This window comes from Colossoma macropomum, unplaced genomic scaffold (assembly GCF_904425465.1).
Source record: "Colossoma macropomum unplaced genomic scaffold, Colossoma_macropomum, whole genome shotgun sequence".
Lineage (NCBI taxonomy): Eukaryota > Metazoa > Chordata > Actinopteri > Characiformes > Serrasalmidae > Colossoma > Colossoma macropomum.
The window spans coordinates 3272444-3378693 of record NW_023494787.1 but is presented as its reverse complement, the minus strand read 5'-3'; the positions used below and the strand labels follow the sequence as shown (position 1 = coordinate 3378693).

Genomic DNA, 106250 nt, shown 5'->3' with positions numbered 1-106250 from the left:
CCTCCTCCTCCTCTTCCTCAGAGCTGCTGGAGTGCCCCCTCTGCCTGCTGCGGCACGCCCGAGACCGCTTCCCCGACATCATGACCTGTCACCACCGCTCCTGCGCCGACTGCCTCCGACAGTATCTGCGCATCGAGATCTCCGAGAGCCGAGTCAACATCAGCTGCCCCGAGTGCTCCGAGCGCTTTAACCCGCATGACATACGCATGATCCTCGGAGACCGCGCACTCATGGAGAAGTATGAGGAGTTCATGCTCCGCCGCTGGCTCGTGGCTGACCCCGACTGCCGCTGGTGCCCTGCCCCCGACTGCGGGTAAGAATTGGGTTTTATTCAGAAGTCAGAATTGGCTTTTATTGACCATGTAAGAGGCTGCTTAGAAATTAAGTTTTTTCACAAACACTGTACGCCGTTGCTAAGCAACGACTTTGTAGGAGACGCTCAAGCATTCGAACGTTTTTACTTCTTACTTTGCCACAAACAGAAAATGGACACTTTCAAGATCACATTTGACCGACAGCCGATTTGGTCAGACTCTGAAGATGAGACGACACTAAATTCCCAAACTGTCATCACCACTGAGCAGCTTTTCAGTCGGCAGCTGAGACAGAAGAACAGCTAAACAACCTGGAATCAGCCAGAAATGAACCCAACATCATTCGCCAAACTAAACGGGCTGTAAGATGCTTTACAGACTGGCTGGAACAAAACAACATTAATACTGATCTGGCAAAAACTGACAAAACTGAGCTGAACTTGATATTGCGGCAGTTTTATGGCTCAGTCTGATTTGGCCAGACTCTGAAGATCAGACTACACGGCGAATGGTATTGGGTTCATTTCTGGCTGATTCCAGGTTGTGTTTTTTGTAGATTTAGCAGTATTTAGGCCTGTGCTGGTATCAGAAACCTTGTTTGGGTAGCCAGGTAACACCGAAAAAAGCGTTTTTAGTGCGGTCTCGTTTATGTTAAGTGCAATGAGTGTCTGTGGTGTTAAAGGACCATATCCTGTTTTTATTGTCCTCTTAGGTTCATTTCTCACATTTGTGAGATTTGCCAAATTTATGTGCCAAAAACAGTCATCATTCACTTCTGCATGACCATTTTCAAGCCTCTTTATCACTCACAATCAAACAGGCTGTTATTGCTACTGTATCTTTAAGACTGATATATGTAAATGAGCACTGTTTTGGTTGGCTGTCCTGTTTTGTGCCTCATTCAAAAAAAGCAGTCTGGATTGAAACACTCCTTATAACTCCAGTGTGAGTGGGCGGAGCTAAACTTTGGTAGGCTGAATAGGCAGATATACACACTTAAATTATGGTTCTTCAAGGGTTCTTTTGTAAGGAAAATGGTTCTATATAGAACCATGAACACTCAAAAAAAAAACACCCTTTCAATGATTAAAATGTTCTTTGCAGGATGAAAGCGTTCTTCAGATTGGTGGAGAATGTGCTGTAGATGGTTCCATATAGAACCTTTTTGAAAAGCGTGCCATGTGGCGCCAAAAAGGGTTCTTCTACAGTGTCAAGCTTGTTACTAAAGAAGAACCCATTTCAGTGCTGTATAGAACCCCTTTCGAGGAGGTGCTATATAGAAACATCTACAGCACATTCTCTATCTGAAGAACACTTTCACATTGTTCAGAACCATTTAATCATGCAGAGGGTTCGCTGAGGGTTCATGGTTCTATATAGAACCATTTTCTGTACTAAAGAACCCTTGAAGAACCATTGTATGATTAGTGTGACATCAGAAACACATTGAATTCAGAACAGTTTCTGCAGCTTAGTTTCCATATTTGGACTGTATGGATTGGTGAGTGACTTTTGAAACTTTTATTACTGTTTATTTAAAAAGAAAAACCGGAGAAAATACACTTTTTTGTGATACGAGGTCTTTAATGTAGGAAATCAGATCACCCAACGTTTTTGCATAAAATAAATCAATGTTTTTTTTTGTTTTGTTTTTGTTTGTTTTTTTAGTTTAGTTTTCTGTTGTCTCTGTCTTTTTTTTTTTTTAATAATAAATAAATGAGTGGTAATTGAAATCCTAAAGCGTAGACTGGGCTGTTTCCACTGCAGCTGTTTACCATCACCAGGCGCAGAACTGGTAGTAATGACAGATAAGAGAAACTTGACTACCTGTAATGTGTGTCATTTGCTGGGTGCCTCAGATACTTCTAGAAGAACGCTTTAAAGTACATAAAGAGCTGGTTTCTATGTGGTCAGAGGAAAACAGTTCAAACAAAAAAAATGAAGCTGTATCAGGTTTATAAGACATTCTTTTAGCATAAAGTAACGGCGCTCTAAAAGCATGGGGTCATTAACGTTATAAATACAGGGTGATTCAAAAAGATTCATCCCATTTCAAAATGATTTATTTCACTAAATCATTACAGATCAGTGCAGTGAACTGTAAATGGTTTAAATGAGCATAAAGTTTATTATGTAATTGTACAAGGTCTCAGTCTGAACCTCCTCCAGCTGTACAGACAACATCAACACCATAGTCAAACTCATCCCATACTGGATTGAGCATGTCGGGTGTCGCTGCACTCACGGCTCTTTCAGTGCGATTTCGGAGATCATCCAGTGTTGTGGAACCAACGACGAACGCTCTGAGCTGTTGGAGCTTCACTGCCCACGAAAATCACACTGCACAGTTATGACGGATTCACTCTTATTGAAGTGGAGAACGCAGAACGCTTTCTGCTCAGGGGTCTCATCTCCTCTCAGACTGAAGGGGGAGCCATCTTCCACTGACAGTCTCAAACTCTATGACTCCCTCTTTCAATTGGATTGTGATTGGTTCCTAGAAGCCTCACGGTTGTAAAAGTATGGTGCTTTGAAACTGGATGAACCTTTTTGAATCACCCTGTACTTTATATTAACATTATTTATACTTTATCATGTGTGCTGCGTTCTTAGCCACGGCATTTGGAAGAGCAGGCGTTTAAAGTGCCCTCATAGAAAACTTATAACTCTAATTTTATTTGCTTTTCTGAAATAAAACGGTCTGATGTGCTTAAACATTGTTAAAGTTTGAAAAATGTTCCCTTCACTGCCTGATCCATATAATCCATATGCAAAAAACAAAGCGACCTCTTTGGATGTGTTGTTTAGTGATGCCACAGAAACAAACACACTTACTTATATCCACTGATTCAGCAATTTCAACTGTGGTACAGGACACCAATCAGAACAGAGCTCATTTACATATCAGTCTTAAAGGCACAGAAACAAGAACAGTCTGTTAAACTCTGAGGGATAGAAATAAGATAAGAAATGGTCATATACACATGAATTTTTACTCTTTTTTTAGTATATACACACATTTTGTTCCTCCAGAAATTCCCTCTAAAGCCAGACAGACACTGTGTGAATTTAGAAATCTTGTTCTTTGGTGACTCACATTGTACGTTTGAATCGCCCGTCATGTTCGGCCAAAGCCTGCGATTTATACACTCTCACTGTACAAAAACACTCGGTCCGACTGACATGACGCGACATGGGTGCCCACACTGTACATTAAACACAGCCCCTACAGTCGCTCTGTCTACAATAAAGCAGTGTCATTCAAAACAACACGCTGCGCTTCCGAGTCCTGAACAAAACACTGGCTGAATCTCAAACGGCTCCCTGCTCCCTACATAGTGCACCACATATTAAAATAGTGTCTCCTGCACCCATAAAGTGCATCACATGTCTAATAAACAGCCTTCTGAGATTCAGCCGTGTGTGGACAGCTCCATACTGGACTAACAGGGGACTGTTTTGGTGTAGAAGCCAGAACTTAGTGCACTACATAGGAAGTAGGGGCCGTTTGAGATTCAGCCATTAACAAACTGCTACAGCAGCTTTGCTAACTTGTGCCACACTGTGCTCTGAAGCTGAAGAGCAGGCGGTCCTCACAATTCAACTCAGTCAAACGGAGCAAAGTCGTCATATAGGGACGCTGGTGCCGCAGCGGTGGACTTCTTTGTCTCCGTGTGGGAGCTGTGGTTGTGACTGGGTGTGGTTTTGGGTGCGACTTTGAGAGATCGGTTTGTGAGACTGATCACACTGTGAGGCAAGCGACAAAATGTCTGACGTCAGAAATCCATCCGATCGCCCGACTGCTCGATCTTAGCTCGTTGGGCAGTTAATCAGGCATCGTTTCCCCTCTCACACTGCACAGCAAACGACGGCCGCCGAAGCAGAAATTCGGCCCAGTCATGAAATTCAGTCGGCTCCGACCGAATCGGGCTTAAAACCGGCCTAAAATCGCGCCGCGTACGCCTGGCTTTATGTAATGTTTTTTAACTCTTGGCAGTGACTAAATAAAACGTCCTAGATTTTTAAATGCTACCAAAGTATGAAAGCGATCTGGTTTACTGCTGCTGTTGTATCCTGACTTAAAAACTCAGTTGCTGTGGTGTGTTTTGTTCCAGCTTGTTGGTGGTAATGAGGCTTTCTTGAGCAGTCAGACATCTGCGGTTTTATGAGGGAGATTAATTCATTGTGTTATGACTCATTAGCTATGATGTCTTACCAGACTTTCCATTTAGGTTTAGAAACTCTCAGCCAGACCTGGGAGCTTTTTGGCTTTGACAGGTTTATCTGCTTGTCTCTGCTTGCTAAACGTTTCAGTGAGATAATTATGTGTCATTAAAGTGATGAGAGGTTTGTTGGAATTGCGTTTTTTCACCAAGCATGTTCATAAAAAAGCTCGTGAATTTGAATCAGTCATCAAGTTTATTACGGATATTTTTTTGGTGATGTAGGTTACATTTTTTCCCAAAATACCAGTCCTGGCCACTTATTTTGGACACATTTAGGTGCTTGGTAGTGCTCACCGTCTGCTTGGTGCCTTTTAGGAGCTGAATTCTTCAAAGTCGTAAAGGTGTCGGGTTCAGTGTAGAATGCAGAAAATCCTGTTCAGGTGAAAAGTTTTTGGCGTGGTGTTTTTAAAGTGGGCGTGTGTGAGATTCGTGTTACTGTAAAGGTAATAAGAACCTGTTTATTACCCGGTTATAACCTTTAGTACGTGCTAGTGTTTGTGCACAGGCTGTGATGTTTAGCGGTGAGGAAACCGTGTGCTGACATGTGTGCTGATCACTTCAGAGCTCGATCAGAGGGCTAAAGATTCACTTGTTTCTCCTCTCACACTATCATTCGCACCGTCAAAATTTCTTCTGAATGTTAATTTCTTTAATTCACAAACTCTGTTTTGCTTCAATAAAAAGATTAAAGTAAGATTATCGAAGTGTGAACAACATTAGATAAAGCAGTTTTCTTTTGGAGGAATAATTTGCAGTCAGAAGTAAAATATCGCACCACTTGGCGCTTCACAGATCTGTAGAATCGTATCGTGGCTCAGGGTTTGTGATAATATAGTATCGTGAGGCCTGTAATGACTCTAAACACTCTTCACTGCTCAAGAAACATTGGATGAGCAGTTTGTCTGCAAACTTTTGGACACAACAAGAGTGTCGTGATATCCAGTCATATAAAAATAGGTCTGAGCACACCCTGACACGCCCACGGGGTCATTCCGCAGTGAGACTGGAGGCTGTAGAGTCCCTGCTGTTCTCTGTGCTATCAGTGTTGAGAGTTGTGCTAACATCCTGTTGCTATGCCAGCACAATGAGTCTGGCTTTCCATGACACGTGACTGCTCTTCCATTGTTTGTTTCCAGTTTGTTTTAGCACTTGCTATGATACATGAAGTCCAGGCGAGGAGTTCTGGAGCAGCTGCTCTGCGTGTTTGTCTGCGAGGGGTAAATTTGTCACTCTCGCCCCCCCTTGTCTGAAGCACGTGAGCCGCTCGGAGCCGGCCGGCCCTTTGAAAGGGAATCGGTCTTCTACCCTGACGCTGACCGCCCGTATGTGGCTGTGTGTGTATAAATAGTCTTTCAGACCCAGCTCGCGACTGTGTGTACCGTAGCGGTGTGCTGAAAGGATGAGTGTGATGAAACGTCGACAGCTGGCGTCCAGAGAGGAGATGAAAATGGACATAATGGACAGGGAGGCCATGATACCAGAGTTTTGACTGCAATATGTATATTAAGCATCGATATTAACAGATGCTGGGGCAAAAAAGGAATTTATCATCTGAGCTAATGTTGATTAGGGATGTGAAATTGGGGTAATTTGGCCCTACCATTATTAGGCGGTGATTAATCGTTTACTGACAAGCCTAAGATCATAGACATGACCCAAGACAACATCAAACACAGCACTGTGTTTATTTCAACAAGGCTTTAGGCTATAATGAATGGAGGAATGTAGCCTTACATAACAGACATGGCGGTAATGTAATGTTGTCTGCTTACTTACATTTACCTCATATTAGCCCAGCTTAACCAACATATTGCTACTGTCGTAATACAAACTGGTATCTTGGTTTTTGTTGTTTTTCAGTTATTGACACAATTGGCCTGTCACCTTTTACATAGTATGTTAATTGTATGATGAATGGACCAAAAGAAATGCCCCAAAATGACTTGGAAAAAAGTCTGGTTCCACTGATTTGCATTAAAAGTAGAGTAGGTTTTTTCCTTCCCCTCTAATGTTGTCATTTTAGAGATACAAGGTTTTGTTCCAGCAGCAGTGATATACAACTTGACTGACTAGCTTGAAATTCACATGCATAGTTTAAACAACAATCGACATGAAGTCGGAATCTCCCGGCTTTTAAGCTGTTTTGTCATGGGAATAACTCCTCAGGCTAGCCTATAGCTCAAGGCCTATGAATCAAACACAAGGCCCACGACACGATCCTGTCCCATTTTAATTTCCTATTATTATTAACCAGCTTCACAGTGCGCTGGACTGCAATCCCCAGCATGCACTGCAACATAATGTGCCCTTTCAGTCTATGGGACAGCGGTTGCGCTTTAGCTGTACCACACCAGTCATCTCACCACACACAGCTGCATTTCAGCTGCAGTTCAACAAACATGAACACTATAAACACTCAGCAGCTCAGAAACTGATCCCGAGAACGAGTGATTCAGCAGGAGAGAAAAGATGGCAGGTCAAGAAAATAGACAGGTGTAAAAAATGTAGGCGTTCTCTGGCCCACAGATTTGTTGAGATTTTTTAATATGGCCCTTTTAGTGGTTGAGTTTGACACCCCTTCACTCAACTTAGGCAGCAAGATGTTTAAAAAAAAAAATAAAGTCTGATGTAGCTTAGCTTAGCACTGTGGCTAAGGCTACGTTCACACAGCAGGTAAAAGTGGCCCAAATCTGTGTCACACATGAAGAAAGAGATCAGATTTGGGTCACTTTAACCTGCTGTGTGCTAATAATTAACTATGCAGTCTGTTGGCTGGTATTCACGAGTAGTGTCTGATTTGATGACGTTTATTGTATGAAATAAACTTTACACCCTGCTATAATGCTAATCCATGTAGATCTTGTCCCGAGTTGTACATGTTATAAATGTTAATGTATTGACATCTGAAGATATCTACATTAAAGTATTGCATACCAGCACTGGCCCACAATTTCTATAGTGATGCAGCCCAGTTATTCGTTACACTTCTTTACGGGAAGATGGAGAAAATCTACAGGCTAACATCTTTTTCCCACACCCCAAACCCACCCACTCCCCCCAAAGACGCAGTGTCAAGAATGCGAGTTGAACTAAGCTGAGTAGCTGATTTTGGCTGGGTGAAAAAATACACTTCTTTGACAAACTAACGCGTGAGCACGTCCTCCACTGAAGAGAAAAGACTTTGTGTAGAAGACTCCACATCAGTGTCGTTGTTGTTGTTGTTGTCCCCAATTTATTTATTAGATTAATCACAGGAAAATATTCATGTTGTGTCCTTACACCAAGTTTTAATTCCAAGTTTTTTAAATGTTAAACTAAATTATAATACAGTTAGAAAATGGGTTGTACTTTGTTAAAGCGACATACTGAAAAAAACACAGGAACATACTGAATATTTCACCTGTATGTTAATGGGCGCGTCTCGTCTGAGGAAAATTAGTATCAACATAAATTTGGCTTGCGTTTGATTTGCCAACCATGTCGGCGCAGTGGTCTTGGAGTCAGTCGTAGAGTTTTTGAATAAAATAAACGGCTATATCGGGCGCTTGTTTGCCACATTGCTGTATGACGAGAGCATTGAACTCTCGGTACGTTGTCCATCACTAGTCCCATCTTATTCTCTGCGTTACAGCGTCATTCGTCAGGAATGCAGGTATTCTCTCGGCAGAAAAAAGCTCTTTTTGCTCTGTGTGGGTGAGAGTGACACTGAGTTTGACATTCAGTGCAAAGCCTCCAGCCAAAAGCGGCGCAATGTGCCGTCATCAGCACTTTCTCTGGGCTGACACTGGTGACACTGTCAGCCTGAATAGAGTCTCTGTCATCGGGCCGTTACAGCGGCGCAGCGGGCCGTCCGCTGCCTTCACTCCTGCGTCCTGATTATTATTCATCTGGCAGCGAAGCTGCTGTCTCTCTCGCTGTAGCGTCAGCGTTCTGCTCCCAGTTTAACTCCGCACTTACCTCAGTGGTAACTGGTGTCACTGGTAGCGACTTTGTTATTCAATTAAGGCTGTTGAAGATGTGATTTGACAGATGTGAGAGAATCATAATGTGAAATATTACCATCTGACACTTTTCAGCTTTCCACCTCACTCTTGGCTCATTAGCTCTTCACTTCACATTGTGTTAAATTAACAAGCACTTTTATATATTTGATTTTCCTGTTTTGCCGTTAGTTTTAGTTGTTGCATTTTTATTAGTAGTAAGTACTGATAGTAGTAAGTAGTAGTAGCAGCATCATTTTAGTAAAGAAAATGGTTCTAGAACACTCAAAGAACCCTTTGCATGATTAAAGCGTTCTTTGCATCATAAATGGGTTGGATTACTGGAGAAAGTGCTATAGATGGTTCCATATAGAACCTTTTTGAAAAGTGTTTTATATAGTGCCAGATAGGGTCCTTTTACTATTACGATACAAAGCTTGTAACAATAGAAGAACCCTTTTTTGGTGTTATACAGAACTCCTTTCAAAAGGTTCCATCTAGAACCATGTACAACGTTTCTGCTGTTTAGTAATAAAAAATGGATCGATCTGCATGTTCCGCTCGAAATGGTAATACCACTCACTTTTTCCCATTTTTGTTTTATATATTCTGCCGAGCTTCCTTTCTTTACCATAAACTACATTGTAGACATGGATTTATTTGTGGGACTGAGTCGGATTTAAATTCGATATTTATTTCAGTTTGCAGCCCCCCCTTACCCCAAAACGCAGTCAGTGAGCCAAGACGAGATGTTCAGTGTCCAAGTTGTGTTCTTATTTTTAGCACTGGGGCTACAAGGCTAATGTTGCTCACAAATAATGGAAGCTTATTCCCTGCCAAATAGCGTGGTGCTAACTCAGTGTGGAGTTATCTGAAATCTTTATGGGCTGTTGTGTGTAAACACAGTCAGAAGTAGTGTTGATGCAGTAAAAACAATAGTATCTCCACGCCTGAGTTTTCTCTACCCTTTGTCCTTGTTTATAAACAACAGTGTGTCAGAAACCACATGATCAGGTCTATTAGAGGTTACTGAGGCCCTGTCCCATTTCTTATTATAACCCCTACCCCTAGTTTTCGAGTGTCTCTTTGCCCCTTAGAACTGAGTTAAAAGGGGTAGTGGTTGAAATCTTCCCTCTGAAATGGGACCCTCAAATAAAAAGAGCATCACTTCATTAACAGCTACCAGCGCTGCTCTGTAGGCGACCCTGCCAGTCTGCAGTGACAGCAGAGGAGGGTAAAGTTCAGCTCCTCACTGCTGGGCTTTAGTTACATTTAGGGATCATATGATCTTCAAAGAGGGGGGCAATTATTTATTATCACCCACCCCTAATTCTTCAGTGATATGAAGCTGAAGTCGGATATTCGCCAGATTCTTGTTTGAATTTTCCTGTTACACCTTAAATGGAGCAGCAGCTCTGATGCCTGAGGTGCCAGAATGTAACTGCCGCCCCATTTAAGGTGGAATGGGAAATTAAGCTAGCTAACTACAGAGACATCAGCACTACTAGCGATTTTTTTTTTATTTTTTATTTTTATTTTTTTTATGCTTGTTATGAAGAAAAGGACCATAATACATTGAAACTATTAAACTAAGATAAAACAGTGGTTTTCCTAAATTTTTGAACAAAGAAAATTCTCACATTTGTGTGTTTCTTTGATCTCTTGTTCTCCATCTTACTGGTTTTTCTCTTTTTTCTCATAACTCTCTGTTTGGAGTCTCTGAAAAACCTCTGTTTGGAGGGTCATGTAGCCCCAACACTTCGCCCTCCCCCTCTATCTCAACAAGAATCGGGACACCCTACCCCTAGACGTGTATGCGCAAAACAGAGGGGTAGGACTGAGGGGTGAAATGGGATTGGGCCTAAACATGGTTTAAAGCAAGCGTGATAATTTGGACATGCAGCTCTAGGGCTAAAAGATTGGTTTTTAAATCGAAATCACAATTTGGACTAGCGCAGTTAGATGCAAGTTTTTAAGTAGTTTAGGAAATTTTACCTAATAACAGGGAGCTTGTGAACTCCTGTGACATCACGACCGCAAATAACCGGCAGGCTGGCGCACTGTGTTAAGAGTTCAGGTCTCGAGCCAGAAAGAATATATCGCTGTTGTCGGACAAAACCTCGTATCTTCATTTTTGTTTTTCATTTTTTGACATAGTTGGAAAAAGACAGCTGCCCTTTACGTTGTGTCATGACGAAGGGACCAACAGAAGTGGTCCAGAATTACTTGGAAAAAATTATTTCTCCATTTATTTCAATTTAAAGTTAAGAGCGTTTTTCTTTTCCTGTAAAGTCACCTTTCTGAAGATATGAGGTTTTGTTCCGACAGCAGCGATATGCTGGTCTTTTTAGCCAAAAAAGGCCCAGACCTCTATATATACCTCAGTTATAAACAGTTACAGTTGAGATCGTAATCGCAATATTGGTCAGAAAAATCGCAATTTGAAATTTTGCCAAAATCGTTCAGCCCTAGTTAGCACCATGAAGATTGATTGGGTTAAGCTTTCATTACTTGTTAGCTACTTTAACCTTGTAGCTAAAGAAGCAAACTTCAGACACCAAACATATCAGATGGTCTACATTCAGGGTGGGTGGGAGGGGTTTAAGATCAGCAGTTCTGGTGGTGAGCAGGCACTGTGGCTCTTCTCTCCTGGAACACAACTCCTCCTCTGAGCTAATCTCAGCTTTGTTAAAGCCTTCTTTCCCTCCTCCGTTCACTCACTGCAGTGAGAAACTCCCTGCTAGACTCATCTCTCACTTAGCTGTGATTGAGGGTGTGTTTGGGGTGGGAACTCTGGACTCCTTGGACGTCAGATGAGGTGTTTGGACTGTCTCTGTGGTCCTGCTGAAGGGTGGACATGAGGACGGAGGGTTTTTGTGCATTTGCGGAAATAGAACAAGTCTAACCTACAGGGCTGAAAACGTGCTCCTGACAAAAAATACATATTTTATTTTATATTTTAAAGAGCAAAGATATATATATATAATATATATATGTGTGTGTGTGTGTGTGTGTGTGTATATATATATATATATATATATATATATATATATATATATATATATATATATATATATATATATATATATATATATATATATACACCTCCTTGTTTCTGCGCTCATTGTCCATTTTATCAGCTCCACTTACTATATAGGTGCACTTTGTAGTTCTACAGTTACAGACTGTAGTCCATCTGTTTCTCTGATACTTTGTTAGCCCCCTTTTACCCTGTTCTTCAGTGGTTAGGACCCCCATGGACCCTCACAGAGCAGGTACTGTTTGGGTGGTGGATCATTCTCAGCACTGCAGTAACACTGATATGGTATTGGTGGTGTGTTAATGTGTGTTGTGCTGGTCTGAGTGGATCAGACACTGCAGTACTGCTGGAGTGCTTACCTTTATTCCAGCTTCCATTCTGTTCAGGAGACTCACTTTCAGTTCCTCAAAGAATCTGCAGACACACCTCCAAAGTTCAGTCTTAGAAGCTGGTTGATGATTTTCTGAAGTAATCAAACACATTCAGTGGTGTTGAGGTCTGGACTCTGGGGTGGTCAGTCCATCGTTCAGCTTCTTTGTTTGATGTGTCCGTCTCCTTTTCTCAGTGAGGTTCTTCTTGATCAGCTACACATCCTTTCAGACCCACAGCGCTGAGTCGTCTTCTCACAGTGGAAGGATGGACAGAAACACCTGTGGATGTTTTCAGATCTGAAGCAGCTTGATTTTCTCCTCTCTCTCAGAGATGAAAGCTTTAAGTGCTGTTTATCTGATGGGGGGCAGTTTTGGGGTCTAACAGGTCTTCCAGGTGGTTGTTAGGAGACACATTTTCTCTGTAGCTTTTAATCAGATTTTGAACTGTTTTCATGTTGGCTTTCTCCTTCCTTATGTGACTGTATTATCTTATGTCTAATAAAAGTGCTGTAAAACTAAAGAAGCAAATCTGAGACACCAGACGTGTTTTGACTGGCCCGCTGCATCTCGGGTTAAAGGGAAAATTGGGTAAATGGGATTTCACGCCAAGCTTTTCATTTAGAGAGTAGTGATTGATGTTAAACTGTCTGATAAGCCCCGTCCCCACACTCCACAAATGAAAAGACAAAAGATGTTGTACGTACATCTCAGTTTTTCAGGTTATAATTAGACCAAACCAAGCAGGCACATTCCCAACTTTGTAGTTTCACTTTCATCAGGACACGAACTCACACAACCACAACATGCTGGTAAACATTGTTCTATCATTAGCGAAGCAGTGAGCTGTTTTTTCCACGACTGAAGTGGGAGTTTAGCGTGTTGGACGGCTTTGCCAGCTCCCAATAGCTAATTTTGTTCTGCTCGGTCAGTGGAATTATACTGGTTGTCATTGTTTACTAAAATCACCGTTATCAGCTATAATGAGCTCTTTAACACCTTTTAATCGAGCACTTTAAATACACACCTACTTAACTCCCACATCTCTCCAGTCATCTTCATTCTGACTCATTTCTGGCCACCAGATTAAAAGAGACCAGCATGAAAGGTGAAGTTTGTGTCCCTTTACTATTGGGTCAACATTCTGGGTGTAAAAATATATCATTTTCGCCCTTAACATTTATTTAGTTGTTGGTTTATAGATTTTATTGTTGCGTTGGTTGGTCTACATGACACTAAATGACGCAAGTGTCATTTGAGAGGCTCTTCAGGCCTGTAGGTTAGGGAATAGGGGAGCCCAAACTTTTGTTTTTGGAGGACACAGTTTGTGTTTGTGGCAGGCTGAAGGCCAAAGCGAAAAAAACGGATGTAGACAAAGAAGTGAGGGCTTAGGGCTCAGGGTTTAATAAGTGAGGGTTTAGGCCCGAGGGATTCAGTAACAAGGTTTTAGGGCTCAGTGTTTAAGAAGCGAGGGTTTTGGCTCAGGGCTTCAGAAGCGAGGGTTTTGGCCCGAGGAGTTCGGCCCGAGGGGTTCGGAAGCGAGGGTTCAGGCCCACGGGGTTCGGAAGCGAAGGTTCAGGCCCGAGGGGTTCGGAAGCGAGGGTTCAGGCCTGAGGGGTTCGGAAGCGAGGGTTCAGGCCGGAGGGGTTCGGAAGCGAGGGTTCAGGCCTGAGGGGTTCGGAAGCGAGGGTTCAGGCCTGAGGGGTTCGGAAGCGAGGGTTCAGGCCTCAGGGGTTCGGAAGCGAGGGTTCAGGCCTCAGGGCTTCGGAAGCGAGGGTTCAGGCCCACGGGGTTCGGAAACGAGGGTTCAGGCCCGAGGGGTTCGGAAGCGAGGGTTCAGGCCCGAGGGGTTCGGAAGCGAGGGTTCAGGCCCGAGGGGTTCGGAAGCGAGGGTTCAGGCCCGAGGGGTTCGGAAGCGAGGGTTCAGGCCCGAGGGGTTCGGAAGCGAGGGTTCTGGCCTCAGGTCACTGAGGCTGTGCAGGTCTGCTGTCGGCTGTCAGTGATGTCCTCATCGGGGAGGATTAACACCGGCGTTAATCACAGGCGCTGTCGGCGTGTGGGGGTGGCGCTCCTGCACTCCTCTCATCCCTCGGTTCTCTGCGTGAACACGCTCTGGTGTGCGCTCTCTACTCTGGGTTTAGTGCTCAAGGTGACCTCAGTGATCCTGTGCCTGAGGGACTTTCCTAACAGCCATCAGTGATTTGATTGTATCTGTTGACTCTTTAAACTCTATGCGTCAGTTTCCCAGACGTAGATTAAGCAAAATCTTAGACTAAATTGCAGTTAAAGTCATGAATCACCATTAGAGAGTTTTCAGTGCGGCTGGGAACGTTGTTACCTGTCAGAGCGTCTCTCCAGCCTGAAACAGTAGATAGGCTTGTGCTCCTTTCATGAAACCCGTAAAGAACTCTGTGGTTTTGCACTTTTCTGAATGTAAGCAGGTCATGCTGGCACATTACTGAAAGTGAGAGTTGCTTCTGAGCTTTAAGGAAGCTGCTCGCTATTAAAAGAATATCACTAATTAAGACGGTTCTTTTATCTTTTAATTATTGTTATTTTTCTTGCTACAAATTTTGTTGTGCTTGCACGGTTTGAGTCCCTTGAAAGGATTTAAAAGTAACCACTATTTGCACAGTTTAATCATTGTGGTGGTAGTGCTGTTACTGTTTTTGCACTTCTGCAGTCTTTTAAATTAAAGTGCGAAAACTTTTTCATTGGCATTATGCCAAAACTAAAAAACCCCCAAAAAATCGGAATTGAAAAACGTTAATAAATGTGAAAATAATCGAGATTTTACTTTTGCAATATCGCCCAGCCCTAGTAAATACTAAATAATTTATAGTAAATACTAAATAGATCATTGCAGATAATGAATAATTCATATTAAATACCAAATTATTTATAGTAGGTCTTAAGTACTGACTGAATAATAAGCCTGCAATTAAAGGGATTAAATAAAAAAAATACATGAAGATGTGATTTTTAACTAAAATCACCTGCCCAAAATTGTACAATTGAACGCCTGAAACAGTTCATCAGTAAGTAGGAAATATGTTTTAAGAGGAAGTGAGACATTCTCACTTTTAAAAATGTATTTGTTTGTTTTTTTTAAACCAGTTATACTGAATTTTATTGAACAGTGTAGCTTAAGGCCGGTGACCGGTGTGTGTTGCTGTAATCTAGTCGTCCCTTCATTGCAGTCTTTCTCCTTTTAACTCAAGTATGGATTTCATGACGGCTGTTTTAACACTGTAGAGCTCTGAAGTTGATTTCAAGCATGTATTTTAAGTGGTTGCAGTTTATGTTGGTTCACAGTAGCTTGCTGTGCAGAGCTGTTTCTAACATGCATTCATTTTCATATAAGACCGCACAGCTTATTGTAAAGCAGCCTCTGTGGTGGAGCTGTAGTTTTGTCTGTAGCCAGATTGCTGTGTCAGCTTTTATGCTGCCTAATTTCTTTACGTTTAGAGTTTATAAACGGCTCTAACGGCTTCTCCCTGTTGAATGTTTCAGGTATGCAGTCATTGCCTTCGGCTGTGCCAGCTGCCCAAAGATCACTTGCGGTCGCGAAGGCTGTGGGACGGAGTTTTGTTACCACTGTAAACAGCTATGGCACCCCAACCAAACCTGCGACGCTGCCAGACAGCAGAGAGCTCAGAGCCTCCGACTGCGGCCTTTCAGATCGTCCTCGCTCAGCTACAGCCAGGAGAGCGGGGCTGCAGGTACAACAGCACACACACAAACAAGGGACGGGACGATGCGAGAACTTCAGTACACACACTTTCAGTGCTTCAGTTATTCATTTAAATAAGGCAGCACCAGCTTGACATCGTGTTTTGAATGTCATTAGAAGAGCTGTGTATTGATAAAAGGGGAAACTGGAAAAAAAGACATGAATTAAGCTGTAAAAAAGTTTTTTTTTCAGAATCAGATTTATTGGCCAAGTATGTTGACACACACATGGAATTGGGTTCCAGCTGTTGGTGTCTGTGTAGTATTAAATGCAGTATACAATGTACAAATAACAAATTACAGACAATACACAATGTGCTTATAATATATAGTTACTAATAATTTATCATATAATAATAATAATAATAATAATAATAATAATAATAATAATAATAATATACAGGCAATACAATAATAAACATTAAGTTCAAACTTGGGGTGGCGATATGGCAAAAATATCACACTGCAAGATGTTTTTACCAGATTTTTTGAGATTTAATAAGTGGGAACGGACAAAATAGAACCCATAGTCCACATATAAAAAATAAATAAAATAATGATATAAATAAACCTACGACTACAGTGGTTTTTGGAACGTGTTGTTGGCATCAACTTTAAAATGGGCATATATTTGAAAAAATTTCTCAGTTTCAACATTTGATATGTTGTCTTTGCAGTTATTTTAAAAATATGGTTTACGTGATTTGCATGTCATTCTATTTTTATTTACATTTTGCACAGAGTCCCAACTTTTTTTGGAAATGGGGTTGTTGTAGTAGTGATGATGATGATGATGATGATGATGATGATGATGATGATAATAATAATAATAATAACAATAACAATAATAACAATAACAATAATGTCAACAGTGACAACAGTAGTACTCGTAATAACAGTAATCATTATTTTGCTTTTATTTATTATTACTGTACATTATTATAATAAAGTTTATTGGGGTTTAATTTATTCACTAAAAAGGTTCCACTGAGCTGAACCAACCTGTCTAGAACAGAATTAGAGCTCTAAGAACATCACTAACACAGACAGTATCTCAGCCTCAGAATAAAAAACTGTGTCGAACCCGAAAACATGCATTGTTACGCCCCAGCTGAAGCAGCAGGATGTGTTTACTTCTGTTGGCATGCCGGAGCAGCGTAAATGCAGCGTGTGACAAACAAACAAGGAGCACTGCTCTGTTACTTTTAAAGCTTTTTACCACCATAAAGACTAAACTTCCGCACTGTTCCCAACAAATGTGTAAACAGCATAAACCTGGTTCAGTTCAGTTTAATTTGTATAGCACTTTCTACGAAAGACGCTCTCTCTAAGCAGCTTTTTACACAAGTATGTCTGTGTAATTGTCTCTTTCAGCAGACGATATAAAGCCTTGTCCCCGCTGTGCCGCCTACATCATTAAGATGAATGATGGGAGCTGTAATCACATGACGTGTGCTGTGTGTGGCTGCGAGTTCTGCTGGCTCTGCATGAAAGAAATCTCCGACCTGCACTACTTAAGGTGAGCGCCCACAGACAGATAAGAAATGCAGTGTGGTTCCCTGCAGCAGACGGGAAGACCCCACAGTTTTTCATGTGTTTTATGCCAGAAATCCGTTTTACTCAGTTTCCTCCCGCTTACGCTGAATGTAGTCTTTCGGTTGAGACGTGTTTGGTGTCTGAAGTTTGCATCTTTAGTTTTAGCGCTGGAGCTACGAGGCTGATGTAAGGTGGAATGGAAGGTTATACCCCACCGATTAGCATGGTGCTAACTGCATGTCTAAACCATCACACACTCACATTAAACCATGCGGAGTTATACACTAATGTCTATTAGACTTAATTAAGTTTCTGACACTACATGATGACCACCTCCTTGTTTCTACACTCATTGTCCATTTATCTATATAGGTGCACTTTGTAGTTCTACAGTTACAGACTGTAGTCCATCTGTTTCTCTGATACTTTGTTAGCCCCCTTTTACCCTGTTCTTCAGTGGTCAGGACCCCCATGGACCCTCACAGAGCAGGTACTATTTGGGTGGTGGATCATTCTCAGCACTGCAGTAACACTGATGTGGTGGTGGTGGTGTGTTAGGGTGTGTTGTGCTGGTCTGAGTGGATCAGACACAGCAGTGCTGCTGGAGTTTTTAAACACCTCAGTGTCACTGCTGGACTGAGAATAGTCCACCAACCAAAAATATCCAGCCAACAGCGTCCTGTGGGCAGCGTCCTGTGACCACTGATGAAGGACTAGAGGATGACCAACACAAACTGTGCAGCAGCAGATGAGCTATCGTCTCTGACTTTACATCTACAAGGTGGACCGACAAGGTAGGAGTGTCTAATAGAGTGGACAGTGAGTGGACACAGTGTTTAAAAACTCCAGCAGCACTGCTGTGTCTGATCCACTCGCACCAGCACAACACACACTAACACACCACCACCACGTCAGTGTCACTGCAGTGCTGGGAATGATCCACCACCCAAAGAGTACCTGCTCTGTGAGGGTCCATGGGGGTGCTGACCTCTGAAGAACAGGGTAAAAGGGGGCTAACAAAGTATCAGAGAAACAGATGGACTACAGTCTGTAACTGTAGAACTACAAAGTGCACCTATATAGTAAGTGGAGCTGATAAAATGGACAATGAGTGTAGAAACAAGGAGGTGGTCAGAATGTTCTGCCTGATCTGTGTATAATCTGTACAGTATCTTGTATTGTGTTGTCCTAAATAGGTTGCAGAAAGAAGTACATTTTTCTGATTTTTGGATGGCGTCACTGCACCAGCCGGTTGGGCAAAATAATATTAACCAATAATATCATGTTTAAACCCCTCCCCTCCCTGCCCCCCACGCCCACCCCCACCCATCATGGAGAGAAAACGCTCAGGTAGCTCAGTGATCCTCCCTGAAACACACACATACGTCACAGTAAGGATGGAGAATGAATGATTTCCCATTTAAACTGAGTTTAACAACCTGACATGGACTGAGTGAACTGTGTGATGATTTAGGCGTGCAGTTAGTCGCGGTTGCCAACTTTCAGTTTTCAGTTTTGCGTGCAGTGTTACGCCTCTCAAAGCACTATTTTTAAACACCGCTCATTGGCTTTAGCATGTAGACCTGTGATTCTTAAAATAGTCCCCGACCAGTAAACATTTTTGCTCCAGCTATAGACACCTAAACGAAGCCTTTAAGAGCACTAAATACCTGCTGCAGGTGTGTTGCAACTGGGCTAAAGCAAAATATGTGTTGAGGGAGCTGTTTTTACTGGCTGGTTTCAAGGTTTAAGGACCAATAAAGTATAACTGGCTGTCTTGTTCAAAGTCAGCGATAGTTAAATAGTGTTTACTGTGATTGTTAGAAAGCAATGAAATAAATTCTCCCTCACGTGTCGCAGTTGGTGCAGATTTGTGTGGGTTTTAGTAAAGTAATGAATAGTGAGTGCAGTTTTTTCCAGGATGTATTAAGTAATGTTAATCTTATTACATTGAGAGGAGTAATTAAGTCATTTGTAATGGGTTATGGTTGGCAGCAGATGATGAGGATATAAAATCAAAACAAATATGAGTTCAGGCTTAATCAAATTTGTAGTTGAGTTAAGAAAGATAGAGGGGGAGAGAGAGACTAAAGAGAGATAGAGGGAGAGAGAGAGACTGTAAAGAGAGAGAGACTGTAAAGAGAGCTAAAGGGGGAGCGAAAGACTGTAAAGAGAGATAGAGGGGAAGAGAGAGACTGTAAAGAGAGATAGAGGGGGTGCGAAAGACTGTAAAGAGAGATAGAGGGGAAGAGAGAGACTGTAAAGAGAGATAGAGGGGGTGCGAAAGTCTGTAAAGAGAGATAGAGGGGAAGAGAGAGACTGTAAAGAGAGCTAGAGGGGGTGCGAAAGACTGTAAAGAGAGATAGAGGAGAGAGAGACTAAAGAGAGATAGAGGAAAGAGAGAGACTGTAAAGAGAGATAGAGGAGAGAGAGACTAAAGAGAGATAGAGGAAAGAGAGAGACTGTAAAGAGAGATAGTGGGGGAGAGAGACTAAAGAGAGATAGAGGAAAGAGAGAGACTGTAAAGAGAGATAGTGGGGGAGAGAGACTGTAAAGAGAGAGAGGAGAGAGACTGTAAAGAGAGAGAGGAGAGAGACTGTAAAGAGAGATAGAGGAGAGACTAAAGAGAGATAGAGGAAAGAGAGAGACTGTAAAGAGAGATAGTGGGGGAGAGAGACTAAAGAGAGATAGAGGAAAGAGAGAGACTGTAAAGAGAGATAGTGGGGGAGAGAGACTAAAGAGAGATAGAGGAAAGAGAGAGACTGTAAAGAGAGATAGTGGGGGAGAGAGACTAAAGAGAGATAGAGGAAAGAGAGAGACTGTAAAGAGAGATAGTGGGGGAGAGAGACTAAAGAGAGATAGAGGAAAGAGAGAGACTGTAAAGAGAGATAGTGGGGGAGAGAGAGACTGTAAAGAGAGAGAGGAGAGAGACTGTAAAGAGAGAGAGGAGAGAGACTGTAAAGAGAGATAGAGGAGAGACTAAAGAGAGATAGAGGAAAGAGAGAGACTGTAAAGAGAGATAGTGGGGGAGAGAGACTAAAGAGAGATAGAGGAAAGAGAGAGACTGTAAAGAGAGATAGTGGGGGAGAGAGACTAAAGAGAGATAGAGGAAAGAGAGAGACTGTAAAGAGAGATAGTGGGGGAGAGAGACTAAAGAGAGATAGAGGAAAGAGAGAGACTGTAAAGAGAGATAGTGGGGGGAGAGAGACTGTAAAGAGATAGTAGGGCAAGAGAGAGGGGGAGAGAGAGACTGTAAAGAGAGAGGGGGAGAGAGAGACTGTAAAGAGAGAGGGGGAGAGAGACTGTAAAGAGAGATAGAGGAGAGAGAGAGAGAGAGACTGTGGTAGAGACATGAAGCTGGAGCTGCAGGAGATCCAGCCATGTTCTCAATAGGCTACAATATGATCCAGTCGGACGTTGTCAAGCAGAAAGAACGTATACTAGTCGTGATGCACGTTGGTTGGCTGGCTTCTGATGTGTTTGCGCAGTGTGAGAGCGTGAGAAGAGACCCAAAATCCTGAGTCTCACGCCAAAACTGAGAGTTGGCAACGCTGAATCAGCTCCATGCTAATTGGTTGGGTAAACGCTTCCCCTACTTGTTGGCTACATTAGCCTCATAGATTCAGGACAAAAGGAAGCAAACTGCAGTCTCCAAATGATGTCTTGGCTGGTCATCTACATTCGAAGACTGTATAAATTAGATTTTTCACTGAACTACTCAATTAAATAGTAAGGAAATTACTTCAATTGTGAGCTGGGAAGTCAGAAGAATGCTCTGTGAAAAGGCTTCCAAAGAACAGGATAGGAAACCGCAGAGTTATTGACACAGAGTCATGACCACCTGGTGAGATGCTTGAGCTTTAACTCCTCTCTGCCTCCCACAGCCCTTCAGGATGCACGTTCTGGGGTAAGAAGCCCTGGAGCCGGAAGAAGAAAATCCTCTGGCAGTTGGGAACGCTGGTGGGCGCTCCAGTTGGCATCGCGCTGATCGCTGGCATCGCCATCCCTGCCATGATCATTGGTATTCCTGTGTATGTGGGCAGAAAGGTGGGTGTCATGCCTTTAGATTAGTCTCACATTGGTTTGAACATATCAGATTTTATAATCTCTTTATAAATTCTCTATAAATTCTTTTCGAGTGTCGCCTTGCCCTTCGAAACTGATCTTCAAGGAATAGCGGTTGAAATCTTCCCTACTTCATTAACAGCTACCAGCGCTGCTCTGTAGGCGACCCTGCCAGTCTGCAGTGACAGCAGAGGAGGGTAAAGTTCAGCTCCTCACTGCTGGGCTTTAGTTAAATTCAGGGCATCATATGCCTTCAAAGAGGGGGGCAATTATTTATTATCACCCACCCCTAATTCTTCAGTGATATGAAGCTGAAGTCAGATATTCACCAGATTCTTGTTTGAATTTTCCTGTTCCACCTTAAATGGAGCAGCAGCTCTGATGCCTGAGGTGCCAGAATGTAACTGCGGCACCATTTAAGGTGAAACAGGAGATTTAGCTAGCTACCGAGACATCAGCTACTACTAGCAATTTTTTTATGCTTGTTATGAAGAAAAGGACCATAATACACTGAAACAACATTAAACTAAGATAAAACAGTGGATATCGTAATTTTTAACTGAGAAAATTCTCACATTTGTGTGTTTCTCTGGTCTCTTGTTCTCCATCTTGCCTGTTTTTCTTTTTTTCTCATAACTCTCTGTTTGGAGTCTCTGAAAAACCTCAGTTTGGAGGGTCATGTAGCCCCAACACTTCACCCTCCCCCTCTATCTCAACAAGAATCGGGACACCCTATCCCTAGACGAGAACGCTCAAAATGAGGGTAGGGCTCAGTGGTAGGCGCGAAGGGTAAAATGGGACTGGGCCTTAATTTCACACTTTACTTTTAGTTCTCCTGTGAGAGATGCATATTTGTGCCAGACTACTCAGCTGCAGCCATGACTGCATGAATTTACAGGCCATCCATGAAAAACAATCTAAATTTTAGTCCATCTGTAATGCATTTTTTTAAAAAGGCTTGTTTGACTGTCCATAAAAAGGTTCTGTGATGTACAAACAAAATTTGCAGCTTGTATTGAAGACGAATTTGAACTTGCACCCATATACGCTAACCCATGTGTAATGAGGCCGATCAGAGCAAGAATTTAGGCCAGTGTGGCTGCAGATCAGAGTGCAGCATAGTTCTCCTTTTGTACAGAACGTTATACCTTTGAGCTTTACAGATGAGCTCAGCAAATGTGGGGGTGATGGGTTTGCAGACTCGAAAGTAGCGAGGGAGGTGAGAAACCAAGACTCAAACACAGGCTTTTGTGCTCAGTAAATCCACAGGCATTACAACACAAAACTGGCAATGGCGAAGGTGTTTTTTCCAGACTGTCAGTCAAAAAAAAAACATCTGATTGATGTGTAGATAAAGAGAGAGGCATCTAGATGTGTAACTGCCCACTGTCTATCTAGCTAAACCAAACAAAATTTGGTGTTTTCCCCAGTCTCTCTCATTTATTTTTGCCATCAAAATGAATAAATTTAAATGGGGGTTCCACCAAATTTGCAAAATTTGTATTATTCAGTCATTGGGATGCAATCCGAGTGATTCAGAGTGGTTTGGTGTGAAATGGTTCAGATGTCTTTACAGTGGTGGTGATAGGAACCAGGGGTCGCCATGACTACAACACAAATATAGACATTTTATTTACTATCCAGAACCACCAGTGAACCTACATGAGTCTTCTGAGTTTATATGGAATGTAGATGATGATGGAAGTGTTTTGCCAAAACTATCATAAAACAGTGTCTCAGTCATCAGGCAGTGAATTCATAACCATTTCATGTAGGAACTTTCTGTGAGGGAGCTTTTAGAGGTGGACGTCTGGTTCCTATCACCACCACTGTGAACAATTCTGACTCGGTAAGTTTCTCTAGAACAGAACGTTTCACACCAAACCACTCTGAATGAGTCTGTTTACATCTTAACCGCTTAATTATGCAGAAATTTTGAAAAATTGCTGGACTTCCCCTTTATTTACATATATTATATTAGTCTTAAAGAGACAATAACAAAAACAGCCTGATTACTTCTAAGGTATAAAGAGAGAAGGAGAGTTTAGAAAACGGTAATGTAAATATGAATTAATGAACTTTTGATGAATAAAACAACACACAAGTTTAAAGAGGACCTTGGGGGCGGGTGAGACTGTGGTAATTTCCCCAACAGGATGAAGTTTAGTAGTTTGTTGGGCATAAGAATGCTAGCAGACTAAGCAGGCTAACATGACTGTAAAAAGTGATTCATTGTTTTAACTTGGTTCATTAAAGTTAATTAGTTAAACAGCGAAGCCCTTTAGCCCTTTAAAGTAAAACAGCTGCACATAAAAAATAAAAGTGAGCAACACTTTCTGCCTTCCAGGTTACATAATACAAGTCACAATCACTTTCAGTTCATCTGAGAATACCAAGAATTCCGAAAATGCTCACAGATGATGAACTCGTGACAGATGCCAGAGAGTAAACGATAGATTGCGTATGAGTGTAGGGATTTCTAGGAGGTGTAGTGAAAGTGTTAAAGCAGTCCTAGGAAACTAAGGCTGCGTTCACACAGCAGGTAAAAGTAGCCCAAATCTGAACTTCTCAGCAAATCTGATTTTTTTTTGTTTGCCTGTTCAGATTATCTTTTAAATGTGATCTGTATGCGACATCAGTCTGAACAGATCAGCTCCTAAACTGACCCGCATGCGCAAAAGATCAGAGCGTCACGCTGCTTCACGGCTCATCCAGAGGTAAACAATCACGAACGCCAGTCGCTCCCGGAGGATCAGCTTCATCTTCACCAGCATCACAGGAGCCATCATGAAGCTTCACTGACTGACAGCTGGGCTCATCACCCAGAATGTGTTCGAGCCGTAAAAAGGGCGCGGTCACTTCTTTGGTTCTCCTCGGATTCTTTAAACTTTGCTTTCAGACCTTTAACTGTTCTTTGACGCTGCAGCCTCGTTCTCCTACGACCGCGTTCGGACATTTCTTTAGAAATCCCTTTGAATACGGAGGGTTTTGTATCAGTCTCTCCTGATTTATTGGTACAGAAACATCAGCCCAAATGTTTGAGTCTCAGCAGCATGAAATTATGACACATGTCGAGTTGGATTGACGTAGAAGTCACATGAATCCCGATCTGGCTGTTCAGACTGAGTCGCATTGCCGCATATCGGATACGTATCGGATTCCAGTACCACATACGAAAGGGTCTCAAACCAGAATTGAAAATGTCAGATTCAGTGTGTTTCGCTATTCACACAGACACACAGACACACATCTGAGTCACATATGAGGAAAAAGATCAGATTTGGGCCACTTTTACCTGCTGTGTGAACAAAGCCTAAATAACCCAGAAAAGTTCAAAGGCCTTTCAGTGTGAGTTCATGTAATGGAAGTTTAAGTTTAGTTTCAGATCACTTATTTATTTATTTATTTATTCACAGTTCTTAAGAAGTAGGTGTGTGTCGTCCTTTTAGAGCATCTTGTAAAGCTGAACGCAGAAGAGTGAACTGGTTTTTCCACATTCTGCTTGTATGACTGATACAAAGTTCCCCAGAGTTGGTGGTTGGTTTTGCATGCAGGCTTTAGTTTTAGATAAATATTGGTTTTATGCATGACTTTTTGATAACGTCCAACTTCCTGAATTCCAGACAGGACATTTTACTGGCACATTTTTTTTCTTATTTACTTTTGGTTTAATTTTCCTTTCACTTTCATTTATTTATTCTATTTTTCTGCGTTGACATTCCCCAAGTGGGTGGCGCAGTTAATGTAAAATGAATTTATTTATGATATGGAGCAGCAGTGCCATGATGCAAGCCAGAGAAACCGTCTGTATAAAGAAAGTGCATGTGGCACGTTGACAGACAGCAACTTTTTACTGCATATTACTCACTTTATTTTTAATACTGACAGCTGCTGTTAATAGAGCTGCGTGGCGTAATTGTCAGTCATGCAGCTTATTTAAATGTTTCACATTGTGTCACTGTGCCATCTGCTCACTGCTCAGATAAGATTATCTGCTGAATAAATGGGTGTAAATTAAATATGAGTGGGCTGGGGAACCATTGTTGTTCTGCTGGGACATAAACAAGAACAATAGGAAGCCTGTTTACTTACAGCGCTCGTATACAGCTGTCTGTCAAGGGTGACAACAAAGTTATCATTTAACTATTCAAAAAATTATTATTAAATAATATATTGCTATAGTAAAGTCTATCACAGTATTTTATATAATATCTCAAAATGTAATAAGCAAAATTATCTTATTAAATATAAAATGCTGTTCCACATCACAAAGAGATCATCTCCACCCACAATGTAAATAGTCATATGAATGTTTAAATTGCTAATTAAGCTGAGTTGTATTGATGGGTCACAATTTTTAGGTAAAATCGGTATCATGAGACGCCTTCATACCAGTATTTACTTAAGTACTGGTATGATTTCTGCTTTATACAGTATACAGGATGTTACTTTGTAAATGGGTCATTCTACAGAAACGTCCATTTTTGTGTTACACTTGAGAAAAAAAAAAAACGTCAGGGTTACAATTTCTTTATATTTTAAAATAAAACAAGTTATTTTAACAATTACACCTTCTTGAGCTGTTAATTTAGCGATATTGGTTTTTAAATCAATCATATAGAATTCCAAACACCACAGAAGAGCTCGTCCTCACAGTTACCGCATAATAAAAAAAAAAATCTCTTTTGATATAAAAGTCACACTGATGACATCACTTGACTTCCTTTTACCTGTTTTCTGAGGATCTATGAAGAAAAGCACATGGTGAGTCCACTGTGTCTTTCAGTTATCAGAGATTTTCTCATTCAGCTCATGATTTCATATGAAGCTTTTAGCTGAAGTCACTGGTGTGACCGACTTTATTCTGAGGTCATTGTGAAAAAATAGAATACAAATGGATTAAATTCCATATTTTAGTGGATATTGCATGATTGACATGTGGTTTGATGTTCTGTAGCAGACATTCTGTAAAATGCATTTTTCATTAAAAATGTCTCTGGTGTTCCTTTATTATGTGGAACACCAATGAGGATCAGTAACACCAGTGACTCCTATGGACAGACAGAAAAGTGGACGTTTCTGTAGAATGACCCAAACGCGCGTATGTCAAGTTTTTCAACACCTCTTCTAGAGTTTCTTCTGAAATGAAGGTGTTAATAGTGAGTTTATGCTGCAGTAACAGCCTCGACTCTTCTGGGAAGGCTCTAGATGTTGAACATTGCTGTGAGGATTTGATTGAGCATTAGTGAGGTCAGGTACTGATGCTGGATGGTCAGTTCTGGATCATAAACTCATCACAAAGGTATTGGATGGAGCTCCACCACTCCAGAGAACACAGCTCCACTGCTCCACAGCCCAATGCTGGGGGGCTTTATACCCCTCTAGCCCACGCTTGGCACTGGGCATGGAGACCTTAGGCTTTATTGGTTAATGTGTTTCCATGAAGATTATACAAGCTGTGTCAGCAGTTGGTGACCTTAAAGTAACTGAATTCACTATTACGACTGTCTGGATACTTTTGGACATAGAGAGTTTATTTATACAGGGAGTTCTGTATTGATGTTTCAGAAGAACACAGTTCTAACTGCAGATTTTCTTTATCGCTTCTCCTCAGATTCATAACCGCTATGAAGGAAAGGACATCTCAAAGCACAAGAGGAACCTGGTAATCGCAGGCGGAGTCACGTTGTCTGTTATTGTGTCACCAGTAGTGGCTGCAGTGACCGTTGGTAAGGAAGCAATTTTAACGTCCAGTTTCCTCCTGGGCTGGTGTCAGAGACAAAGGTCGCCTTATTACATACCGTGAAGTTATGAGGCAATGTTTTGTTGTTGGAGAAGGGCTGCCAAATTAATTTGTAGGCTTTCAAAGTTTATGGCTCATAAGGAGTGATGAACAGGCTGCTCACCTTATAAAATACCTGCGTGCTGGTTCTAACAAATCAGTACCATCTGACAGCACTAGAATAACTCGCTTATTTATTTGGGTGGCTGTGACTTTTTCTGTTTGTTTTTTATTTATTTAGTCATTAGATCACTATATATATTATATAGGAGTGCTAGGAAATGAATAGTGCAGGCACACCCAACTGACAGCCACAGGGCAGTGCACATCAAGTGGATTATGCACATGGGTGCGGGCAGTGTGACTAAATTTTAGCATTGTGATAAATTATGTCCTAATACACCTTTCTGGGCATATCATGGCTATGATCTGTACTTAAAAAACACATTCATTACAATTTGCATTACAAAGTGAGACATTATTAAGGCATGTTTGGATTTAATGCAGTGCAGTTTGTAAAACATTGAATAAACCTCATTGTAGTTGTAGTAGTGCTGGGCGATATGACCTCAAATCAATATCACGATAAATTGAATGTTTTATCTCGATTATGATTAATGAACGATTTTTTTTTTGTGTTTTTGTTTTTTTGCCCTCATAGTTCACTGACAAGGTTTGTACTGTAAATTTGCTCTGCATATCTTAATGTAAATCTTCTCAACAGCCAGATCAGAATTCGCGTGACTTTTACGTCAATCCAACACGACATTCGTCATAATTTCGCGCTGCTGAGACACACAAACATTTGGGCTGATATTTCTGTACAAATGTTTGTACTGTACAAATTTCTGTTTAGGAGCTAATCTGTTCAGACTGATGTCGCATACAGATCACATTTAAAAGATAATCAAACAACAGCCAAACAAAAAAAATAAAATTTGGTGAGAAAGTCAGATTTGAGCCACATTTACCTGCTGTGTGAAGCCTTAGCTTCCATGTCTCAGAGTGGACGTGGCGGAGTCACGTGACGACACACGTGGTAGTATGTTTTTAAGGGGACAGTACACGAACGCACAGAGTGGGGAAAGGATTAACAGAATTTTTAAAAAATCGACATGGGCAAGATTACGTCGGTTAGAGGTTCTGAATGTCGGTTTCGATTACTTTTCGATTAATCGCCCCGCCCTAAATTGTAGGATTATTATTGTCGTCATTATTGTCAGTGTTTTTTAATATGTGGCACTACTGGTTCTATTTTGTCTGTTACTATTTATTAAATGTCAGAAAAACAAAATATCGTGGTGTATTGTGTATCATGAAAATGTCTTGAAGTATTGTGATTTATTTTTGCCATATCGCCCACCCCCATATGTACAGCAATTAATTAGTCCTTGAGAAGAAAAGAAAAAAAACACAGAGAAACATTGTGCATCCACTAATAGTCCGTCTCTGTGTGTTAGGTATCGGAGTGCCCATCATGCTGGCGTACGTGTACGGCGTGGTGCCGATCTCGCTGTGCCGTAGCGGCGGCTGCGGTGTGTCTGCAGGGAACGGTAAAGGTGTGCGGATCGAGTTTGATGACGAAAACGACATGAATGTGGGCAGCGGTGCAGCAGCAACCGGTGAGTGACCTGAACGAGTAGATCCTAAATCATCAGACCAAAACATCATCAAACACACCTGGACTTTCACGTATTCATATCCTCACCGTCAGAGTACCGCCTCTCTCTGAGGCAGTATGTAGCCTCTCTCTGAGGCAGTATGTAGCCTCTCTCTGAGGCAGGGAGAGTATGTAGGGGGTCATTTTGTTGAATAACTTTTTTAAATATTTAAGTTAGAATAATCGTATTTTTATACAAGCAACGTGTACATCTCTGCTACAAACGAACACTTGAACTTTGTTTATAGCTTCTACCATTCAGTACAATTCCACCCAAAAAGAGAAGTGCAGTGTTCCAGTTTAGCTCATGGGTGGGTCAGTTAACATCTCTGACATTCTCAAATGGCTACAGGTGAAGTGCCATCTTCAAATAAACCTTCGTACATTTACTGTTTAGTTTTCTTCCAGTAATTATTCCTACATTCTGAAACATGACTGCTCTGTCCTTCAGCCTGTTTTTGTCCAGGCTGGTCGAACTAGGTACAAAAAATCATTTAGCTCAAGGACCACGTCTGCAGTTCTCCAGCATAGAACATTCCTGAAGAAATAATATGCTCTAAACCTCAGATGACATGGTGTGAATAGTTAAAGGGATCATTTTTTTATTTAAAACTCTCAATAACTCTGGCGTGCAGTTATTGTTGCTATTGTAAGATAAAACCTTGTCTCTGTCAGATGTTAACCTCACCTGGAGTTACCCTTACCTGGAGCTTTCGAACGGTCTAAAAAATAAAGAAATAAGTAAATGACTTCTAAGAAGTCACAAGGCTTTAATAAGTGAGGATTTGATTGCATTAATGAATAAAAGAGTGAAGAGGCAGTCCACTTACCCCAAATGCAGTCGGGCAGCCAAGATTCGTTTGTTCAGATTTTGCTTCTTTAGTTTTTAGAATAAGAGCTGCTGTGCTAAAATGCAGTATGGAATAGATAGACCTTACTTACACATTTAAGCTAAACATTTAGGCTGAACTGCATTATCATATCAACATCTGGAAAACGTCTTGCTATTCCACTGTTCCTCCTGGAAGGATTTGGTGCCGGGGCGTGTTAAACTTCACTACGCAGGTACATAGTGTTACCACAGTAATACCTCAGGCTTGCTTACTGTAAAAGAGTTAGAAGCTGCAACTCAATAATGATAAACCTTTGAACATTGTATTACGAAAAAAAAAAGATGTACAAATAGTCTGGTGCACTATCACTGATTCCCTACTGATGCATGCGCTTGCAGACTGTGGTTTAACCTTTTCAAGTCCTTTAGCCCACCGGTGGTTCCAAAATGCACTTCGTCATATTCTTCATAACTTTCAAATTTCATAAGCTACATTTTAAAGCTGGGGGTCATATGAGAGCTGTAACTGTCTTTTTTCCAGTCAAATAGATGGTGATGTAATTTTAAACCCTTATAATAAAAGAAGCTGAACTCTCAATTTTTTTTTCTACTGAAAGTCGACCCATTTTTCCACAAATCTGGGCTATAAACTATAAACAGATGGCGCCTCTTCAGTGATCTGCTCTGTAAACATTATTTTTTATAAAATAATACAAAGAGCGTCTAAGATTTTTGGCTTTCGGCAGTAAATTGTAAGCATATAGCGATATGTATGATCATAAAACACATTCTGTTAATTTTAGGGGAACTTTTACAAAAAATAAATAAATAAATAAAAAATTTGCATTTATTTCATGCAGTTACTGAATAATTTGCCTTACGATTTGGTCATGTAAATTCAGAAGGACAAACCAGAATATACCCTAGAGAATAACAGGTTAAGCTACTGTTATCATGCAAAGTTACTGTCAAAGCAAAATTTGGACACCAAACATGTTTTCACTGAAAAATCATGTACATTTTTTTTCCTGAACTTTTTCCTGAACTAAAAAGCTCAACTGTTGTCAATTGATGAATCACAATTTTATCTGTGTTGGTGAAAATATATATATAATGCTCAGATAATAAGCTCGCAATTTTAACATTTATCAGAATTTTTAGCCCCATTGTGTCGGGATCTGTTTGAGCCACTACATTTTTATATTGGTACAGTCGTTTATTTGAAAATCACGAACGCTGATACGGGATTAATGAATTACAAATACATCTAGCAATCGGTAAGACACATAAGAGAAAGCTGTGAATAAAGACAGAAGGAAGGAAGAAAAAATATAAAACAGAAATATTGGAGTTTTTTTGCTTTTCGTCTGACAGTGATGTTATACGTCTGGTCTCCAGCGTGAGCTGAAACAGTGTTTAGATGGCTTATAAACTAACGGGCTTTGTTGGTGTCTTCCAGTCTCTCTAATCTTCTCGCTTCAGTAAATGAGTGTCTGCTGTGCTCCTCCTGTGGTAGAATATTAATGTTAATAATCATAATCCTCCGTCTGTGTGCAGACACCACCTCCGTGGCGGAGACCAGGCATAACCCGAGTATCGGCGAGGGCAGCGTGGGCGGACTGACCGGCAGCCTGAGCGCCAGCGGGAGCCACATGGAGCGCATCGGAGCTATGAGAGACAACCTAAGCGAAAACGCCAGCACCATGGCCCTCGCAGGAGCCAGCATCACCGGCAGCCTGTCCGGCAGCGCCATGGTCAACTGCTTTAACAGGTAAATGCAAATCCTGCTGTTTATCAGTATCATTGTTGGTAGGCATGAACACCTTATTACTAAATATCTGATCATTCAGTTCAACTGCAGTTCTTTAAAACGATTCTGTGCATAATGGAATCTCGAATTTCACTAAACAAACATGACAAGAGGAGATATTTACGCACCTTTTTTAGTTGTTTATGGATTTTTACATTTAAAAATTTTGGCATTCTTTTTTTGTCCAATCCTGGTGCTGGTGTGCATAACCCTGGGGCAGGGTTGGGATAGCTACTGGAAAATTATTAGCTAGCTGCTTTTCCAAAATTTGTATCTAGCTACAATTTAGATACTTTTCCAGAAAAAGTAGTGGCTACTTTTTAGCTACTTTTTGAAAAGTAGTGCGCAACACACACTAACACACCACCACCACGTCAGTGTTACTGCAGTGCTGAGAATGATCCACCACCCAAATAGTACCTGCTCTGTGAGGGTCCATGGGGGTCCTGACCACTGAAGAACAGGGTAAAAGGGGGCTAACAAAGTATGCAGAGAAACAGATGGACTACAGTCTGTAACTGTAGAACTACAAAGTGCACCTATATAGTAAGTGGAGCTGATAAAATGGACAATGAGCGTAGAAACAAGGAGGTGATGTTATGCCTGATCGGTGTATATTACATTATATTAGAAGTTGCAGTTAAGTCACTGTACATCATAAGTCTGTTAGCTGTGGTGATCTTAGAAGAACAAGCCAAACTCCCGCGCATATTCAGGACAGCGTAGAGGATCATGGGATGTATCTGCCAGCACTTTAGGACATCTACAACAGCAGAGCACTGGCAAAATTACAGCTGACCCCGCTCATCCTGGACATCACCTCTTCCAGACACGCCCCTCTGGTAGAAGATTCATGACCATCAAAACCAGCACAGACATGTTCATAGCTTTTTTCCCCAGAGCTGCAGATCATTTACCACAGTAGACACTCGCACTTTACACTTTAACTGAACCATCAAACCTCCTCACTTTATTACAGCACACATATTTATACATATGTTTCTATCACTTTGTAATATTTAATATATAATATTTTTTTATAGTATATTTTATAGCACGTCCTTTTGACCTGCTTGCTTACAGACATTCATATTGGCATATGTACGTATATCCCACATCTTATATGTACATCTGAGCTCCTTTTAACATGGTTTATCATTATGCTTTATTCTATGTTCTGTTTATTGTATTTTATTTTATTTTTCCCTTAGTTTAATACTTGTTAACAGTCTGTTCGCTTGTCTGGTCTGTTTAATGTTACATGTCATACCTGTGTGACTCACCAAGACAGATTGCTTGTACGTGTGACACACTTGGCGAAACAAAGCGATTCTGATTATTCAGAGCGAATGGTGAGAATGTTATCGAAGGTGCGTTTGGTTGAATGTTCTCCGCTGTTTCTCCTGCAGGCTGGAGGTTCAGGCTGACGTCCAGAAGGAGCGCTGCAGTCTGAGCGGAGAGTCCGGCACGGTCAGCCTGGGGACAATCAGTGACAACGCTAGTACCAAAGCAATGGCTGGATCCATTCTTAATGCCTACATGCCTCTGGACAGGTAGTGAAAAATCAAATTTCCACAGTAAAAACTGAAGCGTTTTCAGCGATCTCTGACTTCTGGACTCTTCTGTTTATAGACTATAACATGAGATTCATCGTGTCTGTCTCTGTTCTGTGTTTAGCAGAGACGGCAGCAGTATGGAGGTGCAGGTGGACGTGGAGTCCAAGCTGGGGAAGCTGCGGCACCACAGCGGCAGCAGCAGCATGGACGACGGCAGCACAGGCGGGCGAGGGGGCGGCGCGTGTTCCTCTGGCTGTCCGCACGAGGGCAAGTGCGGCTCGTCCCGCTGGGCCAAGGAGTCCTCGTCCTCCTCCTCGTCTTCAGGCAAGAAGAGCAAAGGCAAGCTGCGCAAAAAAGGCGGCGGCACGAAAATAAACGAGACGCGAGAGGACATGGACGCTCAGCTGCTGGAGCAGCGCAGCACCAACTCCAGCGAGTTCGATTCGCCGTCTCTGAGTGGCAGCCTGCCGTCCGTGGCCGACTCGCACTGCAGCCACTTCTCAGAGTTCAGCTGCTCCGATCTGGACGCCTGCCGGCCATCCTGCTGCGGCCACGAGCCTCACTCCAGGCCTTCGAACGGGGCCGGGGCGGTCAGCCCTCTACCTGAAGTGGAGCACGACCGGCTGGAAAACTGCCCCGCCCCCGTTCACCTGCCACAGGCTGCTGCTGCTGCTGCTACCGCCACGAGCGGAGGGGAACGCCCCCTTTGCCACATCACAGAGGAGAACGTTGGCTCGATCTGTGCACCTGAGCTAGACCCCAGTGTTACGGCGGGTTCTCCTAAAGAACGTAACAACAACCTCCCTCAGCCAGCCAGCCCCGTGCGCAATGCCTGCATTCAGACTGAGATATAGCGCTCGGAAAAAAACAAACAAACAGTGGTTGTGACATCACAACACAGTAAGCAGGAGGGCAGGAGATGAGCTAACCCAAATGCTAGCTTTCAAAGCTAACCTCACGCCCAGTTTTCTTGCTGAGGATTATTGCACACGGACTTATTTTCTCATATATATAGATATATAAATATAAAAGAGGGGGTTAAAAAAAGCGAAGCTTTTGTTTTTGTGGCGGTTTGTTTAATTTCCAGGTCGGCCAGTGTTGATCACAGAATGTGGCAGAGGGAACTCGCGGTCGATTAAAGAGAGAGACCGTTAAGAAAAGGGGTTAAAGAAGGTCACCGGTTCCGAGGGGGGAGGCCGCTTTACAGAACGACTAACGCTGGAGGAAACTCGTGAAGAGCAACAGACGAATGTAAGACGGCAGGTGATGGACAGATACGGATGGTGGCTGATGATGTAGCTGTTTAATCACACATGCCTCTATTTCAGTGACGGTTGCTGTGATCGAGGGTTGTTTATTTTTTTTGTTTTGTTTTGTTTTTTTTGCCTGAGCCTCATGAATAGTGAGCTATAGTGCTTTCAGGCACCAGACATTTACACAGAAAACACCATATATATTCTCTCAGTTATATAGACCAAGTTATATCTGTGGTTGGAGGGATCCGCTTCTACTCATAACTCAGATTTCAGACCGTTTTAAAGGGGTTATGATGCCTTCATAGCAGCGTTTATCAGACATAAAACCTAAGAGGGACCAGGCAATGATGGACTTTTTTGTTTTTTGTTTACTTGTAAATGATTTTGTTTCTCCTTTCTGAAGCTGTTATACTTTTAGTGTTTCTCTTTCTTTTCCATTTTTGGAAAGGTTGTTATGTGTTGAATCCCTGTGTGGGGTGCTCTGGATACAGTTTGTGTCGGCGCCCTCTTCTGGTAGGTTAAGGAAACTTGCGGCACAACCCTTTTGATTCAGCCGTATTCGTAAAATATGTTGAGCAAAGTAAAATGAATGGGAGAGACTGAGGTTAAAGGAATAATCTGGCGTTTTTCAGCATTATCTCTGTTTACTGCGCCTCATACAGTCCATTATTTTCTGTGCTTAGTAAAAGAATAGAAAGCAGCTCATTCGACACATTACAGTAGAGCTGTCCTGACGAGCGCTGCAGTATTCCTTCAATTTAATGGTTGTTAATTGGGTTTTTATGGTTGAATCAAAAGGGTATGTGTTCACTTTAATCCCTGTAAGTCTGACATTTCTCAGTTCAAAGGTTATGATGGTAAAATCACACCAATGCATTCAGGTTGTTTCAAACACCTCATGATTAATACAAGTGATTCTTTTTTTTTCTTTTTTTTTGTACCTTTGTTGACTCATGGTGCCTTTTGGAGTTAGAGAGAAAAAAACGTTTGTTGTTCCTCCATTACGTGTCTTTCAGAATAATAATAAAAGAAAAGAATCAAACACATCTGAAGTGGATGAAATCAATGTCTGTGTGACCTCACTAGTGATGTGGTGTAAATACATTGGTCAGGCATATTATTCTGACCACCTCCTTGTTTCTACGCTCATTGTCCATTTTATCAGCTCCACTTACTATATAGGTGCACTTTGTAGTTCTACAGTTACAGACTGTAGTCCATCTGTTTCTCTGATACTTTGTTAGCCCCCTTTTACTCTGTTCTTCAGTGGTCAGGACCCCCATGGACCCTCACAGAGCAGGTACTATTTGGGTGGTGGGTCATTCTCAGCACTGCAATAACACTGACGTGGTGGTGGTGTGTTAGTGTGTGTTGTGCTAGTCTGAGTGGATCAGACACACCAGTGCTGCTGGAGTTTTTAAACACCTCAGTGTCACTGCTGGACTGAGAATAGTCCACCAACCAAAAACATCCAGCCAACAGCGTCCTGTGGGCAGCGTCCTGTGACAACTGATGAAGCACTAGAGGATGACCAACAAACTGTGCAGCAGCAGATGAGCTATCGTCTCTGACTTTACATCTACAAGGTGGACTGACAAGGTAGGAGTGTCTAATAGAGTGGACAGTGAGTGGACACAGTGTTTAAAAACTCCAGCAGCACTGCTGTGTCTTAATTTTTTTTTCCCTTCTTCCTCTTTCTCTTTGGTGGACACCAGCGTGCGCTAAAGACTGTAGCAACCTACCAAAGACCACACCGGGCTGTTGACCATTTACAGTGAGACCAGAAACCTCACACTGAGGTTTTACAAAATCACCTGTGAATTCAGACAAACACACATACTCAGATTTCAAAGCTGGACTTCTCAGTAAAGCTGGAAAATGTGTCAAAAAAGTGAGAACCATCTGAGAAACTTGGACTCAGACTTCTTTACAGTGGTGGTGATAGGAACCAGGGGTCGCCATGACTACAACACAAATATAGACATTTTATTTACTATCCAGAACCACCAGTGAACCTACACGAGTCTTCTGAGTTTATATGGAATGTTGATGATGGAAAATAGTGGAAAATCTGAAATAAGTTTTCTTTGGGGACTATTTTGCCTCACAGCGCCCTGCATATTATGTATCCCTCCACCATGAATGGAGTTTAAGGCCGAAATCATCTTTAAAAAGATTGTTCTTCAAGGGTTCTTTAGTAAAGACAAAGGTTCTATATAGAATCATGAACACACAAACCATTTGCATGCTAAAATGGTTCTTTGCATGGTGAAATAGTTCTTCAGACTGATGGAGAATGTGCTGTAAATTGTTCCATATAGCACCAGAAAGGGTTCTGCTATAGTTACAATGTCAAGCCTCTAACAATAAAGGAATTTTAGCATGCAAATGGTTCTTTGAGTGTTCATGGTTCTATATAAAACCTTTGTATTTACGAAAGAACCCTTGAAGAGCCGGCTTTCTAAAGAGCATATCATAAAACAGTGTCTCAGTCATCAGGCAGTGAATTCATAACCATTTCATGTAGGAACTTTCTGTGAGGGAGCTTTTAGAGGTGGACGTCTGGTTCCTATCACCACCACTGTGAACAGTTCTGACTCGGTAAGTTTCTCTAGAACAGAGCGTTTCACACCAAACCACTCTGAACGACTCTGTTTACATCTTAACCACTTAATTATGCAGAAATTTTGAAACATCAGTGGAGTTCTCCTTTAAGGGTGGGCGATATGGCAAAAATGAGGTCGCAATACTTTAAAAGACATTTTTAGGCAGCATGATATGAATCACGATGCACCAGAAAAACAGCAGCGTTCAATAAAGTCTGGAAAAACTGAACAGACTGTTTAAGAAGGAACAGGAGGAGAAATCAGACCATTATTTTATTCATTTATTCATTTATTTTTAATAATGTCGTCCAGTCACCTCCTTGGGTAACACTTTATTTGAAGGCTACTTACATAAAGGCATCATAACACATGCATAAGCATTGAATAACACATTTATAAAGCAATGTTTGAGTCTTTATAAACAGTTAAACGCAAGCTGAAGAAAATAACACTGTATTGAAAAAAGGTTTTGTACTTTAACTCATGCAGAATTATGAAAATGATGCTTCATAATGGTCTTAAAAAATGAACAAATGGTAACACTTTACTGTAGGGTGCTGTTCATAAGGCAACATGACACCTACATAAGGTTGTCACGACAACTGACATAACCCTACTTAACTGTTTACAAATGCTTGTTCCAATAGTCATCATTCACTGTAAAGGTTACATTCGCTAATGTTGATCAAAGTCAGCTAAAGTAGACTTTATGACAGATGACGCCTGTTGTAATAAGTGTTATTTAGGGTCATGTCAGATGTAATAAAGTAATAAATATAAGTGCCATGTAGCCTTATGAACAGCACCCTACAGTAAAGTGTTTAGTCTAAGGTCCTTTATGTCAAAGCAGTGTCATTAATTCATAGAACATCTGATGTCATGTTGTGGTTTCTAGCATAAGTTGGTCATAAATAGTGAAATATTGCTTTGTAAGTATGTTGTTCAGTGCTTATGCATGTGTTATGCAGTCCCTATGTAGGTAGCCTTCAAATAAAGTGTTACGACTCCTTGTTACGATGCAGTTTATGCAGCTACTATGCAGTGGTTTTGTTTACAGCCTTTATATTTGGTCTAAATCTCTTTTTATGATTCATGCAGTTGTTAGAAGTGCTGACTGATCACACATTCGGAGTGTTGTGACAGAATTGATCACAATAATGATAACATCGTCAGATTGCCCAACCCTACCTTTATCTCTCCTACCATTGGGCAGCCTTGACTTTTGGCTTAAGTTATCTGGCTAACTGATAATCCTCCGTTGTAAAACGCTCTCGTTTGCTCTTCAGAGCCTCCGAGATCTTCCGGGAGTTTATTCTGTTCATTTCTGGTTCCACGTTCTCCTTCACTGCATGATGAAAGTGTTCAATCCTAGTTCTTTGCTGCCGTTCTGGTGCTGCTCGGTAACCACTCTGGACTGGTTCATTGCCACAAGCTGCAGTTGTTTTCCTTAAGTACCTAATTATTGTTATGATGATTATTTGTATTTTTGGGAACCCTCCACCCAGCTCGTTTCTGTATGTGTGATCATTTGGAGATTAGTGCCAGGTCTGATTTCTAACCCGTTCAGAACAGTTTATGGTATTTGTTTATTATGTTTCCTAATTTTGCTTTATAATATGCGTTTAAATGCATATCTAAATAAAACAAACATCAATAAATAAATAAATCCATATGCTTGTGTTACATTGGATTAAAGGTGAAATTGAAGCGCAAGTTTTAAGTTTTGGGCCCCCCCTATGCTAATGAACTTCAGCCCATGTTTATAGGTAACAGTGAGTCTTACAGGGTCAGAAACCACAGAATCAAGTCTATTAGAGACACTGAAGAGCTCCAGATTGAACATTTAAAAGGGAAATCCACTGAAATTTCAAAATTTCTGCATTAATTCAGAGCGGTTTGGTGTGAAATGGTTCAGATGTCTTTACAGTGGTGGTGATAGGAACCAGGGGTCGCCATGACTACAACACAGATATAGACATTTTATTTACTATCCAGAACCACCAGTGAACCTACACGAGTCTTCTGAGTTTATATGGAATGTTGATGATGGAAAATAGTGGAAAATCTGAAATAATAAGTTTTCTTTGGGGACTATTTTGCCTCACAACACCCTGCATATTACGTATCCCTCCACCATGAATGGAGTTTTAGGCCAAAATCTTCTCAAAACTATCATAAAACAGTGTCTCAGTCATCAGGCAGTGAATTCATAACCATTTCATGTAGGAACTTTCTGTGAGGGAGCTTTTAGAGGTGGACGTCTGGTTCCTATCACCACCACTGTGAACAACACGGTAAGTTTCTCGAGAACAGAGCGTTTCACACCAAACCGCTCTTTGTTTACCATTTAATTATGGAGGAATTTTATAAAAAATAATCCTTTAAAGCAGCTAACAGTGTTAGATGTGGGCATCCACTCCAAATTTGGTCGATTTATGAGTTATTTCTTTTCCCACCATTGAAACATCAGTGTTGGTATTTTAGAAAGCTTTTTATTTTTGCCAGATTTACAGCACTCGCATTCCTAAAAGAACACATTCAGCATTTATTTCATACATCCGCTAAACTATACGAGCTACCAGCTAATTCATGTACAGATTTACAGAGCTTTCCTGTATTTTACAGTCACTGCTGATCCACACTGAACAGCCCCTGTTGCGCTAAGAACCACCTGCCGTGTTTTTACTTTTTAATCTGAAAGCACGAGACGTATCAGTGAAGTGGAGCGAAGTTGGAGCGAATGAGGAGTAAAATGATCCGCTGGCCTGCTGCTAGCACTGCGCTAACCCTGATCCTGAGAGAACAAAGTCAGTTTAAGCTACTCAGGTTTCTCTGAATGGCCTGTAGTGGTGATTCCAAATAAAGGCACGTCTTGAATACATACACACTGGTGTCTACGGTTGATTCCAGAACACACTACAAACCTCAGTTCCAGAAAGGGTGGGGCAGTGTATGAAAATGCAGATAAAAACAAATATTTCCACAATAATAATCCACAATATATTTAAGGTCTTACCTTGTCAGCTTGGTCAACATTAGGTTTTTTAAATAAATATATGCTTGTTCTGAAATTGCAGCCAAAAAAGTTGGGACGGGCAATTTAGGACTAGGGACATGGAGAAGGATTACAGGTGATATAATCATGCTGATTTTGTCACTAATCCGATCAACACGTTTACATGCACTTGAGTAATCAGATAATATAGAAACTCCAGGTCTACATGTCAGACAGTGATCAGATTTATGCTTTGCAACCAGCCAATAAACTCACATATTTAAATCCCTCATTTCGTGTTTGGTTTCAGTGCCACTCCAACAGTGTTTTGCTGTGTCTCGCAACATCCACCGTCTGATCTCGCGCAGACTGAGAAATCCGAAAGAAATCAGAGTAAGAGTTCACATGCACTGAGAAATCTGATTACTGAGCTAAAATCCAGCCTTTTTATCAGATTTCTTCATCGGATTTCTAGATCGGAGTATGGTGTTTACATGACCATTTGAATAATCGGATACCTGCAGAAATCCGATTATGATCGGATGATTGAGTGCAGGTAAATGCACTCATTGGTTTTCATGCAGAATCTGAGCTTCTTCTGAAGAACGGTTGGTGAATGAGGCCCAAAGTTCCTCAACTGAGCAACTCAGTGATGGCAAGGATTTTTAAGTATTTCACCCTCAACGATGCATCTCATCTTCTAAAGATCCGGAGAATTCTCTGTGCGTAAAGAGCAAGGCCGAAATCCGCAACTGACCTTCGACCCCTGGGGTGGTACTGCATTAGAAACAGCATGTTTCTGATGGAGATCAGCACAGGGGCTCAGGAAAGCTTCGGAAACTGTTGTCTATAAACACGGTTCATCGCTGCATCCGCAAATGCAAGACAGCGGACCATCCAGACTGTTACCAGTGTAAAGTTTAAAGTCCTGTCATGGTATCGGGGGGGTTTAGTGACCACGTACACAGGGTAACCTTCATGCTGTCTTCTGTTAGAAATGCTGAAGCACAAAATAAAACAAAGATGTACAGGTTGCACAGCTGAACACTTGCATAACGACAGAATGGCAAAAAAATCACTTTCAAAACTGAATCATTTGACGTCTTCAGTCCTCAGACATTTCAGTGCTGTAGGAGAGGTGATGTAACAGTGTGTAAACCCCCCCTGGTATTCGGGGGTCCCATGTTGGCTGCTAACTCTCTCTCCATAGCGACGCTGATGCTTCAATGTCGGTAAATGTTTGTTTTATCAGTTCTTCTGTAGAGTCTCTGTTCTAGTGCGGTTCTGCGCTCTTCCTCACAGTAACTGAGATCTTCCTCGTCTCCTCTTCTGTAGAGTCTCTGTTCTAGTGCGGTTCTGCGCTCTTCCTCACAGTAACTGAGATCTTCCTCGTCTCCTCTTCTGTAAAGTCTCTGTTCTAGTGCGGTTCTGCGCTCTTCCTCACAGTAACTGAGATCTTCCTCGTCTCCTCTTCTGTCTTCAGTGTGAGAAGTGAGGAACAGTCACTCTTCACTCCAAACTCTTGGGAAACTGGGCGAGTTTTCAGATTTACAGATCTGCTGCAGCTCATTGTAAAGTGTTTCAGAGGAGTCCGGGCAGAGTTACAGTTTCTAGGCTACGAAGGACCAACTGGGTGAACCAGTCTGCTACAGCGCCACCCTGAGGCAGAGCAGCGCTGCAGCTCTAGTTAGTTAAGAACACCAAAGACAGAAGCTGATGGTGAAATACGATCAATAATGAGCTTCACTGGATTTTTCCTGATTTAAGGGTCTATTTTTCCCTAACAAACTGCATAAGTTAAGGGACCCCTCAGAATTTTGACATTCAGGGGGTCCAAGAGATTAGTTATTGGGTCCCGGACCCCCCCAGGACCCCCTGTATTTCGCACCTTGGCTCCTGTCCCAACTTTTTTTGGAACGTGTTGCTGGCAACAAACTTGGAATTAACATATATTTTAAAAAAGTTTATAAGATAAAACAAATATGATCTTTTTATTCTGGTTTTAATTTAATACAGACCAAAATTTACTAATCACTGCTCTCAGTCTTCATTAGCATTTCACATACTGTCCCAACGTTCATGGAACTGAGGTTTGTACAGTGATTCCAAATACGATCTCCAGCATGACTGTTTATGGAAATTCAAAGCTACAGTCAACAGGTGGCAAAATCAACATGCATCTATACTGTATATCAGGGATGTTAGCTGGCGAAACTCGGGCTGAGCTTCAGTTTCACCGGCTGATCTATGAGGAATCTGGTCATTAGCTATGCTCTTCTCTGGCTCCTCATTACAAGGAACCTGCTTTAGCGAATGAAATGTTCCTCGAGGTTTTTCTTCATGATCCCCGTCTGTCTTTGTGCTGAAGCTCGTTGGGCTGGAGCTCCTGCGGTGCTGCTGCTGTTGGTGGATTGACCGTGTCTCGCTCTGATGGAAGACGGCTTCTTCTTCCCACAGTTCCCCACTCATCACGTCTGTTTATGTTCTCCAACACCATCAGCCTGGAGGAAGGAGAAGAGGCCACTTAGTTTCCCTGCGCTGTGTATATCAAAAACCTCTGAGTTAAATACACACTTATCGTCAAAAATAATAGTTGCACCCAGAAGGAAATGTCGGATTGCAATGCTATTCGGTCACTCAATGACAGTCTGGCACGACACCATTGCAGTATTTGGCGATGTTGACGTGGTGTTAAGGGTGGTTGTCATAGCGCTCTGCGTGTATGTAGTCCTGCGTCGTGCAGCCATCTGCCAATGGTGCTGGCACTACTAGGATGACTCGTGGAGGGCATCACTGCTCACTGAATGTTGGGTCACTCCGGACACGTCAGACATTCCGTCGGTTCTCTCTCTCTGTGATTCATGTAGGTCTCCCAGATCCTTCATGTCGCTGGTTCATGCCTTCTGCTATCCACTGCTGCTAACAGATGCTATGGTAATATCTGCACGGCCGGTATGGCACGCAGTACGTCAATAAGACCATCCCTCTTCCTGGAGCCCTACGATGCGACCCCTCTCCAACTCTTCCAACTGCTCTAATTGCTAATTACTCTTCTCCGAGGCAGACTCACCAGCACAAAATGGAGAGCGTGCAGGACGGGACGACCTTATGTAGTCAGTCAGTTACAGCGATAAGGCCCGTCCTTGCTTATGTCACGTGGGCGGCTGAGCGTGAAACTTGAATCACTTGCATGTCTCATGATGTCAAACCTACCCACCAAGTTTCATTCCTGTCGGTTGATTCCTTCTGGGTGCAACTACTTTTTGTCGACGAGTGTAATAATCCGTTGAATATACTTAGTAACTCAGTACTGCTAATAACAGCGAGATCATCAGCACCTCCGGTTCTCTGAACACTACTGACTTTCTCACACAGAAATGCAGCTCAAAATGCTTCTGAAAGGTGCTGTTTTAAGTGTGTATTCACCCTGAGCGGTCAGTAGACTCTCCCTCAGGAGAACCGTGACCTCCTGCAGCTCCTGCTCGGCCTCCCGCACGTTCGGGTCCAGCTGAAGAACCTCCTGCAGGTCGGTGCTGGAGGACAAGTAATCCTGCAGGAGATAAAACGCACCAGATTATCATCTTATATCAGTAAACATGTGGAGGCCTAATAAACTAAGCGATTGCTTGAGGGCCCCCGAGCACTAAACACCAGTCTGATAATGTCCAAAGTCCATCCTCACAGACTTTACAATGGACTGAGCCTCACTGATGCCTTCATATGCTTTGGTCACAGTTTTTGACAGACGAGAGCACAAATCTAATGTAAAGGAAACTTAATGGATGAAAGAGCTAATTAACAGAAACCAACCCGACCATTAAGAAAGCTGAGCATCAGCCTTCAACACTACAGCTGAGAAGGGTCTGACCAGAGCCTGTTTATGAGGAGTCTGGCCGCTTCCTATTTCCCCTGTTATATAAAGAACAGGACTGCTAAACAGCAGAGGGCGCCCACGAGCGAGTCCTCAATGAATGGAGGTGAGTGGAGCTTAATAAATACAAACGAAAAGTTAAAATTGTTTCTAATCACTGAACCAGAACTTTCCTTTCATTTTAGACAGTAGAAGAATGGATTTCACTAAAAAAGCAAAGAAAACTCACCTGTATGTTTCCTTTTCTCTACAGCAAACGGGTTTTGGGCAGCAGGATGCTAACATTACTGCTACTGAGTGCTGATTGGTTGGTGAGCGGAGCAGCTCATTGGCTGTTCACGCCCACTGACGTTATCAACGTACATGAGGCGCCGTTTTAAACTCCTATAATTCGAGTTTAAAAGCTCTTAAAATATAACAGCGGTGTTAAAATGTTTTATGCTGTTCTGTGTTCAGGATATGAATGAATTTGTTTATTAAAAGTGTTTAAACATTTATAAACTATGGTTTTGCTCAAATGCTCCATCTTAACCCATTCACTTTGGACTCACTCGGGAGCGCCCTCTAGAGTTTGAGAAACCCGTAAGACATTACAGAGTGGAAATTCTCCTCTGGTCTGACTGCAGATCTCCACCCGCAGTTTCAGTCCAGCGGTTTCAGGCCAGTGGAGCTCATACGCAGTAAGACAGAGTGACTGTGCCCTGTAAACAAAGTCCTTATAAGAAAAGTTTGAGCGTCACATTCATATTCTGATGTAAACAGCAACTGTTTGGGCTGGTTGTATGTGTCCTCATGCATATTAGCATTCAGGAAGGGATATCATTGCTAAGCTACGAATCAACCACTGGTAACTTTTAAACCAAAAGCCTAAACACATTACAGAACCATCAGAAACAAAACGAAACACTTAATGGTTCCTATGGGGTTTCAGCAGGGATATGTTATTCCTGTACATGTAATGTAAGTGTTCACATTAAGCCCCGTATTAAGGGTAAGTTAACTGAGCTGTATGTCTACATAACCCATTAGTTTACCCAGAGCCACATAAGATGTAGTTTGTGTAATATTTACCCTTTGTTTTAGTCTAAAGCTTAAAATATAACGTTAGCCCAACACAAATATACCACAAATTTTTTGGAAACTCACATAAAACGACAGAAATGTTAATTAGACTAAAACTCGCTAAGAGAAACCAGAACAAGTGTCGGCTCATGTGCTGAATGGCGCTGGCTTAAACCTGCTGGAGCGAAACTGTGGCTCTGCGGCTCTGCAGACATTGTTGGCGTGGCTACAGTATTAACCTCACCAGGCTGCAGAGGAGCAGTAGCCAATGAGCCAAGTTAGCCAGGTAGCCTACAGGATCACTGTTTGGGTCTACAGCAATGCACAACAATGAAGTGCTGAAAAAGTGCTCAAAATTACTGAAAAACTCAGCGAGGGAGCAACATATTACTGCGAAACTGAACTCATTTCCCCAGACGCACTAAAACATGCCAAAACTTTCATAATCCTCATTATTTTGTTATCCCTCCACAAGTCCAGCTCTTACTCAGCATGCAGCAACAATATAATATTAATAATAATAATAATCGTTATTTATAGAGCACTTTTCATGCTGGTGGCAGCTCAAAGTGTTTCACAGACAGGAGGTGAAGCTTAACAGTAAAAAAACTAAGAGTATTAAAATTTATATAAGTAACTGTAGAACTACAAAGTGCTCCTGTATGGTCAGTGGAGCTGATAAAATGGACAATGAGTGTAGAAACAAGGAGGTGGACATAAAAATTTCATGTCTAGAATTAAATCTTATGTTAACTTACACTGGAAGTTAAGAATGTTCTCTCCTGCTCCTGTAAAGCTACGTTTTGGAGAAGGTTACAGCTGCTGGGTTGAGAGTTTGAGATATTAAGTTAATTTTCTGTGTCCTCCTCTGATAAAGCGTTCTAATCGAGCAAATCACAAAGGTATTTACCAAAATGATTTTCATATATATATATATATGTGTGTGTAAAAAAAGTGGTGTCAGTATTTGTGGTTGACCCAAAGTGGAACCCCTTAGAACATCCAGCATCTTCCAGCATGGAAACTGAAAGACTTAAATTACCTTCTCATTCGGATTTTAAAAGAATGCACTCTTTCAGTAATTTCATCACACTCGTCCTTTCTAGTCATTATCGTTTAGTTCCTGGCTCCTTTTTGGGGTTTAATTCTGTACAAACTTCAGTTTCTATATGACTTATTTTTTAAGTTTCCGTTCCACCTTAAATGGTGCAGCTGGTACGTTCTGCCACCTCAGGCATCAGAATGGAACAGCTGCACCAGTTAAGACGGAACAGAAACTTAGAATAAAAATAAGTCATATAGAAACTGAAGTTTGTACAGAATTAAACCCCAAAAAGGAGCCAGGAACTAAACGATAATGACTAGAAAGGACGAGTGTGATGAAATTACTGAAAGAGTGCATTGATCTTCTGTTTGTGCCAAACATGGCATTATTCATTATTTGTTACATATCACTGCTGTAAAACCTCGTATCTCCATTTTTGTCGTTTTTCAGTTTTGACATAATTTGAAAAAGCCTGTTGTTCTTTACATTGTGTGTAAATTTCATGATGAATGGACCAAAAGAAACATCCCAGAATGACTTGTTAAAAAGTCTGGTTCCATTGACTTACATTAGAAGTAAAGTAGGTTTTTTCCTTCTCCTGTAAAGTTACCAAGATACAAGGTTTTGTTCCGACAGCAGCGATATATTTTTTCTCACTTTATTTCTTTGAATTTGTTTGTTGCTTGTCTGTTGCACTTGGTTACACATTTATTAAAAACAACAAAAAGATTTGCAAAAAAAAGAAGTAAAATTATTAGTGTTTGAAAATACTCAGGAAAGCACAAAAGGTTACAGCGGCTGTGCTGAGATATTACTTTCATTTTTCATACAGTGACCCGTCCCAGAGGAAAGAAACTCTTTCTTAAGATTGTCTCAGAGACATACAGCATATCTCAATATTATATTAATGAAGGATCACTGATTTCTGAGTTGTTTCTCTTAAAGGAGAAAAGAGGAGATTAACATCAGCATTTCACTGTGAGAATCTCTGGTGATGAAGGAGAAAAGCGTGAGTTCTCCTTCTGCGCTGACAGACTGCGGAGAGAGTTCTGTGATCTAGAACAGAGCTGTATAAGAGAACGGTGAGATCTCACACTTTTCTCATGGAGATATTATCCAGCTCAGACTGGACTGAGACGAGTCAGAGACTACAGAGTTATTATTCCACATGTGTGACAATATTTAGATCAAAACAGGAGAAAACGGCTTCAGCCTCACTCTCAAACTGGACTTAACCGGGTCTAGAAGAACATGAGCTCTCAGTTAGAACAGTTCTTTCCTCTGGGGTGTCTGGGGTGAGCGAATCACAAGCGTATTTACCAAAATGATTTTCATATAAAAACGGTCAGTAATCACCTTCAGGCCCTTGTGCGCGAGAGCCCGTCTGTAGAACGCTTTCTTATTGGCCGGCTCAATCTGAAGAGCTGAATCGCAGTCCTGCTTCGCTTCTTCATATCGGTCCAGTTTGAGGTAACACAGCGCTCTAGAACACAGAACAGATCATAGTTTAAAAACCTATTCAGTCACATTTATTGGGCTTAAAAAGGGTTCTTTAGTAAGGGTTCTATTCAGGACCATGAGTACTATACAGAACAATTTCATGCTTAATGGTTCTCTTCATGATGAAATGGTTCTTCAGATTGAAAGAGAATGTGTTGTATATGGTTCTATATAGAACATTTTTGAAAAGGCTTCTATACAGCATCAACAAGGGTTCTTCAAGCGTGACATCATAACCATGGAAGAACCTTTTTTGGTGCTGTGTAGAACCATACAACACATTCTCCATCAATCTGAAGAACAATTTCACCAATCAAAGAGCCATTTAAGCATGAGATGGTTCTATATAGGTTCCCATTCAGAGCTGTTTGGTGTGAAACGCTCCGTTCTAGAGAAACGTACTGAGTCAGAACTGTTCACAGTGGTGGTGATAGGAACCAGACGTCCACCTCTAAAAGCTCCCTCACAGAAAGTTACTACAGTAAATGGTTATGAATTCACTGCCTGATGACTGAGACACTGTTTTATGATAGTTTTGAGAACTTAAACTACATTCATGGTGGAGGGATACATGCAGGGCGCTGTGAGGCAAAATAGTCCCCAAAGAAAACTTATTATTTCAGATTTTCCACTATTTTCCATCATCAACATTCCATATAAACTCAGAAGACTCGTGTAGGTTCACTGGTGGTTCTGGATAGTAAATAAAATGTCTATATCTGTGTTGTAGTCATGGCGACCCCTGGTTCCTATCACCACCACTGTAAAGACATCCGAGTCTCTACAATCAGCAGTTTTGATTCCAAAACACTAAATTATGCAGAGATTATGAAAAATCATTTACCCCTTTAAATTTATTTATCACTCCGATTTTCCGTTCCACCTTAAATGGTCCAGCTGTTACATTCTGCCACCTCAGGCACCAGAATGGAACAGCGGCACCATTTAAAGTGGAATGAAAACACTGAATGAGAAGTTGGTAAATAAGTCATATAGGAACTGAAGTTTGTACCTAATTAAACCCAAAAAAGGAGGCAGAACTAAATGCTAATGACTAGAAGGGAACTGGAGTAGATTCCTCACTGATATAAAACTCGAGCAGAAGTAAAAGTATTAGCCTTTGAAAGTACAAATGCTTTAAAATATTGTCCTAGAGAGATGTGTTATCCAACGTAGCCAAGACTTTAGTAGAAATATTTAACCAAGTCCATTTCAAGCCCATTTAAGCCCATCAAATATGACTTAATGACAATAACTTTATTTATAGAGCACTTTTTGTAGTGGTGGCAGGTCAGAGTGCTTTACAGACAGGTGATGAAGCTCAACAGCAACAGAAGAAACTATAAGTATAAGTTTAAACTCATATAAGTCAATAACACAGATCAGATTAGATAGTAGAGTTTTACTGAAGCTCTGAGTTAAAGAGCTACGTTTTCAGATGTTTATTAAAAGTGAGCTCTGAGCTCGACTGTCTAATAAAAGCTGAACTGAGCTCCACAGTTTAGAAGCAGAATAACTGAAAGAGTCTCTCCACGTTTTCTGTGTTTTACTGAAGGAGTTCAGAAGGTCAGAATCTGCAGATCTGAGATCATAAACAGACGTTCAGGAGCTTTAAGGTCATTTAGAGCTTTAAAAACCAGCAGCAGAGCTTTAAACTCTCTCTAACAGATCCAGGCGGTCAGTGCAGCGTGTAACGGGGGGGATATGAGCTCTCTGTGTTGGTGCTGTGAGGATCCGTGCTGCTGCGTTCTGTATGGGTTGTAGAGGATGGACTGTTTTCTAAGGGAGGTCAGTAAACACTATAAATACACGACTGTATTTATGTTATGTAATTTATTTCTGTAATTCCTTTAGAGTTATAATAGATTCTCTGAGTAAACCAGTCCAGTCCAGTCCAGTCCAGTCCAGTAGTGATGCTGAGTGAAATGAAGCTCAGTGTTGACGTGTCTCAGCACATTCAGACGGCTGACTGGAGCAGAAACAGCATCAGCACCGCTCTGCAGCACCTGCTCCATCACAGACTCCATTAAGGCTCTATAATTAGTCTGGAATTAGTGGACGCGTAATGAACTCTAAAGCTCACAGACAGCACTCCTCTCTGCACACTCCTCTCTGCGTACTCCTCTCTGCGTACTCCTCTCTGCGCACGCTTTGCTGATGTTTACTTTGCGTTTTTGTGGAGTTCAGCGTTTCTCCACTTTCCTGTGGCCGTGATTTCCTGTAGAGGTGCACGATATGACGATCTGTTATCACTATTGTGATAAACTCTTTCACGATACTCCTCTCTGAGAATGTGATGGGTGTGGTCAGCATTTCTAAAACACTGAGTGTGTTTACATGCACTCAATAATCTGATCATGATCGGATTTCTGCAGTTATCTGATTATTCAAATGGTCATGTAAACACCATACTCTGATCTAGAAATCAGATACAGAGGCTGGATTTTAGCTCAGTAATCAGATTTCTCAGTGCATGTGAACTCTTACTCTGATTTCTTTCGGATTTCTCAGTCTGAGCATGTGTGCGACGGTACCGAGCAGCGAACAGCGTCACCGCGAGACGCAGCAAAACACCTTTGAAGCGACAATGAAACCAAATACATGCTTGACGAAATGAAGGGTTTAAATATTCTTTATTTTCTAGATTATGTATTTTCATATTTTCAGGTAATGTTTTTTCAAAGCTGCAGTATGAAGTTTGAGTTTTACGTCACGTCTTCTTCTGTGAGTCTATTGGCTGGTTGTAAAGCAGAAATCTGATTACTGTCTGACTCCTGTAGACCCAGAGTTTCCCCATTATCTGATTACTCAAGCGCATGTAAATGTGTTGATCGGATTACTGACAAAATCTGATTTTCTGCAGTTTTAGGATTATTAAGTGAATGTAAACACACTCACTGAACAGCAGCATAGATCACAAAAAGACACAGTTTGACCAATTATAGAGCCTGAAAACAACAACAACCAGAGTATAATAACGCATAGTAACAAGTAACTGATTGGATGGCAGCCGGTTATGACATCATCTAATTTTATTCATGTTTTAACCAATTGTTTCATTTTCCCTCTTGTTCCTGTTGAATAATAAATAAAAATGACTGGTCCTCATTTACCAACCGCTGTTTTCTCCTTAAAACCCACTTACGCAGTTTTTATGAAGGCTCTGAGATTCACCAGTGTTCTCTTATGTGGGGTTTGTTCTTAGGTAAGAACATAATCTACACACTGAAGAGCACAAAGGGGAGAACAGTTCTGCGCTTTAAGAACACGTCATGAATCAGACGCAGACTTTTTCTTAGGACCTTTCTCAAGAACACAGTTAAGAACAGACCTAGAATGATATTGGAGAACGAGGCCCAAAGTTCTCATAGTGAACACTGTCATTTAAAAGTTTGGAATCACTTGTCATAATAATAAAAGTTATTTATTAATTCATTCTCCATGTTCTACAGGTTTCTCATCTGTTGTGGAATCATCTACACTGTTGAATATTTCTACATTTTCACAGCTGCCTACAAACTCTTTGAAATGTGTAGAATATTATTATTCATATTAATGATTTTGTTCATGCATCTGCAACAAAACTGTTTTTAGATCAGCAAACGTGGTGATTCCCGTTCTTTGGACTGTACTGTGGTTCTGCTGGTGTCTGAAAAAACAAATACTGTGATACATATCGCGTCGCAAGAAAATGTCTGAGTTGGAGCTGGGCAGTATGACAATATTCATCGTTATCGTGATAAATTACATCACAATATGTCACAATATGCTTTTCTGAGTATATCACAGATATCAGTCATCTCCAAACTGCATGTTTGATTATAAAAACAGCTTAATTAGCCCTGTTTAATTGGATTTACTGCAGCTCAGTGTGTGAGATGTTGAATACAAGTAATTGGATTCATAGTTTGATAGTATTTTTGAAATGTGGCACTGCTTTGTCCACTTTCACTTATCAGATGTCAGAAAAAATGACACTGTGTCTCTAAAAAAGCTTCCTGAAGTATTGTGATGTTAGATTTTGCCGTATCGCCCAGCTCTACTGAGTCTAATACTCCAGTTCTGATCTCCTGCTCCTGGTTCTGCGGTACCTGTTGGTGTAGATGGAGCACTCGCTGGGTTTGAGCTTGAGGCACTCGCTGTATTTCTCCATGGCGCTCTGGAACTGGGCTTTCTTCACCAGCTCGTTGCCCTCCTGCTTCAGCAGAGTGAAGCGCGCCTCCGTCTGTCTGGCTGTGAGGAGAGAACAACAGCTGTTCACACCTGCTCACTCGCACTGTTACTCTGGAAACCAGCCGTGAGTGTGCACACAAGTGTGAGTGTGAACTATAACAGAGGATAACAGATGAAAACAGTGTTGATTTACTGTAAAACTAAACTGTATGAGTGTCTGAGTTTATGATGATGATGATGATTAAATCTGCACACATTTAGAGGAAACAGACTGGAACAGCACACAGTTCTGTTTTCAAAGTACAAACATAGAACAGCTTTAAGCAGGACATCTTGCCCCATTAGAAGCCCCCCTTCCTGGGATAAGAAGCTCCCCCCTACCTGGAGTAAGAAACCCCTCCGTACCAGGGTTAAGAAGCCCCCCTACCTAGGGTACAAAGCTCCACTACCTGAGGCAAGAAGTCCTCTTACCTGTGGTAAGAACCCCCTCTACCTGGGGCAAGAAGCCCCCTACCAGGATTAAGAAGCCCCACTACATGTGTTAGAAGCACCACTTGTGAATTGTGCATAAATTTCACATCAAAGTTTTGCAAAATGTAAAACTTTACAAAACGGGACATCTTGTCCTATTAGAAGCCCCCCTCTACCTGGGTTAAGAAGCCCCCTCCTCACCCCCCCCCCACCTGGGTTAAGGACCCCCCCCCACACACACACACTTGGGTTAAGAGGTCCCCCTACCTGAGGTAATAAGCCCCCTTACATATGTTAAGAAGGTCCCCCTACCTGGGATAAGAAGCCCCTTACTTGGGGTAAAAAGCCCCCATTTGTGATTCTTGCATAAATTTCCCATCAAATATTTACAAAATGTATCATTTTTGTGACAAATATTTTTAGTGTTTGCATTTTCCAAAAAAAATATTATTAATTAAAGAACAATTTCGCTTAGAGATTCTACTTCATTTAAATAAACTACAGCGAAAGACAAAGCAGACAGCTGTGTTAACTAATTAGTTTTTGTGATTATACAGCAATTATAATAATAACAATTTAAACCCAAACATAAAGGAAATATATTTCCATATATTTTTCAAAATATGGGTCAAGTTTGTAATATACTTCCATCTGTGCTTGAAAAATACTATTACATTTATTTAATCTACATATGTGCACATATGTCAATATATTGGCAGGTATGTGGATATGTTGGCATATTTGAATATTTTAAAATATCACATATATTACACAAATGTTTTTAATATGAGCAAAAATATAAACATATATATTTGTCCTCCAGATGGGAGCAAAGCAGTGGCATTGAGTATTGAACTGTTAGGTGTAAAAGATAACCAGACAGATCAGATAAAGTGCAGATATAAAACTGTAAAACTCACACAAACTCGTCCAGCCAGACGCTAAAAACGTTCTCTGGTTCTAGCTAACGATCGCTACAGCTATTTAGACCACAGGCATTCAGTAAATGTGTAGAGTTTAGATTGAGCCCTGTCATTTCAGTAGGAGAGAGGGGGCACATAGGGGGGCACCTTTCTCCGTTTTGACGTACGGTTCTAGGAAAAACATTTAATCGGTATAGAACATTTACATTATGTGGACATTCTTTAAACTTTTAAAAAGGCCCATTTTCACCAGGCAGAAATGTTAATATGCCTTCAGTGTGTCAAAATCTTGAATCAGTCTCTCTGAATAATGTCTTATTCTTAAAATACTGATGCGCAATGTCGAAATAATGACGTACTCTGTCACAATAATGACATAGTATCTCATAATAACTATGTATTACCCTGAAATAATTTTCTTAAAATACAATAACTTTATTAAACATTCCATCCCAACATGATTCAAAATGATGTCATTATTTCAAGAAAATAAGACATTATATCAAGATGACAAATCAATATGTTGACAAAATGTCATTAGTTTGAGACAGTAAGTCAATATTTTGAGAATAATTGAGAGGTGCAGCTTTATTTTTAAGAGTGTGTTTAATTAACTTAGCATTTAATTAAAACTCTGTGTCTCGTGGTATTTATATTTTTTGGATCTGTGGCATTTTCTCATATGATTCTATACTTTATTCACCTGTCTTTCATGCCACCAGCATTAAAACTGCTATATAAATTATTATTATTATTATTATTATTATTATGAACCCTTTAAACACCCAGAACCCACCGGTGGGCCCAAAGTGTTATTACACACTTCTATAACCAGAGGAAAGCTCAACTAGTTTGCACTGAAGCCCCTGTAGTTACTGAATAATAAGCCTTAGTATGTAATAAGCTATTAGTGCCAGTTTATTTTGGAGTCATATCATTTTGTATGATTTAATATCAGTTATATTTGCCGATATTAGCTCCTTGAAATCAGTATCGGTGACCAAACGTTCATATAAATCCAGCTCTGATGAACAGCTCTGTGAAGATGCTCACCTCTCGCTCTGCTAGTCTGACATAACGTCCTGTGACAGAGCGCACGCTCCGCCGTGTAAATACCACATAAACACGAGCAGGTGAACTCTAAACCCCCCCGAACTCTGCAGTCAGTCAGGTACGGCCTGCCCACCGAGGCCTGAAGGACACCTGAGCCGCCCTGTTCCATTACGAACGACAGCCGCTTCAATTACTCTTCTACATAAAAGATTCAGCTGACAGATGCTGCAGTGCTGACACACACGCTCAGCCGCGCAGTGCTCTGCAGTGTGTGTGTGTGTTTGTGTGTGTGTGTGTGTAAACTGGTTTGAATGCCTCGGTCTGTTTGATCTGATCATGCAAAGTAAAGACACGCCAAACTCACACAGAACCAGCTCACGCAAGCAGATGAATCACAATGAAAACCTGCCGTCAGCGCAGACCGCTAAGATAAACGTAGATTGTGTTCCACTGAACAAATGAATGAACAGATGTAATTAGTTCATCTGTCAGTAAAAACGTGCTGACCTGAAGGAGCAGCTTGGTGTAAAATCCAGTTTTCCGCTCTTGTAATTATCGCACAAGTTTGCGTAGTTTAAGCACTGAAGCTATGAGGCTAATATAGCTAACAAGTAATGCTAGCTTACAGCTGCTAGGTTAGCACTCCTAAATCATCACACAACCTTAAAGCGTGTGGAGGTGTTCAGTTTCTCTAATAGACTTGAATATGTGGTTTCTGACACTGTATGAAGTCTGCACTGCTGCGGATTTCCACTGGACCTGCCACAATTTTCAGTGTTGTGTGCGGGAGCGGGCGGGAAACCAGCCCACTGCAGGTGGGAGCGGGATAAACCATGCATGAAGAGAAATCACAGCCTAAATAAAGTAGAATGATCACTAAATCATATAAACGATATAAAATGATAACAGTAAAACAGTTAAATGACTGAAGTCATTCTAAAGAGCTGTGAAGCAGCTGATCACGTAGATTCTCGTAGCTCACAGAGACGGCAGAGCCTTCAGTTCGGCGGCCACAGCGGCCCAGCAGAACACCAAAGATGACCGCTCTGTGGTTTAATTCCTGCTCTGTGTTTAAATGGTGAATAAATGCTGTTTGGTGAAGTTACTCACAGTTAGCCTGATGACCACGACTGACCTGTTATTTCAGCAGAGGATAACGTATTTATGAATAGATATTGATATCAGATACTGTATGTCAGTTCACTTTGATGAGTCTGCATGGACGGGAGCGGGACAAATGATTCCAATTTTCGGCGGGAGCGGGATTAAATCTTGGGGGAGTGGGCGGGAGCGGGACTGCAAAAACAGTCCCGTTCGGACTTTTACTCTATGACTCACTGTTATCTATAATCATGGACTAAATTCGGAGGTAAAATGCACTGCAATACTGAAGAATAAAACTTTCCTGCTAGAAAAACAAACAAAACCAGCATTTGTTGTGTTTTGGATGCTGATATGCTGGTCAACCAGCATGAGAAGCAAAACGAGTACCAGACTAGCACAAACCAGTTTAGACCAGCATGGAATTCAAGGTGGTAAGTGGGGGGAAGTTGTGTAAATTAGTGTAAATTAGTGTAAATTGTGTAAACGTCAATGCAGGCTGACAAATTCGAAGTGATAGTTGAGCCAAAAACCTGAATTTAACCAGTTTCCACAAACTATGCAGGTTTGGTGTCAGACAAGCTACGAGGCTGAAAAAGACCGTTCTTCAAGGGTTCTTTAGTAAAAGGAATTAATCTATTTAGAACCATGAGTTCTACACTTGCATGCTTGTTTTTTTTCTTCAGATGGATAACGAGTGTGTTGTATATGGACCCTTTTTTAAGAAATGGTACTTAATAGCACCAAAACTGGTTCTGCTGTTGTTACAAACTTGACCTCGTAACAATAACAGAACCGTTTTTGTGTTGTATTTGGTTCTATATAGCATGGTTTGTCAACCACTGGACTGTGGGCCAAACTTGGGCTGCTAATTGCCTTTTGGTGGTCCTTGGACAAAACACCCCCCCCCAAAAAGAAATTGTACTATTATTGCTATGAACCCAGAACACTTTTTGGTTCTATACAGTACCATTTTCAAAAAGGTTCCATACAGAATCATGCACAACACATTCTCTATCAATCTGAAGAAGTATTTCACTATGCAAAGAACCATTTAAGCATGCAAATGGTTTTATACAGAACTCATGGTTCTAAATAGGACCATTCCATTTACTAAAGAACCTATGAAGAACCATCTTTTTTAGGTGTGTAGTTGACAAGTAATGGAAGAACCGCACCAATTAGCATAATCGCTCGCATAAATCATGATTTGATTTTCTTTTGCTTTTTCTTTAAAGCAGGTTTTTGGTACAAACTTAAAAAAGATGGTTCTTTAAGGGTTCTTTAGTAAAGAAAATGGCTCTATATAGAACCACAATCCCTCAAAGAACCCTCTGCATGATTAAAGGGTCCTTTGCTTCATCGAACGGTTCTTCAGATTGATGAAGAATGTGCTGTAGATGAAAAAGGTTCCATATAGCACCAAAAAGGGTTCTTCTCTTGTTACAGGCTTGACATCATAAGAATAGCAGAACCCCTTTTGTTGCTATATAGAACCGTTTTATAGAGTACCATATACAGCACTCTGTAATCTGCAATCTGAAGAACGCTTTCATGATGCAAACAACCCTTTAATCACGCAAAGGGTTCTTTGAATGTTCATGGTTCTGTATAGAACCATTGTCTTTAAGTGTGGAGTGATGAATGCAGTAGTAAGTGACATTATCGTAACCTTTCTCCTGCTCTGCTCGAGCCGCTCTGGCCTGTAGAGCCTCAGCGCTGGGCTCTTCTCTGCGGTGCTGCTGCGCTGACAGCGGAACCACAGGAATCTCCGGAAGTTTCTCTCTCCAGTCCGGACCGTCCTGCTCGATCAGCAGCTTCGTGATCCTGACGAAGTACAAAACATTACGCAAGATTCGTTTACATAAACAGTCTAACCTCAGCATTTTCCTCCAGCCAATAAGCAAAACCTCGTACCTCCACTTTTCAGTTTTTGACATATTGTGAAAATGCCTGTTACCCTTTACATTGTGTGTAAATTTCATGATGAATGGATTAAAAGAAACGACCTAAAATGACTTGGAAAATTCTGGTTCCATTGACTTACATTAAAAGTAAAGTAGGTTTTTTCCTTCTCCTGTAAAGTTACCATTTTGGAGATACGAGGTTTTCTTCAGACAACAGCGATATAGTTGTATATAGAACCTTTTTGAAAATGGTTCTATGATATTGATATTGTTACCAGCTTGGCATCATAACAATAGCAGAACCCTTTTTTGTGCTATATAGAACCATTTTCAACACATTCTCCATCAATCTGAAGAACGCTTTCACCATGCAGGGAACCATTTAAGCATGTTAATGTTATTTGTGTTTACTTAATATTATTGTTTTCTAAGCAAATCACTCACTGGCCAGATAAAGAGCATTTTTATATGTAGTAATATATAACCCTTTTTGGTACTATATACAATAGTAATTTTCTCAGGTGGCTAAAGCTCGTATAGTGATCTATATAACACAACAAAATGAAAATGTGGAAAAGTAGCACCAGAGCCGGTTAATGAAGAGTCTGGCCTCTTCCTGTTTCCCTCCTTATATCAAGAACAGGACTGCTAAACAGCAGAGGGCGCCCGCGAGGGAATGAATGGGAGTGAATGGAGCTCAACGGCTAAAAACTAAATGTTAAAATAGTTTCTAATCACTGAACCAGAACTTTCCTTTCATTTTATACAGTAGAAGAATGTATTTCACTAAAAAAAGCAAAATAAATTTACCTGTATGTTTCCTTTTCTCTACAGCAAACGCTAACATTACTGCTACTGAGTGCTGATTGGTTAGCATTACTGCTACTGAGTGTTGATCGGTTAGCATTATTGCTACTGAGTGTTGATTGGTTAGCATTACTGCTACTGAGAGCTGATTGGTTAGCATTACTGCTACTGAGTGCTGATTGGTTAGCATTACTGCTACTGAGTGTTGACTGGTTAGTATTACTGCTACTGAGTGTTGATTGGTTAGCATTACTGCTACTGAGTGTTGATTGGTTAGCATTACTACTACTGAGTGCTGATTGGTTAACATCACTGTTACTGAGTGTTGACTGGTTAGCATTACTGCTACTGAGTGCTGATTGGTTAACATTACTGTTACTGAGTGTTGATTGGTTAGCATTACTGCTACTGAGTGTTGATCGGTTAGCATTATTGCTACTGAGTGTTGATTGGTTAGCATTACTGTTACTGAGTGTTGATTGGTTAGCATTACTGCTACTGAGTGTTGATCGGTTAGCATTATTGCTACTGAGAGCTGATTGGTTAGCATTACCGCTACTGAGAGCTGATTGGTTAGCATTACTGCTACTGAGTGCTGACTGATTAGCATTACCGCTACTGAGTGCTGATTGGTTAGCATTACTGCTACTGAGTGCTGCTACTGACTGCTACTGCTACTGAGAGCTGATTGGTTAGCATTACTGCTACTGAGTGCTGATTGGTTAGTATTACTGCTACTGAGTGTTGATTGGTTAGCATTACTGCTACTGAGTGTTGATTGGTTAGCATTACTACTACTGAGTGCTGATTGGTTAACATCACTGTTTCTAAGTGTTGATTGGTTAGCATTACTGCTACTGAGTGCTGATTGGTTAACATTACTGTTACTGAGTGTTGATTGGTTAGCATTACTGCTACTGAGTGCTGATTGGTTAGCATTACTGCTACTGAGTGTTGATTGGTTAACATTACTGCTACTGAGTGCTGATTGGTTAGCATTACTGCTACTGAGTGTTGATTGGTTAGCATTACCGCTACTGAGTGCTGATTGGTTAGCATTACTGCTACTGAGTGTTGATTGGTTAGTATTACTGCTACTGAGTGTTGATTGGTTAGCATTACTGCTACTGAGTGTTGATTGGTTAGCATTACTACTACTGAGTGCTGATTGGTTAACATCACTGTTACTGAGTGTTGACTGGTTAGCATTACTGCTACTGAGTGCTGATTGGTTAACATTACTGTTACTGAGTGTTGATTGGTTAGCATTACTGCTACTGAGTGTTGATCGGTTAGCATTATTGCTACTGAGTGTTGATTGGTTAGCATTACTGCTACTGAGAGCTGATTGGTTAGCATTACCGCTACTGAGAGCTGATTGGTTAGCATTACTGCTACTGAGTGCTGATTGGTTAGCATTACTGCTACTGAGTGTTGATTGGTTAGCATTACTGCTACTGAGAGCTGATTGGTTAGCATTACTGCTACTGAGTGTTGATTGGTTAGCATTACTGCTACTGAGAGCTGATTGGTTAGCATTACTGCTACTGAGTGCTGATTGGTTAGTATTACTGCTACTGATTGATTTATATTACCGCTACTGAGTGCTGACTGATTAGCATTACCGCTACTGAGTGCTGATTGGTTAGCATTACTGCTACTGAGTGCTGACTGGTTAGCATTACTGCTACTGAGTGCTGATTGTTTAGCATTACTGCTACTGAGTGCTGATTGGTTGGCATTACTGCTACTGAGTGCTGATTGGTTGGCGAGCGGAGCAGCTCATTGGCTGTTCATGCTCACTGATGTCATGAACATATATGAGGTGCCATTTCAAACTCCTATAACTCGAGTTTAAAAGCTCTTAAAAATATAACAGCAGTGTTAAAGTGTTTTATGCTGCTCTGTGTTCAGGAAATTAATGTATTCGTTTATATTAAAAATGTTTAAGCATTTATAAACTATGATTTTGCTGAAATGCTCCATCTTAACCCCTTCATTTTGGACTCGCTCGGGAGCGCCCTCTAGTGTTTAAGAAACCCTCCTCTATACAAGTTCTCTGGTAGTGTGCTGCGTCACCTCATGGTGCTCAAAAGAGTGACTCAAAAGCGCTCAGTGACTCAAAATAACTCAGTGACTCAAAATAACACAGTGACTCAAAAGAGCTCAGTGACTCAAAAGAGCTCAGTGAATTAAACCACCGGCTTCTAACATTAATATATTAACTGCTCCACATTGGAAGCTGTTTGTTTAGGTTTGTGAAATCCAGATGTTTGATGCTTAAGGGCCTCGTTAACACAGTCATTAGTAATAAGAGCCTAAATTATGAGGAAACTTCATGGCGTGTCTGATGCACTTTTTTTTGTTCCCCCATCCCACCCAATCTGGATTTCTGGATAATAATAATAATAATAATAATAATAATAATAACTTTATAGAGCACTTTTCATCCTGCTGGCAACTTAAACTACTTTACAGATACACTATTAATCTATAAACAAGGTACAAAAGTACATTAGCGTGTAGCTGTAGCCATCTAACAGCCTGGATTTCATCTGTACTTTTGGGCTGCTATTATTTTTAGCTATGCTACTGGACTTCAGTCTATGTTTATAGATAACAGTGAGGCAGAATCAGAGATAATGAACATTCGCTTTGAGGCGAGTTAACTACATCAACCTCATAGCTCCAGTGTTAAGACTAAAGAAGCAAACTTCAGACACCAAACATGCATGGCTGAGTCACTGAGGTGTGGCTGAGAGGGTGGAAGGGTAAATTTAATGGTAGTGTGTTTGGGAAATGTTTTTCCTGTTAGTTTTAAGGTGGTTGTTCTTCAGCATTTATTCACTGGGTTTTCCTACATAGAGTTATGCTGTAAGCCGGCGCTTAAGTCCACTGGCTCATGTGTTTAGACCCAGGGGGCAGAGAGCTGAGCACTGAGAGAGGAGATGTACGTTTGGGTTAGAGTTGAGTGTTAGAGAAAAGCTCTCTGTGTCTGCGTCCTGCTGGTCAGTAGGTATACCTGTGGATACTGTCGTGAGCCGCTTGCACACTGACATCTATCTGCAGGACGGTTTTGTAGTCCACGTAGGCCTTCCTGTAGCGCTCCAGGGACTCGTAGGCCATGGCTCTGCGGAGGAGGGGCTTCAGGGAGAAGGGACGGAGCTCCAGGGCTCTGCATGTTAATAGGATGAGAGAAAGAGGGATCAGAATTAATCTGTGAGCGCATGACCAATACAGACCAGCCCTGCAGTGACCTCACAGACCCGCACGGATTAGCGAGTGATGTCCATTCATAAACCTTCCCTTAAAACACTGCTAAAAAAAGACAGTGACATTTGGCTGGACGAGCACAGCGTGTGCTGAGCCTGGATCTTTGTATAAAAAGTGCACATATATATATATATATATATGTATGTGTGTGTGTATGTGTGTTTTGTTTATTTTCTAAGTGTAAATAAGTTAACACATCATCTACAGAGCACACACCTTAAATATGGCACAATTTGTATTTTTTTGTTAAGTTGCCACATTTCTTTTGCTGCCAATATGTTAACGATACTTACATTAATTACAATTAATTAGAAGAATATATATATATACTGATCAGGTATATATATATATAGATCCTTGTTTCTATGATCATTGTCCATTTTATCAGCTCCACAAAAATATCCAGCCAACAGCGTCCTGTGACCACTGATGAAGGACTAGAGGATGACCAAAACAAACTGTGCAGCTGCAGATGAGCTATCGTCTCTGACTTTACACCTACAAGGCGGACTGACAAGGTAGGAGTGTCTAATAGAGTGGACAGTGAGTGGACACAGTGGTGTTTAAAAACTCCAGCAGCACTGCTGTGTCTGATCCACTCGTACCAGCACAACACACACTAACACACCACCATCACGTCAGTGTTACTGCAGTGCTGAGAATGACCCACCACCCAAATAGTACCTGCTCTGTGAGGGTCCGTGGGGTCCTGACCACTGAAGAACAGGGTAAAAGGGGGCTAACAAAGTATCAGAGAAACAGATGGACTACAGTCTGTAACTGTAGAACTACAAAGTGCACCTATATAGTAAGTGGAGCTGATAAAATGGACAATGAGTGCAGAAACAAGGAGGTGGTCAGAATGTTATATATATATATATAAAATTTAAACTTTACATGACAGTTAATGTACCATCAACAGTTTCTGGAAGTAATTTCAACAACAAGATTAAATATAATAATAACAATAATAACAAATCCTGCAGTATTAACCTTCAAATTCTGTATTAATGCAGCATCGTCTGCTGTTAGTAGAATAATATTTGGTTGTTATGCTGTTTGGCAACCATAGACTTTTGTTAACAAACTACATTGCTTTGTTATTATTATTATTATTATTATTATTAGATTTTGTTATGACTATTACTAATAATAAATGCTATTATTTATTACACATTGTTCTGGTTTATGGCATTTCACTACTGTTTTAAAAAGCAATAATCCCTTCGAGGCCACGTGTTACAGTGGTTTTACTCTGCTTTGTGGGCTCATATACTGCAATTCTCTTGTGTTTTGTTTTTGTCACCTGGGCTCAATGATGACATTTGTGTGGTTTTATGTACCAAAAACATTAATAACCAATTTTTCCATGATCATTTTCTAACTTTTTTTTATCACTTACAATTAAACAAGCTGTTACTGTGTCTTTAAGACTGAGATACGTAAATGAGCTCTGTTCTGATTGGCTGTGCCTCAAATATAACTTCAGTAGTGGGTGGGGCTAAACTGCTGTAAGATGTATATGCATATATATGTAAATGTGTTTCACAAGAACACTGAATTCAAAACAGGCTGTTTTTACAGCTTAGTTTCCATAAACGGACTGTATGGACTGAGGAGCGAATGGTATGTTTAGAGATGGGTCATTCTACAGAAACGTCCACTTCTCTATCCATAGGAGTCACTGGTGTTACTGATCCTCATTGGTGTTACACATAATAAAGAAACACCAGAGACATTTTAATGAAAAATGCATTTTACTAAACGGCTGCTACAGAGCATCAAACCACATGTTGTCAATCATGGAATATCCACTAAAATATGGAATTTAATCCATTTGTATTCTATTTTTTCACAGTTACCTCAGAATAAAGTCGGTCACACCAGTGACTTCAGCTAAAAGCTTCATATGAAATCATGAGCTGAATGAGAAAATCTCTGATAACTGAAAGACACAGTGGACTCACCATGTGCTTTTCTTCATAGATCCTCAGAACACAGGTAAAAGGAAGTCAAGTGATGTCATCAGTGTGACTTTTATTTCAAAATAAGAGATTTTTTGTTACGCGGTAACACCAGTGACACGACTCCTGGAAACAACAACTTTCATTATATATTTTATAATATTTATTTGTCATTTGTTTTCTTTTTTTATGTAATTTAATTCATATATTTCATAGTCATGTATAGATTATTACAGTTAAAATGGCAGAAAAACATGTTTTTTACTTCAAAATGTGGCCTCAGCCTTCACACATGACCGTGAGGACGAGCTCTTCTGTGGTGTTTGGAATTCTATATGATTGATTTAAAAACCAATATTGCTAAATTGAGGCTCAAGAAGGTGTAATTGTTAAAATGACATTGTTTTATTTTAAAATGTAAATAAATTGTAACCCTAACCTGTTTTTCAAGTGTAATATATCTGTAAACACTAGGGACACAAAAATGGACGTTTCTGTAGAATGACCCAAATGCATTTACATTTCAAATCAAACTCTTATTTCAGAAAAGCGAGGAGAGCCCAGTTTTCCGTGTTGACGGCCCTTTAAACAGCAGTAACGTCGCTGTATCCTACAGTGGTTTATTGCTGTAGTGTAGAAGCTCTTAAGGAGAGTCTACAATCTGGAGGTGAAGCTCTTTTTAGCTCAGCTAATAGCGCTGCGTGCTAATCTCTCACACACCATCACAGGCCTCCTGCAGCAACGTTATTACTCAGACCGAGCTGAGGACTGCTGGACTGAGGGAGGGTTTGTTTTCCCATACAGCATTTTTAGCTTTTCATTTCAAGTTTGTTGATTTCAGAAATTTCAAAGTGAAAATGTTATTAAAACTAATAAAAGAGAAATTTAAAAAATAAAAAGTCTAATTCTAAAGATAAAATGCAAAATGTACTCGTAGGAAAGTGTTTTCAGTGTGTAAGGTTTTAGTTCTTGCTAATAAGAATTTAGGACTTTTGCCAGTTTGGACTGATTTTTTTCTAATCAAGTGAATTGAAATTAAATTTTTACAACCAGTACTGATTCAATATTCACAAGTAAAAATGTTCAAATCCTAATTATTATATATTTATATATGTTTAATTTCATCTCTTATTAGCAAAGTGTTTAGCATAATGCTTTGCATAAGAAATAAAAACCACATAAGAAATACACTTAGAATTTTCATTAATTCAAACATGTCATATTTAAATTCTTATTATTACATCTTTGAATTAATGTCTTCCTAGTAAAATTGAATTGTGGTCCGAATGTAATTTTTACATATAAAACTAAAAATTTAAACTTTTAGAAATTTTATATGTAACAATAAAATTTTAACTAGTTATCAACATATTTAAACACAATAATTAGAATTTCAACACGTTTAAATTTGACTTAAAAATTGTGGATTTAAAGCCAAAAAAAGGCACACACAATATACATCACGATACTTTACATTCACTTTTCAGGTTTCTAACCTGGTGCAATCCTGAATGCAGTCTGAACTATTTCCGTCTTTGAGATAACAAGCTGCTCTGTTGGAGTACAAAATGCAAATATCCTCAGGACTGTCGACACCTGTCAGAAAAACACAAACAAAAGCACTCAAATGAACCCACACTCATAACAACACATACATGTATTTTAAATGTGACATATCAAACACACATTAAAATACATTATATACAATATTTTTGGACATTTTTCATACTTTGCAAGATGTATTTGATAAATACATTTTGGGAAATCTCCAGTGATGAACCATTACTGTTTATAATGACCTGCTAGGTCTCTGATAAAGCTGCTAGCACCCCTATGGGATTCTAGTAGCATGTTAACACTAAGCTAACAGCTACTCACAAAAACATTTTTTGGCTGTACTAGATTTAACACACACAAAGCTTGTAAAAGACATTGAACATGTTTTATTTGAAGTTTGTAACAGACATTATTATATATCTGAGTTTGTATGTATCAGTTTTACAGTGACTCTTTCAGTAGAGTTCTGACACAAAGCTGCCGCCGCTGTTTTACATTCCTAACAACTAACTGACTTGATATAAGGTGAGTTATTCGACAAGGTCCATTATCACCTCTGCTATTTGTGTCAACATATCAGATCCTAATTATGATGGTTAACCGAAGTCAATTTCATGGAATAAAACTTAAGAAAGTTAGACTATGGCTCGTATTCACAACCCGTGACGTATCTAGAACTTCCAGAAGGCCTTTTTTTTCTCACAAAACCGATCCCACCCACTGTAAATTAGAAACATAGTTGATTCCTCTGTCAGCTCAAACACTGTCAGGGGACTTTTAGTCTACCAAAGCAAAATCAACGTAAATTTACTCTCAAAGATACAATAAGTCTTTAAGGCTGTACTGTGTGCTTTAAGTATATGCTTTTTTGTTGTGCTGGTTCGAGTGGATCAGACACAGCAGTGCTGCTGGAGTTTTTAAACACCTCAGTGTCACTGCTGGACTGAGAATAGTCCAGCAACCAAAAATATCCAGCCAACAGCGTCCTGTGACCGTTGATGAAGGACTAGAGGATGACCAACACAAACTGTGCAGCAGCAGATGAGCTATCGTCTCTGACTTTACATCTACAAGGTGGACCGACAAGGTAGGAGTGTCTGATAGAGTGGACAGTGAGTGGACACAGTGTTTAAAAACTCCAGCAGCACTGCTGTGTCTGATCCACTCACACCAGCACAACACACACTAACACACCACCATCACGTCAGTGTTACTGCAGTGCTGAGAATGACCCACCACCCAAATAGTACCTGCTCTGTGAGGGTCCATGGGGGTCCTGACCACTGAAGAACAGGGTAAAAGGGGGCTAACAAAGTATCAGAGAAACAGATGGACTACAGTCTGTAACTGTAGAACTACAAAGTGCACCTATATAGTAAGTGGAGCTGATAAAATGGACAATGAGCGTAGAAACAAGGAGGTGGTCATCATGTTATGGCTGATCGGTGTATATTAAAATACACGTGCATGTATATCTGTTCCACATGGGCGTTCTCGGGCCACAGAACCGTTCCTTTGGGATGACGTAGCTATTCGCTGATTGGTTCTGTGTTTATGTCAGCATTGAGTCACTTCATCTTACAGTATTTCTCCCCCGAAAGCAATCAAATAACTTTCATTCGCTCACACGGCCACCAAATTAATGAAAGTTTTCTATCCACCAATCAATCAATGTCAAGCTATCGCTAAATGTTAAACAGAGCTGGTAAGCATTAACTTGATTCTGACTAACAGAAGCTACACTGACTCAAAGTTGGACCATTATGACTCAAGTCTGAGGAGGCGAAGTCGAGCGGCTGATGTTAGAGGGACAGAAAGCTGCAGTCAAATCTTGTCTGTGGTGTTTGGATCTGTAGCCTTCTAGCTAGGCTAATACTAACTGGCTCTTGTAGCCTAGCTTATCTAGAGGCCTGCAGATCCAAACAATACTGTACAGGTTTGATTCCAACCAACTTGTGCTTTACTGCTACAAGTGTAGACGATAAAAATCGAATGACTGGAGTTGACAGAAAACTGAAATCCAACCTGTTCTGCTGGGCTAAGCAAATGCACACCACAGTCCAGGCTCAGTTCCAGGTAACTGATGTTCAAATCATAGCTGTGTCCCAATTCAGGGGCTGCGTCCTTCTGAGGCTGCATTTAAAGGCTGTCTGTGTCACAGCGGTACGACTAGGCTGTCCCATTTCGAGGACTCCTTTATATGTGGCCAAGAAACGTGTCCTTCTTTTCCATGGCAATGAAGGATCCGATGGATGGATCCTTCACCAGTCAACATATTTTGAGGTTCACTGTGCGCCGGCAAGGAATTGAGAACATGGCGGCGTCAGCAGAGGAGCGAACGGCGACTGAGGAGACACTTTAAATGTAAGTATTGGGTTTAAACTGAGTCGAATAGCGAACAATACCAATGATAAAAAAGCCAATGTGGTCTGAAGCAAAACGTACACTAACATTTCGTTTAGTTTTAGGGAGCAAAGAACGGACAGAGAGGAGCATCTTCAGCTCTAATAAACGAAAAACTATAAAACTAAAATCAAACTTTCTTGCTCCGTCTTTAAAGAGCAGCGTTTCATGACGCGATGATAAGTGGTGCTGTGGCACAAACAGGAAATCCACTGTAGAGCGGACCATCTCATTTCGGTTCAGCCTCAGCTCTATGCAGCCTTAGAAGGACGCAGCCCCCAAATTGGGACACAGCCAATGTCTGTTTAGAGTCAGTGACTTGCATTGACGCTACAGCCAGAATTAAACGTGTTCTGTGGTGTAGCTTTTAGCCTGTTAGCCGTCACCGAGCCACTGTTGTGTGTAGTTTTTCTTCAGTTCTGATTTACATGTAAAAAAAAACTTAGCCGGCCTCACGAACCCTCACTAGCATAGAACAGCACAGTATGAGAACCATTTGGCTCTACAGTTACTTCATGTCTCTTAAAGACATCTATATTTACAGCTTTTTTGAGAGTGTAATTATGTTTGAGGTTAATCTGACACGTTAGGCCTTCAGTCCAGCTCCTGAAGTCCTGACCAATGGGAGAGCTCACTTGGCTGTATCTACCTAGATACCACAGAGAAAACAGTCCTGATTGGATAATTTTCTGTTTTAAGAATTTAACCCCTTTGTTTACAACCAAGTTTTTTATTAAAATTAAATGAACTTAAAATTACAGACATTTATTATTATTATTATTATTATTATTATTATTATTTATTTTTATTTATTTGACTGAAATCTTTAATCCTTCTCTGAAACCCTAGAAGGCGCTGAAGGTTCCCCATGGGAAATCTCGCTGAGGAAGCTGCTTTAAGTCTCTATGGTGAGAGGAAACAGGAAGTACACAAACACCCAGCTGAAATGGAGTTTCAACAACACTGGAACATGAAGAAGGACATGTCCCAACCCAAACCACTGCCGCTAATCATTTCCAAACACACCCTCACCTCAGAGAGGGAGCTTTAAAGGCCTCATCTGCTCCAGCGGTTTCATTTCTCCTAAACACATTTACCACATAATTCACTCCTGTCGACACGAGACTTCAGAAACCTTCACAATGAGCAGCTGCGCCCAAACACGGGCTCTAAAAACAGGCATCAGAACCTGGGTCTGCTACTGCTTCTCCTCCATGACTCAGTGCATAACCTCTTACGTACACTGTGTAAACCGCTTGTGCAACACTGTTGGGCCTTTGTACTTCCAGCTGGCTTTAAAGACGCTCTGAATATGTCTTTGAAGCGGAAAATATCTCTGATTATGAAGAATAAACAAATAAACAAAGACCTAAACTCTAATTTGGACATGAAAGGTGCCCTTTACTGAGAGATTTCATGTTTAAAACAGTCTGCCATGGTTATATGCTGTGAATACGCCACAAAATACATCGAATATTGCACAATATTATCAATGTTACATTTTATGTGTACATTTTACATTTAAAACAGTGTTCATGACTTACATTATCTTAAAAGCAGCACTACTGTCAGTATATTTTGTGTATTGTGTTGTTTGGACAGGTGTTTACATTTAAAACACGCTATTTACTACTTTCCATCTCTAAAGCAACATTAGTCAAGATATTTTCAATGTATTTCTCATCTTATAACATTTCCAACATATTGATTTTACTACTTTTCTATTTGTGTGGATGTTCACATGTAAAATACATCACTTATTACTTTCTTCTTTCCTCTAAAGCAACATTACAGCTTTATAAGATATATTTGACATAGTTCTATTATTTCAACATATCTAACATATTTATTTTATTTATTTTCTGTTTGTATACGTATTGACACTTAAAACATATTATAGACTACTTTCCGTTTCTAAATCAGCAATTCATAGTCAATATATATCCAATATATGTCTTGTATCTCATTATGTCCACTATATTTACTTACTATTTGTGTGGGTTTTGACACTTTTAACACATTGTTGACTACTTTTCTTTTCTAAATCAACATTATATGGTATATTAACAGTATATATTTAACATAAGCCTGATTTGTAGTGCTATTCACTGTGAAAACACACCGCTTCCCTTTTCTAAAGCAGTGTTACAGCCAGTGGAACAGAATTTAAGGCTGTTACTTCACCTTCTCTTTCGCACCCCTCTATGGCCTGGGTGTATTTGTCCAGCGCGTCTCCGAACTGCCCGTTTTTGAACAGCATGTTGCCCTCATTCTTTAGCCGGGCGAGTGGAGGGGGCAGGGCTCCAGCTGGAGCGTCCAGGTTACAGTTTTCTGCCCCCGTCCCGCTCACGGTAGGGCTAATGCTCTGGCTTTCCTCCCCCACCCGCCGCTCCACAGGGTGAGTGCCATTAACCTCAGGCTTTTTCCCAGGGGGCTCCTGTGACCTGGCGCTCCTGTTGGCCCCGGGGGTCCCGGGTCGTGAATGGTGTGACCCTCCTTCTTCTCCTTTACCTGGAGCTTTCTTCTGAGCGTTGCCCATGGCCGGCTTTTTCTCTTTCGGAGCCTAGTCAGCACTCTTCTGCTCTCACTCTGCTGTTCATGCTGCCGCTCGTCCTCTCTGCACTGTGTGTGTGAGTGTGTGTGTGTGTGTGTGCGGGCTCAGCAGGCCGTGACGTAGAAGGAGGAGGAGGAAGGGGAGGGGGAGGGGGAGGAGGAGGAGGAGGAGGAGGAACTGCAGTAATGCGGTGTGTCGCAGAGCCAGGAAACCGCTTTATCTCTCTCACTGCAAACCAGCATTCAGGGAAACCCCAGAAAGGCTTAAAGGGACAGTTCACCAAAAATCAAATTTTACGTTTCTCACCCTTACTTCAATTGCGATCCGTCAGCTGAGACTTATCTGGTTTCAGAAGTTTGCTTCTTTAGTTTTAGCACTTCAGCCATGAAGCTAATGTAGCTAACTAGTAGTGAAAGCTTATGTACACTAATTAACATGGTGCTGCTAATTGCATACCTAAATGATTATATTGTCCTTCAAATGTGTCCAGAAACGTCACAGCCAAGTTGATTTAACTGCCCCATTCCTACACAAATCCATCCTGTTATTTTAGTGTTATTTTTCCACATCTGCCCCTGGAAGTATTTTCATTCACGTTGTAAACACTATATTTTGTTTGCTTAGTTCATAACCAGCAAAACGGTGGTCATAAATTCTTTTACTTAATTGTAGCACTGGAGCTTCGAGACTAATGAAGCTAACAAGGAACAGAAGCATATGTTTATCTTAATTAGCATGGTGCTAACTGTATGCCTGAATCATCATAAACTTGCCTCGAAGCACGTGGAGATGTTCACTAATCTCTGATAGACCTGTTTATGTGGTTTCTGACCCTGTTTGACTCACTGTTATCTATAAACATGGACTAAAGGACATTAGCATAGCTATAACCCAGTAGCGCCACCTGGCAGACTGAATTTTGTCCGTGGTCTTCTCCATTTTTGAATATAGCATATAATTAGGTAAAATGACAAATAAATAAGCAAAAAGAAACAAAAGTAAGCTAAATGTCACTAAGTTACTTTCTCTGGCGTAATCTTGAAGCCTTGTAGTGTCTGATGAATTAGCTCAATGCTAATTTAGGTATTCTGGACTTTCAGATGACCGTTGTTGTTTTTAGCTTTGTTAATGAACTTTAGTCCATGTTTATAGGTAACAGTGAGTCTTACAGGGTCAGAAACCACAGAATCAGGTCTATTAGAGACACTGAACACCTCCACACAGTCTGAGAACAGCGTGTGATGATTCAGACATGCAGTTAGCACCACTGTAAAAAGCTTCCATTACTTGTTAGCCACATTAGCCTCGTAGCCCCAGTGCTAATGCTGACTTTAAGTGGTGTCGGAAACTGGAAAAACACATTTTCCCACTAGTATAAGTAAAATGACACAAATAAATAAGTAAAAAGAAACAATTTTTACTTTTTACAATTGCTAATTTAGGTATTCTGGACTTTCAGATGACCGCTGTTGTTTTTAGCTTTGTTAATTAACTTTAGTCCATGTTTATAGGTAACAGTGAGTCTTACAGGGTCAGAAACCACAGAATCAAAACTATTAGACACACTGAACACCTCCACACAGCCTGAGAACAGCGTGTGATGATTCAGACATGCAGTTAGCACCACTGTAAAAAGCTTCCATTACTTGTTAGCTACATTAGCCTCATAGCCCCAGTGCTAATGCTGCCTTTAAGTGGTCAGGACTTGGAAAAAGCTAATTTTCCCACTGTAAACTGTACTCAAACAGCCAACAAAGCCTTATTTACACGGGATTTGATGATACATGACTTTACAGGGCATATAATGCAGCCTTTCATCTTTTCCACAAGTGAGGAAGGCTAAAGCTGACAGTGAATGTGAAATAATACACCTGATGTGCTTTTATGAGATCTGTGTGCTTTTTAATACAGCAAAGAAAAAGCAGGGTAAGTGTTCTCCACGCTGTCTTTTTCTGTGTGGTGGCCAAATCTTTCACCAAACAATAAAGAGTGTGAAGTGGCATTTGCTAGTTAACCATCTGGTCCCAGACAGAGAGCATATATCGGTTCGCTGGCTCAATAAGGCCGGCACCCCACTGACCGTTTGCCACTGCTGGTCCCCCCCTCGGACCACCCAGATTACTGTCCTGCATACAAGGTCCACATAGTTTTTAATCTCCTCAAACAGATTTTAAATGCACAGAGACTTTTATGTTAGACAATAAACTGAGAAAAATATTACAAACAACTGAGAGAGAAAAAATTAACTTGCCCTGATATAAAATGATTTTGGGTCATTCTACAGAAACGTCCGCTTTTCTATCTGTCCATAGGAGTCACTGGTGTTACTGATCCTTATTGGTGTTCCACATAATAAAGGAAACACCAGAGACATTTTTAATGAACAATGCATTTTACTAAACGGCTGCTACAGAGCAACAAACCACATGTTGTCAATCATGGAATATCCACTAAAATATGGAATTTAATCCATTTGTATTCTGTTTTTTCAGTTACCTCAGAATAAAGTCGGTCACACCAGTGACTTCAGCTAAAAGCTTCATATGAAATCATGAGCTAAATGAGAAAATCTCTGATAACTGAAAGACACAGTGGACTCACCATATGCTTTTCTCCATAGATCCTCAGAAAACAGGTAAAAGGGAGTCGAGTGATGTCATCAGTGTGACTTTATTTCAAAATAAGAGATTTTTTGTTACGCGGTAACACCAGTGACACGACTCCTGGGGACAACAACGTTCATTATATATTTTATAATATTTATTAGGCATTTGTTTTCTTTATGTCATTTAATTCATATATTTCATAGTCATGTATAGATTATTGTAGTTAAAATAGCAGAAAAACATGTTTTTTACCTCAAAATATGGCCTCAGCCTTCACACATGACTGTGAGGACGAGCTCTTCTGTGGTGCTTGGAATTCAATATGATCGATTTAAAAACAATATTGCTGAATTGATGGATCAAGAAGGTGTGATTGTTAAAATAACATTGTTTTATTTTAAAATATAAATAAATTGTAACCCTAACATGTTTTTCAAGTTTAATATATCTGTAAACTCTAGGGACACAAAAATGGACGTTTCTGTAAAATGACCCTTCAGTAGAGAATGTTTAAACATTTATAAACTATGGTTTTGGACTTGCTCGGGAGCGCCCTCTAGCGTTTGAGAAACCCGGAAGACATTACAGAGTGGAAATTCTCCTCTCTACAAGTTCTCTGATTTAGTCAAGACTACAGACATAGAGCTCAAACTAAACACTGAGAGCTGGCGATCTTGGCGAAATGGAAAACTTCTTATCAAAGCAAATTCAGTCATTTAGTAAATATTAAGCCTTTAAAGTCGAACAACAACGTGGCTACGCTGCGTTTATTTGATATGTGAAGAACATCACCTAACAAAACCAAACGTATAGAATTTTGTTTAGTTTGTCTCATAAAGTATATTTTTCACATGAACAGAAATATGATTAATACATCAGATGTATTGTTACCCTTAAACAATTTAATTATTGATTATAAGCGCTTATTGATCCAAACTGTTCTGAATGAACAATCCAACAATAGAAGAAGCCTCATGCATCTTTTATGCAGTGATAGGAAACACAGCAGCTCACAGAAAGCTCAGTTTCTATGCGCTGATATTTTGAAAATGTAATATTTTGAATCGTTCGTGAATAATAGTTCAGCCCTCAGAAGTTTTGACACAGTATGATGATCTGGCCCTCTTTGAAAAAAGTTTGGTGTAGATGGTTCTATATAGAACCTTTGTGAAAAGGGTTCTATATAGCACCCAAAAGAATTCTTCTATTGTTGCAACGTCAAGCTTTTTACAATAGAAGAACCCTTTTGGGTGCTATACAGAACCATCTACAGCACATTCTCCATCAATCTTCACAACTCCTTTCATAATGCAAAGAACTCTTTAATTATGAAAATGGTTCTTTGAGTGTTCATGGTTCTGTATAAAACCTTTTTCTTTACTAAAGAACCGTTGAAGAACCATCTTTTTAAGAGTGTACATTTGAGACAAATTGTGTAAAACAGATTTTCCGCTGTAACTGTCACTTTAATGCTGGTGAACACAATCATAAAGGACGTCATTCTGACCACAAAGTTTGCTTGGTTATAAACTGGTTGTAAATAAGCAAATTATATGCAATTCTTACAGCGTGAATCTTCGTACATCTACCCAGATGCAAATCCACAAAGGAGCATTTGAAAAGACAGGATGGAGCTGTAGAAGAATGGAGCAGTTAAATTAATGTTGTATACTAAATAATGATTACTTAAGTATCTCCATTTGCATTAAACAAAGAAAAAATCTAACACATAAATAGTGTGACTGTGTTTTCAGCGTGTTCTGCCAGACTAGTACCTCGAGCACATGCTGTTCCTTCCTAAAGTACAGATATTAATGATGATGTGAGTTAATGGGGTGGAACAGCGAGCTTTTTTTTGTGCCACTAAAAGGACTTAATGTCTTTCGCAGCAGAGGATCACTCTGCAGATGACAAAACAGAGCAGGATTCGTTAAAATCTCTGAAAATAGAACGTCGTCGAGAGAAAAGCTTTGCTGAAAGGTGTACGTGCAGGTAAGGGTGCCCAAACTTCTTGTAAAGGGGCCAAATGGTAATGTTTGGGAGTTCTGGGGTCTTCTGCTTTAAGCTAGTAGGCCAGACCTGCTGCCAGACTGGAAGGTGGAGCTGCGGACACGGCCCTTCTCCCAGACTGTAGTTATTTCATAACTCATTTTTGTGGCAAATGGAGGCCCAGAAATACAGAGCGGTATACTTAAAGGGCCCATATCTTGGAAAACCAAATGTTCATCACTTTTTGGACACAGAATTTAACATAGCATACATTATTAAACATACTGTTCACTCTCCAGTCCATTTCTGAAAGCTAAGCGGTGAAATAAAACAGCCCGTTTTGAAGTCAATGTTTTTGTGACGTCACAGAAAACAGTTTACATAAATCGACCTATTCAGCCTACAGCCTGTTCAGACTGCAGTTATAAAGGGTAGAATGTTTCTACTCTGACTGCTTTTTGACAAGCAGAACTGAAGCTTATTTACACATATCTGTCTTAAAGGCACAGTAACATAAAGAGCCTGTTTACTTATAAGGGTAAAGTGAGGTTGCAAAATGGTCATGTAAAATGAATTATGATATTTTTGGTACATGAAACCACACAAACATTATAAGTAGGTCTCGAGGAAAAAGATAATAACACCAGAAAACCACAGGCTATAGGCCCTTTAAGCAAGAGAACATGGGGAGTGTGTTATGGTGAATAACATAACTGTGATTGGGTCACAGGTACGAACTGAAGGTGAGCACAGCAGATCACAGTCGTGATGTTATTCACCATTACAGCGTTCTGCTGCCTTTGTACAGCAGTTCTGCACAATAAAGAACTGCATAAAGACGCCCTGAACATTGTATCATATGTGCTTTGATATCTGTAGTTCCTTCCGCAACAAAAAGTAGTTCCCTTTTGAGTTACAGAGCCGTAAAACTGTTTAAATATCAGGTTGAGCTCAGCTTTTCCAGATGAAGCTGAATGTGATTTTTACATCCCATGCGTCAAACGCAAGGCCCGCCGGCCAAGTCGGGCCTGTGGCACCATCCTATTCGGAATTATTTTCATTTTCTATTAATATTAGCCCAGTTCACCATGTGCTGCACTACAGTTCCCAGCATGCACTGCAACATAACGTGTGCTCCCACCCCCTCCCCAACAACGATATATGGGACAGCACCACAAAAACAAACAAACAAAAAAAAAAGACACCAGGTGTCCAGTTCAAGCAAATGGGCAGTTTTAAAACCCTACTGTACACTGGGGACATTTAAAGAGGTTTAACAGTGATCTGCAGTTAATGTAGTCTATTGTTTATATAAACCAATTTGTTTTTATTTAAAATTATTTTTTAATCGTTCAAGCATTCAGTGCCTATTTTTTGCTGTTGTAGTTTTGGCACAACAAACTGGTCAGTTGGGGTCGCGGCAAAATGTTAAGTACAAATAAAATAACACAACTGGCTCACGGACTTCTTGTGATTTTTTAATGCGGCCCGTTTACTGGTTGAGTTTGACACCCCTGGGATAGCTTGATGACCAAAAAGCTCAGCGACAGGTTCTGGGTTTGGTGTAGTCCTGCGGTCACTCTTCCTTCCGAGTCTGACCCGGTCAAATATTACCTCGTAGAAGTTCTCTAACGCGTCCATTTTCTGTTTTTGTATGTGCTAAAGTAGAACACTTACAGTAACGGTTAAAAGCCAGTCATCAGTTAGCAACCTCAGCAGAGTGACAGGCATTGTGAAAAAAAACCTGCTTTTGATTCTCAACCAATCAGATTGGGCCAAAAGAACTTACTGTTGTATAAAAGTAAAACAAGATAAAACAAGATTGGCTGCAATTCTTTAGTCTCACATTTACATAAGTCACCATGGAGACACGTTTGCCTTTATAAGGTCAACAAACATTTCATTACTTCAAAGTTCCCAAAGCAAACAAATGTTTACTTTAAACTCAACAGCGGTTTCCTTCCTTGTGAGGCAGGCTGCCTCGCCTTCAAGCCTTACAGTCAGTGAAAAGATTTTCAGTTCATTACTAGTAGCCATGGTCAAACGCAAAAGTTTGAACACCCCTGGTCAAATGACATGTTTTGTTTTTGACCAGAGGTGCTAAAACTTACACATACAAATACAAATAAGGGAGATTTTTTGATAACATGAAAGATTTTTCAAAGAGAGGCGCGCACACACACACACACACACACACACACACACACAGTGAGACTCTGTTTATACCATAAAAGCATTAAACATGTTAAGATTAATTAATTAATTGATTCATTTTAACATTTTTAATACTGATACTTTAATTGGGGCAGTCGTGGGCTGAAGGTTAGGGAACCAGCCTTGTGACGGGAAGATACCTAACCCCCAACTGCTCCCTGGGTGCTGTGGATAGGGCTGCCCACTGCCCTGGGCAAGTGTACTTACTCACTGCCCCCTAGTGTGTATGTGGTGTTTCACTGCACGGATGGGTTAAATGCAGAGGTGAAATGTCCCCACTGTGGGACCAGTAAGGGTCACTTAATCTAAAGTATTAAAGGAGAAGAACACGCAGCAGACACTAAACTGAAACCACAGAAATTGAAAATACTGTAGTAAATAAAGCTCAAAAGGTCCAGGTCTGATTGTGGCCTTGGCCTGTAATTGTTTCATAAATACGTTACCTCTAGTTTTGGAAACAATGGAAGAATTTTTGCTAAGAAAAAATGATGACTTTAATAGTGGTGTGAATGATGAGGTGAAAGACTAGAGAAACCATCTAAGGTTTGGAAATAAAGGTGCTCCAGATGACCGTGACCTTTGGAGATAATGGTGTACAAATCAGAAGGTTTTAAATATCTGGGAGAAGCACGGAGAAGCTATAAACAGCATTTCAGCTCTGGGTGTTTTTGAATGAGGCACAGCCAATCAGAATGGAGCTCATTTACATATATCAGTTTTAAAGGCACAGTAAGAAAAAAAAAGTTCAACTCCAAAGGATAAAGAGAGGCTGGAAAATGGTCATGTAAAATTTATTACGGCTGGTTTTGGTATATAGAAGTGCACAGACGTTATAGGTGGATCTCAAAAATGCAGGATACAGGCCCTTTAAAGTAGGGGACTGTGGTTAAAATTCAATAAGGTGCAGTTAGAGAAAATATCCTCAAGCGAAGGTCTGGAACATCATAATGTCTAAGTTGCATTATGATTCAGTGCCATATACTGTTTACTGAAGTAGCCTAGTAGGTATATCAGCATCTTATACAGTCAACAACTGAATATCAAATCAAATAAAATACAATTCAGTCATATTTCAACAACATTTATTATCAGTTTTCTCTTTTTAGAGCACGACATGTGAAATAACTTCCCTCTGACTCACTTTCTTCTCCAACTGCCGTTCCCCGCCTCGTCCCCCCTGTGTGTGCGTCACTCACTCGAGTCTCAGTGCTCATTGTAACGCACAGATCTGATTGGCTGAGTAGCGTCGTTTTTTTTTGTTTTTGTTTTTTTTTTACAACGCATGCGATTGGTCTGTGAGTCTCTTGGGCCACTAAAGCGGAACTGTAAAGGCTAGAAAAGTTACGCTGGTTAAAACAGGACCACCCCATCGAAATTCAATAATTCTCTATTGTTTACCGGTTATAGGTCCAGGTCCCCATAGGACAGCGTCTGGGTCTGGACTCGGACCGCGGTCCATCTACTAGTGACCTCTGTTTTAAAGGATGATTTATCTCCTCAGCCTTGCCTCCTCATTCAGCTATTCCTTCATCAAACAATCGATTAAAACGAGCAAATGTCACTAAATGCCTAAAAATGCATGTAAAATGTTTTCGCTAAGCTAGCGACAGTTTTGTGCTTCACAATAAAGAAAAAAAGTTCAGGACGAATCCGTGAAGAGAGGAATCTGACTCAGCATTTTTAAAGAAAACTGTATTTCTGATCATTCAACCTGTGTACACTTATTTACAGTTCCATCTGAAATGGAGCAAAAAGAAAATAAAGAAGGAAACAAAAGCACATTAATCTAACGACAGTCTGGGCTTGGAAGGGAAATCCATCCTGCAGCTCATCGGGCGTCGAACACGACCACTGAAAGTCTGAGTTAAAGAAAACCAACGATTCCAACCATTTAACCAAACCAGGAGAACCAAATACTGATAATTTCTCCACTATCAGCATCAATTACTCTACACGCTTAAAAAAGACTGTTCCTCAGGGGTTCTTTAGTAGAGAAAATGGTTCTATATAGAACCATGAAAACTCAAAGATCCTTTTGCATGATTAAAGGGTTCATTGAAGGGTGAAATGGTTCTTCAGAGTGATGGAGAATGTGCATGAATGTGCTGTAGATGGTTCTATATAGAACCTTTTTGAAAATGGTTCTATATAGAAGAAGCCTTTTGGGTGCTATACATAACCCTTTTCAAAAAGGTCCTATATAGAACCATGAACACTCAAAGAACCCTCTGCATGGCTAAAGTGTTCTTTGCATTGTGAAATGGTTCTTCAGATTGATGGAGAATGTGCTGTAGATGGTTCTGTAAAAAACTTTTTTAAATGGTTCTATATAGCACCAAAGAGGATTCTTCTATTTTTATGGTGTCCAACTTGTGACAACACTTTTGGGTGCTATTTAGAGCACTTTTCAAAAAAGGTTCTATATAGAACCATGAACACTCAAAGAACCCTTCTGCATGACTAAAGTGTTCGTTGCATGGTGATAGGGTTCTTCAGACTGATAGATAATGTGTGTAAATGGTTCTATATAGCAGCAAAAAGGGTTCTGCTATTGTTACGATGTCAACCTTGCAACAATAGAAGAACCCTATACAGAGCACTTTTCAAAAAGGTTATATATAGAACCATCTACAGCACATTCGCCATCAATCTGAAGAACCATTTCACCATGCAGAGAACCATTAAAGCATGAAATGTTTCTTTGAGTGTTCAAGGTTCTAAATAGAACCATTTTCTTTACTAAAGAACCCTTGAAGAACCATCTTTTTAAGGAGTGTAGTCTTAGAGTTCTAAACGACCCTCAGATTTATTCACTGTTTTGTGTCTAAAACTCTTACAGGGCAGAAACACTGAAGAGTCAAAGCCCAAACAGAGTCTGAGGAACGATGTAGCACTATAGCGTAACTCCTACAGTCACAGAGACGGACAAAGGAGCCTAAAGTAGTGCAGAATCAACCCTCTGGTCAGAATAACGTCACTGATATCCATCTGTGGTGAAAATGGAGCACCAATAAACAGCTTTTATTCAGTAGTAATGATCTTAAGTGTAAATTAGAGCACAAACAACATACTGATAGTGCAACACAGACAGCTGTGCTGTGGAATAAAACATGAGGACCACCTGCTTAACTGTATCACAGCAATACAGACCAAACTCCTCTGGAGCATTCCAGGGAATTATGGGAATGAGAGCTAAATTAGGTGCTTTAAAATCCAGATTAAAACCAGTCTGTTCAGGTTATCTTAGGCCAACAATGCTGTGTGTCATATATTCATAATTGTGCTGTTATATTCATTTCGACTGCAGCATTTTATCTTAACATTTACACAGATTCCTGCGTAAAGCAGTCTGACATCATTAATATGAAAAGAGCTACATAAAGGTTTATGATTAGTAGTAGCAGCAGTCGTATATTTGGATGATAAGAGTGCAATTCTTCTGTTTGTTTGAGTTTAATAAATTTTATATTTGAGAACTGATATCTGTCAAGTGCAACTACTGAAGTAAGTCAAAATGGAAACATAAAAAAAAAAAAATTAAGACGATACCAGTATTTTTAGTCCCTAAAAAAGACATTTGCCACAATTTTTTTTATATTTACATGACCCGGTGTTCATGCAAACAGGAGAGAATAAATGATACTTTTTTTTTGTCCCTCTAAGAACTCAAGGCAACAAGTCTTGACCCAGATTAGGCAAGCAGTTCAGGGAAATCAGCCGTAATAACAGCTGCTTAAATGAAAATCTTGTCACATCAGTCCTTCAACACACTCCACATTTTCACATTTGCCTTACAACAGCAGCAGCAGAAAGGATACATCTCTTCGTCCTCTTCTTGTACATGATCCTGTAGCCGCACTCTCTGCATCTGATGGGGTCTCTGGCTTTAATCTCATTTTCTGTGTGACATTCTGTAAAATAGAGAAAATAAAAAATAAGAAAGTAGTGCTTAAAAATATATCAAAGTTGTCTTGCATTTTTTGGTTCATGTACCAGAACAGTGACCATTTATTTTTTACATGACCATCATCCACCCTCTTTTTATCCCTTAGAATGAAAACTGAGCTTCTGCTCCTGTTCCTCTAAGACTGGTATATGTAAATGAGCTCTGTTCTGATTGGCTGGCCTGTGTTTTGCCTAATTCACAGAGCAGTCTGAGCTGAAACACTCCTCACAACTTCAGTGTGAATGCATGTGGCTAAGCATGCTGTGGAGTGAATGGCAAATATATGTAAATGTGATTCTGTGACATCACAAAAACAGAGAATGGGCTGTTTTGCAGCTTAGTTTTTCAAATATGAGCTGTACGGACTGATGTTAATATTCTGTCATGTTATCAATGTTTACATACAACATCAAACTCTTATTTCAAGAAGTAGTATAGTTTCCATTATACCGGCCCTTTAATACCACATGCAAACTTGTTATAGGTTATGATGCAGTCACCACTGTCTGCCTAAGGACATGAGGGACTACAGACATTTCTGTGTCGGACTGAACAGAAGTATGTTTGACTGACCTACTTCTACAATCCCTGTAATGGGTACCGCTCCTGTGTTATTTATCCATGAGCCTCAACTTTATACCTTCTGATCTGTTTGTTTCTCAAATCTTAAAGGGCAGAAACACTGAGGAGTCAAAGCCCAAACAGAGTTTGAGGAATACTTTAGCACTATAGCGTAACTCCTACAGTCACAGAGACGGACAAAGGAGCCTAAAGTAGTGCAGACTCAACTCTCTGGTCAGAATAACATCACTGATATTCATCAATAAGTAAAAAGGGTTCCACCAGAGAACTGCTTTAGTGTCTTTTACTGGAGAACATGGGTTTGGTTTCTACACACTTAAAAAAATGCTTCTTCAAGGGTTCTTTAGTAAAAGCAATGGTTCATTTATTGAGTTCTGTACAGCAGGGGTTTTGGAGGACCCCCAGCCCGGCACATTTCTGTGTTTTCCTGCCAAAACTCACCCCCCCTTAATTCAGGACGAGCTTGTTAATCAGAAGATTAGCAGGACCAGGATTGAGAACCACTGTTACATAGAACCATTTCATACCTAAATGGTCCTCTGCATGGTGAAACGGTTCTTCAGACTGCTATATGTGCTTCTATGTAAAACCTTTTTGAAAATGGTTCTGTATAGCATCAAAAGGGGTCGTGCTACTGCTACAAGCTTCACATCACCACAACAGCAGAATCCTTATTGGTGCTATATAGAACCATATACAACACATTCTCCACCAATCTGAAGAACCATTTCACCATGCAGACAACCATTCAAGCATGAAATGCTTCTTTGAGTGTTCATGGTTCTATACAGAATCTTTACTAAAGAACCCTCGTAGAACCATCTTTTTAAAGTGAGTACATTCACCCTCAAACACAGTCACCTCCACAGATGTAGATCATGGGCTGCTGTTTCGGGGGCTGCAGATCTTTTTGAGAATCCATCTGTGGGAAACACACACACACACACACACACACACACACACACACACACACACACACACAAAAAGCACCAATAGTAAATGTAGCAACACAAAATCTGAACAGAATAAACTTGGTATTTTATAATATCTGTAAAATCTACACAAGTTGGCCTCCCATCCGTCAGCTTCTTGTTCGAATTGTCCCGGTCCACCTTAAATGGCGCAGCAGTTACACTCTGGCGCAATGTAACTCCTGCACCATTTAAGGTGGACCGGGACAATTAGAACAAGAAGCTGGTTAGCTACTCAGCACGTTAGCAGTACGGGTTCGCTAAATCACTAAACAAACGCAGAGAATCTGCATATTTGTTTGAATGTAACGTACAATAATTTAATAACCATTCAACACGTTAATTTTATCCAATCTCAATAAAATAACAAGAAATAAACAGCAGCACGCCATCTTACCGCCAACACGCGCGAGCCCTGCGTTACTCAACACTCTGCGCATGCGCCGTATTGCGTTTGCGAGGCGACCACTTTTCCGTTCCGTGATTGGTCGACTCAGACTGAAGAAACCGTAATCATGGGGACTTTTATCTGAATTTAAAGCTAATTTCCGTATCAAAATCGTATATATTTTAAATGAATAAAAATGTATTATTTTATTATATTTTATGAAACACATTTTAGACTCATAATGCGGACAAAAAGTACTGTATTTTTATTTTTTATACAAATTTGTACTGCGTCATAGCTGTGGATTTGGCTATTTGTATGGCAAAATGAATCGTCTGCGCTATGTAGAATTAAGTTATTACACACATTAAATGAAAAGTGAAAAAAAATAACATATTATTTTATTCATTTTATCAAAAGTAATCACATATGGCCAGCGAATAAAACGGTTTGCGTGTATAAAATTGACGTTTTACTCGGCCTTTTATACCATTTTATACCATTTCTGAACTTTTTTCTCAGGTGTTTTTGAGAGAAAAGACGTTTTGCTGCTTGAAAAATAATATTCGTATTTTTAAAACCAATCAAACTAAAAAAAACATAACAAATAAATAAATAATTAAAATAACAGGAAGTACCAGTTCGCGTCATGATCTGAACCAGAGCAGACACCGCAGGTGAGTCCGCAGATATGGAAATAAAATTATTTTGGGGCGGATTTTATAAATTCGACCATATCAGCACATTATGAACTCTGTTTGTGTGTTGATTGGTGTTGAAGTGACCGCTCCGCGTGTTTAGTACGATATGAGCCGGGGCGTTTAGAAGTGTTAATGGCGGGTCGTGGTTTCAGTTTCTGTTCATTAGAACTGATTAAAAACTGCAAACAGGATCAAAACAAGGCCGAGTTAAGATCAGTTATCGTTAATCCGCACAGTGGGTTTTAGTTCACCGCCTGAAACTGCGTTGGGAAATGGCTTCTTAGTGCTTGGCAGCTCAGCCGGTTTCCACAGCCGCTTCTTCAACCACGTCTATGAACGTCTAACGATATTCAGCCTAAGAAATGAGAAGAATCAGTAATAATTACCGCAGGTAACTAAATCAATATGATAAAAATAGTAAAAATCCATAAGACAATATGAAACAATATGATAGAAAATATGAAGCAATGTTTTAAACATACTCAGACACACACATATTGCCTTCATATATATATATGTGTGTGTATGTATATATGTATGTATATACATATGAATATATAGCAAATTTTTCATTTTTTTTACATAATATGAAAAAGGCAGTTGCCATTTATGTTGTATCAAAATTTCATGATGAACAGACCAACAGAAATATACGGAGCACCACCAGTGACATCATGTATAAATAAAAATAGTGCGTGACTTAGTAAGGCTTGGGAATGAGATGATTAAGTCGTGGCCACGACTTAGTAAAGCGTGGGAACGAGATCACGCTTCCACTGGTTCCATTGACTTACATTAAAAGTACAGTATGTTTTTTCCTTCTCCTGTAAAGTTACCATTTTGGAGATACAAGGTTTTCTCCCGACAACAGAGATATGTATGCACGGCCTATGATACAGACACAGACACACACCTTCATACATGTGCAAACACATACACATATATATACCTACATGTACGCATACATATACATACATATAACAAAATCTCAGATGTCCGTAAGCGTTAATCTATAAAAAAGATGAGTTCAGTGGGTACGCCCTCAGAAAAGACGGTTCTTCAAGGTGTCTTTAGCAAACACAGTGGTTCTACGCAGCACCATAAACACTCAAAGAAACATTTGCATGCTTAAATGGTTCTTTGCATTGTGAAAAGGTTCTGTAGATTGATGGAGAATGTGTTGAATATAGCACCGAATAATGATCTGCTGTGGTTATGATGTCAAGCTTTCCAAAAGGTTCTATACAGAACCATATAAAACACATTCTCCATCAATCTGAAGAACCATTTCACCATGCAAAGAACACTTTAGTCATGAAAAGCCTATATAGGACCATTTGTTTAAATGTTTTAAGTGCTCAGGCAGGGCAGGAGTTATATGAGCATGCAGTGAAGTGTAAGTTCAAACTCTGACAGCACAACTTTGCACATACTGAAGCTTCTGGAGAGCTTTTGCAGGTAAACCAGCAAATAGTGCATTACAGTAGTCCAGCCTGCATGAAATAAGTGCATGTCTGTTTAAGGTGTTTTTGAGTTGTTTGGTGGACTTCGACACAGTGTCATGTTGCTTTCAGGAAGTGAAAGTGCCTCACTAAATGCAGTCTTTCCTGATGGTCAGGATGGCTGATGATAACCTGGAGGAGAGGAGTGTGGAGGTTTTGGAGATCCCTGATAATGTGGACGACGATCTGCTGCTGCTTTACTTCGAGAACAAGCGTTCTGGAGGAGGAGCCGTCATTTCTCTGGAGAGGAGCGGAGACAGAGCTCTGCTAGTGTTTGAAGAACCTGAGGGTGAGAAAATCTGCTTTGGACTAGGGCTGGGCGATATGGCAGTAATGTTACATCACGATACTTCAAGACATTTTATATGTACATTTTATACATGTAAAAAATCCTACACTCTCAGAAAATAAGGTAGCAGACTGTGACTGGGTCAGTGCCCCTCCTGTCACTGGGGTGGGACCTTCAAGGGTCCATCTCAGTACCTTTAGTCAGGGAACATAACTGAACCATAATCCACTGAAATGATATGTTCTAAGCTGTACTGACTCCACACACCCCGTCTCGTCTCCAGGCTTTTATTTTACTGTTCTGTTTTAAAACATTCGGTTATGAAAAGGTACAAATACGAACTTTTCACCTGGAAACACTTATTTAAGGTTCACAATCAGAGCTTAAAACCACTGTTGGAGCTTTGAGGGAACATTTACACTGTTTGTACCTCGATGAACGAAATACGTACCTTTATTTCTAACAGTGTTTAATAACTACATTAATCATTATTTGGTGTTTTTATTGCAAATACAGTTAAACAGGCCTAAATATGCTCACTTTGTAATGAAATGTATCTTTAAGTACTAATAATATTCACAGTGTGCTCAGGAAATTGTGTATTGTGGCATAATTTATCACAAAAATCGTAAAATATCGTCATATTGCCCACATCTACTTTGATCTAGAGGAAACAACAACAACATTATGTCCCACATTCTTGTGCACACGTTTTACATACTTTAGCTAAAAGGGAAATTCCACTGATTTTTTAAAGTCTATGCATAGTTGAGTGTTAGAGAGCAGTTTGGTGTGAAATGGTTCAGATGTCCTTACAGTGGTGGTGATAGGAACCAGGGGTCGCCATGACTACAACACAAATATAGTCATTTTATTTACTATCCAGAACCACCAGTGAACCTACACGAGTCTTCTGAGTTTATATGGAATGTTGATGATGGAAAATAGTGGAAAATCTGAAATAATAAGTTTTCTTTGGGGACTATTTTGCCTCACAACACCCTGCATATTATAAGTGCTTCACATGTCAGATTCCTGTCACCACCACTGATACCTTTGTTTTGCTACACTATTCAAATTTAATTATGCTATTACATATTTAATTACATAGTAAGTTCGATTTACTTTCTGTGTAGGTTTGAGGTGCTTTTGTTAACAAATGACAAGAAAACAGGCCAAAAATGTAAAGGAAGTTTTTCAGTTCCACAAAACAAGACACAGCGGTAACTTTTCATCAAATACAGTGACTTCTAGAGGTTAATGTCTTTGTTTTGGGGTGATTATGTTGTTGTTATTGTGTTTATTACTTCTGTAGAGTTTATTATTGCTATTATGTGTCTTGCATGTGGACAGTCTTATGTAAAATTTGTACACCCCAGTCAAATTACGTGTTTCGTTGATTTTCCAAATGAACAAACAGAGAATGAACTAAAATGTGCCATAACGTTTTTTCACAGGCCACATTTTATGTTTTGTAATTTACCCCAATGTGTTAAATTCAGTAAATAAACAGTAACTGTGTATTAAAATGTGCTGATGTGTGTCTCTGTAGAGGATGTGTAACTTATTTACACTCAGAAAATCAACACAACATGGGATTTTACCGGGCGCACAAACTTTTGCACACGACCGTATAGCTGTAAGTATTTGCACCTGTACTGATCATGATTACGGCAGTAAATGCGTTTATTTTATTCACTAGTGGCTGCGAGAGTCGTATCTAAAGGCTCCCACAAGCTCAGTGATGCGGAACTGATAGTGCGGAGGAAACCCCCAAAGGATCGTGGGAAGTTTCTGCTGCGGGGGCTCTCCTCCAGCACCAACCCGGAGTTGGTGGAGCTGTACGTGGAGAACCTGATGGGAATCAACTCTGATGATTACACTCTGTACCCCTCAGCTGGAAAAGACCTGGTCCTGATAAACCTCCACACACCTCTTTCTCAGGGTGAGGCACTAATACTCAACTTTATAACTCTATTTATTAAAAAACCTTCAATGGAGAAAAAATATATATCTGCAGTATTCACACTTTAACCCCAGAAATGTCAGAATTTAAATATTTTGTGATGAGTGCAGCAAATCGCTGTTGTATTTCTATATATTTCCACTGTTTCATGAAAACTTCAAGTTCAAGAGCTTCGCGAGGGTCTAAAAGGTGTTATATTACTAATAATACAAGAGTTAGTTTCGGCCACGCAAGCTGATTGGTTGAGAAGCGTTCTAACTGTGCTGTTATTTCACCATAACATCACGTTTTTTTTCAAACACTGAATCACTCCGCTGAGACGACTCTGACAGCTGCAGGAGACGCTCAAGACATTTGAACGTTTTTACTTCTTACTTTGCCACAAACAGAAAATGGACACTTTTAAGATCACATTTGACCGACAGCCGATTTGGTCAGACTCTGAAGATGAGACGACACTAAATTCCCAAACTGTCATCACCACTGAGCAGCTTTTCAGTCGGCAGCTGTGACAGAAGAACAGCTGAACAACCTGGAATCAGCCAGAAATGAACCCAATACCATTCGCCAAACGTGGAGTCTGATCTTCAGAGTCTGACCAAATCAGACTGAGCCATAAAACTGCCACAATATCAAGTTCAGCTCAGTTTTGTCAGTTTCTGCCAGATCAGTATTAATGTTGTTTTGTTCCAGCCAGTTTGTAAAGCATCTTACAGCCCATTTAGTTTGGCGAATGGTGTTGGGTTCATTTCTGGCTGATTCCAGGTTGTTCAGCTGTTCTTCTGTCACAGCTGCCGACTGAAAAGCTGCTCAGTGGTGATGACAGTTTGGGAATTTAGTGTGAGGAGCTGGAGAACGAACTGCCGGCTATGCAGCGAGTGGGCGGAGCTCGTTACTCTGACGTAGCAACGAGCTGCTCGTTAAGGAACTATAATTTGGTGAAGGAACTGCGAACATTAAAACATATTAAACGCCGCGTTCACGGCCCAGTTTATTAATTTATTACTTTATTTATTTAACTGTTGTATAAAAGCGATAGAACACTCGAAGAGTGTGTTATCGTCAATAACATCACGGCTGTGATTTGGTTGCGATAACACTCCCTCTCGTGTTCTATTGCTTAAATAATACATATTATTATTATTATTATTATTATTATTACTATTATTATCAGTAGTAATGCTGTTGTTATTGTTAGAATCGATACTGTTTGTGTTCAGCGTTTCACCAACATTACTGCTGTAAAACTGATGCCGTCCTGTGATTTGTCAAATTGGCTTTGGCAGATTTTCAGAAAATTTCTGAGAAATTTTCCAAAAAGACGCTTGATGGAGCGACAATCGCTTTGGAGCAGGTGGAACGCACAGACTCTGTTTTGGTGGAGAATCTGCCCCCTAGTGTTACGGAGGACATGCTGATGCTGTATTTTGAGAGCAGTCGTAGTGGAGGAGGAGAGGTGATGGACATCAGCAGGACGGCTGGAGGATCCACCAAGATCACTTTCAAAGATGTAGAATGTAAGTAAATTAAATTTCTGTACATTATTTTGCAGTGATGTGTCCCCATAGATCACTGTTACCACAGCTGTTCTTAGCAAACAGTTTCAAGATGGAGGTGTAAACCGTACAGATACAGCGCTAAACCCTAAACTGTAGCGCCAAACCTTTAACCTTAAATCTTTACACTGACCCCTAATCCCAACGCTAAACTCTAGCACTAACAGTTTCAAGATGGAGGTATAAACTGTACAGATACAGCGATAAACCCTAAACCCTAAAAATAACCCTACATCCTAACACTAAAACTTACAGTATAACACTAAACCCTTAACCCTAAATCCTAATGCTGAACCCTGACCTCTAACACTAAACCCTTAACTCTAAATCCTAAAGCTAAACTCTAAACTCTAACACTAAACCCTTAACCCTAAATCCTAACACTGAACCCTGACCTCTAACACTAAACCCTTAACCCTAAATCCTAATGCTGAACCCTGACCTCTAACACTAAACCCTTAACCCTAAATCCTAACGCTAAACTCTAAACTCTAACACTAAACCCTTAACCCTAAATCCTAACGCTGAACCCTGACCTCTAACACTAAACCCTTAACCCTAAATCCTAACGCTGAACCCTGACCTCTAACACTAAACCCTTAACCCTAAATCCTAATGCTGAACCCTGACCTCTAACACTAAACCCTTAACCCTAAATCCTAACACTGAACCCTGACCTCTAACACTAAACCCTTAACCCTAAATCCTAACGCTGAACCCTGACCTCTAACACTAAACCCTTAACCCTAAATCCTAATGCTGAACCCTGACCTCTAACACTAAACCCTTAACCCTAAATCCTAACGCTAAACTCTAAACTCTAACACTAAACCCTTAACCCTAAATCCTAACGCTGAACCCTGACCTCTAACACTAAACCCTTAACCCTAAATCCTAACGCTGAACCCTGACCTCTAACACTAAACCCTTAAGCCTAAATCCTAACGCTGAACCCTGACCTCTACCACTAAACCCTTAACCCTAAATCCTTAACGCTAAATCCTGAATCCTAACACTGAACCTTTAACTCTATTCCTAAACCCTAGTGCTAAACCCTTAACCCCAAAATCCTAACACCAAACTCTTAACCCTAAACCTTTAACTCAAAACCCTAACACTAAACCATTAACTTTCTATAAACCTTTAACCCTAACCCCAAACCCTTAATCCTAAACCCTAAACCCTTAACCCTAACACTAAACCCTAAACTCTTACCCCTTAACCCTGACACTAAACACTAACCCTAAACCCTAAAGCCTTAACCCTTTACCCTAGCCCTAAACACTAATCCTGAACCCTTTAAACCTTAAACCCCACACCCTGAACCCTTAACCCTAGCCCTAAACACTACCCCTAATCCTGAACCCTTTAAACCTTAAACCCCACACCCGGATCCCTTAACCCTAGCCCTAAACACTAATCCTGAACCCTTATAACCTTAAAACCCACACCCTGAACCCTTAACCCTAGCCCTAAACACTACCTCTAATCCTGAACTCTTTAAACCTTAAACCCCACACCCGGATCCCTTAACCCTAGCCCTAAACACTAATCCTGAACCCTTTTAACCTTAAACCCCACACCCTAAACCCTTAACTCCAGCCCTAAACACTAATCCTGAACCCTTTTAACCTTAAACCCCACACCCTAAACCCTTAACCCTAGCCCTAAACACTAATCCTGAACCCTTATAACCTTAAACCCCACACCCTGAACCCTTAACTCTAGCCCTAAACACTACCCCTAATCCTGAACTCTTTTAACCTTAAACCCCACACCCTAAACCCTTAACCCTAGCCCTAAACACTACCCCTAATCCTGAACCCGTTTAACCTTAAACCCCACACCCTGAACCCTTAACCCTAGCCCTAAACACTAATCCTGAACCCTTTTAACCTTAAACCCCACACCCTGAACCCTTAACCCTAGCCCTAAACACTACCCCTAATCCTGAACCCTTTTAACCCTAAACCCTAAACCGTTAACCCTAATTACCCCTTAACTCTAACACTAAACCTTTATACCCTTTAATAAACCCTTTACCTGCCTGGTGCTTTGAATCCTGTGTGCTGAGCTGTTTATTTGAAGGTTTATGTAATAATAATGAATATCAGTATTTATGACCTTTGACTGCGCAGATGACGCTGTACGGGCGCAGAGCTGTGTGGCGTTACGTTGCGTTTCCTTTTCAGTTTGTTAGTTTGTGTAAGAAACCTGCTCTGTGTCTGCAGTACAATATAAAGATGGTACAAATTCCTAAAATAAGAATAAACAGAATTTAAAAATAGTGTAAAAATTGCATTAAATGGAAACTGTGAAACACAAAGTTGCAGTTTTAAAATGTGATTGGCTGAGCTGCGTCTGAAGCCGTTGTGAAATACTTGATATACGCACCCCACAACAGCTGAATTCAGCATTACTGCCCCGGGCACTGAAACCCCTCTGCTGTTAATGGAGTAAACATGGACTGTATGAGTGCACTGATGAAGAAAGAACCCAGATAGCTCACAGGCTGAATAATTCATCCATCAATATCACAGGCTTTAAATTAAAGTACTAACTACATGATTCAATGTAAAACTGCAATGTAAAAGTCTGTCTTCTGAATGTCTTACATACAAGTCTTCAATAATAAGACTAAAGTCTGTGTTTTAGGCCTAATCCCCTGTTTATTGTTACCCCTACCACTTGTTTTGTTTTGGAAATGAGTCAAAAGGAGTAGTGGTTGAAATCTTCCCTCTGAAATGGGACCCTCAAATAAAAAGAGCATCACTTCATTAACAGCTACCAGCGCTGCTCTGTAGGCGACCCTGCCAGTCTGCAGTGACAGCAGAGGAGGGTAAAGTTCAGCTCCTCACTGCTGGGCTTTAGTTACATTTAGGACATCATATGACTTCAAAGAGGGGGGCAATTATTTATTATCACCCACCCCTAATTCTTCAGTGATATGAAGCTGAAGTCACATATTCACCAGCTTCTTGTTCAAATATTCCCGTTCCACCTTAAATGGTGCCGAGGTTCTGTTTAGTTTAAGGTGGAATAGGATATTTAGCTAGCTATCTACCGAGACATCAGCACTACTAGAGTTTTTTTTATGCTTGTTATGAAGAAAAGGACCATAATACACTGAAACAACATTAAACTAAGATAATATGAAGATTATCGTATTTTTTTAATGGAGAAAATTCTCACATTTGTGGGTTTCTTTGATCTCTTGTTCTCCGTCTTGCCGGTTTTTCCTTTTTCTCATAACTCTCTGTTTGGAGTCTCTGAAAAACCTCTGTTTGGAGGGTCATGTAGCCCCAACACTTCACCCTCTCCCTCTATCTCAACAAGAGTCGGGACAACCTACCCCTAGACGCGAACGCTCAAAACAGAGGGGTAGGGCTAAGTGGTAGGGATGAGGGGTGAAATGGGACTGGGCCTTAATCAGATCTAGAAGTAGCGTTAAGCTTATGTTGGATCTCAAACGGCTCCCTCCTTCCTAAATAGTGCGCTGTGGAAGTTATGAAATTCTGGCTTTTATTATTTGTCCAGTGTTCCCAAGTGACTGGATCACAAATGCCTATTTATTAGATATCATGCACTGTTTCTGTGCATGAGGCAGTGTTTTAATTCTTGTCTAGTGCCCTAGGTAGGGAGGAGGGAGCCATTTGAGATTCAGCCCCAGCATGAGGAAAAGGGCTGTACTAAGCCATTAGCTTGGTGCTGTTATAAGACTGGACTGTTTTATGTTGTCCACTGTTGTGTAAAAGCAATAATCCACTTGAGGTTTTGCGTTACAGTGAGTGTATTTACATGCACTCAGTAATCCGATCATAATCGGGTTTCTGCAGATAATCAGATAACTGACTTCTGCAGTTATCTAATTATTTAAATAATCGTGTAAACAGCACACTCTGATTTCTTAGATCGGAGTAAGGTCTAGAAATCTGATTAAGAATTCCGGATCTGGATTTTAGCTCAGTAATCAGATTTCTCAGTGCGTGTGAACTCTTACTCTGATTTCTTTCAGATTTCTCAGTCGGAAATAAGTGAGCAGCGTTGCTGCGAGGCGCAACAAACCGTTTTTGGAGTGACGTTAAAACCAAATACATGCTTGTCGAATGAAGGATTTAAACGCTGTTGCACGAAAAACAGGGCATGGAATTTGAGTTTTGTGTTACGTTTACATCACGTCTTCTTTTGTGAGTTTATTGGCTGGTTGCAAAGCAAAAATCTGATTACTGTACTAAACACATTCAGTGATTTTATCACAGGTAAGAGGCTTTCACGTGCCTAACAACACCCTTACCTGTGATAAAATCACTGTAACGCACAGCCTCTCTTGGTTTACTGTCAAAGTAATGTTTTGAAGGAGTAAATACTGTATTTTCTGTATTTATTTATCGAACAGGTGTGGACCGTGTGCTCCAGAAGTCCCACAAACTGGAGGAAACGGACTTGATAATAAAACCGTTCTTTTCTTTTTTGGAAACGGAGGGAAATGAGGCGTCTGTGAGTCTGCAAAACGGGGCAAATCAGCTAACGGACAATCAGAACCAGACTGGAGGGAATTCTTTGAACGGGTCTGACCTCATGACCAGCACCTCACCACAACCCTCCCAAAGAGCTCACCATCAGGCAGATTCCAGCCCAAAACCCCAACAATCTCCCAGTGCAGCCACTCCAGCAGCATCTTTATTCACACCGTCGTCACCAGTAACAGCCTCTGCGATGGCAGATGCTGAAAAAGACGCAATGGAGGTGGGTCCGTCGGGTCCAGAACCGTTAGCGTGCCGGATATCTGTGCCTGACCCCACCAAGCTCCAGCTAATCGGCCTAAGTAGCCTGCTGGGTGATCTCAAAAAGGCTCATCCTAATTATGACGTCACTTTAGCGCAGGACGGCGTGCACGTCAAAGGCCAGGGCGGACTCGAGGCTGAACACCTCAAAGGCAAACTTCTGGAGTTTCTCAGCGGCTTTTCGCAGATTGCTCTGACACTGAATGCTCTGAAAGGCCGGCTTCTCGAAAAGAAAAGCGTGAAAGATAAAACTGTGGCGCTGCTGAAAGAGCAGGGGCTGCCGTCCGTGTACACGGTGTCAGACAGCGTGGTGATTGTAACGTCACTGACCATGCAGATGGTCAGCCAAGCCTGTGAGGTGATCAAGAGTTTGATCGTTGAAAGCAGTTTGCCTGTGAAACCCACATATGAAAGCATGCTCTATTCTCAAGAGTTTCAAGTCTTCGTCCAGTCGCTGGACATGTGCTGCGCTGAAATAACAGACTTTGGAGCCACGGTCACCGTGGTAACACTGAAAGGCCTGGAAGAGGATATGAAAGGGGTTATAATAAAGTTTCTCAGCACACCTGTTCAGAAGGAGGCGGTTCTGAGCATGGAGCCGGCCATGCTCAACTACATCCAGCTCCACCATCAGCAGCTGCTTTCTGATATGAACCAGCTCACCATCCTGCCCCTGGAGACGGGGGATGGGCTGATGGTAAGTGATGCAGATGTTAATATTGAAGGGGACTCCCACTGATCTTTTTCAAAATTTCTGTATTGTTCAATTGTAAACAGAGAGATTCAGAGTGGTTTGGTATGAAATGGTTCAGATGTCTTTACAGTGGTGGTGATAGGAACCAGGGGTCGCCATGACTACAACACAAATATAGACATTTTATTTACTATCCAGAACCACCAGTGAACCAACACGAGTCTTCTGAGTTTATATGGAATGTTGATGATGGAAAATAGTGGAAAATCTGAAATAATAAGTTTTCTTTGGGGACTATTTTGCCTCACAACACCCTGCATATTATGTATCCCTCCACCATGAATGGATTTTAAGGCCAAAATCTTCTCAAAACTATCATAAAACAGTGTCTCAGTCATCAGGCAGTGAATTCATAACCATTTCATGTAGTAACTTTCTGTGAGGGAGCTTTTAGAGGGGGACGTCTGGTTCCTATCACCACCACTGTGAACAGTTCTGACTCTGTAAGTTTCTCTAGAACACAGTGTTGCACACCAAACCACTCTGAACGACTCTGTTTACATCTTAACCATTAAATTATGCAGAAATCGGTGGAATTTTCCTTTAACTGACTAAAGGTGTAATGAGACATATTAGATGACACTGTGCAGAACTGTGAATGTTAAAAAAACAGTGCAAATGAAACTAGAAACAGCACAGAAACCTGAACCGCCTCATATAAACCCTCATATAGGATGTCCAGGGTGTAGTCTTTTCTCCTCTTCCAGTAAAATAAATGTTACTGCAGTGAAATAATAGTCTAACTGCAGTAAAAGTCAAAGTACTTTTCATGAAAAAAACAACTTGTATAGAAGTACAAAGGTAGCAGCTTTAAAAAACTAGAAACTACGAGGCTGAAATTGGCTTCTCGCTCAAGTGTTCTGTTCCACTTTAAGCAGCACTATGTACGTTTTTTGTTGTTAAACCGGGAAGAAGTGTCATTACTGAGTGAGGAGGATAAAAACAGGCTAAAATATGGTGAGCATAGTCACCATAGCTGCCCTGTAAAGCCTGAAATAATCATTTAAAAGTCAGAGGCGTCGGGTCGGGAGTTTTTCACACCACATTGTACGTCTTTACGTATTAATATCACACACAGGCTCAAAAAGAACGTCCAGCTCGATGTTTAGGTCTCAAATGATCTCAAAATCAACATCACACTGATGAAGATGTGATGACAGTAGTAGATAATTCACTCACATCCTCAGAGACGCTCCTTCACCAAGTTTAGACTGAGTTCCCTTTGAATTCTCTTTCAGTCATCAGATTCATCTGCTCGGGGAAGGGGACCGAAAAACGACCCATACTACTAAATGTTCTTCTGCACATTGCATGCAATTACACACTTCCACCATAGAGGTCTCCAAATCCCCAAAACTTACATAGTGTAGGTTTGGATCAGGGTGCTCAATCCTGGTCCTGGAGATCTGGCAACCTAAAGAGTTCAGCTCAAACACTAATCTAGCACACCTGATCCAGGTGATGAAGGCCTACAGGGGCATCTGAATATTAGAACTAAGTGTGTTGGATCTAAACTCCCCAAGGTGGTAGATCTCCAGGACCAGGATCCGTCTGTGTTAAACAGTGCAGCTGTTACGTTCTCACTCCTCAGGCCAAACTAATCAAACAGAAGCGAATTCTATTCCCAGGATTTTTAGTAAGTTTTATTTATAAAGCACTCTTACGACAACTTGCGTTGAACAAAGTGCTGTACATCAAATCAGCTCACACATAAATAACAGAACAAGTAGGACATTAAAATATAAAAATAATAAGAAGAGTTGTTTCTTTTTTTAGTTTCTTAGTTTCAAGTTTATTTGTCATATGCACAACATGCCAGGACATTTATGCATTGAAATGCTTGTGGTGAGTCTCGGACAAGCACTCTACAGAAAGTAAATAAGTAAAAATAAAATTACAAGAAAAACTAACTGAAGTATATTAAATATACACAAAATATAGAGAAAATACAGATAAAAATATACACAAATATAGAGAAATGTACACAAATATACAGACAATATACATTTTAAAGTGACTAAGTGACTGTTATTGTTCTTAAAGTGGCTTAGTGTTAAGGTGTTATTGCCCATAGCAGAGATGACATGATGTAATAATAATACTGACAAAAAGACTGAGTGAAATGGTATTTAGTGAAGGACCCACAGCTTATTCAGAAGCCTGACAGCCTGTGGGTAGAAACTGTTCATTAACCGGGTTGCATAAAATAGGGAAGGAAAAAAAGATGAATAGAAGAGGTAACAGAGTAAAAACAAAATAAACAGATAAGATGATGGGTAAAAAAAGATATAAAAGATATGCAGACTTAAACATGTATAATTATCACAGCCCTCACTGTTCAAACTCATTTACTCATTTTCTCACCCCAGTTTAGTCGTTGCCAAATTGCTAAAAGCTAATAAAAAGCAGCCAAATAAAAGCCATTGTTCAGTTTAGGTGTAAGGTCATCAGGATCGGCTATAAAAAGTCATTTATTGTGGTATATTATTGATCTTGTTGATCGAAGAACAGTATGTTGAGTATGTTTATCAGTACCAAAAGTGGACTGAACGTTTAGCACTTCTTTAGTGCTTTAATTAGTTATTTCCCATCACTGTATATTTACATTTACATTTACGGCATTTGGCAGACGCTCTTATCCAGAGCGACTTACAATTTTAGCTATGTTCACATAACAAGCCTTGTTGCTCAAATCTGATTTTTTGCTCAAATCTGATCTCTCTGACACGATGGTTCACACTTGTTTAGGTAAGTGATTCAAATCTGTCATTAATGTGACGAACCGGCGTCCTGAAATGACCCTCATGAGCTCATCCTACTCAGTAACGTCACGTGAACGAATCACATTCATCATCAGCACAAACTAACAAGCAGAACGAGCTTCGCTGAGAAGATCATTAACTCTGATCAGCTCACAGCTTCATTATTAGAGCGAGACGAAGGAGAAAAAGGTGAGATGAGCTGCTTTTCCACCGTTTACAGGCTTTAACTTCTGTTCGGCGCTGCTGCCATGGTAACGCTGAATGGTGGCGCAGTGGAAAAAAAGCACATGAATTCCGATCTGAGCGTCACATTGAGGTCACATGGCCATGAATCGGATACGTATCCGATCTAGGACCACATACGAAATTGGCTCAGGTCGGATTTGAAAAGATCAGATTTGTGTCCACACAGCTCTGAAAACATCAGATCTGAGTCACATTAGGTCAAAAAATCAGATTTGTGCCACTTCAGCCTGAAAATGTGAACGTAGCCTTTGATCATGTTTTTACACAGGTAGGTGAAGGTAGTGTTAGGAGTCTTGCCCAAGGACTCTTGTTATTATTTAGTGGGTTTGAGGATAAACACTACCTCTACGTGTGGCAACCTGAGATTAAAAAGTTTGGGAACCCCTGCTGTAGTGGGTCTGATAACTCCCCCATAAATGGAACAGGCCAGTTGTTGACCTCTGAATCTGAATCTGATTGGGCAGATCCAGGGGAACGCCAGCGAGTGTCAGATGGCGGCGGAGGTTTTGGGCAGCGTGGTGTCCTCCACACATACCAAGATCATCACTGTGACCCAGCCAGGCATCGCCCGCTTCCTGCGGGAGGGTGAGGGCACCAGCATCCTGGGAGAGATGACCGCCAAGTTTCAGGTCTACATCAGCCTGGAGAAGGTGCACTGGAAGCCTCTGGAGGACGAGGTACAGACAGCTTAAACACCCCTAATGTGTCCAAAAGTTTATAGACACCTGATCCTCCAGCGTTTCTTCTGAAATTAAGGTGTTAATAGTGAGTTAATAGTGTGCTGCAGTAACAGCCTCTACTCTTCTGGGAAGGTTCTAGATGTTGAACATTGCTGTGAGAATTTGATTGAGCATTAGTGAGGTCAGGTACTGATGTTGAATGATCAGTTCTGGATCAGTCCAACTCATCCTAAAGGTATTGGATGGAGCTCCATCACTCCAGAGAACACAGTTCCACTGCTCCACAGCCCAATGCTGGGGCGCTTTATATCCCTCTTGCCCACGCTGGGCATTGGGCATAGAGACCGTAGGTCCATGTGTGTCTGGTCCAGAGTGCCCCCTTTTATTGGTCAGTGCTTTTCTATGGAGATTATTTATGATGTGTGCACCTAAAAGTAGCTGAATTGTCTCATTAGAAGGGCTGTCTAGATACTTTTGGACATACAGTGTAAACCTCACGTTATAATCATGACTTACTGTGATTAAGATGTTGATGTACACAGATTGATATGTCTGTTGTAAAAAGCGCTACATTAAAGTAGATTTGATCTGAATCCCATATGGTGCAGGATTATTAATCTTAATAGCTCTACCATGCATGCTAACTTTACTAACAGTCCATCTAAGCTACTCACCACCAGTTAGCATGATTTTGGTGATTATTTGATTTTAATTTATTGTCATCAACATTAGCTTTATTGACTGAACCATTACTTTAAGAATATTCAGTATGTCCACTATGTATTACTCAGTATCTACTATGAAGTATTCATTACATACTATGAATTTTTCAGTATCTACTATGAATTATTGAGTAACTACTATGGATTATTCAATATCTACTATGAATTATTTAGTATCTACTATGAATTATTCATTACATACTATGAATTATTGAGTAACTACTGTGAATTATTCAGTATCTACTGTGCATTGTTCAGTATTCATTATGAATTATTCAGCATATACTATTAATTATTCAGTATCTACTGAGTTATTAAAAAAAACTACTAAAATTATTCAGTATCTACTATGAACTATTGAGCAACCTCTATTAATTATTCAGTAACTACTATGAATTATTAAAACCTCCTATTAATTATTTAGTATCTACAATTGATTATTCATTAAGTACTATGAAATATTCAATAACTACTATGAATTATTCAGTATCTACCGTGAATTATTGGTATCTACAATGAAACTAATGAAGACGTTCTGTAGTTGTGAGAGTGAGGAGCTGAAATGTGGACCCAAATACAGACATTAGACTTTGAGAGGTTAATATTACAGTCTTTAAATGTATTTAAATATCCGCAAATGTGCATTCTGCATAAATATCTCATCTTCTTTATAGGATATCTTCGAGCTTGCATGGAAAATGACATCTGGCCAGAACTTCCCGCGGGATTCCTCTGCTCAGGCTTTAACGGTCACTGAGCCGAATCTCAGCAACACCACTGCTGCTGACAAATACACCACAGGTTGGCTGTGTATTGATTTTCCCAGCCTGATACTGACTGATATTCTCCGTATTGTGACCTTGATCTGACTAGTTTCTATGACAGATCTAAAAGCAGATCTAAACTAAATCAAGTAACTAAACTAAAATATATCAAATATATAAAAGCAGTAGAACACTCGAGGTCATGCGTTATCGTGAATAACATCACGGCTGTGATGATCCACGACGACCAAATCACAGCCGTGATGTTATTTCGCGATAACACACTCCCTCTGTGTTCTACTGCTTTAATAAGGCTTGTTAAAGTCCTAATGATGTTATTGTGATGTTTGTTCTCAGCTCGTATAGAAGAAGCCAAGAGGATTTTGTCGGTGATCGAACGTTCCTCTGAGCCCTCCAGTTTAAGAGTGACCGATATGGAACAGGAAGAGGATTTGTACTCTGATCCTTCAGCAGACCAGGCTGGAGACAGCGCGCCAATGCAGGCTGAGGAATCACCTGGAGCTGCGGATCTGGGTGAGCTTTTTGCCTTGAACCCCTGTAGCTTGGATGAGGACGCCGCACTTTCATTGGCTATTCAAATGTCCATGGAGGCCAATCAGAGGTCAGACGCACTTGTAGAAGAAGATCTACAGAAGGTTCTGGAGCTTTCCAGAGGTGAAACCATGCTGGTTGATGAGAGCCAAATGCTGGAGAAGGCTGTCGACGATTCTCTACAGGAGACCATTAAATCGGCCAACGTTGCTGAGATCAAGGTGTTTGCTAGCTACACCCACGACCTCATCAGAGTGGACATAGCTTTGGGGAAAAAGGTGGGTCTGAGGCAGTGTGAGGAAAAAGTGGAGCATAAAAGCTTGAGGAAGCTTTCGGCGTACTTTAAGAGGTGCATGGACCTCGTTAAGAGAAAGCACGCCGTGGAGATCCAAGTCCAGGGCACCACGGCCATCGTCTCAGGCTTTAAGGACTACGTCTCTGAAGCCCTACCTGATCTGAGGGAGGTGCTGAAGAGAGCAGCCAACTCAACCACGGACGCTGAGATTCTGAAGACTGTACAGTGGGTACGGACCGACGACGGCGGGTCAGGGGTGGTGCCGTATCCTCCAGAGGTCACCGCGTATATCGAGAATGCCTGGAGGATGAAACGGAAGAAGATGGACGTCGTGTTCAATAACCAGCCCTACACCATCGACCTGGAGAAGATGCAGGAGCACAGTGTGTCGTCTGGGAGGTCCGTGGCCATCGCACGCAAGACGGTCACTTCGGATAACTCGATTACTGAATTGCAAGGTAAGAAATCAAGAGCCAGAGTGGAAACATTTAAATTATTTTTATAAAACAGATCCAGTTCAAAAATCTGATTGGCTGAGCCACAAAACCATTGTAAAATACTCAGTTCAACTTTTACCCTGTTCTTCAGTGGTCAGGACCCCCATGGACCCTCACAGAGCAGGTACTATTTGGGTGGTGGATCATTCTCAGCACTGCAGTAACACTGATGTGGTGGTGGTGTGTTAGTGTGTGTTGCGCTGGTCTGAGTGGATCAGACACAGCAGTGCTGCTGGAGTTTTTAAACACTGTGTCCACTCACTGTCCACTCTATTAGACACTCCTACCTTGTCAGTCCATCTTGTAGATGTAAAGTCAGAGACGATAGCTCATCTGCAGCTGCACAGTTTGTGTTGGTCATCCTCTAGTCCTTCATCAGTGGTCACAGGACGCTGCCCACAGGACACTGTTGGCTAGATATTTTTGGTTGGTGGACTATTCTCAGTCCAGCAGTGACACTGAGGTGTTTAAAAACTGCAGCAGCACTGCTGTGACTGATCCACTCAGACCAGCACAACACACACTAACACACCACCACCATGTCAGTGTTACTGCAGTGCTGAGAATGACCCACCACCCAAATAGTACCTGCTCTGTGAGGGTCCATGGGGGTCCTGACCACTGAAGAACAGGGTAAAAGGGGGCTAACAAAGTATCAGAGAAACAGATGGACTACAGTCTGTAACTGTAGAACTACAAAGTGCACCTATATAGTAAGTGGAGCTGATAAAATGGACAATGAGCGTAGAAACAAGGAGGTGGTCAGAATGTTATGCCTGATATATATATATATATATATATATATATATATATATATATATATATACACATACTTATATATTAATTATGTTGCTAAATAAGGTTAATGTCTAACATCCTTATATCATTTTCCTCAGATGATTATAGCCTGCTGTCGGACGTGCCAGACACGTGCAGAGTTGATGAAGCCTCTGATGAATTTCAGGACGTTGTCAGAGAGTTCTACGACAGTATTCACGAATACCACAACAAAATCAAAATCATCAAGGTGCAGTTTGTGGGAGCGAGATTGTCTTTTCTATTACTTTTTCTTTTACTTATTCTTTATAAAATGTTATGAAAAGAGGAAAATTTGCACTGACTTTTTGAAAAAGTGTTAGCCTTTGCCCTCCTAGCGTTGATGGTATCGTGTGATGGGTGGAGTCCTAACTAGCGGGTGGAATTGGAGACGACTAAATTTGGGGAGAAAATTGTGTAAAAATCCCCCAAAAAAAGTGTTTAAAACATAAAAATGGATGAATCCACTTTCTTTCATTTTTTCCCTGACAGTCATCCATAATCCCTTCTCTGCCTCCTCATGCCCTGTGTGTGTTTACAGGTAGAGAAGATGATGAACAGCCTGCTGTATAATCAGTATAGACTGAAGAAGGCGAGTATGGAGCAGAGCACGACCCACCTGCAGGTGGAGCGCACCCTGTTCCACGGCACCAGTGAGACCAGCGTCAAAGAAATCTGCGTCCACGGCTTCAACAGGAGCTTCTGCGGGAAAAACGGTAAACGTCTGACCACGCCCAAAAAAGAAATTTGTTATGCATAACATTTATTTGATAAAGCCCATCAGAACTATTTGTATGCACAGTACTGTGCAAGACCACCCTGTCATTTATGTAGTTACCACTAAAAATGACCTTTGGAGCTGCACTACGTAAGCCTTAAATAATCATTTATAAGTCAGAGGCGTCGGGTCGGGAGTTTTTAACCCCACATCGTACGTCTTTACGTATTAGCATCACGCACACAGACTTAAAAAGAAGGTCCGGCTTGATGTTTCGGCCTCAAATGATCTCAAAATCAACATCATACTGATGAAGATGTGATGACAATAGTAGTGATTCACTCACATCCTCAGAGACGCTCCTTCACCAAGTTTAGACTGAGTTCTCTTTGAATTCTCCTTCAATCAGCAGATTCATCCACTGGGTCTGAAACACAACCCATGCAACAAAATGTTCTTCCTCATGCTGTGTGTAATTACACATTTCCACCAGAGAGGTCTCCAAATCCCCAAAACGTACATAGTGCGGCTTTAAGTACAAGTTATTCATTTTTTAGTTTCAGGAAAGAAAAAAACAAAAAATATTTAGCAGAAAATCACACAGAAGCCTGAATAACTAAACATTAGGGTTGCACCTTTGCTGTATTGGTATTGGCGCACATGCTGGCACTCATAGGTACCGGTGATGGGATACCGATTTACATGTACCGATTCATTTTTAGCACCAGGAAAGCACAGAAAACATATTTAACTGAAAATTACACAGAAGCCTTAACATGTAAACTTTAGTGTTGCACTGATACCGTATTGGTATTAGCACACATACTGGGACTTAAACGCAGTATTGGTACCAGTGATTGGGATAGCGATACCTGTGGCCGATATCATGAAGCAATTTCTAACGTGTGTGCATGCTAATGCGTACATGCACACCAGCAGACAGCGCTTAACAACACATTGGCTGTGTGGGATGACAAGCAGCAGTAAAAATGCTTATTTCAAAATCTGTAATGCCATTATTTCATGGAAAGGCAGTAGTAGTGGGTGAGATACTGACTGCAGGTCTTCCTAAGCTGTTGGTTGGTCACAAAATACAGATAACGCCGCATGCAAACAGTGTAAAACACAACAAGGTTAGCAGCTCACCTCAACGGCTGAGCCGCTTCTTTCAGTGATCGCTCATCTCCTACAGTGTAGTCAGTTACGGTCACAGAGCAGGTACTGTTTGGGTGGTGGATCATTCTCAGCACTGCAGTAACACTGACGTGGTGGTGGTGTGTTAGTGTGTGTTGCACTGGTCTGAGTGGATCAGACACAGCAGTGCTGCTGGAGTTTTTAAACACCTCAGTGTCACTGCTGGACTGAGAATAGTCCACCAACCAAAAATATCCAGCCAACAGCGTCCTGTGGGCAGCGTCCTGTGACCACTGATGAAGGACTAGAGGATGACCAACACAAACTGTGCAGCAGCAGATGAGCTATCGTCTCTGACTTTACATCTACAAGGTGGACTGACCTCTGGAGGTAGGAGTGTCTAATAGAGTGGACAGTGAGTGGACACAGTGTTTAAAAACTCCAGCAGCACTGCTGTGTCTGATCCACTCGTACCAACACAACACACACTAACACACCACCACCACGTCAGTGTTACTGCAGTGCTGAGAATGATCCACCACCCAAATAGCACCTGCTCTGTGAGGGTCCATGCGGGTCCTGACCACTGAAGAACAGGGTAAAAGGGGGCTAACAAAGTATCAGAGAAACAGATGGACTACAGTCTGTAACTGTAGAACTACAAAGTGCTCCTATATAGTAAGTGGAGCTGATAAAATGGACAATGAATAGAAACAAGGAGGTGGTCAGAATGGTTTGCCTGATCGGTGTATCAGTGTTCAGTGAGTCACTCTTTCCCTTTATTCCAGCTTCCATTATTTTCAGGAGACTCACTTTCAGTTTCTCAAAGAATCTGCAGACACACCTCCAAAGTTCAGTCTTAGAAGTTGGTTCAGCATTGGTCTCACTGCTCCATAAAATACTACTACACAACTCAGACGTCCAGTTTTAGTGTTGTAGGAAAAATTTTCTTCTTTTTTGTATTTTTTTCTCAGTAAAAAAGGTAAAGAATGGACGAATCGAATACTCATAAATTTGATGTTATACTTTAATGTTGTAAATATGTGTATTTACACATATAAAATGTTAAAAGTGATGACTACACAAACAATATCTCTTCCTCCTCACAGCTACCGTGTACGGGCAGGGCGTGTACTTCGCTGTGGAATCTGCTCTGTCTGTTTCGGACACCTACTCCCCACCGAACGCCGACGGACACAAGTTTATTTTTATGGCCAAAGTGTTGACCGGAGACTTCACCGTGGGAAAACACGAAATGAAAACAGCACCGCTGAAGGATACTTCCGGAGTACCTGTCCGATATCACAGTGTGGCGGATAAATTAGATTCCCCGACTCTGTTTGTTATCTTTAATGACACGCAGGCTTACCCGCAGTATCTAATCACATGCCAGAAGGTTTACGGCTGATGTCTGATCTGAACGTCTTTTCTAAAGGGTTCTTAAGCCCTATTCGAGCTGGATTAGTTTTCAGTTTGGATTAGTTTGTTAATTATTACTGTCAGACTGTAAAAACTACACACACTGCAGATTCACACTGGATTAAAATCACTCCACAATTATTACCGTCAGACTGTAAAACCTGTAAAACCAATCCAGCTGGAATAGGGCTTTACTTGCACTAAAAATGCTTCTAGATGATCATCTGTCTCTCCCTCACAGTTATGAAGTATAAACGTCATGGATAAGTCCCGTTAGGTCTGGTGTTTACTTGATTTTATTTGATTTGTACAGATTCATTCCTCTTAAATTGATTATATTCCTAATTCCTAGTCTAATTCACCTGCAGTTTCACACCAGATGTCTTGCTAAGCAGTGGAGAAAGGATGATTTCCCATTACTCAATTATTAATATAGTAATGCCTGAAATTGCTAATGTACTGAGTTATTATTCAGTGAAATCTTAACAATCCTGCTGTCTAAATGAGACACGCCAAAGACTTTTTACCTGTATAAAATAAAAATATGCCTTACTATGAGTCTGCTTGAACGTGGGCATCTCATCAGCACAGCCTCTTCATTGTTATCTGCCTTTCTTTAACATGAAATTATATGCAGTTATTATTTTAAGACTCATTTTACTTCTCTAATTAACCCTGACTTCACTTCCTGACTTGCCATGTGAACATAGTCTGTGAATGTAGTGTATGAATGTTCAATAAAGTCTACTACTGCTCTCTGGTTCCACCGTGAATTAGACTCGGCCACTTGGAGGTTATTTTACTACATGTGGAATAGAGGGTTGATTTGAGACACAGCCTCTATGTTCTTTTTTAGATTTTTTAATTCAAGAATGTAGTGAAGTGAAAAGAAAACAATGATATTGAAGTGCATTCTAAGGACGTCCAGAGTGGCCATGAGCTGTTGCTATAATTATCTGGATCATTATCATGAGATAATTATCATGTGATCACACGTTAATTATCATGTGATCTCAAGATAACAATCCAGCAAATTATTACTAACTCAAGGCCACTCCGGACTATATAAACTTTACAGAGTGCTAACCAACTTGTAGGGTTACACTAGCTAGTGTTTAGAGTACTGGCAAACAGCTATGTTTAGTGCTCTTACTAGAGTGCACTAGGTAGTGTGCAAGTGTACAGCCTTTAACTGGACTGCGTACTGGAAAGCTGATAGGTTTACATAGACAGTGTCCTTACTAGAGTGCACTAGCTAGTGTACAAGTGCACAGGTTGCACCCCTACTGAGTACTGGCAAACCGGTTGGGCTACTCTAGCGAATGTTCTTACTAGAGTGCACTAGCTAGTGTACAAGTATAACCACATTGAACTGTTCTGCATACTGTAATAAGAACTCTGACTGAGGGGTTTTCATTAGGCTGAGCTTTTACTAGAACAAACTATCTAGTGTACAAGTACACAGTACTGCACTAGAGCTGCACTACCACTAGCTAGTGTAGAAGTACACAGCCTACTGCACTGCATACTGGAAAACTGAGAGGTTTACATTAGTCTGTGTTCTTGTTAAAGTGCACTAGCTAGTATACAAGAAACCCTATCGAGTACTAGGGCACTGTTAGGTTGACGTAACTCAGTGTTCTTACTTGAGTGCGCTAGCTAAAGTACCAGTATACAGCCTTTAACTGGACTGTGTACCGGAAAACTGAGAGGTTTATATTAGTCTGTGTTCTTCTTAGAGTGCGCTAGCTAGTGTACAAGTACACAGCCTTTAACCGGACTGCATACTGGGAAACTGATAGGTTTACATTTGTAAATGTTCTTACTAGAGTGCACTATCTAGTGTACAAGTACACAGGCTTTACCCTTGAAACCTGGGAAACGAATAGGCTTACTCTAGTTAGTGTTCTTGTTAGAGTGCACTAGCTAGCGTACAAGTACACAGGTGTAACCCTACTCGGTACTGGGACACTTA

At 40.7% G+C, this 106250-nt stretch overlaps 4 protein-coding genes across 8 annotated transcripts in view; 2 read left to right on the top strand and 2 right to left on the bottom strand.

Annotated features, from left to right (window-relative positions):
* The window catches only part of rnf19a (ring finger protein 19A, RBR E3 ubiquitin protein ligase), a 69080-nt gene extending 33877 nt beyond the window's left edge, over nucleotides 1-35203 (top strand). Inside the window, exons 2-10 of one of the 4 annotated variants that reach the window (XM_036565884.1) lie at nucleotides 1-313; nucleotides 15442-15650; nucleotides 17038-17179; nucleotides 21081-21243; nucleotides 26876-26990; nucleotides 28504-28665; nucleotides 31093-31306; nucleotides 32755-32898; nucleotides 33026-35203. The exon at nucleotides 1-313 is cut by the window's left edge and continues 558 nt beyond it. In XM_036565884.1, the coding sequence (XP_036421777.1) occupies nucleotides 1-313; nucleotides 15442-15650; nucleotides 17038-17179; nucleotides 21081-21243; nucleotides 26876-26990; nucleotides 28504-28665; nucleotides 31093-31306; nucleotides 32755-32898; nucleotides 33026-33755 (2192 nt within the window). In that variant the 3' untranslated portion in view covers nucleotides 33756-35203. Of the gene's footprint in view, nucleotides 314-15441; nucleotides 15651-17034; nucleotides 17180-21080; nucleotides 21244-26875; nucleotides 26991-28503; nucleotides 28666-31092; nucleotides 31307-32754; nucleotides 32899-33022 lie in introns of all 4 variants that reach the window. The other 3 variants (XM_036565883.1, XM_036565882.1, XM_036565881.1) reach the window with 3 other exon arrangements.
* A 6312-nt stretch (nucleotides 35204-41515) lies between these two features.
* spag1a (sperm associated antigen 1a) lies at nucleotides 41516-69538 on the bottom strand. Its single transcript, XM_036565879.1, has 8 exons — nucleotides 69053-69538; nucleotides 64405-64504; nucleotides 60694-60846; nucleotides 56630-56784; nucleotides 51328-51469; nucleotides 47093-47219; nucleotides 43185-43308; nucleotides 41516-42259 (listed from the first exon to the last, which is right to left on the bottom strand). Exons 1-8 carry the CDS (start codon nucleotides 69405-69407, stop codon nucleotides 42255-42257), a joined length of 1161 nt encoding a protein of 386 aa, XP_036421772.1. The 5' UTR covers nucleotides 69408-69538; the 3' UTR covers nucleotides 41516-42254.
* An 8364-nt stretch (nucleotides 69539-77902) lies between these two features.
* Nucleotides 77903-82196, bottom strand: polr2k (RNA polymerase II, I and III subunit K). Its single transcript, XM_036565878.1, has 4 exons — nucleotides 82128-82196; nucleotides 81621-81681; nucleotides 80050-80142; nucleotides 77903-78082 (listed from the first exon to the last, which is right to left on the bottom strand). Exons 2-4 carry the CDS (start codon nucleotides 81679-81681, stop codon nucleotides 78060-78062), a joined length of 177 nt encoding a protein of 58 aa, XP_036421771.1. The 5' UTR covers nucleotides 82128-82196; the 3' UTR covers nucleotides 77903-78059.
* Nucleotides 82197-82727: 531 nt separating this feature from the next.
* LOC118805223 (protein mono-ADP-ribosyltransferase PARP10-like) lies at nucleotides 82728-105048 on the top strand. Of its 2 annotated transcripts, none has more exons than XM_036565877.1 (11): nucleotides 82728-82795; nucleotides 84438-84610; nucleotides 86313-86555; nucleotides 87863-88093; nucleotides 92529-93613; nucleotides 97143-97355; nucleotides 98755-98881; nucleotides 99202-100149; nucleotides 101085-101215; nucleotides 101546-101720; nucleotides 103966-105048. In XM_036565877.1, the coding sequence occupies exons 2-11, from the start codon at nucleotides 84439-84441 to the stop codon at nucleotides 104262-104264; spliced, it is 3624 nt and encodes a 1207-aa protein (XP_036421770.1). In that variant the 5' UTR covers nucleotides 82728-82795; nucleotide 84438; the 3' UTR covers nucleotides 104265-105048. The 2 variants fall into 2 exon arrangements, with proteins under 2 accessions (XP_036421770.1, XP_036421769.1); XM_036565876.1 differs by having other exon boundaries at nucleotides 82732-82795; nucleotides 84394-84610.
* Nucleotides 105049-106250: the final 1202 nt, after the last annotated feature.

What these genes read in the sequence shown, in the direction of transcription:
- spag1a (XM_036565879.1), bottom strand. Translation starts at nt 69,407, where the DNA reads ATGGGCAACGCTCAGAAGAAAGCTCCAGGTAAAGGAGAAGAAGGAGGG. An exon ending in TGCATTCAGGATTGCACCAG is followed by an intron (nt 60,847 to 64,404) that starts GTTAGAAACCTG and finishes ATTAACATGCAG; the next exon opens with AGCCCTGGAGCTCCGTCCCT. An exon ending in TGCTCCATCTACACCAACAG is followed by an intron (nt 47,220 to 51,327) that starts GTACCGCAGAAC and finishes TCTGTGTTCTAG; the next exon opens with AGCGCTGTGTTACCTCAAAC.
- polr2k (XM_036565878.1), bottom strand. Translation starts at nt 81,681, where the DNA reads ATGGATTCTCAAAAAGATCTGCAGCCCCCGAAACAGCAGCCCATGATC. An exon ending in CATGATCTACATCTGTGGAG is followed by an intron (nt 80,143 to 81,620) that starts GTGACTGTGTTT and finishes TCTATTTTACAG; the next exon opens with AATGTCACACAGAAAATGAG. An exon ending in CAAGAAGAGGACGAAGAGAT is followed by an intron (nt 78,083 to 80,049) that starts GTATCCTTTCTG and finishes TCAGACTTTCAG; the next exon opens with TGGTCGTGTTCGACGCCCGA.
- LOC118805223 (XM_036565876.1), top strand. Translation starts at nt 84,415, where the DNA reads ATGCAGTCTTTCCTGATGGTCAGGATGGCTGATGATAACCTGGAGGAG. An exon ending in CACTTTCAAAGATGTAGAAT is followed by an intron (nt 88,094 to 92,528) that starts GTAAGTAAATTA and finishes TTTATCGAACAG; the next exon opens with GTGTGGACCGTGTGCTCCAG. An exon ending in TGCTGACAAATACACCACAG is followed by an intron (nt 98,882 to 99,201) that starts GTTGGCTGTGTA and finishes GTTTGTTCTCAG; the next exon opens with CTCGTATAGAAGAAGCCAAG.